General features: G+C 46.7%; 4 protein-coding genes across 7 annotated transcripts; 1 reads left to right on the forward strand and 3 right to left on the reverse strand.

Moving 5' to 3' along the window:
* Window positions 1–38,365: 38,365 nt before the first annotated feature.
* LOC121603600 (V-type proton ATPase subunit B) lies at window positions 38,366–43,852 on the reverse strand. Its single transcript, XM_041932574.1, has 4 exons — window positions 43,739–43,852; window positions 43,477–43,642; window positions 42,127–42,452; window positions 38,366–42,059 (listed from the first exon to the last, which is right to left on the reverse strand). Exons 2-4 carry the CDS (start codon window positions 43,571–43,573, stop codon window positions 40,986–40,988), a joined length of 1,497 nt encoding a protein of 498 aa, XP_041788508.1. The 5' UTR covers window positions 43,574–43,642; window positions 43,739–43,852; the 3' UTR covers window positions 38,366–40,985.
* A 162-nt stretch (window positions 43,853–44,014) lies between these two features.
* Window positions 44,015–48,394, reverse strand: LOC121603599 (Alstrom syndrome protein 1 homolog a-like). Of its 2 annotated transcripts, XR_006006685.1 has the most exons (3): window positions 44,650–48,394; window positions 44,418–44,563; window positions 44,015–44,132 (listed from the first exon to the last, which is right to left on the reverse strand). XR_006006685.1 is itself a non-coding variant. In XM_041932573.1 (2 exons), the coding sequence occupies exons 1-2, from the start codon at window positions 48,244–48,246 to the stop codon at window positions 44,495–44,497; spliced, it is 3,666 nt and encodes a 1,221-aa protein (XP_041788507.1). In that variant the 5' UTR covers window positions 48,247–48,394; the 3' UTR covers window positions 44,386–44,494. The 2 variants fall into 2 exon arrangements, 1 of the variants encoding a protein (XP_041788507.1); XM_041932573.1 differs by lacking the exon at window positions 44,015–44,132 and having other exon boundaries at window positions 44,386–44,563.
* A 637-nt stretch (window positions 48,395–49,031) lies between these two features.
* LOC121603495 (proline hydroxylase buaE-like) lies at window positions 49,032–62,609 on the forward strand. Of its 2 annotated transcripts, XM_041932289.1 has the most exons (5): window positions 49,032–51,033; window positions 57,774–57,889; window positions 61,148–61,958; window positions 62,038–62,155; window positions 62,233–62,609. In XM_041932289.1, the coding sequence occupies exons 1-5, from the start codon at window positions 50,949–50,951 to the stop codon at window positions 62,288–62,290; spliced, it is 1,188 nt and encodes a 395-aa protein (XP_041788223.1). In that variant the 5' UTR covers window positions 49,032–50,948; the 3' UTR covers window positions 62,291–62,609. The 2 variants fall into 2 exon arrangements, with proteins under 2 accessions (XP_041788223.1, XP_041788224.1); XM_041932290.1 differs by lacking the exons at window positions 49,032–51,033; window positions 57,774–57,889 and adding an exon at window positions 60,566–60,962.
* A 795-nt stretch (window positions 62,610–63,404) lies between these two features.
* Window positions 63,405–97,235, reverse strand: LOC121603494 (growth hormone secretagogue receptor type 1-like). Of its 2 annotated transcripts, none has more exons than XM_041932287.1 (4): window positions 96,495–97,235; window positions 96,213–96,375; window positions 83,499–83,679; window positions 63,405–65,342 (listed from the first exon to the last, which is right to left on the reverse strand). In XM_041932287.1, the coding sequence occupies exons 1-4, from the start codon at window positions 96,579–96,581 to the stop codon at window positions 63,857–63,859; spliced, it is 1,917 nt and encodes a 638-aa protein (XP_041788221.1). In that variant the 5' UTR covers window positions 96,582–97,235; the 3' UTR covers window positions 63,405–63,856. The 2 variants fall into 2 exon arrangements, with proteins under 2 accessions (XP_041788221.1, XP_041788222.1); XM_041932288.1 differs by lacking the exon at window positions 63,405–65,342 and adding an exon at window positions 66,919–72,562.
* Between the last annotated feature and the right edge of the window lie 17,406 nt (window positions 97,236–114,641).

The raw sequence follows: 114,641 nt of genomic DNA on the forward strand, positions 1-114,641 counted from the left end.
GCAGGAAATCCGTCCAGTTTTCATACAGAACCTAGAAGCACACTATCGTGAAAGCTTGCACCTTACTCAAACATAGCCTGTGCTATGGGGCAGATGCGCACCATGCAACACCAGCCAAGATGATCTCAGACGAGTCATTTATTGTATCATTTGCCTACACCACATCGCTAGGGAGCGCTTTAGTGACGTTAACTTATTGAGAGCACCGCCACAGTTCTAAGAAATGGAACTGAAGCGTTCTTCGTTGCATCAAAGGCGGTGCGGTATTTACGAGCAAGCAAATATGGTATTATCAGTGCACATCATGCACCGATGCACATCGGTGAGCCAACAGCAATCATTGACTTCCAGCTGGCCGTTGCTTAACCGCATCAATCTGAGATAGCTTAAATTGTTTGATCTTGTGGCATGCTAATTTATTTATATAATTATAATGATACCTGCATGGCCTCGGCTGTAATCCGATGGTAGCTCGTATATTGAATTTTTTTTTTATCTTTAAAAATGTACAAGTTAGCTTCTTTGATGCGCCCTTTCCTTCGTACTCCAAAGTCCCAAAGTACTCTAAAACCCATCATTTTTACACCATTATATCCCAACAAACGTAACTCCGTACTTCAACCAAACGAATCGCTTCTATGTGAGATCGAAATAAAACAATAAGGTGAAATTTTACGATCCAGCTGGGGATCGCATACCAATGGCGGATGCAAAGTCCATAACAGTTACTCATTGAATAGAACAAACTTTTATATTAACTTGAACAATGCTCGGTTCGTCGGTCAACATTGGTTTACTGTGAGTTTTGTAAGGCACAAAAAGAAACAAAAACCCCAAAAGATAACGCCACAAACGAGGGAGGTAGGCATCCTTACACGTGCAGGAATGGTGCTATGGCGCTGACGATGGGGGAAGCTTACGAATGTCTAACGATTATTTCCACAAATCTAGTCCCAAAACCGGTGGGAAAATGTCCCCGACGGTCCGTATGGACAGCTGGGCGCCCATCATCACGCATTAGGAGAATTTGAAAGTTTAATGATTTATTTACCTATCCTAAGGCTATCTGACGGAGAGAGAGAGAAAGAGAAAGAAAGAAAGAGAGAGAGAGAGAAAGAGAGAGAGAGAGAGAAAGAGAAAAATTCGGTGTATCGAAAGGCGACAGTTTCCGTCACGGCATCTAGCACAGCACAGCACCATTTGTCATTGTTACAAAGTTTGGAGCCCAGGTAGTCAACGGTGGATTCATGTTTGATTACGCTATATTTCATACTATTACTGATGTACCTTTAATGCAAGGGAATGGAAACTACCACATGTTCATAAAAATTTTATTCCAAGTTTTGTAGCAATAAGGAGAATAATATTGTAAGTATTTTAGTTCTAACATCAAATCGTTTAAAAAATAACAAAAATCAATTAACAATTTGTTTTTACAGTAACATAGTATCAAGAATGATAGGTATGCATGGAAAACGAGACATTTGTAAGATTTGTTCCAGTTGTATGATCTGTTACACTGTCATTTAAATATCAGAATTCCGTACCCCTTTAAAAACATATTTTAATATCGGTTTGTTGAACAACATTCATTCCTCTTGCACCCATTCTCCTCATCTACATATCCTCTCGTCTTTCACAAAACTTCACTTTTGATAGCCTTTGGGCTGGACTTTTTAAACTTTTTAACTCAAACGATACTTAAAAAAATGATACACACCAATATATCACGCCATGCCATATACTTTAAACCAACACACGCTCGAACAAGCACAGACGAATAATTTATGAACGGTTCTAACTTCCAGTTATTGCCACACAAAACAAACTTGAGACATTTGGGATAATGCTTTTGTTGCTTGACTTATTAGAGTGTTTTCCGTTTTTTCCGGTATTTCCATATTTTTGCTCTAGGAAGTTTTCTCCTCCCATGTTGTGGGCCACACTTTTTGTTTTGCTTTTCAACTTTATCCAAAAAAAGACATTTTATAATTCTGAAGAATTGGTAATTGCGTACAAGGCATACTACTATGATTTAATGTTTTATCGGAACGTGTACAATCACACATCGTCTTTTTACTTGCGTAACCAAAATGCACAAAACACTTGTTAAAATACTCGACTTCAACTATAAATCAATACTACATAAGTCGTTGGTTTTATATGGATTTCTACTGCATCATATTACCATACATATAATTGGACTCATAGGACAACGATAAAACCACACATTCGGACAGTCGGTCACAGTTGAGCACGTTTGCACGACACGCTGAATTAATTATGAAGTTTAATTTTGAATATATGTCCGAGTGGCCCATTTATCATCCACCCTGCCAACGGATGGAAAATTTCAAACCCGTCTCTTCGCTCAACCATAGAGAAGATGCAGCTAAAACTAGTTTGTTCCTTTGTTCAATGCGAACATTGAACTGCGGTTAAGAGAAAACTGTCTGCTCATCTAAAACACTTTCAAAAGCTAAAACCCGTTCATCCTTTCGCATGCATGATGGATCTTAAATGGGTGCACTTCTGTTTTCCATCTGTTTCAAAAGCATTTATGCGACGACATCAACGGCTTAACATATGTTTCCGGTGCGGTTTCATCGACAAAAGCTATACTAATGAACATCATTGAAAATAAAATAAAAAGCTTCGTGTGCGTAGAATTTTTGAGCTGTGCTTAAGCAACATATCAAGGATGTTCAATATAGATTTCCAAAGTTTTTATTATTCATCCAATCCATTCAGATTTTAAATGTTTCAAACAATATATGCTAAATGATAACAGCACAAACTTGACAGTGCTGTTTGATTATGGTATACCGTTCGAAATCGACTTGAAAATTCCACAGATAAATTTATTTTTCGCTGCTGAGAGGTGTAGAACTTATATAAATTATCTTAATTTCTTTTTACCCATCATTCCGTCAAAGAACACAATTTGTCCCACCGGCAAAAGCAATGTTTCTAATAAAAACAACGCATAAACTTAAAAACGCGGTGATTTCATAGACTCAATAATTTTTGTTTGTGGGTTGATCCCAGACGAAATGACTGTTCTTAAATTTTTACTTAAAAAATATCTAGTTCAAAAGACTACAATATATTTTTTTCACAAGCATGGTGAAATAGACATTTAATGATTCATGATTCAATATAAAAAAACTTATGACGCACATCAACGACCATGCGTCTCCATGGAGATACTTGAAAATATTATTACACCTTCAGACATACCATAAATACGTGCCAATTTTCTGCTCATTTTGACAAAGCTCTCAGTGACTATGTTCCTATTTCTATCTCTAAAACTGGTACTACATCCAGCACCCTAGAAATCGAATCTCTCTTTTTCTCTCGTCCTCTTCGTATCTAACACACACTACAGGCTTTTTATATGCTTCGAGCAATGTTTGCAGCAAAGCTTAGCAAAAGTTAGGTCACTATTCAGTGACCAGCGGTAGATACAGTCCTGCTGTTTGCTGTGCAAATTAATCTAGCCTTTAGGCCATGGGCTGATTCTTCCAACGTCGATACAACGCGGTGCAGTGAGCCTGGTGTCCGAAAACGGCACCGATACGAAACACCTGTGGCGTAGTTACTTCACGCTAATGAGAGATATATCAGTCCCATCACTAGTATTTCACAGGTAGCAAACCACGTTCCCAGGCCGCTAGTACGCGGCCGCTGCTGGGTCCGAATATTTCGTTTCGGTGTTCACCCTGGGCTTCGTGTTTCGAATGAATAATTTACCAACATTCCCTTACACGCCAGCCCGAGATACGCCGTACGTACGCTGATGTGAATGGTCGCTACGGAACAAACATTCCCTCGAGCACTTTTCCAAAACCAGTGCTGCTTCCGCTGTGGCTTTGAGGTCACTGCTTCCACCGTTATCTACCAGGAAGCTTCTGTTTGTGTTGTGTCTTCGAGTTTCATGATTTTGTTTGCCAGCGAATGTGTCCAACTGTGTTTAACCTCCTAGTTTATGCATCCTGTATGTCATCATGAGCGTCTTGCTATGCTGCTTTAAGACTTAAAGGCTTTAAGATTTCAAAACATAAGCGGCACACCGTAATGAAAAGTATTGTGAAATATTTTCCGAGACCCTAATAGTATCGAAAACTACATACAAGATATAAATCGTAACTTTTTAATCTCAAAAACGCAACCATAGCATCCATTTTATCACAATTAAATGCGCAACTTTAAAATCACTTCAAAAACGTTAAACATTTTCCTTTCACAAACCATATAAGCTTCCCTATCAAATCACAATCCCATACACCACAAACCAATCCCCATTCTTAGCTCGCCTGTCGTCAGCTCTGGTAAGCAGCATTGCTCATGCTCAAACTTAGAAAGCATACAAAAAAAACACAAACACTTTGAATGCTATAAAATCTCAAACGCAATTTCTTTTCGACCAAAGCAACGCAACGTATTCAACCGACGACTCGAAAACCATGTATAGGCGACCGTCAACTTGCCTGCCTCCTGACCGGGCCTTGGACCTGTCGCGAACCGTAAGCGACGATCCACTGCAGGTTAAATTTTGCACAATTTATAACCCTCAAAAGACATCGAGGTGCTGCAGTGAAATAAAAACATACTTGTGTGTAAGGTGTGAAACAAAGGAACCCCTTGCCGCGTGCGGCCTCCAAACGCATCGAGAAACACGACGAATCGTTCGTTCAAAGGGCGATCGCTTGGCAACACATCCTTCCTCCTTGATGGAAGCGGAAACACAAGGAAGCTCCCTCTCGGTAACAGCAAGAAACCCAAGAAAGCTTTTAAGCCGCTTAGACACACCGTGGGAAGAGAACGTGTCGCAGCCGGGCCCGGATTGAAAAAGTGTAAGCGAAACGAAGGAAAAGGTAGCGAGCAGGCTACAGCCACGAATTTTCCATTTGTTTTAGGAAACCCAAATAGCACGTCAAGTCACCCACCGTCGAAAAGGTGTAAATCATCTGACATTTTATTATTACCCTTTTTTTCATTTTTTGTCCGTACTTTAAGTTGCTAGTTTTATCGTGCGCTCTCGGTAGGAAGGTATTGCGCGTTGCAATACCACCTCTTTTCGTGGGGTCACAATCCTTAAACAAAGGCGAGATGAAAGTGTCTTTTAGTGTATTATTTCAAAACTTTTCAAATTAATGTTCTCCTCTTTCACGCCGAGTGTGTGATTTGAAGGGCAACTCCCACATTCGCTTTAAACTAGCTCAGCTGTGACAACGCTACAGCGTACAGCGAGCTCGTGTTGGAGAGCGCACACGTGTTTGACCGCGAAACCTTGCGTACACGAACAAACAATGAACGCTCGCACTTTGCACCGAGATCCGCCGCAAGGATAGCAGACCGCGAATTAGGACACACAATATCGCATACTTCGAGCGTACATCAAGTATTTCGACAGATGACAGATAAAATCAAAGAGCTTTCCACTGTTTGGTCTGCCTAACTGTTATCCCTGGGGTGGGTAAAGTTTGCTGAACAGACACAAAAGTAGCCAACAGCTTGTGGCTCAGGTCTTTGACAATTGACCGAGACAACAAATTGAATTTTCATGTTAGATGCGCTGAAGCATTGCACGCAAGCATTGCACTTCTTCTGCATAGGTTAGGGGTGAAGGTTGAATAATCATCGCAGTTCGAAAACTGATGTTTTGTTTTATATATTCGTAAATCGAACATATTTAACAACAATCATAATCATAATAAGTCATTCACTAAACAAAAAAGATCATTTTTTATGTATTACAGCAGACCTCAAACAAGAAAATTATTGACAAATCAAACGAGCTAGCAAAGGATGTTCTCACTCACAATACATTTCTATTCAATTTTTTTTAACAACCAACCCAATAAACCCCCTTTCTCTAGAATTACAAACCATACGAACCTAGGCATCACTCTTGCGCCGTAGCGCTTTGTTAGCTCATTTATCGTTGAATGAGAAAGCCTGTGGCCCTATTTCCACAGCAACTCTGGATCACAGTCACCATAGACACCAGGCAAATGCAACTGCGATGGAAAGATTCAATTCGAAAAAAGGCACTCCATGAACGAAAGGAGAGAGGAAAGTTGATTCATTCGGTAGGGATTTTGACGAAAAAAAATCCTCCTTTTTTACAGGGTTTCCCACGATTTATTGGTTGGTTCCCATCATTTTTTGGTGGGCGCCCATCAATTTTTGGTGCGTTCCCACGATTTTTTGGTCGTTTCCCAGAATTTGTTGGTCCAATTGTATTGATATCCAATCGGAAAATACCAATAAATTATGGGAACGAACCAAAAATCTATGGGATACGACCAAAAAATCGTGGGAACGCACCAAAAAATCATGGGAACTGACCAATAAATCGTGGGAAACCCTGTATTCATTCGACTTTTTGTTGTTGGACTACATCGCCAATCCTTTGTTCTAATTTGCTTGCTTTTGCTCGCCTTACCCCGGCGTGCAATAGAACATTCCAGGCAGCAGTAAAAAAGTGCACGGGTCAATGCACATGGAAATCGTGTAATTGCGAAACGCGAACCCTGCGCATCCGACAGAATCTGGGTCGTTGCAAAAATAGGATTTGTAGTTCATTCGTTGTTGTTCCTTTTGCATCACTCTAGTGCTGTCGAATTGCACCATCAGCGACGGATAAATCCACGCAGTAAAATCGACTAACGCGAAATCGTAGAGGTAATCCATGGCGGGGAAAATAATTGGGTACTCGGCTATACAATTCTCATATTATTGGAAAGTGCTCACAAAAGCATTGCTGCGTCCATTGTTCATCCGCTTTCTATTTTGATATTGAAGCTTTTTTAAAACAATATTTCTATTTGTGTTGGTGTTTGGAATAACCTTTCGTATCAATCGTTATCAATAGGTATATTTATTTATTTTGTATGCATGACTCTACACCTTCAGATGTTTAAGTAAATAAATATGCTGAGCAAAACATTACAGTAATTAAATGGAACCTCTCAAGCGCTGCAACCAGCTCTCAGATGATTTAAAAATAAACATTATTTTATATCACTTCTCACTTCTTTTGGTTGGTAAAAGCTAACTCCCCGTCGACTGTCACCAATAAAAATCAATAATAAAAATCGGTTGTTTAAGTTTTTTCATTTCATTTTTTGAGTTCAAACGCTTTTTCACAATCAAACCGTTCGAATTGAAATTGCCCTTGAAACGAAGAAAAATGAATCCACAGCTCGATAATGTGACGAGCGTACAATAAGTGTTTATGGCAATAATCTTGCCGTGATTTCCAGCTATATGATTCCACCCGAGAACCGCCTCTTAAGCATTTTGACTGTCAAAATCACCAACACTGCGCGCCCCTTTTGGGATAAAATCGAGAATTTAACACAGCAAAAGTGTGGCGCTCTTTTGTAATGCATACCCCGCTAACGCTTTCCAAGACGCGGAACGCGGAACAAACTGAAACTGATATTGAATCTCCGAACATCTTGAACCGTTGCTTTTCGTAACCTTCATCGTCTCCTAAACAACTTGTTTTTTTAGACCAGAAGCTGTGGCTCTGGAAGTGTGTCACTAAGAAAAAATGTTGCAAAAAATAAAATGCAAGAAGCAAAGTTGAATAATTCATGAGCACCGTTGGTGTAGCGACGATAACACTTTGTTTGCAGATGGGTTACACAAAACATGTTCTCGGTGGTGCCCAAGCGCATCTGAATCGTAGGGCGACAACAAGGCGAAAGTAGAACTTACTAAACGCACACACACACAAACACCGCGCTTGGATAAGCCGCTTTAAATGCGGTAGCTTAGAACGCATCATCAAAAGATAATGCTCGACAATCTTTCGAGCGGTCACCAAATCGCAATTCGCAATCGCAGCTCTATCTAACTTTGCCACTGACCACAGAAAATGGGAGCCTGCTTCTGCTGAGGGGTGTAGCTCTTCGGGTCAACCGCAATTGAAATACTTACACACTTTCGGACAGTTGATTTGTTTGCTCAAGCGGCCAGTGCACTGAAGCAGTACGTCTGTGCAGAAGTGTTTCGCAACTGGTTTTGATTCGGATGATAGAGTTTTAGCTTGAAGTTGCTGAGATGTGCTTGTGACGACTCAATTATGAACTACTCGTTAAGTAGACGGGAAAATAGATTAAGCACATTAAATGTCCTCTGACTGAAGTTAGCATTAGATGGTTGGGCTTATAATGTAGAGGATTTTGCACTCTATTAAATGTGGTTATTTTGACTAGCTTGGAATAAAATAATAACTCCTTACTCTCCTCATGAATTATTCATAGAAAACCTTATCCGATACTGTTAGTTCATGGCTTAAAAATACCAAAGGAAGCAGACAAACGCACCCCTTGTGAGAATTAAATACACACAAAATGGAACATTTTCGCACCTTTCCATGTTTAATACAATTATGCAGCCACCGTCGAACGTTAAAATGAAAACTGCAGCAATTAATTATTCACACCATCATTTGAACGCAGAGCGCAGAAAACCCTCCAACCGGTCCCAAATCCTGCAACCAGACCCTGACCATGAAAATAACACCACAACACACGACTGCACCCCCCAAAGCGCGTCCGCAGTCCTGCACCACCCAACAGTGCGCTTGCGTTTTTGGCTATTCCTTGGTGAGCGATAAATAATTTATGAATTATAAATATTTAAGTAAGGATTAAAAGTGTGATAGCTCACTCGTGATACGGCGGCCCGGGAGGACCGACCAGTCCACAAGTATCAGATCGTGTGACCATGTTTAGTCTGTCGTTTTATGTCACACTTGCCGGTGTGCTGCTGCGGCTAATGTACCGGCTAATTTGCACCCTTGAACGTAAAGTTCATTTAAAAGCAGCCAAAGTAAAGCGTGTACTTTGCGGGCATACCGTTGGCTGCTGGCAGCGCACAGCGGCCATTAAACGACCCTCGAAAGTATCACACACAAAACGGACAGACGGTGACAACAACAGCTAAACTACCCCGACGTTACCCCCTTAATGGACGTTTCGGATTTGCGGCAGCTGATTACGTCGCTCTAGCGCGTTGAAGGCTTTCAGGGGACTACAACTGACGCCATGTTTTAAGACGCCAAGCCGACAAGATTTACTTCCCAGGAATTGCTTTATTATCGTTCAGTGTGGCTTTGGCTGTCGCTGTCGATGCCAAATACTTGGCTGTCTAGAATGATGCCGGGTGGTTTGAGTGTGACCTGCCTAATCGTGGTAAATTCCCATGGATCCATCACATTTGGCACGATAAAATTCACTGGAGATTGGCTGGTCCTGTCAAATTGGATTCAAGATACCGGCAAGATGTAAAGCAAGCAAACAGTTCTAATGCAAGTCACGTCGGCTTGGGAGTAATACCGACAGCAATCAATTACTAAAATGAATAATCAAATGTGAATTCTTATAGTGAATTCTAACCTCAAATTACATTTACTGCATTTTTAAAATATTGCCCGGAAGATCAACGATATAATTTCGATTTGTAAAACATGAAATGAAATTTAAGTAGTTAAAAGCGGTAGTTAACATCGATTTCATGTTTTCGTTCAAGCTATTGCAAACCATTCGTTACAATCAATGCTTTCCAGGAACAGCTCAACCGTACACAAACTAAACCAAAGTTCAATGCAGCGATGCAGTAGTAGCTACTAACGAATGCGATCAATCCTGGTAACTTCTACAGAAGAATACGATTTGGATTGATTCTTTGAATTTGAATCGAGTGGCTGTACACCATGGATAGCTTTCCATGCTCAATCCAACAGCATTGAATTAATAGCAACCGATAACGGTCTAATTCTCGGTATAACCATCCTCCATGTAGCATCCTCCAGAATGTAGCCATGTAGCAATTTACAACTACACACTCAAAACAAGATAAATCCAATCACGCAAAAAAGTAGCAATAACCTCCGTTGCCACATTTTAAAATGAAAACTGTGTAAGATCGTTACGTTTTTCCATCATTGCCTTCTCTAAAAAGAGTTCCATTAGATAAGAAAAAACAAAAACTACGAAAACTGAAAACAGCATAAGCATTTAAGCAAGTATGAAGTTGCTTTGCAGTAATCCTATCCGTTGGCATGTCCCTCAGGAAATACCGCTGAATTCCATCAATACAGATTGATTCCTCCGTGACGGCTAAAGTGCAATGGAAGACGCAGTGGGAGTTTGAAATTCGGTACCACTGTTCGAATCAAAAAGGAACAACTTTACAGCGCTAGTACATCTTCACTTTACCCGATGAAAACCGCACCAACCACTGGGATGTGGCTTTTCTCAGGTTGCTCTGGGCGGAAACTTTACCGTTTGCTACCCGCCCTCTAGAAACCAATGCAAGCTGGGGAAGCTCTCCTGCTCTCGGTGGAGTTGGAGTTTAACTGAGTGCAGAAAAATTTACAACCTCTAACGAAGCCGGCTTGATGTAGAAACCATGTCTTGGAGATAGATCGATAGACATTCTTTTAACTCACCTTTACCACCGTTTGACCACCTTCCGCCTAAAGCATTCCATTATACTATGCTATCTATTACCTCTAGCTGTAGGATTTGATGCACCCATACATCTGGAACACGTTTGAAACACTTGTCTGACACACTTCGAATCTTCATTTGCCTTGTATACCTATCCTAACAACACATGCACAGCTTCTCGTAGCAACAACCCTTCTTGGAATCTTTGGCGTTTCTGGGTAAGCTCAGCGCTAAATGATTCTTCACCGCCTACTGTAGCCATTCGGTGGCAACTCAGGTTCATCATCTTTTGACAACTTGCTTGCTCCTCGGAACATTTCTGACAGCTGGCACTTTGCAATGTTACTGGAAGGGTGGGAAAAGACAATCTAGAAACTCTTGGAGACACACAGATTCACGCGGACGAGAGAGTTTTTGCAAGATTTTAAAGCCAGTGGATACCACCATCATGCTTCGTCTATCGTGCAATCGCTTGCCAACCCCAAATGTTCTTCCGGCTTCAATCAATTTCACAAAACTTTTGGCATTACAGCATTTGAATAATGACACGTTCCGGGCACTGAACATGCGGTAGATCTTCCCATCTTACCACACCTGTCAAACGCTTCAGCAGCGGATGTCTGGGCTAGAATTCAGAAAATCCGTTGCAGAGATGGTTTGTGTTATCATCATTCTACCAAAGTTAGACAAAATGTCAGAGGGCCAGAGCGAAAAACTGCTCTGGACCGGTGAACTTCAAATTTCATTCCTTACCTCTGCAAGCGATTCGTCATAATAACAGGTACAAATCGAATGAGCTACAAGTAACCAAAACCACTTCCCCCATCATTGTCTCTTTGCCTCCTCCTACTACTCCTGACCTAACACATCAACTTCTTCCTTGTTGTAACCACCGACTTCCGAAATCCACCACCACTACCGGCGGAAGTGACGGCGATAAACTCTGTGCTTTATCTGACACCGCCCTACCGTCACATCCGTTTGTTGGAAAAGGGTCCACGAACCAACAAAAAACTTTCCATCATCACCCAACCCAAGCCAGAGCTCGATTTGGTTGTAAAACAATTTTATGACCGTTCGTGACCAAATGGACGCACCTGAGACAACCGCTGGAAGCGTTGGAGCGTCGTGGCAGCGAGAGTCCCCGGCTGAGGGATCGGGAGACCAAGGCCAAAAACACACGAACGGAGTTTCATTTCCCGAACTGTACTCTGCCCGGCTGTCCCTTGTCCCAGGACCAGCTGTGCTTTACGGTCCACTGTCTCTGGGTCCACGGCAACAGCAACAGCATTGGGGAAGCATACTGTCGTTCGCAATGAATGGTTCGATAATTTCGATCTTGTTCTCGCTTTGGGCGCAACATCCATTCTAGACCGCCATAAAGCGAGGTTTGATTAAGTAGTGACACTGAAGATAATCATAAAAGTCTGTGTGGCCGGGTGACTGTTGGAGGTGATTGGAGATGCGAATGCTTTGAAATTACGACCAATATTAGGGAGCACGGGTTGGGGTTCTTGTTCATTTTGTCCGTGGTCTACTTCTCCACTGGCAATTGCAGTTGTTATTCAAGGTTCTAGTAGAAATATCTGCAGTTCAACTAAAAGCGTCAAAACGTTTCAATTTCTGAATAGTATTTTCCACCTTTTTAGCTGAACTACTTTTCTCACAAAAATCATGAATGATGAATTAATTTCACTCAAACACAGTAATCTGTGTCATAAAGCTTCATTCTAATTGATATTCACAAGTACTGAACAGTCATAACATTGACCAGAGGCTGAGATAAATAATTGTTGGATTTAACCAGAAACATACAATGTTGCTCATAGTTTCTTTTTTTTTTACAAACTTCCAGTGCAAACCTCAGTACTTAGTAAAAGCATTAGTGTCAAAAAGTATTGTATACGTATATAAAGGACGTAAAATTCTTAATCGCCCAACCGTGATCTTTTGACTCGTTAAGGATATACGGTAAAATTAACTTCATTTCTTAACCACTTTCGTTATCGCACTCTCATCAGCATATACGGGTCGTGCACGGGTTTATCGCCTAACAACCTTGAATTCATCGATGTACTAGCACCTATGATCCATAATCAGTCTGATGCTGCCCGCAATCCGTCCAATCGACTGTTGATTTTCCATCTTACTTCTTCCGAGCGCCATCTCACCGAGCGAAGTGAGTAGTAGCTACTGCCACGGATTGCCTCAGCCACCCGTGTACCTATCATCGTCACTAATCTGCCATATCGCCACCATCTCGATATGCCCTTGCACGTAAAGCCTCCGGAATGCTTGCAGGCATATTTTAACACCGACCGAGTTTTGTGATAAAACTTTTATACAACCATCGTGCATTACACAACGTACCCCTCTCTCCTGCCCTGGGGCACCTCTTTCTCCTTACGCGACGATTTTCTCTTGCTACCGTGCATGGCAGGCAGGAAATTATTTCCTTCATATTCTTCATCCCTTACACCAGAGCACATCCTCATCTGCAGCACACCGAAACCGAAACGTCAGACAGACGGATGGTTTGCGGGAACATGAGTAAATTTTCCCTCAATCCAGCCTTGAACTAGAGAGCGCGCGTAACGCCTAGAACAGGCCCAGTAGATGACGCTGGAAGCCAACAGATCGATACGATGGAAAACAGGAAGCGTAGGAAGTACACACTGCCATCCCTCTTTCGTGAAATGCCATCGAATGATGGGAGTAGTTTTCTGCCTTCGGGACACCAAAGGGTCCCAGTGTAAATATACGACGCAAACCAGCGGGCGCAAAATAGTTGGAAAGGCGAAAAAATGTCGAATGTGAGTGACAAACAAGAAGGGTTACAAGTTTCTGCAGGGAGGAAAGCAAAAAGCGACCCATCAAGTCATTCAACACTAAACCTCTGTATGGTTCACCTCTTTGGTGCCCGGCAACACTCGTTCGTCCGTTACGCGTTTGCGCTTTCATTTGCATTCGCGCTGTTCGTTCCATCCGGTCGTGTTGGTGAGCCTAGCAGACTCACAAAAGTTGTGTGATCATTTGTGGCAGGAGCCTCGTTCTGCATACGGGCGCGAGGGGGCAGAATTCGAAAGCAAAATGAAATATAGAAAGAAAAAAACGCACAACGAAATGCTCCACAAACAAGATAGAACGCATTGCGAGCTGCAGCAGCAAAAAATGGCTAGCAATTTCGCTAAAAGTCAACCACGCCGTTCTCCAACAGGGAGACCATAAGGGGCCGAATTATGAACCAAGTTAAACAAAAAATACCGCGTACCCCTGACAATTGATTTCAGCGAGAAGAGACTAACTTTATTATTTCAGTTTTGTTTTTGCAACAGTAAAACTTTCAGCGACCAAACAAATAGCTTTAAGCTTAGTGAAACAGAAAATTGCCACACACAAAAAAACACACAGACTTAGTAATGCAAGCGCAACCTTTTCTATTTATTTCCCTTGGGTTGCACATTTTATGTGATGCAGCAAAAAAAGCAAAGACTGAAATCAGATTAATCCGTTAATTAATTCTCTGGTTGCATTCTCCAGAGGCAAGAAATGTCTCTAGGGCGATGTTATTAGAGCATTGGGCGTTCAGATTCAGATTCAGATTCAGATCTGAGTTAGTCATTGCTCTTTCCAGTTTTTTTGCATTTACAGTCGGTATATGTGTTTCTTTTTTTTCGTGCCTTACTAGAAATTTTACATTAAAATGCATTACAGACACGTTTTCATTTACATGAAAATGCATTTAACATTACAGACACGTACCTAAGCATTGCGTATTTCAAAAACCGACAGCAACCGATGCGGAACCATTTTTTTTTATCTTGCTCAAAATTTGCATTTCTCCTGTCTCTTGTCAATTCTAAGCCCTGCACACCAGAGAAGTTAAAATAATGACATTAGTACGACGGATCACCAACAAGCAAACCTCAGCCACAGGCACTGGTCACATTGCAGGCCACATTGTCAAGGAAGCAAACTGTAAGGAACAAGGAAAGGAACTATACAGAATATATTTCCCTCCGCAAAAGCACCCATACAAGCCTAAACTAAACGCATTCGCCGAGGAGCAGAACCTCATCATATGAGAGGTTTTTAAGGCAAAGCTTATCTCTCGCATTGCAACGGAAACAAGCGTACGTTAACACCCACAGAAACGCAAACGATTTGGAGTATAGTGTAACGATCTGACAGGCATCATGTGAATCGTTTCGTACAAATTGACACCCGCAAAATGCCGCAAATCATCTTCAACACACTTCAATTGTCTATGAGTCATCATAGTACGTTGATTATTGCACTAGAGAGAAGGTTATTGCACTTTTCATTACAAAATAGGTTTGCATAGTTCGTTTATGCCTCTCGCAAATTTGACACAAGCATTATTGGGTGCAAAAAAGGAAATTAATTTCTTGGATTGTGTGTCAAATCCATTTAGAACATTTTCTATATAAAGTTGAGGTGAATAGCTTTATTTGGCGTTTGCAATATGCATCGTTTCTCTAATCCGATTGCATAAAACAACCCAACCCAATTTGTACATCAAGTTCAACCTCGTTATCCAATCCAAGCCGAACCAAAAGTCAGCACACAAGTGCACTCTAAAAAGCAATACTCGCTTCTGCTCTAATCCAACCCAAGTCAGCTCGTATTCCCACGCTCTTTAGCAGCAATAGTGGGGGGCCCGATTTAGCTGAACGAGCTCAATCCCGATAGACCTGTTTGCTTTCTAGGAACTTGCTCTGGTAAGCTGAGGGACAGAGGCCCAAGTAAAAGATCCATTCACTCGACAAGCAAACGAGCATGCGGAAAGTTCAGTGGGAAACAATTATTTGCTCGAAAAATTGGTTTCATTTAGTGTAATCACTTTCCATTCGATGCCCCGGGCGACGGCACGCCAACACACTTCCTCACACTCTATTTACCTTCATAAATACCGGCCCTAGTGTGGAGGAAGAAGATTGGATTGTAAATCATTCGTCTTCCCCACGGCTCGTCTCTCGGCACGCAAACCCCCTTCGCTACTACCTCTCTAGAAATACGCTTGCCGGCCGATACGATAGAAATCCGAAACCCGTATCTTCCCGGTTCTTCTGCTGCTAGCCGGCGAACCGTGTGAACTACCGCACTGATCCCGTTGAAGCCTGCCCCCGGGACCGACTTTCTGTTGCTTGTTTCTTCCCGGCACGGGTACTTCTCGGCTCGGGACGCGGGAATGAGTGTGCAAGGTAAGGTAATATTATGGAACACTGCGGGTGAATTATTTGATCCAATTAATTATGTTTAGTGAGTGAGAACGTTCGCGCACTCGGCCGTCAGGTCCAGAGAGGCTGATGGGCACGGTAGTGCGGCAGAAACCCGACAAGGAGCGCAGCTTAAGCAACACCAAAGTTACTCTTTAATAAAGTGTGCTTTTAATCAGCACCACCACTTGCAGTCACCCGTCAAGCAGCGACTCGATGTCGATGTAGGTCCCGGATTTGCACCATGGCCAGCGTTGCCCGGGCTTCTGCCGGGGAATGTGGCAAATTTTATCCTAGATCCCCTTTCTCATTACAACCCATTTAATTAGGCGCTCCCACTACCGTACAGAAGAGTTGACAGTAGTTGGCCGGATCATAAGCTTTCCCTGGAAAACAGGGGATCGTCCGAATCCTGGGCGGCTCACCACAGGTGATGTGATATATCTCCATCGTCAGACCCATATGCTACCGCACTCTGTTCGTAAGTACTGACTAGGTAAATATTATCCTGGCTGGTGAACACGTTGGCTTTAGAACAGATCCATCTAGATTTACAGATTGGAAAGGATTCGAAAAAAAGCAATCAATTTTTTGCACTCCGTTACGAAAAAAAATGAAACCCTTTTAATATTAATGTGCAATATCCATCAACAGCAACTCAGTTTCACATTCTCTAAAAAATCGATTACATCTCATTCAACCATTCAGCTTAGCGGTAATTAGAATAAACCCACATACATTGCTAAACAATGCTGCATAATTAATGTTCAATTAATAAGATATAATGCGTCGCTTTTTATCCGACTTAGTTAAATAAATTACTACCACCACAATGTAATGCGGCGCTTCACCCAAAAACCATCAACGAATGATTGCAGTATGCAAATCTCCGCCTCTCTGTGCATCCATTTTGCGTTCGTCCCTGGAAGCAAAACAAAAAAAAATCAAGTCAAACAAAACCTTTCACTAATGCGTGCCCGCCGTGTGTATGCGTATAATCATGTTTCACTAGCCCGAAGTCATCCGACTGTCCCGTTTCGGTGCGATGATTGCCATAGCAAATTAATCCCGACAACCCACAATGGGCAGTTTAGAACAAATTGCGGGATAAAATTATTTTTGCAGAAATTGTTAGTTTTTATCGTTTGTAGTAAAGTATTATGATAGTAAATAACATTTTATATGTAGTTCGCATCCATACCACCAGGTGGCGATACATAAAATAGTGGTTTAAGGGATCTTTGCTTAGTTTTATTAATTTTTTGTGTTTTTTTCTTGTATTTGTTGTTTCTAATAGTATACACCATTTTAAAATATACTGTAATGTTCCATAATATATGAACAAAACATAATAATTTGAATAAGATAATATTTTCTCTTTTGTATAGGACAATTGTAGCTAGTTCTCATCACTTTTACTCGCAGGTAGTACAAATATTAAAAATTTACATACATAACTTAGGTGGATGCTATTACAAGCTCCTGACTTCTAGTTCACATTTCTAAAGATATGAATAAAGGCATTTAAATATTTAGATAGAACAGGTACATTGAAATAAAGTAGTCCCCAAATTCGCAATGAAAAGCAGCACATATTGTTTGTCTTTGAAGGTTAAAATTTTAAATCTGTTGTTTAACAAAAATAGAAATTACACATTTTCCTGGCCATTGATATCACACATAATTCATCAAATACTTTTCCAAGTCCTGAACTGCCTTCAGAAGGGATGATAAAAATAAAAATCTGATGTTCTTGGTTTTACAACTATCCGAAAAAATCAGAGTTCAACGATAGCTACAAACAAAGTATTTACTTCATTAGTAAAGTTAAACTCTGTCTTTCTTTTAGTGCGTGTAGCTACTGATATTGAATTGGTTAACGAATCAGAGGAATACAGCTCATTATACAAAATGTCCTTCTGGATGCATTTTCTTTCTTGCTAAATATTCTTTATAGCATACTCCCCTCTATCCTTATATTTAGTTTGTCATGACTTTTGGGAGTTTCTTCTTCCAAAACGCCAATAGATGCTGGTGCATTCATAACGTTTTCCTGTTATGCATATAATTTTAGAATTATTTTCCTTACATCCGTCTATAATCTGGAGTAGGACCAAAAGGTATTGGGTTCTGATTTGCTTCATTATATTTAAAAATAAAGTTAGGTTAGAATAGAAATTTACGTATTAAATAAGTACATGAGATACGTATTACGTATTAGATAAGTACATACACAGCTTCGTAATGGAAATGAAAGTTGATCAAAAGCACGTAGAATATATTTTTGTAGAATACACGAAATACGCTACACTAGGCACCTATGGAGCCGCCTAGTTACGCATGTGTCTGTTTTTTTTTTTAAAGTTGATATTGAAAAACTTCAATAAAATTCGCGTTCGCAAACTTTCGCAGAATATTTCTTCACAGATTGACAGTATATATATTACACTATCATGTGACATATATGAGACAACGCCACTCTACACCACTTTTATAATGGCATCAAGTCAAAAATTAAAATGATGAAAATTTTAAGGAAGTTTCTTCAGTTATTATCGTATATTTTTGCATAAAATTAACTGAACTCAAAATCTTTTATGTATTTATAAAGCTGCCTAAATATCCTTTAAAAAATGGCTAAACTTATCAAAATCGGTTCATATTTGAAAAAGTTACAAAGGTTCAAAGTTTTCCAAAAAAGTGAAGATTTTTCTGCGTTTTTTTAACAAGTCTCAACTTTGAGAGGTCGTTGCTAGAGAACCAGAAAAGATACAGAACTCATATTTGGTATATTTCTTAGTTTAACCCTTAGTATTAAAACCTTCTATTTGGAATTGCGCTATTACAAAGTTGATTTTTTGAATTTCATCCCGGCAAATGCCCATTGTGCAACCGAGCGGCAGTGCAAGGGCCGGCCCTAATCAATTAAATCATCCCTCGGCCTGGGTAATGTCATAATCCCAGCCCGTAAAACCATAACCGCAGCTAATGCAAGGCGGAGGCCTTTCGGTTAATAGAATTTAAGCTATCCTTTCCCCCCTTCTCGTACACACTTAAAAAACCTCCAATCTGAATGGGCGTCTGAATGACCGTAGAACGAGCATTTGTGCTTGTCTGCCGAAAGGGCTTGTTTTTTTTTTCATCCTCTAACCCACACTCTTTAAAGGAACTCGGGCTGTGCTTCGAAACGGAGTTTTATGCCGTATTTTGATGTCGTTCCGACCTTTTAACCAAACACGAGTGGTGCTTATGTCCCACTTGGTGAATCGACCAAATGAGGACATCTTTCTCCGTCCTGAGCACGGTTTGGATGAGAGAGTTTTCATCGTTTTCAAATTTACTTTATCTGGTCACATTGCAACTCAAACGCAAAGAAGGGGAAAACCACTTTACCTAGCTATAACGACATTTCAAAGGTTCATAAGCGAAAAAAAACGAGTCATAAACAAAACTTGTACCAAACGCTGCACAATTGAATTCGGCCACTGACGGAGCATCGTTTCACTTTCTGGCGAATGCGTTCCGCTACCCTGTGTTTGTGCCTAACCGACCGGATAACGGAAGCGTTCGGCCACTAAACCGGCAATTGATGATGCCTGCCAAAATGGGATTTATCGCGTAAGCCCACTTAACGCACTCCCGTCGTTGGCCAGGAAGAAGAAGAAAAAAACATACACCAAACCGTAACACGGTACCATCGACATAAAAGTAAAACTCGGGGCATGAATCATCATCGCCCGAAAGAGTGGTTAGAGTTGATGCAGCCGAGAGAAAGAGCAGCCGAGAGGATACTCGAGACATCCTCCTCCACAACCGTTCCTTATATTACGCAATGTCCTTAATTACCATTTACCGACGCCTTAGCTTCAACCGGTAGCACCAACACACGCAAGCGCCACCGTTTAAGCCAAACGATGACCATCGCTCCCTGCCGTGGGTAGCGCCATTGCTACTCGTCCATCATTTTACGCACGCTTACATTGCCACCCCTCGCAAGGAAACGAATTGCTCGGTTGCTGAAGCGCTCTCTCTCTTCAACTAAGCGACGATGGCTCTTAACGTATTCCAGTCAGCAGCACCCGCTGGACACGCGGGATGCTGGGCTGAGATCAGGTTGTGGTCATAAATTCTTTTGAAATTTTCTCTCCTTCTGCCATTGCCACTGGTTGTCGTTGCTTTTTATCGTGCTCCATTTTCTTATCGCCAGCCATTCTCCACTGACCACTGAACTTCAAAGGGAGGGAGAGAGCGGGGGAGAGTGATAAGCGTCAAGGATAAGGAGCTGACTGGCGACGACATTCAATGCCATGAATCATCTCTAAGGCTTGAATAGTGTCTATCCCGCATCCTGCAAGGAGACACACACACACACACACACGCATCACTAGGTATAGCTTCTTGATGGGTGGGAAGAAGAAAAATCCTACCATTTCTGCCTGTGTATGTTGGTGGTTATCGGTGGTAATAAATGGTGGAAAAATATTAATAAACGTCCCTGGCAGATAGATCAACGGCAAATAAAAAGTGCCATTAGCAGAAAAAAGCAATTCGGTCTGCATTAGGAATTTGGCTTCACATGGACGGAAAGGCCAGTTTACCTTGACATCACAGCATGACTGCTTTAATAGTTATCTTCATTATGTCTTGTTATTTCATGAAGGTTTTTTTGTATTTCAGAGTTTTAGTGAACATGATATTTTGATGTTGTAAGTTGTACAGATTTATACAATGTTAAATAAAATCATTTTACAGTTTCACAAGCTGTAACACGATGGAGACGCTTGGTGGCTTATGTTGTAATGGTGAAACATTTTAACAAAGGCTGCAGGTATGAGCATTTCTGGTAACACAAATCACAAAGCGTGAATAAACAGGGTGCTTGTATTTTAATTTCTCAGTGTTTTTTTTAAATTCAACTTCTAATTTTTTTAGCGTATACAAATGTTCCTTCTGCAAGAATAAAACAAAACTTTCAAAAATGTAAATACCAATACAATCTGTATATCTACCGGAACATGATTACTAGAACATGATAGCCAGGTCTGTTTCCTCTTCTCTTGGAAACATATCAGAGCGAAGAATTACAGAAAAATGTCGTACTATGAAAAGCATATCTGCTTTTCCCAAGCTGATGTCGATTGTATGTGAAGGAACATTACTTTAACAACGACGCCTCTCGCTTTTGATCACCATCAAATTTTAAGACACCAAGCGTCTTGTATAAGTTTAGGGATTTGACTAGATGAGCTACCGAGCGCTTCCATCACAATTTCAAGAAAGCCTCTTTCTCTCTATATCTTTCTCTGTATCTAGCTCTCTCGCTTGCTTTCGATCTTATCTGTCTGTATCTGTATATTTTCGTCTGTATTCTCTCTCTCTCGCGCACGCAACCAAACCATCAACGAGTTTATTCGCGCATTCCAACGACACAAATTTCCACCACCAACCACCACACCATTTTCGTGCGTACATCAAAGTCTTCCATAATTAATGTGATTAAAGGTTTAATTTAAAATCCAAACTGCTTCAGTATTTGTCCTCATCGCCTGCTCGATATGGTAGTGTGCTGTGAAACGCTCCGTGCAACGTGGTTGGCCCGGATCGTAAGCGAAAATTAAGGACGTTGGCATAGCGGACAGGGTGAAATTTCAGCAAACAGAGTGAGAAAATATTAATTTAAAAGCAGACAGACATTCATTCGAACACTGCTTTTCTGTCTCCACCATTCCGGTTACTCTTCCGATCGCGCATCCGGGGTTTGCTCGCGTCGTGGTAGCATTTCGGCAGTTTTATCGTGACGTAGTTTTGTTCGCAAAATTAACCTCAAAGCAGTACGCAGTCAGCTTTCCCCTTCGTACATTGCGGCTGTGTGAGCACCAGCAGTGCTTCCAGCAAATACTTCACCCACTTCTAACGCTCATCCGGACGAGGAACGGAGACTCATCGCACAGCATAATGGGTGCATTTTCCTACATGAATTTAGCACCGCAAACAAATACAGATGAGTGTTAGCCATCCCCCCACACACAAACACAGACATTTTGCCGTTTCTGAATAAAGCGACTCGACTCGGAGTTTGTGATTAAAATGTAAATTATTGCACCCACAAAGCGGAAACGAATTTTGCACAGAAAAACGTCTATTTTCGTTCCGGTTCGGTTCGATGTCGTACCCGTACAGAGTGCTGTGTACCTGTGCACATAAATTGATATGTATGTTTCACTCACAACCATTTTGAGCTTGCTGTACACCATGAAAGCAATCCACATCCGCCTCTTTGCAAACCGGATGTGTTGATGAAAGTTGAGCAAACAGCGTTGTAGCCAGAGGGAATGGCAGCATAAGGGGAAGACACAAAATAGTTGCACGCTGAGCAAACGTGCTCATTTCGCCCTTTAGCAGTGGTTTACTTTATTCGATTTGGTTGCAAAATTTGAACCATTGCTGGCGTAACCCTCAGCGCACGGCAACTTCCATACGGGGTCGAACCAAGGCGGAAACGATGGTTTTGCGGTTAGTTCTTGTAATGAAGCCCTAAATAAAGTCAAATGATTCGTACCATTCGAAGCAAGGCACGTAGGGACACATTTGTATGTGTGTGTGTGTTCCCTCAGTTTGGGTTCGATTTTAGTTCGTAGCACCCGGGCAGGAAGAAATAACTTTTTCAACACACACACACACACACGCGTCCGGCGCAATGACTTTTTACCCTAAAATGACCAATCCATGTACATATGTGTATATTTCTAACCCCTCCTTTGCGTTGCCATCTGTGCGCTAGCCCCAACGTATTTGTTTTTTTCTTTTCATTTCACCCATTTGCTTTTATGTTTGTTTCGAACCCTTTTTTTTTTGGCTTGGCATCGGGGCCACAGGAACCTTCGGCTGATCGTCCATTCAGCAGGATGTCAGCTAACAGGCAAACTCGGAAATAGTTTAAGGGAAACTTGTTCCTCTAGCGGGCCGTTGCAATCGTTCGAACTTTTTACTGGAGCTTTATAGGGTTAGTTTTGCTGGAGTTTTTGTTGTTGAGTGTCCCTTTATTTTTTACTTTGATCTCAAATTTGTTTCCATGTGTAATGGTTTTAAAACGCTTTGTTTGGTACAAACTAGTTTCAGTTAGAGCAATTTTAAACAGAAGGAATAATATTTTCAAGCTATAAGCTTTTCAAGAAAATCTAGTAAATTATAAAAACTTGATTATTTAGATACCATTACCATTATTCCTTTTAGTTATGACAAAAAATTTAAATACAAGGCCACAAATTTGTTCGAAGAACACCTCAAAACAACAAGAACAAAAAACGTAGAGCGTACAAAGTGAGAGCAAATTTTTATCTATATTTCTTCACACAAAACAAGCGTTTTCCCTCGCCTAGGCTACGAAATACTCACAAACTGCTATACATAACACAGTGCTTACAAGTTAAATATCATCACAGTAATACGATTGATCAATCACCGATTTTTGCGAATCTTTTCCCATAGCTGATTCAGAAGAAAGAAAGCAAAACCTACAGACCCATTCATGTGACATATCCCAAATATTTCCACATACTTGCACAGTGCAGTCTCGATTTAATTCATTTCTGGATTCTTGGAAGTGAAAATATGATTTCATACGAAGCATCACACAGTCGACGAGTCAAACCGAAAGCGTTTACCCCATTCAAATGGCCTCACACAACTCAGGCCATGAAAATGTTCACGAAGCAAAAAACGACGACAAAAAGCTCGGTATCGTAAACATTTTACAATGCCGTACACAACTTCACATGGGGTGCGATAGGAAATGTGATTTCTGGGAACTGTTTTAAATGCGACTTACCGGGGAACGAACAACCAAACGTCTAGCCTGGAGTGACATCGATTTGCGAAACCGTCCGATACTTGCCAGGTACGTACAGTCGTGTGATGCTAGAATCGACCAATTTTTCCCCCGTAGTAGCCTCCTGGAAACGTAGTGACCATTTCTTCACAAACGTTTGCCGTCCGTACACGACTTATGCACCCTTTTCGTTCCTTTTCAATAAGTACCCAATATTCCTTAGAAGTTTTCTGTCTAGCATTACTATCTGAAAAACGGTCTAGCGTTTGCCATGCCTCAATCGCCCTTGCCACATGCTTTCCAAGCTCAACTTGAGTGAAAAGGTTGTGCCACGAAGCGCTTTATGGCGCCCTCCACCCTCTGAGTACAATTTACACTGTAAAAACTGGCCCACAGCACCAATGCAAAACAAATAAAGCAAATAAAACCAATTTCAATTACCTTGCAAAAGCGTCAGCAACATTCCAAGGTGGGCAAGATTTTGGTTCCATCACGTCGCATCCCATCAGCCATGGTGCAGCGAAGCCACGGGGCCCAGCCTGGAAACAATGAAAATAATAAGCCGCATAAACTTTTGCCCCCAACTCATCGGGATTGCTATCAGGAAACAAAGAGAAACAGCTCGGGAAAGGTTATAAACTGCAGGATAAAGCCTCAAAAGATCAACCATTCAAGATACGCAGAACAGAAGGAACGAAAGAAAGAATGGGTCCCCCGCCTGACCAACATAAAAGAAACAAAACACGCACGCGTAGCTCTCCTCAATGTGGTGCGCCCCCGTTTAAACGTCCCACAGCAAACTACGCACCGAGTGTGGGCAAACAGATGGCTAAGAGGGAAAGCAATAAACAAATGGAAACTAATCCTAAAAATCCTGATATTATTCCAGAGAAGAAAAGAAACATCCCAAGCTCAACGCAACCACAACCCAATCCCATCCCCTGTGTATGATAAAGATTCACTTCCGAAGGATTTTCGGTCAATTTAGGATGGGCTGCTCTTGAGTGTACCCTCTTGCCTACTCCCAAACAAACACCGTCTCCCCCGCAAATACCCCAAAATCACAAGCGAAAATGTAGCAACTAGTGAGAGCATTGCAGTTTTTGCTTTTACTTTTTGCCCGTTGTCGAGGTTCAATGATAATGCAAAAACCATTCTCAACAAACGGTACACCCGAAACGGGACACACAGGCGCAGGGCCGCAAACTGCCACTCCAAAACTTTTCACGAAGCGAGAAGAAAAACAATGCTCCATTGATATCGCGATAGCACCACCATTCATCATCTATTTTCTTTTCGAGACCGGCAGCAGCGGCGCGCCGCCCGACCGGTTCTATCCGGTGTACAGCTCCAGCGGTCCAGGGTGTCCCCCGGTTGCCTCGACCGATCCTGACCGTCTGATAAGCGTCCGGGGGTGTCGGGTCCCGGAAGTGGTTACGCTGAAAGGCTATTGTTTTTCCCATTACCGGGATTTCTTTTTCGGGTACGCATTTTGGGGGAGGAAAACTCCACAACTCACCACGATGGACGCGCAGGATGGTAGGGGCACAAGGGCACGAGAAAACAACAGCAGAAAGAACCATCAAAACACGGCACGACGGTTGCTTCGCATGGGCGATGGGGAAGCAGCTCGGCCTAAAATGACGCCACACTCACACACACACACTCACACGCACCATCAGCCCGAAAGTTCGATTTTCCATTTCCATTTCGATTATTTATCCCAATCATAAAACACAATTCCATTAGCCGGCGCGAGCATGGAAAAGGCAGTGAGACGCACACCCAACAAGAAGGTGAAAACAGGATAGCTCCTTGTGGCCGCGTGTCTGTGGGGAAGAAAATGAAACCACCAAACCGAATGAGAAAGTGTCAAATTTGATACCGATCGACGTTTGTCAGGCGAGCTTCGAGTTTTTGGGAGCGGGCGCGTGAAACGATGAGTTTTCCCGACGCTCGAACGCGTCTGCAATAAAGCCCACAGATGGAGCGGGCGTTGCTTAAACGTCACGACAATGCGGCGGACGGGTAAAAGTGTGGTGCGAGTGATTTTATTAAAACTTTTCATATTACCCCCAAAAACCCCTAAACGACTCCACGCGTGATGATTTAACGCCCACACACTAAGGAGGCTGTAAAATATGGCCAAATTAATAGGATACAAGCTTTAGCACACAAAACTGGCACTGGATTAAAACGCGTGTGATCAAGCATCCAGCACGGGAATGTTTGGAATTAAATAACACTCAATAAACAAACGATACACATACGCACCCACACACAAGGAGCTTCCGGAAGCAGAAGCGTCAACAGTGCGACATGCTGTCGCAACATAAATCATTTTTTATAGTTCTGTGGTTCGTGGGCTTATCGCTCGAAAGGGAGACTCATTGGACCAACGTTGCTCCCGGGATGAACAACAACAGAGAAGTGAGCTGATGGAAAAGCGAGCGGAATAACATTTTCCGAACGGTTTTTCCAAGCCGGATTGCCAATGTATTACATGCTATCGTGTCTCGTCTGTGTAACCATCGCGAGGTAAAAGCGGAATCCAATCCCTCTCTCCCTACCTCCGTTCGATCTACGCTGGCTATCATTCTTGCAGTCGTGTATGGTCATAAACAACGTCAACGATTATTTTTAGTCAACAAACTTCATATGTCGCGCATTCTGTTAGTTGACGAAAGTAGGAAGAGTTCAGCACGGTGGCAAACGGCAAAGAACATTTCCGGTACCATTTGGAAAACTATACTAAGACACTAAGCCGCTCTACCGCTGGGGTTCGATCGATCCGCCAACTTAGCATGTGTCTGTGTGTGTGGTGGGAGAGATTTATCGTCTCAAGCAGCTTTTGCGTGTTGTGGAGATGATCAACATACGGGACGGAATTGGACGCGCCATGGAGCCGTGGGAAATGATTTCATTTTCCGATACAAGAGCGTATGCAGATCTTTTCCCCTGTTTCTGTTTTTTTTTCACTTCATGCAAGGATCAAGCAAACATCTTCAAGCCGATTGTGTAGAAATCGAATACGACAGCGACACAATTTATTGCCCAAAAACGTATGATCTGAATCGTTTTTACTTCTGCTTGGAAAGCGGGTGAGCATATGATTTATTTTTACATTTTTCAAACCATTTTTTCTTGGCACCATTGACTCAGAAAGCTTAAAACCCTTCATTGAAGAGCTCAAACTTCAAACTAAACATTTTCATTTCAACCCCCTCTACACACACAGGGGCAGGAAAAAACGCCCTCCTTAAAGCACTTACCACCCCACCACAAAGGCATTGAAACGATTTCAAGCAGCGAGGAAGAATGTCGAGTATTTTCGCCTAACTTTTCAACGACGCCACAAATTTGGTGTCAGTTGGTCAGTTAAATTGTGAAAAAGGCACAAAACAGCGCATTAGAAGACGATGCCGGGCAAACGGGGAAAGGTAAACATGGTGCGCCAGAAAATAGCGCCCCAAAGAGCGGACGTGGAGCTTCTTTTCGTGGAAAAGCTGCCGTTCAAGGCGGTAAACGAACGGCATGAATGAATGAGCTTAATTTGAAGTAGATCAAGTTTCACTGATGTATTGTGTGCCGATGTTAATTACCTGCGTTATTTTCTCTCGGCGCGCTTGCTCTACTACAACAATAATTTATGATTTGTATTTTTTACGAACAAACGATTTACTTGCTTTAGTTAAAGAAGAAACATTTTCGATTGGTTCAAGATGAGCATACTTTGTAAAAGGATTGTTTTTTTTTTCAACTTCAAAAAAAATAAGCAAAACTAATTGAAGATCAAAGAAAAAAAACAGTTTTGATACTTATTGAAGCCAACTACCGAATGAAAAACAAAAGTCCTATAATAAAAATCGTTCAGGTGTGTTTTTCGCTGCATGTTTGTCCGCTCTTCATAAAACATTGCTCGCCTTCCCTTCGCATACGCAAACCTCGCCACCGATCGTAACAACTGAAGAGGGCTTTGAGGTTATTTTGCAGTACCATGGCCGCACACCAACAAACAAAAAACCACCCACTTGAACACGCCAGAAACTGCTTCAAAAGTGGTAAGAGTAGTAGTGCGGTTCTTTATCAAAAACATAGCATAAATAACACACACTCACACACACACTCGCACACTTCAATAACCAACTCACTTAGAGGATATTCCCCACAAACAAGCTGACCATAAACTTTTTTTTTAGCACGCGAAAGTTGTGTACATCACATTTTGCTTTGCTGCGTTGTATCGAAATGTGCGCCCACCGACAGGGTGCGTTTTTACTCATCCCCCTATCTGTTGTCCGTTTTCCAAGAAAAGACTGGCGGTATGTACTGTGTGCAACGATGTACAGGCCAGAAGTTCCCTGATGCCGGTGATCACGGGCTTCCCCACACCCTTCCCTCTTCAGGAAGGTGGCAGAGATTTGAGTAGTGAGATGCAGGGGAGGTAAGCAATTGATAAAACTTTCATAAATTTTAGCCCTGGAAACCCGCGAAATATACATATCCAAATTTCTACCCTCCCCAGTTCCTTTACACACCGTGTCTCGCCTTCCCACCGACCGATGCTTCATTTTATCGCCGCACTCCCTAACCATCCTCCGACGCAGTTGCGGGGAAGCGGGCGGCAGGGCACACAAGCGAAACGGGACGTATCCGTACGGTTAAATGAAAAAGTTTGCATTTAGAAGGAGAAAAAAAACAGCCCCAGCCAGAGCAGTGCATGTGTGTGTGAGGCAATTTGTATTTTCAGGTGAAATGTTCACCAAACGTTTCCCCCCTCCTGTCATGACGAGTATGATGATCACGTTGAAGCTCACACGCTTCGGTTGGAAACCCCAGTCTCGCGTGCTTTTTTCCCTCTAACTGTACTGTTCCTGGAAGAAGCATCCTGCAAAAAAAAAGCCGAGGTGTGTGAGCACATTTGGGCCTGATTCGGTTGCCTGTTCTCGCGGCCGCAGAAAGTTGCCCGTTTTGCGTGCTGTTGTGCGTGCGCGGTGTATTTTACCGAGACATCCGTCCATCCACACCAACGATCATCATTGCGCGCGCCTCGGTCTGGCGGCGAACAAATATGCTACGCGAACCATGCAAACACGTGAACTGCGGACCGAAACACACACACACACGAGGGGAGACCTTCGGTATGGTGGTGGTGTGATCCGAAAATAAAAATGAAAAGTCTTTATTAATTTGATTGGCTGATTATGCTGGTGGCATCCCCCACACGCACACCACACCGCAACTGCCTCCAGCCGTATGATGAGGTGTTTTGAAGGATGAAGGAATTAAATTTGAATTCGACATGATTCGGGCACGGCGGGCAAGATTTGAGATCTACGTGTGTGTGTGTGTGTGTGTGTGTGTGTGTGAGAGAGAGAGAGAGAGAGAGAGAGAGAGAGAGAGAGGAGAGAGAGATCGAAAAGCAGAGGGACGGGAAAAGTTTGTTCCGTTTGTGTAGCACGATACGCGACGACGATGCAAGAAGATCCACTCCTTCCGTCCGTCCATGCGTCCCTACCACCCTATTGGCATGGAAAAAAGGCACACACGTCCGTAAGAGAATTTAATATTACAAGCTGATTACAAACGGTGCGTGAAAAGCGTAAGAAACGTTTGCACGTGTGTAGAAGTAAAAATATGATTAAGCATTACCCGGGAAGTCAGGCGTCGGGTAAGAGAGTGTGAAAGCAGGTGACAGAGCATCAAGAGCATACAATACACGCGCGCACACACATACACACACACATTCGTGCAGCTGTCCCCGAGCTTTGCGGAAACTTCAGGTACACCATTTGGGCCGGATGTGGGACGGAAATTTAAAAAGTTTTTGTTCTTTTTTGTCTCCTCTCCAGCGAAAGCACACCATACAGTGCAGCGGTGTACGGAGGTGCAAAGCGGTAAGCGTAGCGGACACAGCTGGCGAGCAAGAAGTTGTGATGGTGCTGGGCATGAAGGTTGCGATGCTACCAGCAGCTGCATTAGGGAAAGTTTGTGTGACGCGAAGACTCATTTAGAAATTGGGCACAGTTGGCACACACTGTTTGTGTGTTTGTTTTAAAGACAACAGGGCCAAATGGGAGCCACTGGCACAGATACCCATTTTCGGACAACCGATATTTGCAAGCCAGACAACTGCGATACACTCAGATGTGTATCCATGTATCGGGCTATGTACAAATCTTAGTAGCATGAAGGCATTGGCCAAGAAGTTTAATAAACCTCGCTTTTTGCAAAACATTTTTTTACCGAAACTGCTCGTATTGCAGGCTATATGTTTTTTTTTTTTTTAATTATTAATCGTACCAAGTGTTGCAAAATGTCATTAGAATAATCACCACCGAAACACCGACAGAAAAAGTCGCGATCAAGTGACCAAGAGCTGGTTGCACAAAATGTCACTAAGCATGTGATGGTTGGACCAACTGTTCGAGGGTCACCTCTGATCAGCACAGTAGAGCTCGTGCCGCTGACATGATTTTGTTTCAGCCGGAATTTGTCATGACAATATCAGCGACATTTTGGAGAGCTGATCATCGCAAAAAAAAAGTCATGACAAAGTGACTGACCAAGCGTTGGTCGCAAACATTTCACGAAGCATGCATTGATCACACCTATTGTTTTGACTATCACATCTGATCATCACAATTGAGTACGTGACGCTGACATGGATTTTGTTTCCGTGAGAATGTTTTATAACATTGACTGGTCGTACCATACTGCTCTAGAGAACAAGGCATTATATAGTAATGTCAAACTTTATAAACCACCATACAATCGTACAATTATCATCCCAAGCTCATCGTCGTCAACCGTTGTACTGCAAATGTCGTGTTACCGATGGAAGATTAAAACACGCCATCATTTTCTCACAACGTTTGAAACATGCAAACCACAATGCACTATTTAATATCGACAAGCAAGGGCACCTGTTGCAGTGTGCTGTAAAAACGTGCCGTGTACCAACATGACCAACGCACCGACCTCCATTATAATGCGCACGTTGCGGTGGTCCATTCTGCTCTTACTGGCGATGATGCTAGTGCATCTGTCCACCGGCGGTCCCGTATCCGTCATGTACGAGCGGGTGGAACAGCTCGAAGGGTTCAACTTTATGGATAGCCGAAAAATGCTCATCCGAAAGTACAACCGGACGGTCACCATACTGAACGGTACGTTGGATTTGTATCACGATATTGATGACGATTATTCCGTAAGTATGGAAGTGTGCCGTACGTATAGTGTAGCCGGGGCACTCATTGTTTTGTTGGTGCTGTAATTTCACCAGTTTACCGTCGAGCTAGCGTACAGTACGCTGGGCAACAATCAGTTCATTCGATCGCCGTTTCGCATCCCGCTGCAAAAGATGTGCCAGTTTCTCAACACCACGTACCGGGACTATCGGGAGTTTTACCGCAACATGACCAACTTTCCCGATGCGGGCACGTGCCCGGCGGAGAAGAAGCAGTACTACATCAAAAATAAGGTGCTGGATGCGAAGATATTCAACGACTACTTCCAGGCGGGCCTGTGGAAACTTACGATCCTGCTGTACGAGAAGGGCGATTTGCAGGTGTCCGTAGTGGCTGTGGAGATGCTTTTTCGCGTTTCTCGCGAAGGGCTGTTTAACCGTTAGTTTACAAAGAAGATAGAATATACATCATACACACATATATGGAGTTATTTTTCCAAGCAGTTCTAGATTGCAAGCGGTTGTTCTTTGATCACATTTTTCTCTAATTAGGAGTGCTAACTAAGTAGCTAGGAACATCAGTTCTCCGTATGAATGGGATAAGGATCTAGTGAAGCTAGATGGAACTCTTATACTTGTCCTGTTTCATCTACTTTTTGCTACGTACTTTCGGGTAAAATGATAAATTTTAGTGAAAGTATGTGATCAATAATAGTTCTTTGAATGCAGTTATTTTACATGCAAAGAGCTACAGTAACATAGATGGAAGATTACCCTAGTTGACAATGTGTGATGTAAAATAGTGTTGTTGAATAAACTAAAAAATCTATACGCCAATGTACCATGCCAGCATGTACGAATTTAACGAGTACAAGGCCGACAAGAGAGACCTGTCTTTCGTTTAATTGAGTAAAAAAAATATATAAATCTTCCAACACAACGAAAAAATGCAAAAATGCGCAAAACCTCGATTCAAAAGCTCTCCAGGTAAATTATTCCAGATTGTTCCACTTTATCCTAACCACAATGCTGACGACTGTTCCACGTTACAAATACTTTTGACTTCTCTATTTCAATGGCCATCGGAACGCTGAAAAAAATATTTTAAATGGTAACCCTGCTCCATCAGCCATTCGCAATTCGCATACGAATAATTGCAACTGTACTCATAGAAACAACAACAACAAAAACCAAAGATGAAATACTAGCGAACGCTATCATTAAAAACAAATACCTGTACACTGAAAACCATCGTCGCAGCAAAGTAGCAGGCACTCCCGAGCAAGCGAAAGTTTTGTGCCTGAGTGGTACTTTGCCGTCGCATAAATGGCCTCATTATTTATCTGTCCACTGCCGTTCCGCCTGAAGTCGGGTCGGCTGTCGAGGTTTGGACAAATATGGACCATCATAAATCCTGTCCGAGCCTGCCGAAATGGGCACCCGAATCATCAACGTGAGAGACCCCCGCCTTTGGACCGACCCAGGCCGAAGCCAGCCATGATGAGCCCTTCAAAAATAACGATCCCCATGTGCGGGAGGTCGGGATGAGTCTGGCCACTCGTCCACGGGCCTCGTCATTATGCGGTAAGGAGTAATTTAATTTTGTTCTAATTTAAAGTTTTAATTGCCGATTTTTTGCTCCCTCCCTTGCACTGGGCGTTTCACGGTCACGGTGGCGCATTTTGCAAATCCTTTCCAGCGGATACGTGTAGAGACAGAGCTCAGCGTGTGTGGGTGTTTATTTTTATTTTATTTCATTTGTTTGTTTTATTTTCTGTCTGTCCCTTTACAGGACCACACTTAACGTGCTTTCCGTGGTGGGAAGAGCACGATGCGTAAGTAAATTGCTGAAATATCGCGAATACCACGCGCAAAAACAACCGGCCACGAAATGGGTCGTGCGATCGTATACTTTTCGATGGGTTTTATGTTTTTATCTTCTTTATTTTTAAAAAAAAAAGGAGGATTTAATTTGTTTCGCGTTTTTTCAAGCCATCTTCACTCCGCTGTGTCACTTCGTTCAGCCCCAATTCAATCAATATACGCTTCGGTGGATCATTTAACTTGATGATTTCGCGTTTCCACAGAGCTTAAACAGGCGTAAAATGAAGTGGCAAAAGCTCGGCGGGAAGCTGCTACACCTGCTGGCAAACTTTAACAGCGATGGAAATTACAGCTGCATTGAAAAAGGGCCCTTCAAAACTTGAACCATTATCAGCCGCCGGAAAATGGTAGCAAACTGGGGCTAGGTTTTTTTTTTGCGAAACAAGACCTGTCGAATGCTCTTCCGATTTGGAACAGCAATTTAATCTGCCAAGTTAAGCTACTGCTACTTACTATTACTGCTGTAACACCTTAACAGCACTACTATTTACAACGAACCCATACACACATTCCATTCTTCCTTGACCGCCAATGTCACACGGATAATAATGCGTAACGATGATCGCCATCCCAAATCTGTTCCGCCTCAACGCTTGACAAACTACACCATTCACTGCACGCGCAACCCGGCGTGACCCCACCACTGTCCGCATAAACTATTTGCCCGACATCAAATGGGGACCCCGTGTGTGTGTCCTCCGGGCGGTACCCGTCAGTTGACGCGTGGCAGTTTGTAAAAGTGTCTTAATTTTGCACCGCACACACACTCCAACACTGGGGGGGGGGATAACCCTCGTCAAATGATGTGTCCTTTGGTAAACCCCAACTCCCAGTTTAAGCTAAGATTTCCCAGCAGGGCGAAAAGCGTCGGGGATGGGCGATGAAAAACGAATGCCGTGTTCCGTTTGAAATGTTTCCACTCGATTGCCCGCAACCGAATCGATCCTTGCCAGGTCCGGTGAAATGTCCCTTCGAGCCAGCCCTTCTCGCCTGGGCTCATCTCAAGTGCATCTTCTAGGGAAAAGTGGTTGGTATATATATATATATATTTTTTTTTGGTTAGTTTATCTTCAAACCCCGAAAACTGACTACCACAACCACCCGAAAGCGCCCGTCCAGAGGGAAAGTAGACGGGACATTCCGGGAAGTCACGGCTGCACTCACCCACAGCGAAAGGTGACAGCAGTCAGGTTGCTATGGTTCTATCGGTCCCAACCTCCCCTCCTACTTTTCTCTTTCTCTTGGGATCCCGATCAACCGATCATCCTCCCTCCAGACAGCTGCGAAACACACCGAAGCATCAGATTTTGCCATCCCAACGTTTGAGTGACGTTTCGACGCGAGGAAGCTTTTCGAACGGAATAAAACGTACCGGCGAGCGCCCATCCGTAAGCGTCTGGGGGACGGGTGGGACGGGACATGAATTTTCCGGTTGAAATCGCTGCGCGACTCACGCCTTCCCCGTGGGCGGTATGGAAAAGCGTTACTTTAACGACGTTTAACATGTCGATTTAACGACAGTTTGATTGTACCGACCCCACTGAATCAACAAACAAAAAAAAACAGAAAACAATCGCCCCAGAGCTTAATCTCACACACATGCACATCATACACACAGAGACACGCTGTTCTTACCTTTGTATTTTTGAGTTTGGACCGCTTTGAAGGATGTCTGGAGTGACGTTCCAATCCCGGCGAACGGTTGGTGAAATCACCGCCAAAAGTGAGGACGCTCAGGTACTCGTCTCGCACGTCTTGCAAACCACCCCGCCGCTGCACGCAGACGTTTGGGATCTTCCATTTTGGGGCTGTTAAGTAAACAGTGCATCTCCGCCCTCAAAGCCGCACCCAACAACCAACAACTTGCGTTCGGTTGTGTACCCGGGGTTTATGACGTTCTTCCACCACGCGATGTCACACTCTCCGGTGGCGCGGTTGGCTCCGGAAAATTGACGACCCAACCACGGAAAGCAATAAAACAAGGATTAAAATGGCAGCGCCATCATCATCCAAGCACGCCACGCCAGGCCGTTTCAGCTGTACCTGACAATGGAACAGACGACAGTCACAGCCGTACCACAGTAGGCGGACGGTTCTTTCTCCGCACCGTGGCTTCGTGCACAGTGTATCTCAATTTGGTTATTTCCCGTGTCAAAAAATGGAGAAGAGAGGTGGCTCCTTCAAATGTGCTTGCCCCTGTAACGCTAATGCACCCTCCCACTAGAAGATTGCTCAATTTGTACCACGGCCGAGAAAAATTCAAATTGAAAACATCTTCACAGGGGTGTTTTGGGCTTCTTTTTTATATAGTTGGCGTATTTTACACGCTCTGTGGAACGATACCAAACGTACCCCAAGCCTTCGTCGTAAGCTGGGCTGACTGCGATGATCAGTAAGCGCTACAGACCAGAAAGCCAAAAAGTGTGCCCTTCTTTAGCCGGAGGGTCGACCAAGCGGAGTCGACACAGCCTCCTGCATTCAATTTCCATGTGCTGCTACGACCCCTTGCCATCTAGGCGACATCTTTTTACCCCACAGTGGCATCTTCACAAATAACGATTGCGCCACGTCAACCACACTCCACACCGCCATATTTACTGAATCCCAACGTCTTCAAACCGTCGGGTTTGTTGCCTGAAATACCGGCGATAGTTTTATTTGCATAAAGTACGCTTCCAGGGTGAGCAATATTTACATCCGAGTTTTTCCTGTGGTGGCATACAAAATCGGAGGGGAGGGGATACGAATTTACTCTTAACTTTGTTCTTCCGTTTGGAGTTTAATCATTTTTTCAAAGAGAAAATGAGAAACAGTCAGAATTATACGGCCGAGAACCGGCTTTTTCCGTAGAAAGAAAAGGAAAACACAAGTCGACATGTGGGATTGTAGGTTGCACTTCTTACAGCTTAATCAACAACTACTTACGTTGCGAGCGTTCTGCCGACTAGGCCCAACCATCTTGAGCAATCACACAATATCTGCAGGACATTGGCACTACTTTTTCCCACAATTTGTCCCACAACTTACTAAAACACCGAGGTTTTTGTTTCAAGCACTGGTAAAATACAACTGGTTCGTTCAACGTTCAACTAAAGAATGAGCTGCGAGCGAATAGTCAATTCACACCTAACTGAAACGTCCAATGTGAACTACGATCTCAAGCGATACGGAAAGCGGTATCCACGACTTTACCGTCCATAAATTGCCCAAGATCTTTGCTGTCTGCCGCTGGCGCAGGTTCGGCCGCACTTTCTGCTTCATGAACTTTCCGAGAGGCGTTGCGAAAGTTCACCCAAAACCTAATGTAAGACCCGGCCAATGGAGAAGGGAAATTGAAACCAATCAGTCCAATCATCATATCAATTCATGCAAATGCCTGACCGATGAGAAGTCAAGTGGTTGAAAGGAAAAGTTCATTTTTTGTCCCCCCTCCTCCCTTTTTTTTCTTTCCTCTATTGTATCGAAGCCATCAAAAGTTTTCATATTTTCACACAGCGATGGAAACATGGAAAGTTTACGGTACACTTAACAAACTTTAACCAACCTGGGTCGGTCGTGGCCGAACTCGTTGATTCGTAACATTTTGCATCAGTTCCTTAACATTTTTTTTCCTTCTTTTTTTTTGTTGGTTTTTTGCTCAGTGGAAATTCAACATTAGTTTTGCAAATCATTCCACACCATGATGGGGCGTAGAAATGATGAAATTAACTGTCACAAAGATTCGAAAGCCTCTTGAACCGTGATAATTGAATTTAATAAAGCCCAGTGGAGGAAAATCCATCCCACCCAGCCCACCTGACTCATCTGATATGGTTCAATTATTCACCGTCCCCAACCGCACATCCGGTGAAAGTTTCAATGAATGTTGAGCATAAATTTGCATAAGCTACGGGACACATTTACGACCTCCTAATGATGTTACCACCACAGCGGGCGAGGCAGACTCGCTAGGAACAACACCGTTCCCAAAGTAGAGGAACAAACGGACCCCCGGTACACCTCATCAATTCGTAATTTGGACCAACGAAACACACACACTCGCACACCAACGCCACGCCGCTGAAGTGCTTCCTACTTCCCGGGAGCTTGAGTCGCATCCCTCGGACAACCGCTGCATCTCCTCCCAGGCAGGTGGAAGATTAAAAAGCCATTAGCTTATTTCTGCGCTTTGGTTAACAATTTTTAAAAACCGTTACACCCCGTACACACACACTCTACCCCTGTGCGTGCCGCTTTGCTCTGATTTTTGCAGCGAAAGCAGCTTTCCAACTTTACCACCCCGATGCCTGCTGAAGCAGCAATCTGTCGATAATTTCGTCATAATTTATTCCACCTCATCATCATCGGTGTCCTTGCCCTTACACCTCGCAGCTTACAGGCGCACTCAATACCATCTTGACAGGGGGCCAAAATCAATTCCTTAGCCTTGCGTCTGTTCCTTCACTGCACCTGACACACCGCTTCCCAGCCACAACAGGCATGATGATGAATAAACATAGCGGCCCCATCCGTGTGCCATTCGCACCTACTCCCATCGCCGAAAAGGCAAACATCTTCAAAACAATCCGCGCTACCAATATGTGAATGTGCTGTAGGTGTGTGATTTTTGCTCCTCCCAGCAAATGTCTGTTCCTTTCTCTTTTCTCTCACTCTGAAGTTTGACTCCTTCTGAACCCATTTCCGTTACTCTCGGCTGCGTATCGAGTGGCTTGGGTAGCGGAAAGAAATGGGGAAGAGCAAAGCGAACGAAAACCAACGCTCCGTCCGTCAAGTGGGAATCTAGGGATGGGTAAAGTTGGCAATAATCCAGAGTCAACTCTGATCCGATTCTGGAAAATTTCAGAGCCGATGGGGCCGTTCGGAGTTGTCCGGAGCCATCCAGAGTCGAAGTCATCCGGGGTCGGAGTTGTCCGGAGTCGAATTCAACCGGACGCGGATTCAAAGTCATACGGAATCGGATTCAGAGTCATACGGAGTCGGAGTCGTCCCAAGTCGGATACATCTGGAGTCGGATTCAGAATCGTCCGGAGTCGGAGTTGAAGGGACTCGAAGTCATGGATCACATTGACATTGATCGCCTCTGGGTAACTACGGGATGTTCCGGTCGACTCCTACTTTGGACGAATGTGACTTCAGTTGACTCCAATTTTCTCCAACTCTTGGTGAAACTAGTGGATTCGGATTTGCAGGTCATGGCAGGTCGGATTAACAATAACCAGGGAAAATTAGATCGGAGTTGTGGGTGCACTCCAAAGGGCTCATCACTAAGCGAGAGAAAGCAAGTCGATTTTCCAACCTGCCAGACAGAAGACAAAACTTTTCACCACGTGCGAAAGCGTCGAAAGGAAACAAGGGCAAACAAACATCCCGCCAGGACGCACACGAAGAAAGGTAGAATTCGGTTCTCTTGCTGCCACAGCGAATGGCACGACAATGCGAGCACGCACCGAGCGGACGACGAAAGAACCTGCCGCCTGCTCCACTTTCTGTATTTATCTTTCTTTGCGTAGAACCACATTCCTAACTCTTCCCAATCATCGACGGGACGTTTGATGGGTTGACTTCGAACTCAGGCTGATAAGTGTAAATAAATGGAACACTTTGGGAATCGCCCGAACTGGGCCACTAAGTGTCTCCTGCTTTTAAAAGGACAGCGAAAACAGAAATGAGTCTCACGGGACACGGAGAGCACCGATCGTGGCGTTAGGAATTGTTGGAGATCTTAGGAGAGAGCTACCGCACGGTCCGGTTTTTTTTTTTTTTGTGGACTTTACACTTTATTCTTATCATTCTCAACGATGGACCTAATACAGGATGACATAATCTGCACACTGAAATACACCACCCACTACCTGCCACTGTACTTTCTGCAACACGGCAACAACGGCCTTCCATCTCGGCTCGCTTCCGCTTTGCTGTGTGTATTGTTTTCCGTTACTTTTGTTGTTTGTGGCAACATTAATTTTGTTACATTTGATCAAGATTTGTTGTGTTTTGTGTGTGTGTGTGTTGTTGTTGTTGTTCTCTGAAGTATTTAGTAATTATACAACAATAATATAGTTTAGATTAACGCTACCAGTTAACCGTTCTATTCCGCACCGGTAGCATGAAACACAGTTCCGCGGTAGAACAATTCGCTACATCGCTTGCAAGTGCTTTATTCATCTCGCGCAGAGGCTAAAGATGCTACTGTATCTTCCCATCGGCGGTATATGATTAATAAGGACAGTGCTGCACATTTTAAGCCTGCTCGGGCCGCTAATGTGGGCGGGAGCATCGAGGGCGGGTTTTTTTTTAATATAATCGTAAAACGTACACACGGATCTTCTGTGTGCATTAGGTAGAGCCTTATATCTTATGGACAGTATAACATAAGTAACATAGTAGCATACGGACACCAAACTCTTCCCCAGCAAAACGCTTCTCCCCGCTTGAGGCGAACGGTCGCATCACCCGCTACTGTTCCCTAAGATAAGCAACGAACCTGTGAAAAAGAGCTTGATAGAGCGTGCACTACGGTACAGATGCCGAAATTGCATACCCACACACACACACACACTGACAGACTGATGATCTTCAGAGTACCTCTATCCCTTTGCCTAACCATCCTTGTTCGTGTATCGTCACCCTCGCAAAAACGTGGTCTATTTAAAAGGGGATTTAGTTGCGAATGCAAATTTGTACGATGGCATTAGATGGCATAGCCAAGAGTGACGACGGTGAAGGAAGGCTATAGCCCAGAAACGGAGTACCGTCTGTACGTGTGTGTGTGTGTGTGTGTGTGTGCTTTCCGGCAGCTTCCCGCTGGTGTAGTAACGTAAACCCCTCTCACGGTCCGTTTTTTAGAACAACCGGCGAACAGTAACAGATGCACGCCGGAACGCAACAGAAGCGCAGATCGTGTCCGCTGGAACGAGCTCGCCGCAGCAAGAAAAAAAATAGAAGAAACAAAACAAAGTTACTAATTAATTTACGAAACATTCCTTACAAACGACGACAAAAAAAAAGTTGTATATACGAAGAATTATGTAAAAAGGAAACGCCTTAGCTATGCTCTTAATCGATACTAACAAAGAATGGGTTTGATTAAACATGGAGCCCTTTGGAGTCTCGGCTCCTTCGAGTGCTCCTCCTACCTTACTAACGAATCAAGAATAATGTTGCTCTCTAAAGCAATATATATGTAGGTGTGAATGCTAATATAGATCGTGCTGTGTGCGTAGTGTGCTTTGCCTCATATCTCGATCACACACCGACCCCCCCAGGATGTCGATTCATAAACGTGCCGATGGGGATGAGCGTGTTTCGAGCGTGCCGTACTTTGCACACCCTTCAGTTTCTGCCATTTTCTGTCGATGAATTTCAAAATAGCTTTCCAGCGTAACCGGCGGCACATACAGTCAAACGAGGGGCGTGTCCCATCGGTCCCCGACCGGTCGAATGATCCCACGGAAGTGAAGCGACGAGTCCCTTCACGGTGTTATGATCTGATGGTGAGCTGTCCGTTGCGATACGCGCATTCGCTGGCTCGATCGTTCGATCGCGAAGACCGGATGCTGTTTACGATCTTCACAAATCGCTCTTACCGGCCGGTACGGTACGATCATTGGGGTTGCTGCTTTTCGTGCGACTCTTGGCTTTTTTCGTCGTTTTTTGTCGTCGTTTTTTGTTTGATGTTGTTTTTCCCTTTGTTGGCTTGGTTTGGATACGTTTTTCCCTTCTTTTTTTTCCTTCTAGTGAAGCAGCAATCGCAATGCTCGTACCTGATGCGTGTACGATCATCCTCCGAGCTGGACCGTGGTCGTATGCCATTGTTGCTGTATGATGTAGTGTTTTTCGTGCCAAACAGCAGCTGCAAAACTATTCCGAAATCATCGTACGATGTTGTTAGCATGGCAGTCAAAGTATTATCTCGTGTCGTATTTGTATCGTGAATTTAGTGAAAGTAGGCACTCAAAACACGTCTACCATCGGCCACACAGACACACACACACACGCTTACGCAAAGCTCGCACGTGAAGAAAGGAGGAAGCTCCTTTCGACAAAGCGCCACCATTAACAGTGCTAAAACGGGGGAACCAAATAGATTAAAGGTAGATCCATTCATTGTGTGGACTTGTAAGGAATGCATTAACGTGGTATTTCATAGATGTTATGTCTTGTTCAGTTCGTAGTACCACTATTTACAAAACATACGCACACGCATCTACCATTTGCTTCATTGCGATAAGATTAAAAAGTGGAGGTGGCCCTTCTTGCCAGCCTCCAATACCGAAAGACAAAAACAAACAAACAATTGCACTACAATCTACCGTCAGTATCGAACGGACAATGCGAACGAGCGCGAGAGGGATGAAGGGATCGAGCGCTTAATGGCGCGAGTCGCGCGGGTAGAACTCGGCCAGGATCGAGGCCGGGATACGCTTGAGCATCTCCTTCGGGAAGATACGCAGCAGCTGCCAGCCGATGTCGAGCGACTCGAACACGGTGCGGTTCTCGTAGTTGCCCTGCGAGATGAAGTTCTTCTCGAACTTGGTCAAGAACTCCAGGTACAGCAGATCGTCGGGCGTGAGCGCCTCCTCGCCGACGACGGCCTTCATGGCCTGCACGTCCTTGCCGATGGCGTAGCAAGCGTACAGCTGGTTCGACACGTCGGAGTGATCCTTGCGCGTCATGCCCTCGCCGATGGCGGACTTCATCAGACGGGACAGCGACGGCAGCACGTTCACCGGCGGGTAGATCTGCCGATTGTGCAGCTGACGGTCGACGTAGATCTGGCCCTCGGTAATGTAACCGGTCAAATCCGGAATCGGATGGGTGATGTCGTCGTTCGGCATGGTCAGGATGGGGATCTGCGTGATCGAACCGTTGCGGCCCTCGACACGTCCGGCCCGCTCGTAGATGGTGGCCAAATCGGTGTACATGTAGCCGGGGAAACCGCGACGTCCGGGCACCTCCTCACGGGCGGCCGACACCTCACGCAGCGCCTCGGCGTACGACGACATGTCGGTAAGGATGACCAGCACGTGCTTCTCGCACTGGTAGGCCAAGAACTCGGCCGCCGTCAGTGCCAGACGCGGCGTAATGATACGCTCGATGGTGGGATCGTTGGCCAGGTTCAAGAACAGGCACACGTTCTCCATCGAACCGTTCTCCTCGAAGTCCTGCTTGAAGAAACGGGCCGTCTCCATGTTCACACCCATGGCGGCGAACACGATGGCGAAGTTGTCCTCGTGCTCGTCCAGCACCGACTTACCCGTTTGCTTCACCAGACCGGCCTGGCGACAGATCTGGGCGGCAATTTCATTGTGCGGCAGACCGGCAGCCGAGAAGATCGGAATCTTCTGACCACGGGCGATCGAGTTCATCACATCGATGGCGGAGATACCGGTCTGGATCATTTCCTCCGGGTAGATACGCGACCACGGGTTGATCGGTTGACCCTGCAGCGGCACATGGTGCGTGGTTAGTCGATGCCGTCGAGCGCAATGCCAAGTGTTTTTAACGTACCTGAATGTCGAGGAAATCTTCGGCCAGAATTGGCGGGCCCTTGTCGATGGGCTTGCCGGAACCGTTGAACACGCGGCCCAACATGTCCTCCGACACGGGCGTACGCAGAATGTCGCCGGTGAACTCGCACACCGTGTTCTTGGCATCGATACCGGACGTACCTTCGAACACCTGGACGACGGCCTTCGAGCCGCTCACTTCCAGCACCTGACCGGAGCGGATGGTGCCATCGCTCAAGCGCAGCTGCACGATTTCGGCAAACTTCGGGAACTTCACCTCATCCAGAATGACCAGCGGTCCGTTTACACCGGACACGGTTTTGTAGACTGAAAGGGGAAATTTGGAAGCGAATTAATGACCTGCCACGCTAAGCGCACGAGTTCGATACATTTGCATAAAACACTGTAGCTTTGTTGTCGATCAGGCGTCGAACATTCGCAAACTTGGTCCCATTCGCTGCGAGGGGTGGTATCGCGTTTACGTAATATCGCCATGTGATAAACGCAGCGCAAAAGAAAAACCAATCATGTGACAACGCGACCACAACACGATGACCAGATAACGAAGATGCTGCTAAAATGTTTGATTTTAAGTTTAATTTCAATGATGGATTCATTCTCATCCCAGGATGCCATTTTTGTCCTGCCAAAAAATCGCAAAACATTCATCCATTCTACCACTACACACACACACCTACACATTGTCATGCACACACGCACTCATGTTCATATACCCTTTTCACACTCCCTGTGTAAACATCGCACCGGTGCGAAAGAGATAAGAAGAACAGCGCTGCTCGATTCCACACACTCCCTCTCTCGCAGGAGATGGTGTGCGTGAGCATTCGCCTACAGTCAGGTGTTTTGACAGTCATGTGACATAAAAACACCTATTCCAATTGCTTTGGGAAATATGATATGATTTTTATACAATTTTGCAACCATTTTTGCGTTATTTTCCCGTACAAACGAACACGTTGCGTAATACTACATCTTTTAGATGTAAAAATTAACTTCTGGCAAGGAGATAGTGCATACTAGGGGCCATTTTGCAGTAGCAGAAATGGTGAAAAGTTTACATGATAAATTCGATTAAGTGGCTTTAATCATTTCATTTGCTACTTTTGCTGCTGTTGCGTATTCAGTAATGGCCATTGCATCTAAAAAGCTAACAAATCGAAGTCAAAACTGATTTCTTTGCTGGGGTATCACTTCACCGCTCGTCACATGACATCTTGCGGGCAAACTAAAAGTTGGCCATCGTCGTAACTTTTTGCTCTTCTTGTTCTTCGCCTCGTCCGAAGCTCCCAGCTTGCACTCTCCGTACTTGCGGATAATCCTTTCTACTTACTCAAGCGTGGCTGGGAGATGAAATCACGCGAAACTGCCAGAACGTGTTCCTTGTGGGCCTGGTGGGCCGACAGGGTCTTATTGTACATCGTCGACATCGTTGCTCCTTCGCCGTATAACCTTCTGCTGCTACCGATTAGCTGTATGCAATGATGCTGCTGCTGCTGCTGGAAAAAATGTTACAAAAATCACGCCCAATGGAGGATTAGGATTGGGGAACGAGCACCGGTACGAATGTACGAATGTATGGACGACTTTTCTACCTTCAACGAACACTACTGATTGAGTTCAACCGCAGCACAGATAGTTTAATGCGAACGAGATGAACGACGGCGACGAACACGAATGCGATGGAGATTTTTTTATTAATTCTGTCATGTGATGAAGAAACGAAAGGTGCGCAATGGCCGGGTTCGTCCCAGATCCAGGTTGCTGTCGTGATGACATTTGGCTTTGACAGTCGGGAACAACTTTCAATCGTGCGCAAATGAAAACTTTTAAAAATTCGTTGTATTTGTGTTTTCTAGCTCTGTTTAATATTTAGTGATTTTTTGGAGAGCGTTTATTGCCGTATTTTCATAAATTGTGATTTTCTATCCCAAAATTGAGAGGATTTTTGAACAGTGATCTGATACAGCCTTTTAAAATAGAGTTCTCCTGGAAACGAACGTAGCACGATGGGTATTGATCGGTCATTTGCAACATATTTTGAAAAAATCGAATTTTTAGGATTTAATATTAAGGATCAAAAATGATAAAATATGGATCATTATTTTGCAATACAAATTGTTGGAATTGGAAAATACATTCTAATAAACGTCGTTGAGTTTAAATACATCTTGTGATATAATCTGAAGATTTTTTTATGTATCCATGTACAAAACCAGTACAGGCAAATGTAATCAAGATGTAATATTTTCAAACATTTATTATTAAACTTACATGAACACACATGTTTTGTTATTGTCACTAAACTGATCAACCATTAAAATGGATAGGCTCAACAGAACTCACAGTGACTAATCCTGAATGACTCGAACACTGTTCGATAGGTCAACTTGCCCTTTCAGCACTTTTCGTTGCAGATTCTGCGAAAGAAAGTTAAAACGATAATTAGTTCCAAACCATCCAACCAATTCGAAACATCCCGTACCCCTTCCCCATCACCTTATACCTTGTTGTACACATCCTTGAGTATTCGATTTTTGCGCTTCAAATTGTTGAAACGTTCAATCTCCCGCTTTCGCTGCACCTCCGGCAGATTGCGAACCTGCCGGCGGGTGTTTTCCCGGATGGCACGCGTCGACGCAAACACGCGCCTCTGGCTGAGCGGTGGTGGCGGTAGCTGACCCCTTCCTCCCACCGCGCTCGTCTTGCGAAGCGAGTCGTCCGACGTGAGCAGCAGCAACCGTTGCCGCTGCTGGTTCCGCTTGCTTCGTAGTTTGTTCAGCTCGCTTATACACTGCCGGCGCTCCTCGATACGGCTCAACGTTGCCGGACAGGACCGGCGGAACTGTTCCCGCAGCGTGAGCATCTTTTCCGACACATTGTCCTTCCCATTTTCGGGTTCACTTTCCCCGGCACTACCGCTGCTACCCTCATTATCGGTCGATAGTGACGATGGATGGCGCACCGGTGGTGCTGATCCGTAGTTATCGTGACGGTTCCGTTCCGCAGCCGTCGTCCCTTCAAACGTAATAACGTACGCGATGGAGGAGGGTTTCGTTTGGGCCTGCTTGTCTTGCCGACCGGTTGCCGTGCGGTCGATAATTTCCGTTCGCCGTGGATTGCCGTGCGCTTCTACGGTGGGTTCACGCTGCCCGCAGGGACAGTTACATTGGACAATGGGAAGGCCGCCTTCCGCAACGCCTGTCCTGCCAACGGTCGATGGAACCTGTACGGATGCCGTCACACCAGCGCTCTTCTGCTTCTTTTCCCCAAAAATGGGCTTGGTACGCAAAATGGAATCGGTTGTTTGTGTGCCAGCCGTGCGCCCTCCTTTCGTTGCCAGGGGCAACGATGGTCTTCTCGACTTGATGTCATAGTGGTGCGTTGTGGTGGTGTTCGTGAGCGTCGTAACGACCGGTATCGATATCGAATCGGAAGATATAAACTCCGGCGACAGGATCGTATTGTTCGAGGACGAAATCGGTCGCCGACTGTCGCCGCCCGTTCCCTTCGACATTTTGTTGAGCGCGTACCGATCCTTACCGAAGGCGTGATGGTTTTCCTTCTCCTGCTGGAGCGGATGGTGTCTGCGATCACTCCTGCGGCTGCTGCTGTACGGGCGGGTGTACAGGTGGTTCTGCTCCTCGAACACACGGCGCGTACGAACCTGATCATAGTTTTCCACAAACTTGTCCTGCTTCTGCTTTATAAAGGTGGGAATGCTCACATCCGACGGTGTGGTCGTAAGCTCGATGGGCGTCTCCAGCTTGGAGCGATTTTTTATCACCTTCGCCATGTGATAGTGTGAGTTCCAGGCCGTACTGGCGGTGCTATTTTTCGAGCAGCTGCTGTCAGCCGAAACCGGATCATGTACCGACGTGTACACCGTTCCACTGCGCTCGCTGGGTAGGGTCGGTGGAGCAGCCGTGGGCGCGTTCGCCGGGTGCGTCGGTTCCGCCGTGACCGTTGAGCCCGGATTGAGCAGTAGCATTTTCTTCACCAGCAGCTGTTCTATCTCACGATCAATCTTTGCCAGCTGTGGATCGTGCGCACGCTCCTGGTTGAGCCGTTGCAGTTGTTTAAAATTCTCATACTCCACCTCAGAGTGCGTCATGGGCCGCAGATACTCCTGCATGGCTTTGCGCACCCGCCGATCGCGCGGTTCCGGGGCGGACAGCTTTCGCGGAGGGTTCTCCTTCGTTGTGCCCACCGACACCGGCAGCGAGGATACGGTGCGATGGGAAGAGTTCTCAATCGAAACCAATCCACCGGTGGAAGTGGTGCTGTGACGCACGTTATTGCCCTCATTCGATCCGGAAGGGGACGCTTTCACCGAGCCTTCCGATACGTTGGAGCTTCCGACAGGTGCTGCCGGATGCTTCGTCTCCTCGATGACCTCCACCAGACCGATGCTTCGATCCAGCTGTGGCGGCGATTCGTCCTTCTCGCTACAAGGACTCACATCGTCGTACACATTGTCGTCCTCCTGTTGTACCGCTTTCGAGCAGCCACCTGCATCCTCCACTGCCGTCTCCTCGATGGTCTGCTCCTGCTTCTCTCTGCGCTTTCTAACATCCTTCCCATAGTCGTGCAGCAACTGTTCCCGCGTTCTTCGCTTCGGATCGTGCCGCGAAAGCTTGCGGAATATTTTATCGATCAAACTTTCCTTCACACCTGTTGGCATGCTCGCCAGCTCGCAGATCGAGTTGTACAGCGTCAGCCCGAGCTTCACCTCGTCGTCAAAGGTGGGACGCAGCGAGCAACCACTGGCGCTGGCCTCATTTACCCCCGACGAGGATGTCGTGTCCGACGAGGACTGTACCGGCGTGGAAGCGGAAGCAGCAACCGAGGGAGTGTTATTTCCCGTTGCCGGCACCGAAGGCGAGAAGAATTCGAAACTTTCCGCCGCATCGACCGAGCCCGCCAGCGTGTAGCTATCGGCCGTACCGATGGCTTTGTCCTGCCGCTGGTAGGGCAGTGACGATTCGTCGTGTCGTCGCGTTACTTGAATGCCACGCGATTCCCGCCCGCGTGACTGGAGCGTCGTTTGCGTAGCTTTAGCTTCCTCGCCCTCATTCCGTCTCACCGCTGCCGGGGGTGGTGGCGCTGACTGCAATGGTGCCATCTTCGGTGTGCTTTGTGCATCCGGCTTCGCTCGCATAATCGATGTGTCCTCGCCGCGTGCGGCAGCCTTTTTCTCCCGTTCTTCCCGCTGCCGCACAACAATCACGCTCCGATCGAAGGTCAATCCCTTGCGGGCGAAGTAACGCTGCAGGCACCGTTTCTCGGTTTCGTTCAGATCGGCCGCACCGCAGAACTGGAGCCGCTCGCTCGAATCGTACCCTATGTCCCCGAGCGAATCCCACTCCAGCCGTTGCTTGTTCGAGGCGATACTGCTGACGGGCGAAAGGTCCTTCGTGCTGTCCAGCGGTTCCTCTACCGTGCCCGGGGCGTGCGTTTTCACCACCGGCCGGATTGGATCATCTTCCGTGGCCACCGTCTGTGTGCTGGTTTCGTGCACGACGAGCCGCGGCGAATGTTCCTTAGCCGTCGAGGCTGCTGGCGGACCCGGCTGGGCGTACGTAATCGGAGCAATGGTGGTCGCGGTGGTTGGAACGCCCAGCGTTATGGTCGGCGGTGGGGGAAGATTGATTTCGATCACCGACTCGAGATTAAAGTTGAAGTTCCTGCCACTCTTTTGCTCCATCTTTTTCTCGCGCACCGTCACGCCGCCCTGCTTTGCATCGGCCGTATCCGTCGCCACAGCGCCTACTGCCTTGTCGGGTGTTTTGTTTGCGTTCGATTTCCCACTCCCGGCGGACGCATTTCGTAGCGACTTTTCGCTCTCGTCCAGTTGCTGTTGTTCCGCCTTTTTGCGCAGCGTGGCCAAATTTTCCATCGACTTGCCGAGCCCGGATCGTTCGGCCGTGGCATGGCAGGCGCGCCGCTGCAGTTCGTCCAGGCAGGGAAGGCTGCCGTCGCTGGAGGAGCGCGTCGCGCTGGACATACGGCGCAGGCGAAGATATTTCTCCAGGTCCCGGTTGCGGCCGTGCTCCATGTAGTAGTGCATGATCAAGTCCGTCACACGATCGCTTTGCGACATTTTCACTTCGTTTGGTGGATTTTCACACACAAAAACGGAACTGTTTCAGATCGCTAGATTTTCCAAACAAAGCTGCATCGCTGGTGGTGGTGTGGCGCGCTCGAAAAATTCCGTTACGAAAAACAAGCGTTGACAGCTTTGAGAAGGAAAAGGAAACAAACAAAACATAGCAACGGCGTGCGTTTCACTGCGGAATTCGGTACGGACATGCGGACGTCGGATTTCGTACAGTAAAGAAAAACGCAAAATATTAATTTGGGCAAATCATAACTTTTTTATACATTTATTATGAGAGCTTGTGTGAAAAATAGTTGTTAAAACATAAATTCTACAAGAATGCCAACAAATCCAGCACAGTGGGTTTGTACTAAAATTCGATACAGCCACACACCAAGCGGACGGTAGCGCAAGCCATACAACAAACGGGCACAATTTGAACGTGCCCATTCAACGGCTTTGAAACTCAACTGTGTGCAAAGATAGTTCACATTGTATACAATTTTCGAGGGAGTTGAAATATCATATTCAGATTGCAATTAGATTTTCATTTGAATGTTTAGAATATTGAGCATAAAACTGAGTTAGCTGTGTGCTAGCTATAGCTACAGCCCCGAATGTACTGTAAATAGCTTTGTGTGTGTATCGTGCGTGTGTGTTTGTGTGTGTTTAGTTTTGTTGCCATGGTAGTGGTACGATCATCTCACTGCCCGTCGCCACCGCTGCGCAGCGTGTGTGAAGACAAACGTCAAAAGAAGAAGCGTTTTGTGTTGTTTCTTGTTTGTTTTTCTTTTCACTGCCAGACGGCCAGCAGCTACGGACAGGCAGCATAGCGGAAGGAAAAGAAAAGAAAAGAAAAAAAACGGCAAGAGCATATAACTCATTTTCTACCCAATCTCCGCGCAAACACACACACACACAAGCACACAGGTCAGTGCAGCATATTCCTTGGCACCGTTTGTTCAACCAGCGACAGCAGCCAGGGAGCCAGCGCAAGCACACGAACCGCGGCTGAGTCTCGGGGTCCCCCTCAGGTGTGAACGGCGCGGCGGACAGGCGTGAATAAATAATACAACGCGGCGATCCGCCAACGTTTATGATCGGTCAGCGGTTCATCAGCATCGTTTCGCGTGGTGGTGTAGTAAGTCCGGTTTTTTGTTTCGAAAGTACTCGGATCGGATCGGTAGGCCAGCGCCAGTGTGTGTGTGTTTGCGCTGTGATTTCAAGATTTCACCACAGCGCGGCGGCGACCAGGCTACGGGCTTAGTAGGACGCGTGCAATTGCAGCCGGACGGGCAGAAAAAGTGCAACGTGTCGTGCGTGTGTGGCACACAACAACAACAACAACAACACACCCCAGCCACGATCGAAGTGTTGGTTGGTTGGTAGGCCGAGTAGGAAAAGCGCACCGAGCACGGGCGAAACAATTCCCATCACTCACAGGTGTGTGTGTGCTGAGGCACCGGCGCGCCGTGTTCTGCTTTTATCGCAATCTACTTATCAGCTGGTCGGGGTTGGTGTTAGGTGACTCGCGGACAATCCCCACCGGTCGGCAGTGGCGGAGGTGTTTCCGCTGTACACCGAGATTAACCGTGGGCCGAGCGAGCGGACGTCGTTTTGTCGCATACGCATTCGTCATACGGGTGCGCGCGTTGGCAAACGGGTAAAGACCGCTGCGGCAAAAAACCGACCGCTTAGTGTGTGATTCGAGGCCAGCGCGAGCAGTCGAGTCACTTGTGCAAACATACCGCGGTTGGTGCGCACGACAAACGCACGAGCGCGCACGAACGGTAGTGTCAGTCACACCAACAGGCCCTACATAGGAGCGAGCTCCGGAGTGAAGTGAGGTTCGCTACGCGCAAACGGAACGCTGGTGCTGTGTGTTGTGTCACTCGGCGAATCGATCACTCGATCAATCTTTTTTTTCTTTCGATTGCGTGGGGTGCGCACACGCTTTCTGTAGTATCGCGAACGAGGAAATGATAGTGAACTGTAGTAGTGAACGTACAAACGAACATCATCATCATCATCACCACGGCAACCGAGGTGCAGCAGTCGTAGCACACACGCGTGGGGAATGTTAGAGGAAGAAAAGCAAGAAAAAGCACACTAACGCACGTATGCATCGCACAACACCCCTTTCGAGGAAGTAAAACGGTCCGCTTCTCGTGTGTTGGTAGTGTGGGCGCAGGTGTGTGCTATAACTTTCCAGGATTACCGGGTGGTGAACGAACCACCTCGCAAAGGTTTGCTGTACATCGAAAAAAGTGAAATTTGCCCTGGCTGCCGCCTGCATGCTTCATCGCCCCGTTACCCTTAACGTCACCGAGTGCTGACTGACTGTGTGTGTGTGTGTATTTGTTGAGCGTGCGTGAACATATGTGTGTACGTGTGTGTGTGCGCTGTTTGGTGGTGAAAACAAAAGAAGATACGCACTCCTAAAACATAAAAATACACAAACACACTGACAGATATACATACACGCGTGTGCGATCGCGGCCCTGTCGCTTGGCTGCAAACAGAGTTTTTTTCTTGGTTAGAAACGAATGACACTGCGAGAGTAGTGAGCGATCCGGGGTAAGGGGAACATACAAATACAGCCTCCAAAACCTGTCCGACCGTAGTAGGGGTGGCTATAGCGACAGCATAACCCATTTGTGCCGATATCTAAGCAAACATCGCAAAAAAAGACAAACTTCATCACCATGCTGAAGAACAAAGCAACCGAGGAAAAGGTCGACACGCTGCTGTCCAAGAGCCAGATACCGATCATCGATCTCGCACATTGTGGTAAGCTTTTTGATTCATTAGTAGCAGCGTTGTTGTTTTTTTTCTCAATCTTCATCACACGTACAGAGCACACACAAGCACACAGTCAAAGCATCAAATCATTTATTCATTCGTTCATTCACGATCCTCCTGTAACCCGCACCGGAGGGGAGCAGAGCGTACGAGATGATCGTTAGTGACAGGGCATGGCGAAGCGTTGTAGTCCTCCTGTTCCCTCCTGTGAAACGGGGCTGTGCCTGGCCCCGAGTCGGTTTCAAGTGATCTCTCTCCCCGTCACAGTGCCAGTTAGCGCGGCGCGCTGTCCCAGCTACTGGCACGATCGATTGAAAGGCCACAACCCCATTTGCAAATGAATTATAACTCGATTGACGCTAACCTGCTGCCGCCACCAGTGCTTCCGCGCCACTTTCCAGGTTTGGTGGACCATCCGGCCCCCTGCGAACAAGCAGTGTAACTTGCGGTCGGCGTGTCCGAGGCCGGCCGCGGACAGTGTCGTTCGGTTCGAGGTGTATCACGGGAGCAGAAAGAAGAAGCAGAACATTACAAAAAAAACACACACACACACATACACGGAGAGCGTGAATATTATACGCGAAGGTTTGCGCGAGATCGCCGCGCAGCATCTTCGGAGCGCAGCGCTCATGTACGGCGAGACAGCAGTGCCGCCCTGCGCATTGGTCGGTGCGGAGGAGCGAGGTTCATTTGACGGTCGGCGCAGAGCGAAATGAATCATCGCGGCGCGGAACCTCCGCGTGGTTCATTGCCGATCGTACCGCGAGCTTGACAAATCACTGCAGTGCAGTCCGATGTACCGATCAGTCACTGGTCTCCCGAGTCGTGCCACTAAGCACGATCCACGATTATGTAAAATTCCGGTGGCGATAGAGATCTCTGTGTGTATGAGAGAGAGAGAGAGAGAGAGAGAGAGAGAGAGAGAGAGAGAGAGAGAGAGAGAGAGAGAGAGAAAGAGAAAACAAATCAGAGTTAAGCAATCGAATCGGAATCGATGCACACTCCGGACGACGGGACGAGGGCTCGCTTGTGGAGGGGATTGCATTGTGATGTCACTCTCCCGCGTTGGACGTTCTATTACGTGTGGTTTGCATGTGCAAACTTTGCTGTGATCGCTAACACGCACACCGAAAAGCAAGCTCTGGCCAGTGTAGGAGCTAAAACAGATCAGCTGGCAATGATCGATCATTTCTTTAAAAAAAAAAAAAAAAAAAAAAAAAAAAAAAAAAAAAAAAAAAAAAACACTCCCTCGGTTATGAAGCAGGGGAAGTCCTGCAGTGAAGTGGTGGTAGTTTGTAGTGTTTGCCACTTCTAACGGGCGGGCAAGACAAGTCGATACCGGCTGGGAATCCACAGCGTAACGGACTGAATTTCATCTAAACTGATGCCCTCGGAATGGGGGGGATTTTTATTAAAAATAGAACAACCCTTTTGCTGTGTGTTCCTTGCACCGCTAGACTAAACAATCGTAAAGTTTTCAAATACGACCATTTTATGATGCTGTCGTTGTAGGGCCCTAGGCATAGTCTAGTGTACGACTGAGTACATAAATTGTTTGCCTAAGCGTTTGTATTTCTACTCGCTAATCTTGCTCAGTATGTATTTATTTGTTTGGTACATATTTCCATTACTCATAGCGTTACTCACTCCCTTTCGCGCTGTTTGGTTGCTCAAATCAACTAACGTTGTTGGGGTGACTTGTTGGAGCGGGTTTCTTCGAAGCAATAATCATTTATATGTGTCCCTCATTGCGCATTGCGGTTGTGCTTTATCACAACCATCATCGGGTACTACTATGCTTGTGCAGCTTTGAAGTGTTTTGCAAAATTGATTCACTGCAAGACAAATGTTAATGCAAGACAAATACGATTAAAAAATGTCATTTCTTGCGCGGTATTGAGATCAAAACTACAAGAAGAGACAGTGCAATAGAGGCTTTTGCTGTAAGTTTCCCAACCGTATGGCGGTTTGGAACCTCCCCCCCATCATGCTCCAGCCGGCCACTGATTGATCGCTCACGATCGTTTACCGGGCTAATCACAAACACGTGAAGACGTTTCTGGCTAATTTCACGTTGTTTTTCCCCTCCTGCCGGCGGCTCCTGAAAAGGTGTCCCCTTATTGCCGCGTCAGTAACATAGCAGGCGGCAACCAAAGGCACGAAGGAGGAGGAACCGTAATGGCGTACCCCGATACCATCAAGATCTCTAATTGGAAGGCGCTAAAAGAAAATTGGCACATATAGAGAGCATCGGGTATGTGTTTGGTAGTCGTGCGGCTGGTGGTGCGGGGTGCTGCAAGTATTTAGTTTAGCCATTTTCGTGTCTCCTCACCACAATCATTTGGGACCGTGCTAATGAACGCTTGTTTGTGTCCGTTGTCTCCCTAGCTCTGTGGGGTTGTCTCCCTTACCTTACTCTGCCCTGCTCAGTGGCTCAGTGGTGCGTTCGAGCATTGGTGGAATTTATCTATTTACACTTCGGATGTATCGAAAAGTTTGGTTTCACGTTTTACTCGACGTCTGACAGCTCTATAACAATACTTCCTGGTGGTTTGGTTCCGAAAGCTTACTTTTTTTTGCACAAGGAATAGGTTTGTTTCAGTAAAACCTTCTACGAAAGCAACAAAACCGCATCCGACCGACCTGGGTAAAGTGCCACGAGGCCTATATCACCCTCCATCCCCATCCGATCCGAGATTGTGTATTTTTGTTTTATCATATCACTGCCATTAAAAATCAATAAGTTCTCAAGTGTGGCCTCGCTGCAGGAGGGGGAATGGCGCGGATGCTTTCTTTTATGCTCGTCATAAAATGCGGGGATGTCCCCTGGCTTTCAGGCCTTCCCCATACTGCATCGATTAGTAGGAGCTCCCCGCTTATCGCTGAAAACAACCATACACACACACCGGCACTTTTCATTGGCACACGCGGCGCGGCTTTTGGGGCCGATTTGCGGACTGGCAGCAAATTTTATGGCTTTACGAGCGTTCCTAAGCGGGTCACCTCATCTTGAAGCATCCCTGCCATAAATCATTCACAAGCACAGAGGAGGCACAACGGGACCGTGTCCAACCTGTCCACAAAAAAAGGAGGCTACACCCTTTAAACAGTTCAAAGATCATACACGCTGGCGCAGGGGTTTTTGTTTTTGCCAGCAAGCAACAGGTGGACCTGCTGGAAGAAGCTCACCCTGTTCCTTTCGCGGCCCCGGAGTTAACTTTGCCTCAAGAGCTGTTATCGGGCGCGGGGCGAAGTGGGAGGCCGAGTTACAACGGCTTTGTGTAAAAATAAACCTCTTACACGCTGGCCGCAGATGATCGTGTGCCGTGTTTATCTGATAGCACGGCAACACTCACTTTTCTTTGCATGTTTTGGTTTCTTGCCTTTTTGTCTTCTTCTTACATCTCAACACACAGGGCGAGTCCTTATCAACCAGCACCGTCTTCGGTGCCCCTTCTCCGTACCGGGGTAGTACCGGTAGGGAACGTTTCACCCCGCAAAGCGGTTACATTCCTCTCGAATTCTCTGCCGGCGATAAGAATCTAATCCGTCGCCTCCGCCGACCCCTTCTTCGGCTCTCTGAAGTCTGAAGGTTTGTCGTTTTGTCGAAGGTTAGGGTGTGAGATGTGTTACTTCACTTCACGCTCTCGAGTAGTGATGGGTGGTAGCCTTGGCAAAAATCCGGATTCGACTCCGGAAGGTAGGTCCGCCCAGCATTATACGGAATTGTTCGGAATTGTCTGAAGCTGTCCGGAAATGCCCGGAGTCGGAGTCGTCCGGAGTCGTTCTGGAGTTGTTCTGCAGTCGTTCCGGAGTTGTTCTGGAGTTATTCTGGCGTCGTTCTGGAGTCTTCCGGAGTCGTTCTGGAGTCGTCCAGAGTGGTTCCGGAGTCGCCCTCGTCCTTCGAAACAAAGATCTATTTACGAAGTGCAGGCGCAATGTGAAAGCCAAAAAATACAACGAAATAAAACCACTCCCACTCCGAGCAACTACGACTCCGGACGACTTTGACTCCGGGCGGAACAAGTGGTACCTGCTTTGCCGGTGTCGGAGTCGAATCGACGTCGTTGGTACGCTTCAGGAAGCACATCACTACTCTCGAGCCGGCGGTCCAGCCGGAGATGATCAGTTCTACGAATGAATGAATGAATGATCCTTCGTTGTTTGATTGATTCCTGGAACTCATCAACCGCTTGGCATGTGAACGTCCGCGCGACATCTTTTACTGTTCAGAACCTTATAGCCAGCTAGTGCTAGCGGTTGTTGCCATATCATCATCATCACAGAGACCGAAAAGCGAAGAAAGGCACCAGGCCTCTAGTATATAAGATAAGCAGGCCGGGATGCTAGTTGGGCGGTTTGCTGATATATGATCGGGGCGTGCGATAAAAAGTGCTGCGGTTTTCATGGTGACGGGACAGCAGTGGCCCAGATAATCTCCGTACACAAAAAAAAAGCCACCCTACGCTTTTGGGAGCTGTAACGTCCGAGACCGCGGGGTCAAGAATCGACGAATTAATGCGTTAGCAGGCTAGTTGGAGTGTATCGTCACCATCATCTTCGTCGTCGCCGTCGTCTTTAGTTAGCCTCCCACTGTGGTGAATGGGGCACAACGCACAACGGAGTGAAATCGGCTCGGATCGAAAAGATAGCGCAGCGAAATATTAATCATCCGGTCGTTGGTGTGGCCCTTAAATTCTTCCCACCCTCCGGTTGACCTCCATTTTTTGTTGTTGTTGTTGTTCCTTCTCCACATCCTGTGACAGTATGGTGATTCTCTCGTCTGCTACCGTGTCACACCACCCTCTTATTGTTTGTTTGGGGTTTTTTTTTCTCTCTCTCTCTCTGTTTGACGTTAAGATGACGTCCCACAGTCGGCGGCTTTTAATGGAGTAGTAAAAAATGTGCATGAAATGCGCTTTTTTTGTGCCGTCCTCCACTGTCCACTGCTTATTCTCATTCCCCCCTTTTATTAACCTTCCTGCCCCTGCCAATATTGGTCAGTAAGCGATGAGTTTGTCGTAAATTATTTGTCGGTGGTTCGGCAGCCAACCGATGGGACTTTGGAATGGGAAGGTGGACAGGCAGGGGTATTCCCCTTGCCCTTTAATGTGACATGAAGCTGTACACAGTAAAAAGGAACGTAAAAAAAGTATTAAAAAAATGAAGCTTTGTCGTCTCGTTCTATTTCTTCGCTTTCAAGTAAAAAAAAAAACGTCACTCTACGGAAATTCTGTCCAATCTACTCGAGGGGGCATAAGGTTTGGAGGTGGAACCACTTTTCCCTTTTAAAGCCACATTTTATATCCCTCCGCCCGTGCCTACAGCTTCTCTACTTCCTTTGGCCCACAACCATTTCTTATCAAATCTGTTCGTATCATCAATATGTTGGCGCACTCTCTCAGTTTTATGATTTCGTTTTGCTACTATGACTTCCGGCCAGTTTCCGCCGGAAACGTGGCGAGTGAGAAGAACGTTTTAATGTCGGTGATCACTCCGCAAGCCACCGCGCGGAAACACGGCGGGAAGCAAGCACGTCAACGCGTGCCATTTCGGGAAGGGAAGGGAGGTGAAGTAGTGGTTGTTGGCTCTGGGGTGCGGCAATCGTTTGATAACACCCTACCACCTCCGTTCATTCACGCACACATTCGGATGCGATTTGAATTTCTTTCTTCAGATTTGGTTGTACGCCGACGGTGGTGAAGATGTTCAGGCGCACTTTGTCAGCGCTTGATGTCGCTGACAGTGTCGTGAGCGTTTGATTGAAAAGTTGAAAGGAAAGTTAAAGAAGAGAAGAAAAAAAGAAGATAAATAATCCCACCTATGACGAGCATAAAAGGGAATGAAAAATCCCCCCTTCAACGGTATGCAACAAAGTATATCGGTCGAAGCTTTGGCACACACATCACTAGGGGAAAGGAGCAAAGGGGTGTTACTTATACATACACTTATTTATTTTTAGTCCCTTCGGTCTGCTTCTTCTGCTCCAGGAAAGGTTCGAGGAATTTTGACAAGCCCCAGACAGAAGGTGGAAGGCGGGCCTCTCCACCGAACGGATTACTTTACTTGGAAAGGTCATACCCTTAAGCAAACGCTCATCACTCGTATGCTTGGGGAGGCCTTTTCTTAGAATTTCTGCAAACACTGAACCCGTGGGTACCTTTTCTTAACAGAATTGAAATAGAAAATCAATCGACTTCGGACTTTGGGACTTGAAACCGCATTAAAGCGGGTGTGGATTTGTAACAGTTTTATACGCGCTTACGAACTAGACGAATGGATAATGAAATGAATCCCCGGTGCTTACATTCCTTCCGCCAGTTACTGTACTTCCCTTTACACCGTAATATACCCCTCCCAACACAGAAACAGAAAAGAAAAAAACTCGGTGTCGTAATTTTCCGATCGAACGCCGGCGTTAATTGTTGCTGCGGTGTCGTGCGCGCGTTAAAATTATTGTAATTAAAGCAGAAAATCTAAATTACATTCCCCGTTTCTCCCCGCAACCCCGCAACACCAATCCCCTCGCCGTGGAATTTCAACATTCTCGACGCGGACCGCAAGCACCGCAACCCTCCATGCTCTTGTTCTCTCACCAGTGGCGGTGTAATTCTGCGTGCTCTCGTGGCGGAGGGCGAATAAATGTGTTACAACAGCACTTCTAATGTCGTTTACTATCGTTCTCGTTTCATGCTGGACACACGAACACACACACACGCGGTGTACAGGTACGGAGGAATGTCCAATCCGGTCGGTGGTGAATCGTGTCGGCCATCAGCTTCACAAGGCACTCAGCGAAAAAGGCATCGCGCTGCTGGTAAACCATGGCATCTCGGAGGATAAGGTAAGTGGAAGCAGCAAAGCAGGAGATTTAAGTACGCATATCAAAACGCAAATAGGAAGCAAACAAGAAACGATCGTGCATCCTTCGCAGGTCGATCGTGTGTTGTTTGTATTCGTGCCATAATATAACTAGCAATCGTTTTACTTTTAGTGAGCTACATTCCTTCACAAAGTTGCAACAAGAAGTCGCAAACAAAACAATCTTCCTACTGACGCGCGCGCGCGCGCTCGCCCACACACGTGATCGTGACACAGAACCGATAAGAACCGCCGCCCAGTGTACCGTCCAGTTTGTGGCCGAGATCATGCAAAACAAAAAGAAAACTTCTCCACTGTCCCTCGAAGCGTCCCCCCAAGGTCCGGCGACGGCGACGTGTGGCTGGGCAGGGCTTTGTGGCTTAAACCTTAAACCCTACATCCCTTCGCGTTCGGTGCCGTTGCTTCCGGTATCTTAAGCTAGCCCGGGGGCCGCCTTTCGAAGGCAGGATTAACGCGCCGAACTGCGTATTATCTTTGCCAACTGCGATGTGCTGTGTCTAACAAATCCGCGATTGACGTCTGTCGCCTTCAATTAACACAAATTTCCGTCCAAACGCTAACCAAGCGGAACGGAAACCACCCCCTCCCCCCCCTCCCCCTCAAGACCCGTTAAGGGAAGGGGCAACACGATAACGCTGGCAGGACAAAAGGGTGGAAAGGGATGGGGGTACGGACGCACTTGTTTTGGTTCGTTTTGTTTTGTCGCGTACAGGTCGTGCCGGCCAAAGCTCCGTGTGGAACTTTTCGGCTCTGTTTTGAACGATCCCCGTTTTTTGTTGTTGAAAAGATGTTCGCCGCGCTCGCCGTTCGTTTTCTTCGTTTTTTGTTGTTGTTAGTAAACAGTACCGCATCCGGTCTCGGAGAAGGTGGATCCCATTTGTGTGCGTGTTCGACGCGGCAGGACAAAGAGAGAGCGTCATCCGGAAATGAGTGTGCGCTCCGGCTGGTGGAACACACGGGGGAGGAAGGTGGAACACGGACGATCATAATTCATCATAACGACAACTTTACTAGTAAAAGGATTCACGATGGCTGCGCCACCGTGCCTGGCCAAGTCTGGACCGCGTTCCGCCACACGGAACGTCGAAGGGAATGGATTTTTGTGCTGCTCATCGGTTTGTTTATGCGCCACCGGTCTAGACGATAAACACAGAGAGCGGCACAATCTACCGAGCGTCTGACCAACCACGAAGCACTGAAAATGTACCGAAACTGCGTCACACAGGTCGTGATTCCGGGGCAATCACTTGCCTTATTTGTTTGGCCCTTTGGGGCTCGGAACTCGGGACCGTTGCCGAGGACAGGCGAGCGAGATGGAGGCAGCAAGATAGGGACAAAAATGATCCATAATGAAGCAGGTGGCGATTGGTGCTACCTACGGAGATAACAATCGACTTTTAAGCGAAGAAGGTGTTTGCGTCGTTCGTAGTGGTTTCGCCGGTTTTGCCTGTCGTCTAACGTCCGTGGCCACTGACAGCCGCCACATAAGACCTAAACTTCGAGACTATGGCACGGTGGTCTGAATGGATTTGGACGATAAGTAGTGTATCTTATTAAACGAATCATTAATTCGTTCCGTTCACATGCAACTGGTGCATCGTGTTCTGGCAGGGGAGGGGAACCATTTTATTGCCTGTAATTGGGGCTCTACCACAACAAACGGATAAAGTCAAATAAAAACATTATCCATTTCATTTGCTACCATACAACCAACTTCTTCGGATGTTTGGCTAAAGCTTATCTGATGCACCTTTCCACCCTCGACGACTCATGCTGCTGTTTTGGCCTTGACTTCATTCATAATGGGCGCAGTGGTTGTGTGTGTTTGAGAGGGACGATTTAAATATCGTTTGGCAGTGGCGTGCAGACAAAAAGCGCAACCATGTTTCCACTGTCCCCACACGCGGCTCCATCATCGCCCAGTTTTTGTCCACTGAATGTGCGGCACTTAACCTTCAACTTCACCCCGTTTGCGTGTCGGTGGTTGAAGAAGGACCGAGATGTACTGTGAAGAAGGACTTCATCATGATGTTTTCTTCCTCGTGTGTTGTAAAGCTTTCTTTCGAGGTACCATTTTACGTTGATGCTTGCGTCGCAATAAATTGTGTAGGAAAACATCCATCTCGTGCACCGCCTGTGTATCGGCGGGGCTGTTGGTTCGTGCCTGTCGTGATTACCTGAAGTGGAAGATTTTAATTCCCATAACATTCCCTCACCATCATCATCATCATCTTGCGCTCTATTTTCCATTCCTTCGTACTGCGCACACGTACACACGTTGTGTTTGGCTGTCCGGGGCGAGACACGAGGACAATCAAAACACGTGGTACAAATGAGCGCGCATCGGACGGCTTCAGCTCGGTGGGCTGATGTTGAATCTGGCCGCCGCGCTGGCCGTTGTTGTACGAAGCAGGATGGGGGTTGATATGATGGGACAAACACACAAATTAAAGAGCTACACGTACTGCCGCCAAAGCTCGCGTAGCATTGACCGGTTGCGATGACTGGCAGCGAGAGAGAAGAGAGGAGGAGACGTTTAGCGTTGCCGTAGCTCGATGAAGTTCATCTAAATGCGTGTCATTTTCTTCGTGAGCAAATGATGTACGACAAACCCACGGTGCGACGAGGGGTCGGCACATTGGCCCATCGCCCCCGGATGTAATCGTGTCTGGTTGTTTGGCGAACGACTCGACACCGAAAGCTTCACCTTTTTTTACGAGCGTCCAAATTGTAAGGGAATTAGTATCACAAACAAGTAAACGGTTGTCAATATAGCCGCGTGACGGCAATTGCCCTCCAAAAGAAAAAAAAACAAAAGAAGTGTTCTCGCCTCATAGTGTATCACAGCGCCATGGAAACGGTTATTTAACGACCGCATCCACTGCAGAGCAAATGGTGGAAGGAAGTTTGTGTTTTATTTCGCTACGATGTTGTCCGCGGCACTCTGGCATTGTTGTTCATCACCGACACAGACGATTTAAATACTGCTCCCAGTGCTGTGGATGAGCCGAACTGCCGAAAACATGGTCGGATGAGTACGTTGACCTATTGCGGCAAAGTTTTAGGATCGATAATAAGTGGAATTAATTTTATGGCTTCCCGAGGGGAGCGCACTGCCCACACACACACACACACACACACAATCCGCGACAATTTTGGGCGTGGTAAAAATACGTTTGATAACTCATTTCAATGTTACTTCTCCTCCCTATCCACCCAGATGAAGCAGGTGTACGGCCATCTGGACGATTTCTGCAAGCTCTCGGACAACACGAAGGAAACGTACCTGCGCAAAGGGGAAACGAACCACGGCTACATCAAACCGGGCCAGGAGCGGTTCGACGGCAAATCGAAGGACATCCGGCATACGTTCAACATCTGCACGCTGAAGCCGGACGGCGGTCCGCTACCGGACGAACCGCTGCCCGGCTTCCGGGAGCACGTGTCCGACCTGGCGACGGACTTCAAGCGCCTGTCGGCCCTGCTGCTGCAGGCGCTGGCCGTCGGGATGGAGCTGCCGTACGGGTACTTTCTCGAGAAGCACCGCCACATACTGGACGGCGAGGGCGAAAACCAGTCCACATTCCGGCTGCTCTACTATCCGCCGCTGATAGAGGACGACGGGAAGAATGAGCTGCTGCGCGGGACGTGCAAGTACAGCCAGCAGCGCTGCACCAAGGACGAGATCGACCTGTCCCTGCCCGAGGACTACCGTGCGAAGGTGCGCGAGCAGCAGGAGCAGGAGGAGCAGGAGCTGCAGCAGATAACGCGCTGCGGGGCGCACTGCGACTACGGCACCTTCACGCTGCTCGCCCAGGACTCGGAGGGCGGGCTGGAGGTGAAGCTGCCCGGCACGGATCGATGGAAACGCGTCGGCCATCTGCCCGGCGCCATCCTGATCAATGCGGGCGAGCTGCTGTCGACGTGGACGGGCGAAAAGATTAGCGCGCTGCAGCATCGCGTGATCATACCGCAGGAGGAAACGATCCGCACCCGTGGCCGTCATTCGTTGGCATTTTTCGTACACCCTGGTAAGGGGACGCATGATTCAGGGTTGTGTCGGTGTGCGTATCTGTATGCTTAGCTTATTGTTTTCCTCTGTTTCTTCAGACAACTGCATCTCGATAGCACCGATCGATCTGCCAGCCTCCAGCTCGTCCAACTCGCTCGATTCGGATGAGAAAAAAACCAAAGGACGCAAGAAGTCCTTCAAAACTGCCAAGTCGAAGTAAGTGTGTTCGGGGGAAAGGCGCCGCAATTACGCATCAATGTTAACGAACGCTTTTTGTTTTGTTGCTCTTTTAGGATCTACAACGCGTACCAGCACGTGCAAAGGCGCTTTAAGGAAACGTACGCGTCGTGAGGTTAGGCTTAAGCTAAGGCGAAACAAGCAGTATTTACCTTACTGCGCAACAAGAAAAGACTAGCTGTAGCAGAATCACATCCAACTTAAACACGGATTCATCCTCCCTTCCCCTTAGTACCCTCCCCTGCCGCTGCGCATCCCCTTCGCGCATCGTTGGACGTTGCCTTCGCCGGTCGCAAGCGGGTTTCGCGCGGTGCTGTATTTATGAGACTTAGCCACAATTTATTCCACCATGTTTCTTCCATCTTATTTGGTGTACTTTTTTAACGAAATAATATTAAAAACAAAAAACGCTCACAAGAGATACAAACCTTAACCCAGCGCGCCACGTTTTGCGTTCTTATCCTGCTATCTGTCCCTGTGACATGCAGTTTTGCCGGGGTTTTTCCTTGCTCTTTGCCATTTAAATTGTTGTATCAGTTAAGCAAATTTGCCCTCCCAAAATGACTCTCCCGGGGCTATATATTTCAAATAATTAAAATCAACTTAATGTCACTCAAACGGAAGCCCAGTGTGCGGCCAGTCCGGTCCATCCATTCATCCAGCGGAAGATTCGTAGCGTTCCATTGATAGTCAGTGTCCGTATCTCAATCGGACAGCCACAATCGCACTACGAGCGGAGAATAACGTGGCACAACCATAAAGCCACCTTTGGTGCGTGCTTAGATAATAGATATACGGATGGAACGGATGGCCAGTTGGATTGGCTGCCTGTTTGCTTGTGATTTGTTTACGCGAATACTTACTGGGTCTGGAGTTTCCGGGGCGGTTTTCGCTGTTCCATGACGGTGCCGGCCGACGGTTTGCTCTTGCGCTATCGATCATCGCTGCCAGGCGTGGGAAGAAGCCATAAAAGTGACTTTATAGTAGGAAGCTGTCCAATCGCTCCAGTGTTACAGCGATGACGGTAATGAACGAGGAAGGAGAAATTAGTTACTCACGTTTCACCACTTTGCCGTGATATGGGGGTTTATTTGTGGAATTGGCGGAATGATTAAAGATTCGCTGCCGTTTTCGCAAGCTTCTTTCTCCCGTGCTGCCATCCTAGCACCACTCCCTCCCCCTTGGAACAAATGAAACTTTTGGAACTGCCCTTTTTTATGAATCTTCCATCAGAGTGTGTATTTTTTGCTTTATTTTGGGATAAAGTTTTACACATAAAATGTTCGTCCACTGTTTTTTCTCTCTTTTTCTCTCTCTATTTGTCTACATGCTACTGATCTGTGTTGTGTTGTATGTTTCGGTATAAATAGCTTCGAATGTACAACATAGGAATACTTGGTATATCTGTTCGCTTTGCGTGTACCTCTCTATCTCTCTCTATCCCTCTCTCGACTGCGCTCAAATCTTAGTTTCTTTTTTCCAATCTTTTCCGTTCCCTTACAAGACCACTTGTATCAATTGCACAGGAAAGAAAAAAAACATAGTAAAGCATTCAAAACGTTCATAACGTTCGTTCGTCTCTTCGATTCCGATTGCTACAAAGTTCGTACAGTTTGCAACTGCACTCACTAACTCACTCACTCCTCCGTAAACCAATGCAATTTTCCGTTGCTCCAGGAGCTAAATATCACATTCCATTGAACCAACAGCACAGGGCGACGGTGCTATGCACGATGCCGCTAGTGCTGGCGATTCCTTTCCATTACTTCGTTCTGCTTCCCTCCTCGTCCAATCCGTTTGGTCCACCGGCTGGAACCGCTCCCCGGGACGCTCGTGATCGGTGGACTCATCGACCAGATCGACCGACCCGCTGGCCGCCACGATCACCATGACCGCTGTCGCGGTAGCCGCAGTAGTTGCCGTCGCAAGTGCCGCCGTAGCGGCATGCAGTAGAGAAAATCGATTATTGTCATTGCTTCGGCGCGGTGGCTCGTCGTCCGGTCGGGCGGCAACGTCGGTGGACTCCTCTTCCTCTTCCTCGGTTGTGGCAGTGTTCTTGTTGTTGGTGGTGGTAGTAGTGGCAGTGTGTTGCCCCTGCCTCACATACCCACCGGTACGGTAGTGGTGGAAATCTAACCTTGCCCGGTACGACTGGCGCGAACCGGCTATCCTAACCCTATCCTTAAACCTATGGAAACCGTTACTGTTTGGCAGTGGTGGTGGTGGTGGTGGTGGTGGTTGCGTTGGTGGTTCTACTGCTGCAAGTGCCTGCTGCAGACAGCCATCCCCTGCCACCTCCTCCTCCTCGACAATCTTATTACCATTTGCGCGCACCAACAACGGCGGCGGGGCTACACTGTCGTGCGACTTTCCATTCCCGGCCACAGCCGGCACTGCGGCTCCCCGTATCGATATGATGCTGCTGTGACGTCTCAGTACACCCTGCCCCGGGTGCCACTCGTCGCTCACCGGCGGATGCTGGAACTGTACCGTCGGTCGCCGAATGCTGCTACTGCTGGTGCTGCTGCTGCTCTCCTCCCGCTGGCCGCCCTTCCGCTGGCTCGTCCCGTGCGAGCTGCTCAAGTTGGTCGATCCCGTATGGAACGTGCCGCCGCCCTTGCGCGTCCCCCCGCTCGAGATGCTGTCCGAGCGGACGATCTTGCCGCAGCCGAGCAGCTGCAGAAACCCGTTCCGGAACTTGGACGACATCAGATTGTACAGAATTGGATTGATCGCCGAGTTCATGTACAGCATGATGCGGCAAAAGTACAGCAGTATGTAGAACCGCTCGATGCCGATCGATACGATCGCCTCGCTCGGCACGATGATGATCCACAGCGTGAGCGCCCGGAACGGCAGCAGACAGACGAAGAAGCTCACCACCACGGCACCGAGCATGAAGATCACCTGCTTGCGGTACTTGTACACGTTGCCCCGGTTGCCGCTCGACGCACTGGACATGATGATGGTCGGGTTTTCCATCAGATTTTTCGCAATCACCGAGTACAGCACGACCAGTATGAGCAGCGGCACGATGAAGAACAGCACAATGCTGCCGACGAAGAAGGACGCCGGCCAGAAGCTGTCGACCGGGGACAGGCAGGCCGCCACCATGTTGCCATCAATGTACTCCACGTACTCGTACGACGAGATCATCAGGATTGGGCTGCGGGAAGGGGGAGGGTGCGGAGAGCGAAATGGGAATTAGATTGGTTTATCGAAAATAAAGCATCAATTGCTCGCTTTAAGATGAATTCTTATTATCAATTTTTTGTGCTTATGGGATGTGTTCTGCAAGGATTTCTACTTATTTACTCACTTACCTGGATCGCTATTTTTGAATAAATTATTGCAGCAGTGCTTAACTGTGCTTACCTGTGTAAATGCAATCCCACAAACCGTGTTCGCTGGTGAAAGTTAAAAGATTCATCATGCATTGTATTTTTTGCTACCGGGAAGTGTCTACTTACTAAATGATTATTAGAATACAGGACACTACTTTCGTTATACATTAATGCTTTTAATACCTTACTTTGCTTCTAATTTTCACGCTTGTTATTAAATTGTCCTTTTGACATGCGGTGCTGTAGGGGTTACTAATCCCGCACGCTTTAAGCTACTGCCATTTACATAGATCCCTCATTTAATCAGCTTCATCAGCTGCTGGCTTCTTGGTAAAAGGGACGTTTAAAGTTTCTAATCTCCTTGCACACGGCAAACAGCGGAACCCCCGAATCTCTCCCAAGCAGGAAAGCTCACATCCTATTTAGCTTCAATGCGCAACAACGCTACGCGCAACACGCAATGTGGACCGCAAACGGAGCCGGTGAAATTAATGTGCCAGCAAAACACGCGGCAGATTCAATTAATTCATCCCATGGCCCAGGGCGTCGAAATAGAGGAAACAGAGGATCGCCTGCACAGGAAACGACCCTTTGCTGGGAGCGGGAAGGAAACGTGGGGAGGTTTTTTTTTCCTTTTTTTTTCCCCCTACACAAATTAAACCAAGTGCTTGGCAGAGCAGAAGCGCCATTCTGCCGTTGTAAGGGTGTAAAATTTCAACCCAAATGAACCTAAATGAACGTGACGGGAGTGTGAATAAGTGTGCTCGCTGCTTGCAAGTTGCAACATTTACACTGGGACACTTCGTTCGACGTGCCCGTACAGTGGCAGTGCGAGGCTTAAATTACTTGCACATTGTTGTGGTTTGTTTTCTGGCCCTTGTTTTTGTGACCAAAGAGCAACACGTTGCCAACGCGACGCAGCCAACCGTCCTGGAACGGGGCGCCGAAATTAACAAGCCAATGTTTCCAACAACCTCTTCGTGAATCAATAAAAACTTGCTCAAGATTGGGGTAATTGGCAAAGCAAATGTCACTTAATCGGTTTGGTATTATTCGATGGCAAATCTGAAACCTTCATCACCCAAAAACCCCGTCCCAGACACGATAATGTATTCATTGCCATTTCATTGGCGAGACCCGAAAGCTTCCCGGCCAAACAGACACGACCCGGTAAGGATCTGATCTGATCAACCGCTTTTGCGTCTTCATTGTAATGTAGTTTCTCATTAGAACGCAGCGTCCCGTTACCCGGCTAAATGGGTCTCGGCAAGCGGATAAGCGGGTGACACTTCTTCTCCTCCTTCCTGTCTCTTGCCTTTGGGAAGACCCCCGTCTCGGCATGTGCGTTAATTTCGTCTCGCAAACGGGCGATGACGGGCGATTGATAAAAGTCAGGGATCGGTACTGTCGTTTTCCCGGAATTGTCTCGTCTCGCTCGCTTCGCGGGGAGACAGAGAAAGGGAGAGAGAGAGAGAGCGAAAAAGAGAGAGAGTAAGAGAGAGAGAGAGAGAGAGAGAGAGAGAGAGAGAGAGAGAGAGTTTCATATTGCGTGAGTCAGTCTGGGGGAAGATACATTTTCCATTCGAACGCAGTTCGAGCGGCTGTCTGGGTGGTTGCATTTCAAGGGTAAAGTTTGGTGTACTGTGTCTTAGTGTAGAATAAACGAAAAAAGATTTTCCCACACTCTCTAGCGAGGGTAGATTTTCCCTCCCCTGCTTTCCACAAACTTTCTAATCTCTGCCTTTTTTTTTTTGGCTGAGGAGTGAAAACTTTGCGCGCCGATCGTGCTCACACGAAAGCTCACAGCTAGCCTGTAAGCGTACACGAGCAAAACAAATCGGAGGGAAAGCACTGTGGCGAAGCATGAGGAAGCACACAGAGCATTCACATGCCTGTGGAGCAGCGACTCGGTACGAGGTTTTACACTTGCGCGGGTAAGTATTTTATCGTTCAAGTTTTCGTTTCTAGAAATGTTCCTGCACTCATTCATTCGCAAATTATCGCTGCTTAAGGGCGCTTGGTGGTGGTGATGATGCTGCGGGTGGAATAATTGAATTGATTATGAGTTTGTGCTGTGTGGTACTTTCTGGGATAAACATACAGGCAAAACAGTCCGATGGCACTTGCCTTTTTTTGTAAATGGAATTTTTGGCAACAATTTTGAGGCCCCTTATCGGCAAATGAAAGCAATTTATGTTGCAAATAGTTTCGTGCAGCATTTGACAAATTCATCGTTCACATGACCGGGCATTAAACCCTCGTTGTAAACTACAAACCTTCACCCCACATCACGACGGGTTGACAAGTGATTCTGGTGATCGTATAATTTCGAATTAAATTACTACCACTAGAGCAGGGCATACTTTCCAAAGCAGCACATTAATTGCATACATTTTACAGCCGTTTGCAATGTAATCGAGCGCACGCGAGCTTTGGGGCCAGATAGTTTGTTCACATCCTCGTTTTCCCATGGAGGCGCATGGTCGTTCGTACGACAAGGGACATTCTTCCACGCGTCGGTTGAGCGTGGAGACGCCTGGTTGCTACCGTAGTGGTCGGACAGTCGGAGTGAAAATGGCCGAAAAAGCAGCATTCGGGTACATTCCAACCGAACTTTCAACAAACTGTGCAAAAGTGTCAACAAAACTGTGCAAAAGTGTCAACAAAACTGTAATATTTCATCCTCAGATACGGCAGCCTACATAGCGCTGTCCTCTTGCCTTGCATTTGCGAATACGAGGGAAAAGGAATGTCGCACAACTCAACCTCACCCCGTACCCGAATGTCTGCAGCTAATCGTTTCGGAGAAGTGGTAAGAATTTGGTAGCGACAGTATTGTACTTTGCCTGCAACATTTATTGTCATTGCTCATACTTACCGTCCCGGGGAAGGAGATAAAGGACGTTTGGACGGGTTATTGGTTAGATGTGAAACAATTTAATTTAGTATTGGTGCATTTATATGATTGTGTATACAGCAAACAAATCTTACCCGGATTTTGTTCATTTTTCCAATAGCAAAACCAACGCACGACTGGGAAGGGGCAATCCCACTTCTGCAGCGATGTTAATCTCCACTGAGTGTTTGCTACTACATGCGCCACACATTGCTTGTGATCATTACGCTCTTTCAACATTTACGTGCACAAAAGTGGTGAACAATATACTAATAAAGTAGATGCGTTACGAATCAGCTACAATCAGCTACAATTTACAGTGAATGGGTATGAACGGTGAGATTTGAAAGAGAAAATGCGTATCGAAACAAACTGCTGGAATATTTACAGAGTCGGCCGTTGAAATGGTCATCATTACTGAAGTGTATCGTTCTGTGAAGTGATTAACATTCAACACCTTTTGCTGCCAAATCACGCTTCCGGATATCCTTGCCAATGGGACAAAACTAATCTAACCGATACATGGGCACATGCATCAAACCGGCACGGCACGTACCGGCAGCCGGTGTGTTATCACGAATGTTGTCCTCCCTGTCACTGGCAGATACCGTCCGGTAATAGATGAGACTTACGGTCGTTTGTGCGAGATAACTTTTCCTCCCCCGTCTGTCTACTTACATTGCGAACCAAAACCTATCGGTGGCCAGCCGGTCAGTTTTTCGAACAGTTTGTGTTGATTTTTTTTTGTGGGTGTTTGGGGCTGTATGTAATTCTTTTTATTTATGGCATGCCAGTGCCGTGCTCGTGCGTGCACGTTAAACGAAGTCAAAGGTGTTGTGAAATATTGTCATCCCGGTCGTGAGCAAGACAAATGTGCGGCGACGCGGCAAATCTCATTCGATCTTGGGACTAAAAACCAAGGTATTGGGGCGCAAATGGTGAGGCAGTTGAATGTGCCATAATTTAATCGTTTGTCGTGTTTAATGTTTGTCAATTAGGTCCACCAACCCTAGCTACAAGACCGGCTACAATGTTTGGGACTAAAAAACAGTTGCTTAATGTTTGCTTCCCTTTAAGCGTACCTTCGCTTTCCCACCGGCACCACTGAGTATTTCAACAAGTCGAAACAATTCAGACGCTTTGCCCCGTTTATCTCGGACGGATTGACGGTGTTTGCTCAACGTAACGTACCGGCCCGTCTCGTGGCAGCGACGCTGATGATGATGATGCTGTTGATGAGGATGATGATGGCGTGCTATAAACAGATCAAGCTCTGTTTGCCCAAAAGGACTGTAAATTATAATCCTGCCCAAGGCGGTCCAAGAGACAGATAGAGAGAGAAAGAGAGCGAGATAGAATACAGCGGGCGCAGTGTAAGTGCTGCTGGCGTTTGCAAGTAAAACATCACCACCGCACCGCCCCAAACTTCAGCATCAGCTGCTGGGAAAGCAATGACACTCGAGGAAGAAGTTTGTTGCTAGTAGCAACCAGTCGACTGTGTGAAGCTAATTTTGCCAGCCAGAAAATCAAACTCGCTCGAGTGGGAAGGGTAAACAACTCGTTTTGTTCGGTGTCTGATGATCGAACTTGATCGTTTGTTGATGTTGGCACGCGTGGGTTTATTTTAATACAATAAATTACCGTTTCGATTCGTGTTCTTATATCCGGTCGTCGGCCACAGTAAAGCTATTGGTTTTTTTTATTATTCGATTTCAATAATTGCATACTTGCGTTGTTCCTTTGATTTTTGTTCGGTAGTTGTTATGCTAAACAATAGATTAAATAAAACGTATAATACACAACACGCTACAACATAACGTACTAGCCCACCCCCCCTACACGCTGCACGCGGATCAACAATCATGCTTCTGTTACTGCTAAGCATCGAATAAAGACGCTGACATTAAATACATAGAAAAGGAAAAATAAAAATCTAAAAACAATCAAACCGAAACTGAAATCATTTCCGGGGAGGAAATCCTTCACATTACCAAAAATGGCAGACACACACAAACGCCCCCCTGGAACGCCTGACCCGGCTGAAAATACTATTTAATATCGCTACACATGCCTCTCTGGTTACAGCGCACCCACCCACTTCCGCCCACTTTGCTCCCGGACTAGCATTTCGAATGGTAAAGTAAATGCAATCGACCATTTACGGCGATGGCCATTTGGCGATTCGGTATGTGTGTGTGTGTGTTTTTTCGCTTTCCTCCATCCTTCTCACATTTCCGTCTCGTACTTTTCCTTCCCTTTTGTTTGTTTTTCCTGCTCGTTTTCGCCTTCCTTTTCTTCATTTTTGGTATAGACATTCTCCCGCTAAAGAGCTTGTGGTGGCACCCGTAAGGTGCAAACACGTTACGGCGCTGGTGCGAGGAGCGATCCCTTAAAACATGGGAGTAACGATAACGCTGCTGCTTATTACCGGGTGACGATTATACGAGCCGACGTTTGGCCACTTTCCCACAATGTAACCAAACAACAACAGCAGCAACAACCAAAATGCAACGATCCGTGCCCCATCCCGTGCCGCTTCGCTTCGGTTAGCTTTCGCTCGCCCTTTGCCGCTTTTACGACACACCTCACGAGCTTCTTTCTTCGAGGCGAAAGGTCAGTGACCGTCGCGGCCGGAAGGAAACCCTTCGACCTTCAACACCTTCACCCCGTTCGGGCCGGCGGCGACGCGCAAAGGCCGAGACCACCCGCACACCGATCCTGGGACCAAAACAGCGAAACTCAATTAGAAGTGGCCGACCACGACGATGACGACGATGACGACGACGACGACCGCAAAAGCGACACCACGGGGGGGAAGAACGTTTCGTACCAGCTCGTGCCGAGCTTCGTCCCCACGGGGAAGGACACGAACGGCGGCCACTTTCGCTTCCAATCGAACACGCGTCCATCGGCTGGAATTGTCAAACTTTTCGCCCCGCCATCGCCGCCGTCAGTAAAGTTTCGTCCAGCGACAGCTGCTTTACGGTTGCGGTCGTCCGCCCATTACTGCCGCTTCGGCGCTTCCCGCCCGCCGCCGATCGGGTGCGCGCCGCTGCACCGTGAAAGCGGGGAAACTTGATCCGCAGCGGATTGCGCAACGGTTGGCTGCGTGGTTCGGGCTGCTGCTGCTGGTCGATACGCAGGAGAAGCTGTTCGGCTTCGGCGGACGCTAGCAGACTGCCGCCACCGTCGCCCAGCGTCGGTTCGTCGAAGGTCACGTTAAACTGGCGCTTAAATGCGCCGCCCCGATGGCAGGACGCACTGGTGGGGCGATGGGTGGTCGGCGCGGGCGAGGACGAGAGCAGCAGCAGCGGGCTCGAGTACTGGCGCACCAGGTTCAGGCGGTAGAAGGAGGAGGGTGCGGGGAGCGATGGTGGTGTTGAACAGTCGCCTTCGGCCGGCAGCTGCAGGCGCAAATCGTCCAGCGATAATGTGAGCTTTTGCGTCCCATTGTTCCGCCCGATTGGACCGTCCTCGGTACTGTCGCTGCTGCGGTCGTACCGGCAACTGCCCAGCGCGAGCGACGGACCCGTACCCCCGTACGTGGAGCTCGACGTCGTATTGGTGGTGGTGGTGGTAGTGGTGGTAAAGGTGGCCGACCGGTTGCGGCCCTTGCGGCGACCGTGCGCTCCGCCCGCCCACTGTGAGCAGCTGCACAGCCGCAGAAATCCTTTCCGAAACTTGGACGACATCAGGTTGTAGAGGATCGGGTTGACGGCCGAGTTGAGGTAGAGCATGATGCGGCTAAAGTACAGCAGGTTGTAGTACCGCTCGGGAGCTAGCTGCTGGAACGTTTCCTCCGGCACGAGTATGATCCAGAGCGTCAGCACGCGGAACGGCAGCAGGCAGGTGAAGAAGGCGAGCACGACCGCGCCCAGCATCAGCACCACCTGCTTGCGGGCCTTGTGGCTAAGCTCGGGCTTGCTGAGCCGGATCTTGAGCCGCGACCGGTCGCTCGCGATCAGATTGCGGGCAATGATCGCGTACAGCACGACCAGTATGGCCAGCGGCAGCACGAAGAACAGCGAGATCGTCATCAGGAAGAAGGTGAACGTCCAGCCGTTGGACGCTTTCGTCAGACACATGGCCGCCCGGCTACCGTCCAGGTACGGCTGCACGCTGTACTCGGCAAAGAATAGGATCGGACTGGTCCACGGAGCGGGGGACGGGAGAGCGTAGAACGAAGAGGTGGGTGAAGGTTAACTGGGGCTGATAGGAGGGAGGAGGACGGAAATAGACGCACACAAACACACGCACACACGCTCACACTCACAAACAGACGCACACAAAGGAAAACACAAAGGAAAGCCACACACACCGACTGGCATTGGGCAAGCGAGGAGGGCGAACGTGCATAGGAGTGCCTGGAAGTGGACAAAACTTGGCCGAGAGCTGAAACTGAAAGTAGCTTTTTATAGTCTGAAGATTCGTCTCCAAATATTGGACAGGCTTTATGAGACAGTTGGTTACAGATTGAAGATTTCAAACCAATTTGGAACTAAGTCTACTTTCAATCGACTGACTATCTAAAGATGGGTCAAAATTGATAGCTCGTAGAAGTTCAGTCAATAAAAGTTAAATTGACTAGAACATGCAGAAAAGAAATTGATAAATAATGCAAATTAAACCTCCAATACTACCAACAGTCTCAGTTGGAGTCCAAGTATTGATGCAAATGTTTTTTCTTTGTCGTGCATTACGATCATTAGCACGACAGATTTGGTGAATCATTTCCAAAAGGTAACTCGTTACCGAAATGATACTCTGATCTCCCTTCAGTTGTTGTTGCCGAAGTGATAAATCATCTTCTTGCATTGTACGTGAGGTGTGAGACTTCCAACAAATTGCTTCCTTCGCGTAATAATCATTTCTGTTCATCAAACCTGTACTCTTTTTTTTAAATACAATCAAACAAACAAAACCTTCTACTCACACATCTTGCGCCATCAGTAGCACAGAATGTAATTACTCATCACGGTCGTATTGAGAAGCTTGTGGCAGTTTTTGTGTCCTACTGTAAGAATTCCTCTCTTAATTGAAATATTTTGGTTCAACACTTTTTTTCTCTCTACTCTGCAGCTTCCTTTCCAATTGCTTTGTTGTGACAAGAGAGGCGCAGATTTTGCGTCACTCGGCGGATCGTTTCATTCCGCACACCGAAACGAACCACAAATGGTAGTTCCGGGTTCCTACCGGTTAGGTCTGAACAAAGGCGCCCGGCCATTCATTCGATTCACATTCAAATTATGGCATGATCGTCATTCCATTCTCCGCTGTTTACCATTGGTTGTCACCTTAATCTTGTGCAGTGTGCTGGCAACAAAAACGATAAAGAAGAAAAAAAAATCCTCACAACCCAACCCAAAGTATTACGCATGTTTAATGACCGACATTCCGGAGCAGTCGAAACCGTGCTTCACGGGTGCAATTATTTGCAAATAAAACCGGGCGCAGCCCGGCGCAATAAAACAAAACAATTCACTTTGGGCCACAGTGCCTTGACGGCGCTAAAATCTCGCCATAAATTGTGATCATAAAAATGCCTGCAATTCCTTCGACGGATAAAAGTGCTGGTGTCGGGCGGCGAGCGGGCAAATGCTGGCACGGAAATGCAAGAATGTTTTGAGCAATTTATATCACAACACACAACAGATTTGCCTCCGGTCAGCTCTCTTCGATTGTGTCCACTTCCGGCGCGTTTATCCTCCTGTGCACGTTCGCTGTAAGGGTGGGGGAAATGGCTCACCAAACCGAAGTATCGTTGTATTTGTGAGACAAGCTAGAATTGAATTACCTCACATATTGCCATACTACCCAGTTGTTATGGTTTTTTTGACAGTCACGGATTAGTACACTCGAAACCCGTTGAGCTCGGTAGTATTTGATGAAATGTTGTTAATGAGAAAAGTATTTAAATTTAGTAGGAATCAGTTGTATATGAGGTATGGTAAGCCCATTTGTGAAGTATATTTTATTTTGTGGTTTCGAAACTCTCACAGTCACAGTGTAGTTAAGCTTCGAACCCTTTTTGCTTGTGGTAGCATAAAAGGTAAAACTGAGATAAAGATGAGATTAACACATTTGATAATAATATTTTAAATTCCTGTATATGAAGGTATTAGTCACAGAAGTATTAATGACGTTTGTATGCCTGTCTCAACCCATCTCAAAGATTTTATAAGACCATTTTAAATTTATCACATATTTTAACACCGCACACGGCAATCACTGATATCCTACAGTACGAAGTAAGTGTCCTTGGTAAAAGCTATGGAGACGCATGGTAGTTCACAATAATTCACCATTTTTCACTTCTTTCTTAGCATCCGATGAATGGTTTACAAGAAAAAACAAAACCTAGTGACTTCTTGTTAAGAATCTTTGTCAAACCGTCAAAAGTTTAATCCACTTTTTTCCGTAAAAGGAACAATTAAAAATAACGCTTTCCCGCATGGTCTGAAAAATAAACGATCGAATGTCACTTGCAAGTTTTCGCTGCAAATTTGTTTGTTTTATTTTTTACCCTCTCTGTTTACACTATATAACCCTTCACCAACTCGAGCTGCAGCTATCAATCTCCACTCAACAGCAGTGAATCGACAGCGAAATCGAAATTCCATTCTCACTTTTGAGGGTGCTTGAGCATATTTTTTTCTCTCCCTCCGCTTTCCGAACCCAAATTCGATCAAACTTTCTGGTATTACGTTTCGCTGTGCATATTTTTTCATCGTTTGCGAGAACTCTGATTGTGCTTTTGCCCGTTTTTTCCCCATTTTGCTATTTTCCCTTGTACTGTGTCCAACTAAATCCGTGCATCTTCTCCATTCGCCACTTTAATACCCGAAAATCAGCTGTTGTGGTGAAGCTGCTGATATGCCGCCCTTTGGTGTCGGGTGAACGAACCTCTTCAGCACAGTCTCCCACCATATCGCACTTTGCCGGCATTCCGATGCGGCGCGACAACCACTTGAGCAAATCGCTCGTGTCGTAAGCGATTGCCGAAATAAAATACCGAAAATACAGTACTAGACAACAAAACGGCCCACATGGCACAAGGAGTGGAAGAGGCGAAGAAAGAAAAAAAAAGGAAACTGCTATAGCAGCATACAATCTGACCCTCGCTGGAGTACCCGAACCCAATCCCCGGAATACCTTTTCGCAGCAAGGAAAAAACGGTAAGAGAGGCAAACTGGTACAAAATAAAACTGCCTCTTTCGCCCCAAAAGATGAAACCATGAATTCAATCAACAAACGCCAAACAACGGCGTCTTTGGCCCGCAAGCCGTAAATTTTCTCCGTACGCTCCGCCGCTCCATGCTCAAGCACCAGCACACACACACACACACACACACACACACACACACACACACACACACACACACACACACACCACACACACACACACACACACACACACACACACACACACACACACACACACACACACACACACACACACACACACACACACACACACACCACACACACACACACACACACACACACACACACACACACACACACACACACACACACACACACACACACACACACACACGCACACAGTGTTGAGTGTTGAGGCACTTTGGCCACGACACAAGAGGCACAGCAGCGATAAAGAGGAACAACATGAGGCCGATTGCGTTCGCGAGCTCCACTTTCCGGGCTTTCCAAACCGATCATGTTCGTTTCCGGTGAAATCCTGTAAATGATGGGTTTTATGGGCTGTGTGGGGATGGTGTTGAGATTTTCCCGTTTTTTTTTGCTCCGTACGCTTGCATACAGACCGCCCTAGCAGGCCGGGGGGGAATAAAAATAGGCCTTCACTGACGGGGATCATCATCAGCAGCATTATCATCTGCTTTCCGGGTTTCCGGGGTCGTTTGGTAAAGAGATAACTGGGGGTTGAGTATCGGTCGGGGTCGTTTCGCTGTACGTACTACAGCTACACTGGATGGCACTGGTGGTACCGGATGGCCAAAATCGCTTCAAGTTAATTTACTATTTAATATTAAGATATACACGACGATGTTGCAAAGTGGAAAAGGAGAGGAAAAAGCGCATACATATTTCCCAATTAGAAGTCAATCCAAAAATTAAATCCGAAGAGTTTAAGTTGATTTTCATTTCACTCTACTTCCAATTCCCATTTTACCTATTAACAATTACAAAGGGATCACACTCAACGAGCACTAATCCCAATTTTCGCAACCGTCGCGCTCCAAGACGCCTCGAACCCACTCGAACGGATGTCCCGTAGTCACCGAAGGGACAGATAATACGGATGCTAGCTTAATCGAATTCTATTCCGACACCCGGCATCCCGGCGATACCCACCCGTGCCACCAACGATTTTCCCCCGAGCTTCCCCATGTACCGACGCATCGCAACAGCACGATCCTTCAATCTTGCCAACGTCTACAAAATACCATTTGCGGGTCGCCCATCCCGTCTCGTTTCCCGCTCCCACACTAGCTCCCCAGGGGACGCCGGGCGAGAATTGCAGGCAAACAATCACGCCGACGATTTGGTGCGTAAGCATACGATTTAAGGCGCCGCTTCAGTCACACGGACCAGCGTCAATCAACGCCTCTTGAAATTTGATGCCCAACCAAACCAAATTACATGCCCCAGCTCCCTGCCCTTTCCCAGCTCCCGGGCGAGCTGACACGGTCACGAGGATTGCACACGAGGATTGCTGTGTGCGCGCGGGTTGTGCTGTGCCGTTTGCGTCCAATTTTCCAATCCATTTGTACATCCATCTACCGAGTTGTCAATACGCACACACACTGGCACGCACACAAACACGCACTGACACTGACCCCGGCTCGGTAAGTGAAGAGAACGCCCGAAAGATGGTAATATCGGCTCATTTTTTATTTCCTTTCAATGTTGATTTTCCGGCCATTGTTGACTGTCCCGGTCCTGCCGGGCATGATGGTCGGGCATGGCAACATCACAGGACAGTAACCGAAGGAGCGAAATAAAGTAAAAAAGTATGAACGATACAATGCCACAAAAGGAGGAGAGGAAGCAACCATCTAACGAGCCTAGTGGGGCATTGTCCTACTTGAGCGCCGGAAGGGCCGATAAGAAAACCCTGCGCAACAAGAAGGCGCAAAGGAGGTGCGCAAAAGGAGGCGAATCGTAAAAAGTCACTGCGAACGGGGCGGGTCATCTAAATTTAGGCGCTTATGCTTCTCTATGCAAAAAGGCCCGCTCGTTGGTCGCCCGTCGGGGAAGGGATGGTGGAAAGCTTGCCGAGCGCGTGACGCGAACCGAAACGAAACCAAACATCTAGCCAAAAAAAAAACACCATCCAATGATTGTTTAACCTCATTTCGGACCGTATCGAGTTGTTGGAAAATAGACAAAACCCCGAAACGGAAACCCAAAACGCCTGGCCGCTAGGCAACGGTTAACAGCAGTTAGCAAAGCGGTTGACGGAATCGATGCACAAACACACACACACACACACACATACAAAAGCTGGCCCAAAAAAAGGACACAAGCAGCCACAAACCGGTGTGGATCGGGTTTTTCGCTCGCGTAAGCACGCGGAAACACACATCCGGGTTCGTTAGCTGCGTCATCGTCAACGAGACAACGTTTAATGCTGTTTTTACGCCACCCAAAAATGGGCCACCCGTTTGGAGAGAGCGAAAGAGAGAGAGAGGGCGAGAAAGGAGTCACGAATGGAGCAAAGTGTGTAACTGTCCGTGTTCGAGCGCTCGGTGCGAACTGACAGGCGTTCTAATTAACGCAATCCTTCCTAACCCTAGTGCTGTGCTGCGGCTGTAATTTATTACATCTGTCCAAACGCGCACAGCTACAAAACTCACTCACACGTTAAAACGGTATCATCATTTTCGAAGCTAACGAACGATCGGTACGGAATATGTGTTAAGGGTTGGCACGGCCCCCGGCAAGCCGACCTACTATTGCGCACAATCAATCCTTTGTGTGGAGGACCGGTCGAAAATGAGCTTTCCTCTTGCCAATCGGAATTAATGTACCTACAAACAAGATCGCAACAACACGCCGGCTTGCAAGAAAGCTTTCCGGCCGCAGATATGGTTACAGATACGGAGGCACGAGAAAGCCCCTGAACAAATGCCGTAGTGGAGTGTGGTTCCGGCACACAAAAACAGAACCTGCCAAATGAATTATGGTTGTCAGTGGCTGTCACGGTCCGGACCGGGTGTACTTGTGTGTAATTCCGACACCGGCAAACAGGCCAAGCGATCCTCATATGCGGGGGGGGATGTGATTCCAGACCACCCAGCAGCCGAGCAGCGGCTCGCCATGAAACGAGAAGCCCCCATACATACACACGAGCGTCACGCGGAGCATAAAATGTGTCCATCGGTGTTCGCAATTTATGCTGCCTTCAGTTCCATATTCGTTGCGTTCCTCGCCGGTGTAGACAAGCACTGGGCCACACACACACACACTGATACACTTCTCAAGTGAACCCACGTACCATAAATTTCGATCGCCGAATGAGCGGGGATGGATCGTTTTCGCAGCTTTCTATTACCACGATTTATTCCCTTTAGTGGGTCTTAGATTTATTTGCCGATACCGTTCGATGCCGATCCCACATCGTTCGAAAATCATCATCAACGTTCGCCCGATTAACGATTCCGTTTGCTTTCCTCTCATCATTTCTCTTTAATTGCATCCCTGCCGACGTCTGGGGCCGGAATTGTTTCGCCCCATCGTCACCGCACTCCGGGGAGAAACGTGGGGGCCGGGAGGTAATAATCCGTGATAACCGGTATTAATCTCGACATCGAGTTTGGCAATTGGCGGCCAACATGAGAGCTCGCTTCTACCAACCAACCGCGTGCGTTTTCGATCATCTTTTATGCATCAAGCAGCATCCTCTGGTCATTTTTTATCCTCGGTCGTTCACTGGAGTAGCATTGGGGGTGACTATGTTGACCGTGGTTATGATAACAATCAAAACAACGACAAAAAATACACTGCTCACTCTGCTGAAGGACTTATTGTGGGGGAGATGGGGGAGAAAACACTTTTAGGACTTTTGGGAGGATACTAAAATAGAAAGCAAAACACTTGCCCGAAAGAAACACAGAAAGGCGCCCTAATGAATAAAGTGAGCAGTTTCTTCATTCGGTCAAGCCACTTGACCGAAACGCTCAATCACCATCCGCCCATGGTAAGAAAACAGCAACCAACGCATGACGCATGCAAGTAAAAAGGGCACCAGAATGTCCGGCAAAGGGCAAACTGTCCTGCACTGCCTCTTTGTTGGACTTTGGGACCACGCAAGGACGAGTGACTTAAGGGAGAATAAAAATTCTTTCCCTCCACCCGAACATTCAAACCTGCTGCCCCTTGTGTACGCCCCTTAACCGTGCAACCGTTTATTTAATGAAAAATGAAAACTTGCTGCCTGCATGCTCCGTGCAGCCGAGCAAAACTTGAAATGAAATTGATCAATTAAAGCGCACCAATAAATAAGTTTTGCTGCCGCTGCCGGACTGTCATAATTACATCCGCTGCCGATGGTGGCGAGGGCCCTTTCCGCGGCAGAAACGAAATGAAGCTATTAGCAGCGTGTTGTGTGTTGTTTTCGCTCGCTCGCTCGAGAACTTTATCAAACTTAATGATCCAGAATGAAAACAGAAAAAAAGAAAAAGGGAAAGGTAATGGAAAAGAAAACGGTGTATATACAGATACATTGCCAAGCGCAATGGGATGAAACGTAATTACTTACGCCACTTTCTTTGTGGGAAAAATGGTGGAGTTTTTTTTTCGCTACTACCGCTGTCATCTTAGATACACAACATTGAATTGAAAGTGCTGAAAGTGCAGTGTCATCAATTATTGTCAACGGTAATGAAATAAAGATACGTTAAACAACTCTTCCGTGTTGCGTTTCGGCAGCTGTGGCGTTAGCGATGTTCACCTTTCATCTCAAATTATGTTGTATCCTTTTAATTAGGTTTACCATACCTTTTGTTATAGCTTTAGAAATTCTTTTCGCTTTTGTTATTTACCCTGCAGGGCTTTCCTTTGTTTAAACAAGCTTGAGCTGCTTTTATTATTATTACTTCTTTTTTTTGGAGAATTTAATTCGTTGCAATTCAAACAGTTGCTCTTTTAGAACGACACTTGACTTGGTGTTGCAGTTTAATTTAATATCAAAGAATAAAAAAAAAGACCAACACAAGCAAACAAAGAAAATGAAACGGATTGAAGCATCACTTCTTAAATGGGTAAAAGAATTGAGGCGCATCAAAAAGCGCTACTTCAGCTACTTTCAACAAGTACGTACAAAGTCAGTTCATTGTTTGCTGTATTTTCTTTTGAAGAACCGAAGAGACTGTTGCCACCAAACAAAACGAAGCAAAAAAGCTTCCAACGCCAAGTGCTGGCACGTGCTATTGTATGTGTGTTTTCTTTCCTAATACATTTCCTTCACCCGCTCTTAACGACGTGATCAGCGTAAACTAACTCTATTTATTTAAGCCGTGAAAAGACAGCTTAAAACACACTTCCTATGTTCCTATGAGTGCCGTCATGACCTTACTCACACACGCCAGCAGCCACCGTGGCGGCGCACAACCGCCGTGCGGAGTGTGTTATCCTTTTTAAAGCGCAAAACGTAGGAGTGGAATAGCGGCTGGTATGAAAAGTTATGCAGAACAATCTCATCAACGGGCGGCGTTTGGCGAGAGAAAGGAGGGCGTTTAATCCCTCCCACGTGTTTAGAACCATCCTTTCCGGTTGGTCCACGGAAGCGACAGCTTTTACTCCACCGGCGGAAATTTAGCTTCATTTTGTGACTCTTTCGTCGCCTACCCCCTCTTTCCCCCTCTCCAGTTCTCATCAGCATCTCTGCCGGCAAGGCAAGTGAATGATTTATTTTCCCACTCGCGTGCTGCTGCCTTTGCGCCCAGCAATCGTTCCCAGCGCGCGATGGCGTAAAATCGACCCATCAAACAGAACGACGCTTTTACGTCTGTGACTGGGTGAAAAGGATAAAGGGAGAAAAAAGACATGAACACCAAACCCTACAAAAGGACGGCTACTGTGCAGAGAGGGGGAGAGGGGAAGCGGCAGTGGCTGTTCATGGTACATTGAGTAGCCGGAGACGATGCAAGCTATTGCATTAATATTCGTCGCGTCTTCACAAATGGACACGGCTACGCTACTCCTTTGCGGCTCCTTTTTGATTGTTCTCAGCGCTTTAGCGTCATCCATTGCAGTTCACCACAAACACGCGCTCTGTGTGTGGGTGCTGGAATCGTTCGATCGTGCTAAAAATTGATTCCCTTTATGAAATGAGCCCGTTACAGTGGATGAGGTCAACTGGCGGGGGACATGAGGGGATAATCTACCGTAATCGACAAACGGGGGTTTACTATTGCAACCAAGCCCTCGTGATTGTTCCTCACCGTGACGTCATCGAGTAGTGATTCGTTCGCCCACGAAAGGACACACTCGAAGCGATTATTGTGTGCATAACAAAAATGAAATACAAATAAAACTCTACTTTATGGTTCATGGACGCGGCAAGCGAAACCACGGAATGCAACCAATGCAAACCACCGTTTGGTATCACATAGTGTGGTTTATATGAGCTAAGCGTAAAAAAAACCATGCAAGTTTCCACGAAGTGCATGTGAAATAGGGACTTCTTTCCAAAATAATAATGTCATAAAAGATCAACAAAAGCGAGGAGCTAGTCAAGAATTCGTCATATTAAACAAAGCTCGACAAACGGTAGTGCGATGGAGCGAGTGATTTAAAATGTTATTGCTCCTTAAAAAATGATGATGGCCCTGGCATCGCATTTACCATGCTTTTGAGACAAACCAATCAAGAATGATGGGGACTTTAAAAGTTATTTTTGAAACTATTAATAATCATCAGCTTTTGGAAATTGGAATGCAATAACAACATGAATTTCTATGTTGAAACTAAACCACATTCAATCAATTTGTTATAGCGTTTGATGCGTTCAACGACTTCTTCATGCAGACATTTGAATTTTGAAGGAAAAATTTCAATCCAAATATAGTTGTTTCAGTACCAAATTGAAGCACCGATAAACCACCACAACTCAACACGAATATTCCATCAAATTGTTTAAAACCGATCGTATTACTTCCTTAAAAAAAAAAAAACTCCAAAATTCAACCATAATCCCTCCGGAGCGGTACCGACGCGACACTCGGGATACACTTTACGATCCTCCCTTTTCCATCCTTTATTCCGATATCGAATAGCGGGTGTCCCTACGTCCAACAAGCTAAGCCTCGGCGACTGCAATTACTCTCGGCCCGGCTGTCAGCGTACAATACAGCCAGTCCGGTCAGTCTCAGTCAGAAGAAGGGGGAAACATACGAATTCGATACGTTCGTTCGGGCCAGCCCTGGTCCACCGTAGCTCGGCAGCTCGCTGCAATCAATCAATTGATCCGCGTAACGAGACAACGTAGGGCGCGCGCACGCCTGAGATGAAGATACGCGTACGGGTCGGTCGATTGCGAGAGTTAACTCGTTTGTTCGATTAAGTGCCACTGTCTTTGCAATGTCTGAACGAACTCCAACAGCAACCAGAACATGATCGATCTGATCGAACGTGTCCAAAGGGCCGTCAACACGGGGCAGCATGGACGGTGTACGATTGGACACATAGTTGCCCCGGGGATGATAATGCTAACATAGAACCGTATAAATAAACATAAGCATGACACTACACCAACAACAGGGAAGCTACGGAACGCCAGAAGCACAGAAACACATACACCACTTGATTACTGAGTGTGGAAAAGCTCGTGTAACGCTTGTTACATTGCAGCATGCAGCATGCGGATGGAGCAGATGCGAAGCCGGTCGGAAGGGGTTAGACACAGACACAGGCAAACACCGAAACCACTCCCGGTGATGGATGGGATGATTGTTAGTTTCGCTCGAAAAGGCACCCGTAGTGATCGTGCGGTCAACGATGATGATGATGATGATGATGGCGGTGATGGTGGTGGTGGTGTTAGTTATTCTTACAGGCAGTTTAGCCGGTGGTTACCATGGTTAGCAAGTCTTACCTCGTCAGGATGGCGGCGACAGTCCACGCCGCAAGGCAGATTAGCAGGGCGCGCGTCTTCGTGCAGACGTAGCCGGCCTTGAGCGGCTCGCAGATGGCGTAGTAGCGCTCGAACGATATCGCCAGAATCGTGAGGACACTCGCGTGTGCCACCGTCAGTTCCACGAACGGTACCGCTTTGCCTGCAAAAGAGCAATTCGGAGAAGAGAGTGAGAAATGCGAGAAAAAAAATCATTATAAAACAAGTAGAACCAAAACCTCCACTAATGAAATCCCCGCGAATCGCTTAGAAACCACACCACAAACAGAGCAAACGATGGCAAGGTTTTTGGACACGGACGGAACATAAGCGACTCGGCTAATTGAGCTACTACCACAGGGCATGAAGCAAACTGTGGGAAACAGTGTAAACATAAGCGTTTACACTGCGAACGAATGCGCTCGTCCCAACATCCGGCAGGGCAGGAATCGAAATTTCTGCAGAGAAGCAGCAGAGAAGCATCGAGCGTACGGGTGGACTGTGGGACGGAAAAGTTAAACATCACGTTAGCTTGTTTGATCGGAAAAGCATTGATTTTTCGGTGCTGGAGGCTGTTTATCTTTCCGGCGCGATACATTCGGCATGATGTCACCCGCAACGGAGGGCAACATGCTTTAGTGGTTTACCAAGGCTTTGCGTGTGCCTCTGCAAACTCATTTAAAGTCTGGCCCTGTTCCGGACGGAGCACGATGGTAAACGCACGAGCGTGCGGTATGTGTGTAAGTATGTGCTTCCTTTGGTTTTTTTTCCAAGAACAGAATGCTTACTAGAGCGGAAGGATTGACACCGCAAGGGTTTTTTGCTAAGCTTCCGCTTTATTTAATGCACAAACAATCATATTTTAAACAGCCACTAGTTATTTGTGCCTGCAATTATTCATTATTGCTGATACTATTATTCACCCTTGGCCTAACCACGGTCAAACGGTCATTAATACACGCGCAAACGGGTCCGTTCATGCATCACGCACCATCACGCCAAAGTGAACTGGCGGCGAATGATTTTTCTGGCTTTTGGCGGGATGGTTTTAGATATTCATTCATAAAATAAATTTCATTGCAACCCGTGTTCACGTACGCGTGTGGGCCATTGTTGTCACCCGAAATGAAGTGTGCGAAGCGAGAACTGTGAATTAGACAGTGGCTGTGCTCCTGTTACTTTTTCATCAATGCACGTTCATTTACCACCGCACACGGACTCGGTGGCCCGAGTGGCCCGTGAGCTGGCGCGAACGCATGCATGAATGGAATGAAGCATGAAACCAACCCATCCACTGGCCACTGGAAGGGTAGAGGGATGGGTGTAAGTTTTAAGAACGCGCGTTCACTCTTTTCCCCCGCTGCAAAACCGAATTGCCAACCGAGGCCGTCGGGCCCATCTTCGATTCATTTGCAGTGAATTTGGGTGCGCTCAAAGTGTGGGAATTATCCTCAGCTACATTCATCGGCAGCACTTGTTGCCGATGTGTTGGTTTCACTGTTGAATGAGTTGTCACTGCGTTTCGCTGAACCGAGCTGATGAAGTATGATGAACGGATGTAGGAGAGGGAAATTATTTATTTAATTATTTTTAATATTTATTATTTATGTTTTTTTCAATTTTTTTTCAATTTTTTTTCAATATTTTAATATTATTATTAGAATCATATGTATAAGACCATAAAACGTGTGTAATAAAGAAGGTACATCAATTTAATAAAAACAATGAATATCGTAACCTTAGACAACTAAAAACTGTGTTAGAGAAAAAGATATTCAACTTTGTTAAGCTTGCCACGCATCACTATGAATTAATTGTTCATGCTTCTTCTTGGAAAAAGGCTTGGAAATACCAACTCATCAAGAAGGTACACATATCAATCAAAAACATTGCTTGTCATTGAACATATGTAACAGTACAGCCGTGGTATGTTTTGTACTTGTTTAAAAAGTTTTCCTATTCCCATTTTGTGCTTTGTCGTTCCATTGAAAATCATACAAAATAGTATATTATTTACAAATCTGTGGTAGGAGCTGAACATGATCGAAACCCCCTTTAACCCAAGTTATGAGATGTAAAAAAACACTCTATCCTCAAGCTTAAATTTTCCCCGGTTTCGATGGACAACAGTTTACAGTGGCACAGGCTTAAATTGCTTTTGCCTATTTCCCAGAAGACGAACCGCATGCTCATCGGTTCTGTTTCGGTTCACTGGGTTTTAATTAGATTCGTCAGTAATTACCATCAACCACCGTCTGTTGCCAACAGCACCACATCGCCCATCACACCACACTGTAAAGGGAAAAAGCATGGCAAAGTGAAGCACTGGTTGACCGTCAGGACAGTTCGTCGCTAGGTGTAACAGAAGCAGCAAACACGTTCTGGCTGACGCGTGCAATCAGTTTCCCGGACCCCCCCGTTTATCAATATGATTTGTGTTGAGGTGCACACCGGCACACCGGAATGTAAAGGTGAACCCGTTTTTGGCGTGACGCGGCAAGTAAGACACCCACAGATAGCTGGCTTCCAAACCGAGCCAGACACTGCTGGCGTTTCTTCGCTCGCCGTCGTACCGCATATTGAACAACGATAAATTACGCGTCGCGCTAATAATCATCTTCATGCCAGTCGCACGCCCTGCCGGAGTACGATACGCCGTATTGTAATTTAAAAGCCCTCCCCTTCCTTTGCATCTCCCCCCCCCCGTGCGAAGGGTCGTGTAGGATGATAAAATTTTATCAATTTACACACCCCAATGACACCGTTATGTTTATGTTTATTTTTCGCGGTTGCCCCTTTTCTCGAGACAAAAGCAGCGCCCTAGCGCTAATGTTACAGGCCACCTCGCCGGCAAACTGGTTCCTCGGCGAACCTGGGAAAACCTGCAAACCCGGCGATGCGTTACGAGTTATTTATTGTTTTCTCATTGTTGTGCTTCGAAAAACGATAAAAATAGTAAAATAGTCACCGGTGTGCACAGGTTGGTGCACGGAGCGGGTGTTGTCTCAGGTGTTGTTGCATACGATACGGTTAGACGATTGGTTCGCTACCAGCAAAATAGACATTTTGACGTGTCGATAGTACAGAGAGTGAGGTGATACAGCGGTTACACTCTACCGTTTGCCTTTGTGCTTTGATTAGTGAATCCGAATGTTTATGCTTGGAGTCGGTGGAAACGAGCCCGTTTAACCAACGTCAACCTTCGTGTCACTTCAACCGCTTCCAAAATGTTTCGTTCCATTCGCTTCCGTTGGCACGCTACCAGTGTAAAATCATGCGCCGAAAGGAAACAACACCAAAAGACACAGACATTTTCAGTACACACACACACAGCGCCTTCCTCCCACAGCACAGTTGGCCACTCGGTTACACAGCAGCCCCGTACCCGTCACGGTGGGGCTGTAAGTCATCTTGCTCGATTGAAGTTTTGCAAGCAGGTCTGACAACCGACGATGCATATGGCGGCTTCAAACGAACCGGATTGCCGGGATGGAACAGAAACTTGATCCACTAGCACTGCACCAGTATCCATTTGCTTTGATGAGCAGCAGCGACCTTCTCCGAGCAGCGTGTGCCGCCCTGGTGGCAACAATCGTTTGCAAACCACGCCATCGCGTCAGTGTGAAGATCAAAATATTTATGCAAAAGCGGTCGCATCCAGCGCGGGGGGGTTTTGCAGCGTTTCGGCACGACAGGGCGTAAGCGTGGTAGAAGAAAGCGAACACACAGAAGAAAAAAACACACAAACTGTGTGCGCGTGCTGTGTGTGCCGGCCGGGTGTGGTGGCTAAGGAGTGCACGCTGGAAAAGGATTGACGCTGACGCTTTGTCGATTGCATTCGGCCGTGTTGTGGGGCGTTCCGTTCCGTGGGGTTATTTACTTAATTGCTTAATTAACATTGCATGATTTGTCGATTGACTGTGGGGCTAAGTGGGGAGCACCATTGCGTGCATTTTTTGGATGAGGTACGATAATGGCCGTGCACTGTGTCGATGTGTTTATGACTTATTTAAATATTTCATACTTGACAAAGATGTTCCTGTTCATACGCACCTTCATTATTTTGTTTTGATGTAAGTTAAATACTAAAACCTACTCTAGCGTGCATAGATGTGTGTTTTAATATGATATTTAGAATTTCTTGTAACGACTAAATTAATAGATATATTAATTTAATATACTTTAAATGTTCAATCTTGGCCTAACAGACATGTGTTAATGTTTTCTTAAACCATCCAAACCCGGTTTTTACTCTAACCATCTCAATACAGCGCTAAAAATGCGCCATTACATCTTATCTTATCATTATCTATGAACATTGCTAAGCAATGAACTGAATAATATGGATAAGAAAACACAACACACTCAAAACTGATTCATCCAAACACATTTTGCCCGACCCGTGTATAAAACATTTTTGATTATTCCTTCCAAAAAACACTTTCTCGTTAAAGATTCTTACGTCGACACATCGCACAGCCCGAGCCAACACCTTCAAATGTGGTCATTGCTAACCGGTAATGCAATTCATCCCCGAAATGACCATCTCCGCACCGACGAAATGATCCAGATCACTCACGGCCCAAAAGCAGTCCGGGGTTTCATCTCCCGCCCCGTTCCGCCAGTTGCTAGCAGCTGAACGCAACATTCATCTCTCCTTATCCGCCACCGCGGCCGGCCGAAGTATCGCGGTACGGTCGTGAACTTGGTTTATTTCAATGCTCGGCTGCAATGTTCACCAGCAGCCGGTTCAGCCGTTTGGGCGTAAGACGCGCCCCGTTCCGAATGCTGGATGAGCTGATGCGGACGACGATGAAGGCGATAGCGTTTGTGCAACTGCGCCCCTGGTAGAGCGGCTCATCGATGAAGTTCATTTCGCAATGTGTGTGAGAGTTTCGATTGTTTGGGTCCATTTGATTTTATTGGTTGGCAAGCGGAGGCGGAATGAATTTACCATTTGAAGATAACACAAAAACGCAGACATCAATTGAACCACGGAGGCCGTACCGGTAAATGTGTTCATTATTGCATCCGACTGGGGTAATGTGCTATGCGTTTAGCGTGCAATAAAATTAAATGAAGCTGTAGAGCAACAGGTACAGGGCACGGCATTGCCGAAAACCGGCACGCTGCATGCAATAACCAATTACTTCGCGGCAGCACAATAAACCACCGACTGCAACCAAGCGCATCGTATGTTTTGCTGTGGGTCAGTCAGACATTTATCTTGCTAACCCCTCACCCGCAACCGCCTAGCTACGGTGGATCTTCCTTCATTTCCCCCCATTTGCAATGAAGGCTCATTAGTATGGCTCCGGTGCAGCACATAAAGTACGCGCGGCGAGAACATCCGCTCGCATTACGGCGCCTGCATACGGAACGGTCGTGTGGATTAACTGCCAAATGGTGGCCAGTACGGTGCCTGCGAACAGAACCGTCCATCCTTCGCGCACCATTCCACCAGCCATCGCTTGGACGTGATGGAAAGAAATCCAGAAGAAAATATCACACATACGAGGGCGACGTTATTTATGTGCCTGTAGCCAGGCCAGTTGCTTATGATTGCACTTTTACGAGTGGTCTCTGGTTTGGGGGTTGATGTTGTTGTTGGGAGTTTTTTCTTTGCTTCTTCTTTTTGCTGCTGATTCCCCCTCTCGTTCGGTATTTTCGTACGATCAGCACACACCATCGACATGATCTTTTACGTCGTTGCTTAATCGGTTGGATGACGATGATCATCTTTCATCGATCGGGCTTGCGTGCAGGCGTAGCGTACCATAACACAACGTAAGGTTTTACCATATTTCTTCACATCAATATCCTTCTGGCTGGCTTCATTCAACAGCACGGAGCCAGCCGCGCGTTTGGTCACGACACCTACACCCCCAAAAACCTTTGGCCAACTAATTTCACCGCAATTTGTACCTTGCTTTAATTCATCGCGAATGTCAGGAAGCCACTTTAAACCGTTTCACACACCGTAAATCGCCCGCTTTGCCGGGACGCGTACTGGACGGGTCGATGCACTGCCACACCCGGTGCGTCTCTTGGTGGGCAGCGAAATTGCTCCTTTTTGCCCGTTTTTTTTTTTTTGCTGCAGAGGCGCTAATTACTATTTATTGCACGGAGGCCTTATTTTCGTCGTCTCCAAATCTTGCGGCAGGCCTCGCGAATCCGTGGCTCTACCCCCCACACGCTGGAATGTGCTAACAGCTACCGGGGGGTGAGCTGTCGAGCTGTAGCAGAGTGGTTCCGTGCAAACAGTGAGCGGTAAGCAATTTGCTGCTGGCTTGCACCATAGTTGCCATTACCCAGCCTTACTTCATCCCACCCGTGGACAGCAGCGCAGGCAGCGTTGTGGCCCCAAACCAAAAAAAGGTTGTGCATTTTATTCATCGATCTGGGGAGCTTTCGTCATGCTGAAGTGCATGCTTTATTTGAATATTTCTTTTGCAACTTGGTAGTGTGGTTGGGATTTTTTTGTTTATTTGTGCCAGCTAAAGGGTAGGAAGGCATCGTCAACGAAACCGAACTTGCACTCTGACACATTCCAACGCTCCAAGCTATCCGATATTGCTGCAGTTGCTTTGCCCTAAGCTCCGAGTTTCGCTCGAATGCAAATCTCATCGACTCGATATCCTCTTCGAAAATCATGCTTTACACCCCCCCTTGGAGGGGAGGTTGACATGTAATGGCACCAGCAAAGTTCAAAGCTTAATGAATTCCGCTTCATCCTGTTCACGCCCCGAGCATCCCGGGGTAACGCAGGTTCACCCGGTAGACGGTGAGCGAGCAGTGGTATCGTATCGTTTTCCTTTCGGGCATCCCGCCAAATGCTATCTGCTCGCAGGTTAGCTTTGTGCTGGCTGCTCTGCGGCAAGAACTTCATTTGATCCGTGTGTTCGATAAGGAACAGAAAGCGATATCCAAAACCGATCCGGGGGTTTGCTGCACATTCCTACCTGTGCCATTCACTCCAGCAAAGAGGCGAATTTGTACGTCACCAAAACTTCGTGCATCATTTAGTGTACACTGCACAGCAGGTTCATGTGCACAGTTTGCTGCTTTGCTTCAGCCATGGGCGAGAGTTGAAGGTTGGAAGATGGACAAACGCTGCCTTAGGTTAGGGCTGGTGGGGCATGTGCACTAGACAAGCCAACGAAGCGATGTGGCTCAATGTGGCTCGAACCATAGTGTAATACATTCTGCTGACACCGAAGGTGACTTTCAGCTGGCTGGCCGATAATGCAATGAATTATTATTGGAGCCGCTTTTGGTGAGCACAGGCACAGCACGATTCACCGTTTCTTTCCACTATCTGTTTCGCTTAAACATCTCAGGGCTTTATTATACGGTGAAAGCACGTCCTAGCTGATTGGACTTTTTTGTTGCCCTTTTTTGCTTGCTTCCTTTTCACCTCCATTGTGAGTGTGACGGGTGTGCGCTGTAAGAAAGCTCTCCCGTAGCGCAAGGTTCCGCTGTAAATGGACTCCAGCTTAGGAAGTGCCAAGAAAAATATCATCCCACACAAAAGAACAACAATGGAAACCGATACATTTTGGAGCATTTGCTTGTTTTTTCGTCCATCTTTCTATCTCTCTCACACATTATCTCTTTGTGTTGGCCAGATTTTGGAGCAAACGGGCTGGGACAGTAGTTCCTGCTTTTATCTTTCTTGTCTGCATCGATCGAAGGATGGGAACAACACCCAACCGATGGGAAAGATTTTCAGTTTATATATGTCATAAAGTGGCAAAATTGAACGTCGATTTCATGTGCGTCCAGCGTTCCCCTCCCCACCGGTGGTGACCTATTTAGTCGAACGTACTTCATATCGAACCAGCCCTATTAAAACTGGGAACGATGGTAATAAAGTTCAATTGATTTATTCTTATTCGCTCGACACTGAGACACGCGCGGGTGCACGGGCCAAAGCGGGGAAGAACTTGTTTCTAATGCAGTACCACACCGAGCACTCGGTACCAGCTGGTAATGATGATTTATGACGGACCTGATAAAACCCCCCGCGCGTGCGCGTTCCGTGGTTAATGTTTTTCCACTTCCCGGCATACCGGACCCGCGGCCAGCGGATCTTAGGCGGATGCTGCTCGATCAAGCTGCGCTGGGTGGATAGTGTAACTAATATCCATCCCACTGCCCCGACATTATCCCGCGTCCGAGTAGGCCAGTCGATTTAATGGCACTCGGGGGCAGCAAATGGTTCGGCTCTTCGGACACGGTTCCAGTGGTTGAAATCCAACAATGGTACCGCTGCGCTACCCGTCCAGATCCTTTGCACGTTTGTGCGTGGAGGCACGCGGAAGCGGAAAGTGATGCTGTGTGGTCAGCTCCGGAGTCGGAACTTGAAGTGACCGATAGCAAGAGCAAAGATGGCAAGCGTATCGGACATACGGCTGCTCCTGCTGCTGCTGCTGCTGCTGTTAGCGGTCTTGATGATGACCTAAATGTTGCCCGAACTGCTTCACAAAGACGACGACTGTTCGGTTTGGCGACACACTTGGAAATCTAATCCTCCACCACAGCGGCGTAAGGGACTACCAGTTTCGAGTGGTTCTTTCAACGGTCGGTGAGTGGTGGAAAGTTCGTTGAAAAGCAAGACAGCTGGTGGACTCACACAACCCAACAGCTGCCACCATGCCGGGGAGCGCGTGGGTACATAAATCGATGCAGTTTTATCTTGCTTCCGATGCACCGGCAGCTTAGCCCGTTCACCACAGCCACACACACACACACACCCGCAGGCAATGAGCTTCTGATCGCATTTAGCCACCGTGGAAATGCGGGCTCTTTTCCGAGTCCTGCCCTTGTAAGTTCAACCTCAGCCACCGGTACTAGATGGTGAGCACCGGGGAGTGAATGAAAATCCACTTACGTAGTGATGCAAGAAGCCAACCAACGAAAGGAATCTCGTTGCTTTGCCTGGATGGGAGGAGGTTATAATATTGTTTGCCTCCTGCAAAATGGACCAGATTGCAAGCACGTCAATGGCGTAATGATTCACACACACACATTGCATGCTGAACCACCGCTAGGACAGTATGTCACCAGAGCAAGGCGCGCGTGTGTGAAAGTCTCTGTTTGCTGATTTTAAATCAAATTGCTGCGGATTATGTTTGCTTTTATTTTGTCATTTCTTCAAATATTCAACTTTCTTTTGTAATACAAAATACCAACACAATAAAGGATGCTCTCTTCAGCTATATCGTGTTAGCATACCCTCAGTACCGTATTATTGTAATCCACCGTAAGATCCACTTTGCTCAATGGCTTTCCAGTGTTGTTCCTTCACTGCGCTGCGTAATTGATTGGTCTTAAGGCTCTGTTACGAACGTAAAACGCAAAGCTAAACTCTCATGAGCTCACCATTCTGTCCTAGCAACCGTCCACCCCTCAACACCCTCCCACCCAAGCGCCGAGCGTAATGAGCGGATGGTGGGAAATTAAATTAAGCATCTTACGAGCGCAATCCGATCATCGACGGTACATTGGCTTGCATTTTATGGGCCAACACTCAATAGCGAACCCGGGCGTGCCCGGGGGTTCAATAACTACCCACCCCGGGGAAGGGAGATATTCATCGTGCGGGCGCGTTCCTCTACTTCCCCCATTTAGCTTCAACGATTAACCCCTCCGACGGTGCAAAGAAGATGCAAATTGTTCATTTTCATAACTTTTCTCCAACAGTGTGCATGAAGTACACACCGGTACAGTGGTGGTGGTGTGTGTGTGTGTGTGTGTATGTAATGGCTATTACCTACCCGAGCTACACTGGTTCAGCGATGGCAGATTTATGTGCCACCAGGTAATCGGTTTATTGGCTCGGGAGGAATTTTGTTTTTTTTTCCCCCTCTTTCTTCAGCCGACCTTTGCGGATGCCTTCATCAGCACTCGATGCTGCGCACTGCATGTACGAGAGAATACGTAGCAAATTCCGGAGCGGCAACACCTACTTCGACAGCAGAACCACCAAACGTTCGGCTGGCATATCGCACAGGGAAAGCCGCCAGCAACCGAGGGCCTGCATTCCGGCGCCCCGAGTATTGACCGCCGTGCGATGGAACGAATCGAAAAGAAAGCCAATCGCACCGGGCTTTTGCTGAAAGGGAACGTCCTCGGGCCTCGGATCGCATTGAACTCGGCAAACGCCCTTCGACTGCGACCTCCCCACCGTATGTGCTGAGAGAGAGAGAGAGAGAGAGAGAGAGAGAGAGAGAGAAAGGAAGGAAGAGGAAGGGTCAAACACACAATTCCAACCAAGTCCGCCGGCGGAGCGGTGGAAAAGGAAAGCGCAACCAGAGCATATCCAAAATTAATTGTAATTTCCGGCGCGGCTAGCACCTCCGGGCGGCACGAAAGTGCCCCGTGGTGAAATTGCATTTAAATTATCTCACTGGCCTCCTCTATCCGCTTGCCTTGTGGCTGCTTCCGCTCACAGCCGAACGAGCAAAACTCGTGTTGCAAAAGTTTTTTTTCGGGAGCCTCTCCTTTCTTTTGCTTCTATCGAGTGGCCTTCTTCGCTCCGCGATAAAGCGTCACCTTTAAGAGGATGTCTTGATGCTGAAGAAACCATGTTCTTGCTTGCTTCTTGCTTGTTGATGAAGGTGTGCACAGTAAAATGAACCTCAGCAAAGCGCCGACAAGATGAGGAGATGAGTGGTGCGGCAGGTGCGGCGAAGCGGAAAAACAAACTGGACCTGAACGCTACTATCCGTGCGGCTCTCGAACGAGTTGCCCCCCCGAGGGGGGGATCGGGTGCCGTTGAAAATGAATTTTGTCGACCAAAAATCCACCAGCACTGCACGATTCGATACATATTCATCAGGTTTGGGATTAGCGAGCGAGAGAGACCATCAAGCCGGAACAATCGTGCAAGCCCCCCCCAAGGTCCCATAACATGCATTACTTGCTGCCGGTTGGTTCTTCAGCATCGCCAAGAGGCACGGTTGGTTGGTAAAGTTATGCAGAAAGACCCCCCATATGCCATGCCGTTGATTGGCATCGAGAGATTTGCTGTGGGATTCCAGCGTCCTGTCCCGTGCGTAACGCATCAACACATTCCATCCCTCTGTTTATCCAGCGTGAGCGCGTCTGAAACGTTTGCATCTTCCTGACATTCCCAACACGGTTTTGTGTTTCATTTCCTACCACACTGTGATACACTTCATCCCACACTCATTCCGAACCGGGAATGAAGTGTGGCGAACGAATCCCATCGGACACCGCGTCTGGGCGTAGCTCATGCGAAGATGCCGCTCACTTGGTGCGCACTTATGCAAACAGTGCATACGATCCGGTCCATCATGTGCGAGGAAAAAAAGATAACCGGAAAATGTTGAATCGAGAGAAGGAGGAAAAAACGGAGCGATCAGAACCTACGCTAAGCGAACATTCTCTGCAGAACATTATCGTTAGCGGAGGCGCGCTTGCTCCTAATTCCACCAGCGTCTCCGCAACACACTACGCCCTGCACACCACAAATGGGTCATAACTTATGTTTAATAATGTTGTGGCAGCAGTTTATTCCAACGGCCAAAAGGCTCCCGCTTGACAGCCCGGCCACCGAAGTGGGCTGATGTTTGGGAGCATGCTTTCTTTTTTTTTGCTTTCCGTGCGATTACTCTTTATCCATTTGCTCTTATCCCTCGTCCCGGTTTGGGTTTATTTTGAGGTTTTCTTTTGCCGCTCCAAACCCTGCTGCAACTGGTGCAATCCAATCGGCCCAATTTGCTGGGACGGTAGACTCCGCTGTCCCGGTGGCGGTGGTGGTGGAGTTTTGTACATTAAATGTGTCATTGCATGTAAATCAGAGCAGTGAAGCGTTATCCAGCGCACAAATCCGACTGCTGCTTGCCGTTCGCGTACCGTCCGCGTACTGTGGCTAAGGCGACAGCCAATTTTTGAACATGACGGGCACAACATAACAGCAAAAGAAAACAGTTAACCCAGGTCTGAAACGAAATGCACAAGACCACCTGCCGTGTGGCTCGTCGCGGCAACGGGTGCAGCCGATGACAGCGCAGTGCGGTTCAGGTGTGAAATCGCGCAAAATCGGTAAGAATGCGGGAAGAATGTTGCACCGTGCAGGTTCGGTGCAAGGAAAAGCTAATGGTTGCTTCCATTGGTCGTTATTGGGGTGAGCTGTTGGCGGAAAGTTTTCATCAAAGGTCAATGTGACAATGCGGTTGCAACGGCCCCAGTAATGGGTAAAGTTAGCTCGTGTTAATAAGTTTGCTTACATTTGACTCACAAATGAAGCCAGATATCCCCGAAACAGTACAATGCAACGTGCGAAATCAGCGTGATGCATGCTGAACGGCGACGACGGCGGTGTCTAATCTTTGGACAGTTGGCGTGGTATTTTTGATATCGCTAAATAAATTTCGCTTTTAGCCGCAAAGCAAAAACTTCCAGCGACATTAAAAACACACACACACAAATTGTGGAAATGAGAAGAAAACACCGAAAAAAAGTAATGCATTTAGACGCGCGGGAAATGATACTCGTACAGCCAATCGAGTGAAGTGCGCTGAAATGAAGCTCGTCAACGAAGCGCCACGTCGTTTCCGCTCGGAATGGAGCACAGTGCGTTTAGCAAGACATCCGGCGGGGAAGGACAAACAGAAGCAAATCCCTCCCCCTCGTCATCATTGTCGTAATGGTACGGTTGCTACTTACACATTTCCTCCCCGAGCACCCAAACCTCGGGCGGCGAGTTGACCTCCACCAGCACGGTCGGTGTGCAGACGAGCAGAACGAGCAGATCGGCGATGCTTAGATTGGTGAGGAAGATGTTGGTCGAGTTGCGCATATCCTTCGTCTTGAGTATGACAATCGGGACCTAAATCGGGGGAGAAGAAACGGAAAGGGCATTATGACCTGTCTTCAACCACTGCAGTGGAGTTTGAGCACACACACTCCCCCTGTTGTCTTGGCCTGATTGGCACCCTTGTAACTTACCATAACGTTGCCGATAACGCCGAGACACATGATAATGATACAGAACACCATCGACGTCGCCCGGATGTACTCCGGAATTTGGGGCATTTCGCTGGAATCGTTAAAGCCAGCGGAAGCGGTCCCATCAGCAGCAGCAGCAGCGGCAAACGCCACCCCTCCATCGAACGGTGCCGGCTCGGTGGTGAGGATGGTAGTGCTGGCACCGAGCAACGACGGCCCCGCTCCTCCCACCGAGCGCGTACCGTTGAGCAGCAAACGGCCGAACCGATTACCGTAAGCGTTACCGGCGTTACTGGCGTTACTGTTGCCCGGGTCAGCATCGAGCGCTTGGGATGCCGCGACGCTGCCGACGTGAATGAGCTGCGACAGCACAATCCATACGACCGTCGCCACTGGCACTGCCGATCGCCTGCCCGCCGTCCCTGACCTACGCGCCCGAGGCGTCGTTTTGCTCCGCCGTCGTTCACCGGCCCCGAACTGCACACACTCACTGTCCCCACCGAGCGATGGTGCGGCATGCTGCCGCACGCAACAATGCGCCTGTCGCACGACAGCGCTCAGCTGCCCTGCGACCGTCGAGTGCCGCTGGCGGTGGTCCTGCGAGCCGCCCACCGCCCAACCGTGTCCGTCCACCAGCGAAAGGACATGGTGGTGGAGGTGGTGGTGCGGGTCACTGACACCTTGCCCACCGCGGGACGCCGGTCGCGCCGGTTGCGAACTGCTTGCGGTAGTCACACTTTGCCTGGCTTATTAACGGCAACGGCAATCTACCCCGTACCGGTTTTCCGCCTCACTACCACGCCCTCCCTGAAAGTACTGCTACAGACAGGAAAAACGGTCGCCCTCGTCGCCGATTTGCTCGATGAATCACGGACGTTTTGGGCCGTGCGCGATCACACTTCCCGTCGATGATTTGCAGGTTTCTCTTCCGCTGAAACGAAGGTAAAGCCGGGGAGGGTTGGGTGTTAGAAAAAAAACGAGGAAAAACCAAGACGGTGCTAATGGTATATAAAGCGCGTCGGATAAGTGTCTAAATTGCTGGCAGTGCGAGATTGCGATAAACCACTCGCTAATAAGTAACACATTGGCAGCGCAAACGATCGAAACGTGATAAAAGGTGTTTCTCGAAAACTGCCCCCAAGACGGTAGGGCAATGAAGAAGCTCCGGCAATCCGGTAACACTCTACTATCGCCACCAACTAATAAATCGTCCGAGCGAAGCAAATCTCATAAGTTGCTTATTTTTATTAGCCCATTCGGTTCATTCATTCATTGGCTCCCCTCCCATACGCCTATCGATCATGCCACGAGAACAAAACTGCGAAGAAATGTAAAGTGTAACCGTATCCTAAACAAAGCTTCCGACGCACAATTCGCACACACGCAATGCTGCCACCGTAACTGGGACGGATGTCTTAATTCCGCTTTTGATTCCTCCACTTTTCCAGCTGCACTAATTTGCCCCACCGGTTCCTACAGTCAATGAGTTCATCCAAAATCACACTTCAAAAAACCCACTTCTGGGATGCTGCCTCTTGAGCTGGGGCATGGCAGACCATCTGCGCTTACTCATCCGACCCTGAGCGGAGGTGTTTTTTTGTTGTTCATCTTTTTGTTGTTATGCCCCTCATTGGACCGATTCTTGGCACGTAACATTTAAAAAGCATCCGTTTGAGTGTGGCAGATGGGAAGTGAGGTGAGCTACGGGTAAGTTGTAGCAAATTAACACCTTACCCGAACCCGAAGAGCGTAGAGTGAGTAAAGCAAGCAGAAAAAACCCCTTCTTGGCCAACCGACAGCCGGCAGCTCGTACTGCAAACACGCGACTTTGCAATGGCAAAGCCGTAATCGGAACAGGAAGGCGAAAGAGCAAATGTTTGTGCAACGGCGTGGGTTTATGGGCCATCGAATTTGTTACCTTGTCGGTTGGTTCACCGCACACGCAACATACCGCGAGCGTTGCTGCGAACGTTTGCTGTCCATTTTTTGAAGAGCTTTCTTCACATTTTTTGCGTTGTAATAGGAAGGCCGCAGACCTGTGTAGCGCTCTCGCAGTCGCAGGTTCTTGATTGTTTGAGGGTCGCTATTTTCCAGACGTACGCAGCTCCGTCGTGAACGAACGGTGATGATGTGCGAAGCGCAGCATGTTTGGTTCGGCAGCCGTACGGTAATCGTTTGAACCGATTATCCGCCGTCTTGTTTCTTCCCTTGGCTACGCCACCGCGCCCAACACTCACCAAGAGTAGCTGTCAGCGCGTTAATCATACCAGGTAATTGCTTACGCTTAGTCACCTCGACCCATTCGCCGAGCATGGTGTTTCGATGATTGGTTTTGTTAACTCCATCGCCCATTATTAGATTGTACCCCTCGTCGTCGTCGTCGTCGTCGTCGTCACCCCCTGACATGGGTCATGAATAGGGTATGCAACCACTGCGGGTGCTCGACCCACGCTAACTCGACGCCGTGCGCCTAATCCACAGCACAGCATCAACAGCCAACCAAACAACCCCAAGGAATCGTTCATCTTCATTGCTAAAGATCCCTCCAGGCACGGAGGCACTGCCGTTGGGTGGGCACTGTTTTAGGAATTTTGGAAGAAAGGTGAATGGTTCCATTACGTCGGGATTCGGGGCTCCGCTGACGTCATGTGCCAGAACGAGGCCAGAACATGAAAGAAAGCATCCTCACACAAAGCGACCAAGCAAACACCTACACGTTTCGCAACGCAATTTTCCAGCACACGATACACGATAGCGCTTCACCGATGCCCATTGATCTAGGGCACGTGTGTGTGTGTGTGTATTTGCACAACACCGGCTCGAATCAGTCCAAGGGCGTCCAAGGTGGGACAGGGCGCAAAACAGGCCACCTCTCCCCCGTAAGCCACAACGCAGTGTCGCAACAAGGGCCCAAATTTTGTGGCACACGGCAGAGCAGCTTCATCATGCAGCAAAAGCAACAGCAGATAAGCCCGTTGGCAAATAAGGCTCTTGAGCAATTTTGGTTTCAAATGAAGCGTTCAAAAGTCGAAGCAAGTGCACACAGGGCAGGATGCACAGAAGCTGCCGTGTGGGTGCGGATATGGGCAAACAGCAACAGGTGTTCGCAGGCAGTAGGCAACAGATAACAGATGCCAAATGACGCTCGAGACGTTCCTATTGCTTGACGTATTAGGAACAGTATTTTGCAGACATTCGAGCTGAATTGTATTGAAAATAATTGGTGATGTAAAAAATATTCCTATAAGCGAGCAATTGAGTGGAAAAAAGGTAAGCTGGGTAGGCTAATTGACCTATGCTGGCGGGTAGACTGCCAATTCAATTGGGGCAGCTATTTTAAGCTTCCTCGAATAAGACACCAATCAAATTAGTTGAGTGGTTCCCACACACACACACTGGAGGTAATAAAATTGCCATAAATCGTCCAGACGAAGATCATTGATCTAGCATTCTATTAATATTTCATCTTGAGATGGTGAAGTTAAAGTAAGGCACATAAACAAATTGGAAACTACAGAAAGAATTCTAGCAGTAGGGTATTGCAAACTACATCAAATTCTTTTCGTAAACTATTATCAGTTCGATTGCCAATTCATTTTTATAAATAATATCCTTATGATAAATGAGGCCTACAGGGTTTAGTAGGTCGTTATTCCAAAAAGGAAGATTCAGATGAAAGCAAAATCCCCTAAAAACGAATTTTGCCTTTGAAATTTGATTTCCACAGTTCAAATTCTGGAAAATAGGGCACAATTGATTCTGTTCTTGGATTTGCGATACTTCATCATACAAATTAAAAAAAATCGTACTGCACAAGATTCTTAGGAATTTGAAGCATTTTTATCACTAATGAACTGAAATTCCGGGTACAGTCACACTTCTTCCAATGGTTTACAACCGCAGCGGTGGAATTTGCTTTTCTCTCCTCACTCAACCAGGACACGGTGGTAAGGAATCTCTATTTCCCGCTTGTCTAAATTTGTTACAACGTTCGTCGCTGGCAATTTATATTCCAGCGCGCTACCACCAGCAGCGACAAATGAGGTGACACAAGGCTCAGATAAATGATCTCAACAAAAGCTACGCTACGGTGCATATATGCACACCCAAAAACCTGCTCTGTAACCCAGCCTGGCATCCAGTTTTGTGCACTCGGTCCGCGAAGATGCAGCCAGACGTCACCTGACACGTTCGTGAAATTTGTCCATTTAACACATCGCTGTGCCATCGTTTTCTTGCCCTTCCAGAAATGATTGAGAACGGAAAAGGCGTACGCCGGCCAGGGGATAATGAAGAGATATTTTCAACCGAACACGAAACGCTTTAAGGTCAATTTTTCATCAACCACTGTCAGACGCGATAAATCTTGTCCCTGCCGTATGCACAATGTGGAACTAAAACAACAACAGCAACAAAAAAACACATTCCTCAAGACAAAGTCATCGTTTCAAACTCAAAAAACCTCATCTTCTCAAAAGGAGTCGTGCAAAAAAGGACGCACACACACGTAAAAAATCTTCCCAAGACTACATCACTTCCACCATTGCAGCTGAAAGTGTATTTACATTTCATCTTTTTCCTCCGTCGGAAAAGGACACCCCCGTCCCCTGCCAGCTTCCTGGATTGTCTTGACGATGCTGTACTTCAAATTGCAGTAAACGCTTCGTGCGGCAAATGGGACACCGTTTTGCAGCGGACACGGATGCCAACCCAGCTTCGTTTCCCTGCGCTTCGTTTCACGCGCAGCGGAAACAATAAAATTCATTCAGCAGCAGATAAAAAAGCACCGCTATTGCTCGTTCTGCCGATGTTATGGGTGAACTTTACAGCAAGACCAAGACAAAAATAATACAAGAAACAGTCGAGACGAGACATATGCGTTCTTGCGCTTGCAAAGTGTGGTAAAGCTAGTAGACGTTTAAACGACCATTAAGGGTCATTTTCAGGGTCACGCCAACGGAATGCTACCAAACTCGACGGGTGCGCACGTATGACGAATGGTGCCTCCCACCCCGACACAATGTTCATTTGCATCACGGTGGCCGAAACGAAGTAATGCGAAACAAATTGACACATCCCAGGAATTTGCCATCCACCCCAAAGAAATGGCAGAACACACACGGTGACGAGATGCGGCGTATTGCACGCCGTATTGCTTCGATTGGCTGTTTGCTGACAGGATCGTAACGGTTGGGTGGCAGTGGGAGGGACACACGAATGAGTACGAATCAATTTCGATCTGTCATAAAATCCTGCCCATTACGCGTGCTCTCAATTCCACGAAACGAAAATGGTTTTGCCTTTAAACGGGGCTCTGACATTGTGTGTCGCCCTAGTAGTCAGATGAATCGTGTGAGTTTGAACGTGCATTTTATCACTTGTTGAAAAATTGGAATTGATTTTTTTGCGATTTTTTCGCAAGCCCAAAACAGGACTGAAGAAGGAATGGTAAGAATATTTATTTTTGGAACACTTAGACTGACGTTGAGTCGTTTGGTAGTTGGCGAAATGATTCAGTCCTTCTTAAGTAACAAATATAGTAAAAAAGTTGTTACTTCAATATTAAATCAATTCAAGGTTTAACGATCAGTAATGTTTTAATTATTAAGTGAAGTTGTCACGAATAACAGCAGCTCGAAGAAAAAGAGCAAAAAAGCACTTGTACAGAGAATACAGATCCTTCCTACACACCATCACAGACCAGTAGCTAACAGCTAATCAATCGACTTCGATCACAGCGCTTGCACTTAAGCACCGTACAAAAGCTCTTTTTCTTGAACGGCTAGAAAATGTGCAAAACCCCAAGCAAAGGGACATTAACGAGAAGAAAGTGAAGAAAAAACAACAACCCAACAAACACAAAAAACACGTGCTAAAGAAACAAACCAAAGAGACGAAGATGGAGCAGCATCGGAGCAAGCACAAAAGCTACTAAAACTGAGCGAAAAGTTTTTTAATTTCGCCCTCCACCCTTGTCGGACGATTCTGGCAGCAGCGAGCGGATGGAAGGGAAAAGGGTGGTGAGGTGTGGAAAAAAACAAATCATTCCTTCTTCAGCAGCTGATAACATAAAACACCCTTCGGGATCGTAATGGGGGCTAGGTCAGCGAACACAGCGCAGCACCCCGTAGTTGATCGTTTTGCTTTGGGAAACACACACTCGCCGACGAGGACGGCCAAGGAAGCTAGGACAAACTTTTACGCTCCAAGTGTCTGTGTGTGTGTGTGTGTTTGCCGTTTCACCCCCAAAGTGTCCATCGTCCGCTGCGTTTTCCTTTCCAGTGATTTCCAGTGTCGAAAAAGAATGCACCAGCGCATAGTGCATCACGCCACCTACCTACCAACATGGCTTGAGCCAACGGGGAACTCAAACAACTCCCGGCAAGGGTGCTGAACTCAGCGGACACGAGCTCGGTACAACTCTACAGACTGATAACGAAGCCTGAACTGTCGAGCTGTTTAAAAATGCTGCAAACGGGAATTATCCGCCCTACAAATCCATCGGACTTTAGACGTTAGGGAAAACGACTGAAACGACTAAGGCAATGGGAGATGCCACAGCATATCATACCGAAGTTGTGTTGTGTGCAAAACGTTTCTCCACATTGGACAGTTGTGCGAAAGTTGCCATTTACTAGCAGCAATACTACCACCGGCATCGGCAAGCTTCTCATAAGATAGAAAGAGCGATAGGTGGAACAGGACTAAAACAAGTTGCCCGTTGAACCGATTTGAAACAGTGATGCGGGCGCTTGCCGTACGCGCAACAGATGCGAATGAAAAACGACCACAGATAAACTGATGCCAATGGAGCAGCAGCAGCAACAACAGCCTGGCATGATGCTCAGGGCCCCACCGGAGGAAGTTATTACCAGGACAATAAACCACTCACGATCAGGCACTGGGGGAAGGACGGTTCATACCGGCGAAAGCCCCATTCCCCCATTGTCAGCTTTATTTTCCATCGTTTTCCCGGTTCTCGCCATTCACCCAAAGCGTTCACCGCGGTGAAGCGTTCAACAACTGTGCTGTTTCTGCCGGGCGATAAACAATTTCAAAGCGGGCCAACCGACCAACAGCATCGGGCACAAAATGGGACACCAGTTTGATTGTTCGAAATCGAATCGATTATTAATCCGTAAGGGATTTGTTACTTCTTAAAACCAGCAGTACCACAATGGGGGATCTGTTTCTTTTCTATTCTATTTCATCGCACGTTGGGATTGATTCTTGGCCCTTTGTGTGGCATAAGCGGCTAACGAAAGCGGTTCATTCACTTTAATTTCTTCGCAAGTAGCTTTGCACTCCACAAATTGGCTGAAACATGCTGACTCCAATGTACAAATCATAAAAAAATAATGTTCTCCGTACTGCTTACGCACTCCAAAGGCAAATAAAAACAGATCCTCAAAAATTGATTGCCTGCTCCCTGTACGCCTTCGCATTTTACGATGTACCAAGCCAATAATTTGACTATTAATGTCCTTTACGAATGCTAACTTCTTCACAGCCATGCACAACACAGCACAACACATAACGCATGTCGTAAAAATCTGGCACCGGTGAAATTGTTTCAAAATTTGGGCATAAATTCGCTCCACACGCTTGGTTTTGGTGTTTGCACATTTCGCACTCTCGCGCACTGTCTTAAAAAAGTATGCGTCGTAAAATGGTTTCCCAGCCACGAGATAAGGGACACCGCTTCCTAACCTACCGCAAATGGCAGCGGCTGGGATGACTGGGCTGGGCTGGGTGGGCTTCATTTCGCACCATTTGCTAAATCAGTGCACGCACCGAGCTAAAAACATTCGCCAAACGGCACGCCGGCGTTACGTGAATTGTGTCAACTCTCCCCCCAAAATGTCCCCAAATATCCATTTCCGGTGTGCTTAGCCGTAGACGTGACTAGAATTTCATCTTCCCCAATGAGGATCATCCCCTGGTGGAGATGTTAAGAAGGTAAGATGATTATGATGAAGGTAAGAAGGGTTGCATGAAGGGATCAAACAACATCCTGCTACATGGACTCCTTTTTGCTGCTCATTGAGTGTCTGTGTGTGTGTGTCTATGCGTGGGTTCTGGTAGTACATCCGTGTACTGTACAAATTGATGATGGTTAACTGGAGGATTTGAAGAACTCTTCTTTACTTGCTTGCTAGAATGGGGATGGCAGTATGCAGTGGTACAAAAAAAAAACCCCCGCTAGCTAATACCAATCAACAGCGCTACTATACGTCTACTGCTTTTGCTGCTGACTTGTGATGGTGATGGATGATCCGGGACGGCGGTAATTGGGCGAAAGGATTGTGGGATTCGTGGATGAAAAGAAAGTAAATCCCTGAGAGTGGTCGGACGGAGCGTTTGATTGAATTCAATCGATCTCGCTGTGGAGGGAAATAGATTCACCGCACGCGGACGCGGAATGTCACCTTCGTGCAGACGTGACTGCAACCAATTTGCAAGCCACGTACCCGTCCGCATCGACAGATTGACTCGCCAGCTCGTGACCCCTATGCCGGGCGACATTCCCCGTTGCCAATGACATTTTGTCGCGATGGATTTGCTTCCTCAAGTTGCGTATCGTTCTTAATCACACCACAAACTAATTCGAATGTTTGATCAAACATTCAAAGTACAGTAGGGGCGCGATGTCGCGATTTAATTGGCTTTGAGCATGAAGAAGCTCTCTTTTTAAGCAAAAAGTTTAAAATCAAATAATAATAAAATTACATCGAAAAATCCCGCTACATTCTAGCATGAAGGTGTTTAAGCTTCCATGTCCAACCACAGATCTTCACAGCTTTTGCCCACTCAACTATCGCAATGTTGGGTTTGATATTTCTAAATTCACTCTACACTCCTAGCGTTCGGCAACCCGTACAACCCGCCCGTCGCTAGAGCCCGCGAGCTGAATGTACAATTATTAAATCAACCCACGAATCTTGCCCATGTGGTGTGACGAAAGACGAAAACTAGAAACGAACCAGCACGATGCAACACGGCTTACAGCGCTATGCTGCACGTGTTGTGCAATCCGAACCCGAACATATGCTGCCCCTTTAATTGGACACCCTCCACGCCACCGGAACACCTTTCGGAAAAGGAACTCGCCGCCCACAAGCCTGGTGGGGCAGGCTGGTTGGTTCGCGTTCAAGGCTACTGCTGTTGTTGCTGGTGCCATAATTTACGATCGTTATTAGCTATTCTAAAAGCATAACTCTTGCGACCGAAGCAGGAATCACACATGTGGTAGCCTGTTTGCGATCCAAATTCAGACTTTTTTTTGTTGCTTCGAGCTTGCTGGTGAACCGTTTCGTCAAAATGGCTTTGTTTCGGGGAGGATCGTTGTGAGGTCGCAACGTTTGGAGTTGGAGCTGGAATTTGGTGTGGCGCCCTTTAGTGCAATATGTCACCCGCCGTACTGATGGCGAGTTGGGTTTTTTTTTAATGCTCGAAACAGCAGTGTCACTCAGAACGTCTCTTTGTTTGAACTTGCCAAAGGCGTACAGCTTGGAACACGTGTTGGAAGTATGAGGTGTAACCTCGATGTCTTCCGTGTGTAGCAAATGCTTTAAACGCTCACTATTGTGAGGGCAGCTGTCAAAGATCCAGGTCTCAAACGCTCACCCTAACGCCCATTTGTCCTCGCCCATCAACACGACCACTTGAAGCTTTGGCACTCAAACTCGAGCGCAAACTCAACTCACGCATTCCAATCTCTCCCCACCGTACATGTTCATTCTATCCCGCCTTTAACGCTGACGAGCTGTGCACTGTTCTATGCATGTCCACACATCACCACCACCACCACCTTCCGTTAGGGTGTAAGGGTCAAAAGCGCAGCGTCGAGCTTTCAACCTTTATCGATGCACATTCACCTTTTTGCTTCCGACGTGCCGGGACGGGGGAGCAGTTGGATGCATGGTTTACCTGTTCGGTACGATTTGAACGTGTCAGGTGAAAAGGTGGCAGCAATTTTTCCTTCCCTCGACTGCTAAAGAAACTTGCATTGCAGGCGAACTTCAAACACTACTACGTCTGCAGCTGGTTTCGTGTGAATGGTTGGAACGGCATTGTGCCAAGCGAAAGTCCCTCTCAATGGGACGATACTTTTCAAAGCGGAGAAGAAAATGATTTGCCCTTTCGATGCGTTCGAGTCCGGATGATTTACTCTTTGAAAATGGTGCCAGATTATCCTTTTCCGTTTGCATGGGTGAAGAAGGTGCGCAATATTTTGAAGTGTGAAATGAAGAAATAAATACCTATTGCTCAATTTTTCGCCCAGCGTAAGTTGTATGGATACTTGACGAGCTAACAAAAAAAAACTATGAAGAAAGAGCACATTCTATACAGCAAGATTCGGAATTGCAATGAATCGTGAAATAAAAGTTGTTGAACGTACAATGGACTGGCCAAAAAGCTTACCGGCTCGCCCATATCTTAAGCATTCATCAACGCACTTGGATCAATCATTTGTGCGACCGGTGCCAGTTTGTAACAGTGCCCATGAGAAAAATTGTCCCAAAATGCTAATAAACATAATTTAAAAACACTGGCACAACGCGCTCCGGCACATGGCACATTCCGCTCCATGAAGCGGGGGCGATAAAACGGAATGGTTAAAATTATGTTCACGAGCTGTGTACCCGAGGCCCCGGAATAAGAGCAAAGGAAACCCAAAAGTTGGAGTCCACCCGGCAGCAGCAGTAGTAGCAGCAGCAGCAGTACGAGCAACAAGCTCGTCTTTAGCATCGAAAATTCAGCCACGAACAAGCGTGCCTTTTCCTGCGATGCGTTAAATGAACTGGAAAAGCATGAATTTGTGTGCGTCGGTGTGCGTCGGTTTTTTCGTTTTGTTTTCTCCCACTGCCACCTCCGCAGCACATTTCGCAATTTGCAACCCGTATCGGTTCAGCTCTCGGCTACATCGTTTTCTTCACATTGCAAATCGGATGACCGGGTCGGGTCGTACGCATCCCTGGCCCCACTTCTGGTCCCCCTTACCCCGGTTGCAACGGTCAGCGGGAAAATGTTCGAAAGTTCGAGTTCCTCGAGAGGAGGCGGTCGCTTGCCAGGGCGAAGACAAAAGTCCTTGCGCAAACCAATCCGCCCCCCCCCCCCTCACACACAGATACTGCTCTTACAGCATGGTTCACTTTTCACAGGCGCTCATTTATCATATTAACCATGGTGTGGAAAATGCGGTCCAACTCGGACCAACTCTGTACTCCGGTTGGGGCGTCGGTTGCACCTACCATTTGGCTTAACGGTGCGTCAATATGTCATGTAAAACTTTTCGCCCTCCAAAACCCGTGGGCTAGCTTTCAAACCGCAACAACAAGCACATACGTCACGTGGGGCAGCAGGCTGGCTCATCGCTGGCAGCAGTGCTGCCCACCGTCACTCACTCAGCCAAGAACAACAACAACAGTGTCTTCGTCGCAAATCGGAAACCGATAGCAACTGCCAAATGGCCGTGACCGTGCGAGATAGATCATTAACTTTTATTTCTTTCGAAAGATAAAACATTTCTCATCAGCAATCCCACCGCCTGGTCCACTCTTGCACCGATCACACCCACCGACTGGGTGCATGATTTTCCACCAAGCGCACCCATCGCGTCTGGTATCGTATTTCCGCCCTGACACTGGCGCGCACTGTTACCATCTTATACGCTTGTAGCCCGACCAACGGTCGAATGTTTAGCCAAACGCGATTGTTACAGATTGGTTGGTAGGTGTTTTTTTTTTTTTTGACCGCCCATTGAAATTTAACTCCCCCATCAGCAGGCGGGGGACGATCTTATCTACGAATTCTTGGATCGATTTGCTGCAAATGATTGGGGCGGCAGTAATGGTAACATATGGAAACGCGATATGTACTAGCAATTGGCATACACACATGCAGAGATGCCGCAAAAAAATTCTTTCGAAAACAAAAACAGAACATGAAAATAAAACGAAAATTTGGTGCCGCATTTTGAAGCGCACGCAGCACGCGGTAAAGGGGATGATCCCGTGAAACGGTTTTAATCGGTGTTCATTCGTTAACCCTTAAGTGCACAATTGCGCATTCAGAGTGATAGAACGCAATGGAAACTGATTACGCTGATAGTTTTTCAATTATTATTTTAAATTCACTTGGTACAAGAACTATGTTTGTTTGCTGTTGATACAACCATAATCCCAATTAAGGCTATCTGAGTGAGAAATATAATTAATTGATGTAAAATATTTGAGAAACGGGGGAAAATATGTAACACTAAGGCAAATGTTGGAATCTAGCACACTAACTAAAAAGGTTAACAATTATTCATTCATTCTTTGTCTTATTTTTAGGCGATTTTCTTTGGACTGGTAATACGAGGGTACCTGAAAAAGTTCTATTCTTGAGTATTTTATCGTTATTGTCAGAATTCCCACGCTTTCTTTCTCTGATCTATGATGATTCACCGCTAAACATTGCCAGAAACTCAGATACAAAGTATTTTCCAGTTACAACAAAAACTGTTGGTTTTAAATGGACTCTAAACTGCTTTTTTTTTTGTTAATGCAACATATGAACCAACTATAAACTCAAGGAGACATACAATTAAATAGGTAAATCAACACTTGTCATAACTCTTATTGCTAAAGGAAAAGTTCTGCTTTCCATGAAGAGAGGAAATTTACTAGTAGTTTAAAAGAAGAAAATAATATTAAAAAATATGTTTCCAACATAAATGAACCGTTTTTTTAGGCGATGCTTTTCAAAACTCTGAAACCATTGTTCCGGCACTACAACGCAAAAAAGCCAGCACACCGTGCAATATGAAAGGTTACCACCACCTGCGTGTAGCGTGCCGCGAAATCAGCTTCCTGCCCTCGCAAGCCTCCGGTCAGCCGCACGGATTACGTCAATGTTCGGCTGACCGAAATTGCCGCCCCATCGTAAAGCACGCACGCACGCACGCACCATGTCCGTGGCAATGAAACGTGAAGCGTCGTAAAAGACGAACCCAACCCAAAGCGCACCGTCGGACACAGCGCGAAACCTAACCCATGGCGAACGCGGGGATGCAGATCACGCCCGGCCCGGGGACCGTTTCGAAACGGTCGACAGGGTGATCGAAGGAAGGAAGGAACCGGTACGACGGTTTGTTTATCTTCCGCTTTCCGATTCGATCGTTGCCTCCTGCGGGCGCCTCTGCTTTGCGCCACACTTTCATTCGCAGTTTTCGTTCTTTCGCGTCCTTGCGAGAAGAGATGAAAAGAGAGGGATGAAACGAGGATGGAAGGCATATTTGTGGCATCGATCATAAACTAGAGGTGTCCCCGGTGCGTTTGTCATTTATAACTTGCAGCTGATTCACTGGCCGGTGGATGGTTCGGGCGGAATTATTAATGTACTCCGATGCTCGAAGCACGAAGGGAACACATAAAAGAGTGGCCAAATAAACGAACTCGTGTGGATAATATTCTCTTTTCGTGTGTGTTTTATTTTGTGGGTTTTAAGGGGTTTGAATTCCCAACTTCCCTTCCCGCCGGTCCTGTACTCACGAACGCAAACGATAATACAGTTTTAGAGCGGACTTGCAGTCGATGCGTCGGTGTACGTGCGATGCATACGCAAAAGATGGGTGAACCAATTTCGATGCTGACGGGTAAACCAAGCGTGTTGGAGGAAAACGGATCGCATCCGACACGGACGGACGCATTGTCGTGTCGTGTCTTTCCACCTCCTCACGCGAACCGGTACAGCGGAAACTATCACGCGCGGCTAGTAAAAGGTGTCGCCCCACGGTGAAATAAAGAAATATTCGAGCGACAAATTGAGGATGTCCCCGAGCAACGCTTGACCGAGCTCCGGGGGCAGTTCTGGGTGGCCACAAAGGTAGGGGAGAGGGGAGAAGGGGGGAGGGGTATAATATCAACCCTCCTGACCCTGATTTAATCGCAACGAGCGACTGGCGGAGGAAGGTTGGCTTGCGAGAGCAGCGTGTGGTACGGCGAGCAAATGAGATCTGATGGGGCAGCGAGCCGTAAACGACTTTGCTGGCTGGGACATTAGCCGTCTACAAATCTCGCAGCAAAATCCTCCTTTTTTTTGTTTGGTGAGCAAAATAAAAAAAGCACAGCAGCTTCGTTCGGCCGTTGTATTAATAGTTATGCGTCTAAATGGTCAAAGAAAGGCTACCCTTAATGTCGGTTGATTATTTGCTCATTATTGTTCCATTTTTCTTTGATTTCAATGGTGTGATGTTGCTTAAGATTAATAGCACTCCAAATAGTATTAATAATGCCTAAAATAATAATAACACAAAATCAATCAACTCAAGTAAAACCCTTCTAAATCACTTCAAATGGTAGTTGCGAGAATTGCGATCCAATTTCAACACTTTAAACATTCGTTCGTTCACTTTAAGCGTGCTTTCGTCACCAAAAGTTCTGGCAAACTCCCAGTATCCTGCTGCTGGACTGCCACGCATTGCATTAGCATACAATAAATTATGCACAAATATTTAGCCCCAACAGGAATCTCCGTCATCGACTTGGACCGTTTTCCCGCTCAACCCCAGAACGAAGACACACGCACCGGTCGCAATCAACGCGTTTCGTTTCACGCGGAACAGATAATTTACATCTTCTACCACTGCACACAACACTTTAGTGCGGAATGGAAGAGAGTGAAAGAAAATACAATAAATTGCTTCCCACCGGGACCAAACATGGCAGGAAAAGGGCCTGTGTTCCAGCTCAGAACCATTATCGCTACCGAATAAATATTCAATCCACTATGTCCCCCACAGGGGCTTTATAGCGCGCGCGGTCCGATTGCCACAGCATCCCCCCGTCACTCTAATCGAAGGCACGCGTGCCTCGAATCGCCTCGAGAAAAGGGGGGAAAAAGCAAGGGGAACCGATTCTCTCAATTACAAATTTCGTCACAAGGGAAGCAATATGCACAGGCCAACCACACCCCAAGCTCTGCGATAAGAGGCTGCTGTGGCCGCGATAGTGCAGCAAGATGAAAGCTAGTAACTGGAATCGATCTCAAGCCACCCATTCCATGAAAACAACGCTCAATTATCGTTATCCACCAAAATCCCACACATTATACCGAACGTTGTGTTGTGGTTTGCTTTCGCACCTTGCATTTAATGGTCACACAGACGATGGAGGAGAGGGCCTACCTGGAATGCGTTGCTTGGCCGTGCTGCGCCGTGAAGAAATTCGCCCTCAGAACTCACCAGTGCCACCTCATTTCAATTAGTGCGAACCATTAGCCGAAATTCGTGGCGCGTCTACACGAAGGAAAACAAATCTTTGCTTCACCGAAAAGCTTCTCCCGTTCCACATCCCCACCCCATGGGTTGGGTTGTTTTTCTTTGCACCTTTTTATATATGTTTAACTATTTCTTCGCACTTTTCTTCACGTACAATTAACACACACACACACCCCCAAACGCGCACGCGGTCGAAGCGCACTCTTTCTCTCGTACACTACGCGGGGGTCGGTGCGTATGGAGCGTATCACAAATCTTGCGGCAGATAATCAACGATTTCGTACGATTTGAAGGAAAAACTAACACGTGCCACACCACCACCACCAGACCCGTGCCAGCCCGAGTCGTGTTAGGTGCGTTTAGATTCGTTGCAAAAATAAACACTTGTCATTTATCCGGCCTTTGCTTGCACGGTTAGATGGCCGGCGAACAGTAACACCGAAGAGACGCCCAAAAGGGGCAGCACAACGATGATGATGATGATGATGATGAAAAAGTGTACCACTAGGGCTGGTGGGGATTTATGTTGTGGCCGATCGGGTTTCACTTTTAAATTTCTTTTACTCCGACCGTGAACACCAGTTGTACACCGGGGAACCAATATCAGCTAGCACACCAGCCCGCTTTGATCTTTGATCGCGCTTTGAGCTATCGACAATTTGGCCGCACACATTTCCAGGAACTACTACACTCCCGTTTTCTGTTCGGCCTGGCGAGGGCAACCACGATGTGTGAGCATGGAGCGTCTGTGCACGATCACAGTGCACAGCAACAACAAAACAAAAAGAAGCACAATTCGCAAGAGGATGCTTCCGTCAGGGCGAACCGACACGACACACCACGGCGACGAGCGTGGTCGGATCCGGATCCGGGCGACGACTTCCGAGCAGTTGGGCGTTTGCGACCAAACTGAGAAGCGGCAAAAATCTAACGGCAACCGTCGGTGTCGGTAGTTGAGCGTGGTTGTTTACCCTACACGATGGGATTCGGTACGCGCCGGTGGTCAAAAATTGATAACCGTGCGCAGAAGCGTTACAGTGTAGTAATAATACTTTGTGAAAGAATGTTTGACTGGTGTTTTTTAAGTAGTAAAATAATTTAAATTACAAAATATAAGAAGCAATTTGTTTTATTTACGTAAAAGATGTATTGTTACTGTTGACTCTATTTCTCGTTGTTCCAAAGCATCGTGGTGTTTTAACAAAACTACAAACAAATTTTAGACTGTTTCTGCGATTGCATCACCTATTTGTGCTTTCATGCTTTGACCAAACGAAACATTGCTTCTCTCATTGTGCGTATACTAAATCGCGCAAGCGTTACACGTGTAACGCCTGCTACCGAGCGCAGTTTTGTGTATCTTTTTTTCTGTCATTATTACTTTTATCATACTTCAATGGTTGTTGATATTATTTCAATTATAAGCTTCATTTATTAACGTTGTGAATTTGATTTTAAATTACATTCAATTGCCCGAAAAACATGAATGAAAGCTCGGCTTTAGAGAAGGCAATGTTTAATTGATGTCTTCAAAGACTAACATTTACTCAGTTTAAAGTAATCAACACAGCAGACCATTTGACGTCACGGAATATTTCTACCAATCATTGGATTCCACTGCCATCGTATCAAATAAACAAGTCCAGCATTCCATTTAATTACCCTCGGCCAATGGTTACAACCCAGCTGCTCTTTTGATTGTATTTACATTTTGCATCTGTTTGTCCCTTCGCTGTACTTCGCACCATCAACCCTCCGCCCTCCGCCAGCAACAAAGTTTCGAAACAGTAGAGCAATGTGAAAGACAGTAACATCCTTTTTTTTTTGTGCAATGAATCGGATGCTCTTTTTTAATAATTTTGACCACACGTACCGAACCGGGATGAAAAGTTTCGCAACTATGGTTTGGGTCTTCTCGTGAACGGTCCAGTCATAAAATGTTACACACCACGCATGTTGGGTGTCAGGCTTCTAATGCCACCCGTGAAAGGACGTTGGAGCGTGTTGGCTGGTACGCGGACCACCACACATGCAAACACAAACCCCAAACCCCATCGCTACGGGGAGCTTCCATGACGTCATAGACTTCATGGTTTGAAACATGAGGATGCGTCGGCACTGTGGCACGACCGTTACAAGGTGTATGATTATAAAGGCTTTAGAAAAAAAAAGAACAGAGCATTCAAGAAAGAACGATTTTCTTCACACCTGCCAACCTGTAACGGTGAACCCATCTCGAAAAAAGGGCGGCTCGATCGATCAGCTCTGCTGAGGTGGCTGAGGCTGTACCACCTGTGAAGCTGCGATGTTGGATATATTGGACGAAATTTCCATGTAAGAATAAATTTAATTTCATACATAATTCCCAAGGCAAGTACACGTTGCCGAATGCCTACGCGTGTCCTCACCGCGGCGGTGTTTTGCGGCGGTTCCGGTACACAACTAGAGAAACAGCGAAAACATGGGCCAATTTGTTGTCAGATATTGCAAGCGGCCGGCATAGCATCTTCCGCCGCGGTAAAGCTTGCCATCAATCATTACGCATAAAATCGTTATCCTTTGCCACAAATCGGCACACACACACACACACACACCATACCGTACGTTTGGTGCGATGGTATAGCACGGTTGAAAGCTATACTACACGCATTATCTGCCTGTCAGCATCACCAACTGCTCAGTTGCCATACAACACGTTTGATAGTAATAATGGCAAACCGTGGCCGCGCATTATTGGTATCGATGGTGTACCAAACATGTGAAGTTTGTGTGTCTGCGGCCCTGCGGTACGGTTGGTGATGTGCGATAAAAGAAGATCCTGATGAATCGGCTACCCCTTTCTGGCTTCTGAAAGCACCCTTTTTTTCATTTTTGCTTTGTGA

Source organism: Anopheles merus, chromosome 2R (genome assembly GCF_017562075.2).
Source record: "Anopheles merus strain MAF chromosome 2R, AmerM5.1, whole genome shotgun sequence".
Lineage (NCBI taxonomy): Eukaryota > Metazoa > Arthropoda > Insecta > Diptera > Culicidae > Anopheles > Anopheles merus.

Excerpts from the sequence above, each read along its gene's own strand:
- LOC121603600 (XM_041932574.1), bottom strand. The coding sequence starts at position 43,573 with ATGTCGACGATGTACAATAAGACCCTGTCGGCCCACCAGGCCCACAAG. Across the intron at positions 42,453-43,476 it reads CATCTCCCAGCCACGCTTGA|TCTACAAAACCGTGTCCGGT; the intron begins GTAAGTAGAAAG and ends TTCCCCTTTCAG. Across the intron at positions 42,060-42,126 it reads AAGATTTCCTCGACATTCAG|GGTCAACCGATCAACCCGTG; the intron begins GTACGTTAAAAA and ends GTGCCGCTGCAG.
- LOC121603599 (XM_041932573.1), bottom strand. The coding sequence starts at position 48,246 with ATGTCGCAAAGCGATCGTGTGACGGACTTGATCATGCACTACTACATG. Across the intron at positions 44,564-44,649 it reads TCAAGGATGTGTACAACAAG|AATCTGCAACGAAAAGTGCT; the intron begins GTATAAGGTGAT and ends TTTCTTTCGCAG.
- LOC121603495 (XM_041932289.1), top strand. The coding sequence starts at position 50,949 with ATGCTGAAGAACAAAGCAACCGAGGAAAAGGTCGACACGCTGCTGTCC. Across the intron at positions 61,959-62,037 it reads GGCATTTTTCGTACACCCTG|ACAACTGCATCTCGATAGCA; the intron begins GTAAGGGGACGC and ends CTGTTTCTTCAG. Across the intron at positions 62,156-62,232 it reads TTCAAAACTGCCAAGTCGAA|GATCTACAACGCGTACCAGC; the intron begins GTAAGTGTGTTC and ends TTGCTCTTTTAG.
- LOC121603494 (XM_041932287.1), bottom strand. The coding sequence starts at position 96,581 with ATGCCCCAAATTCCGGAGTACATCCGGGCGACGTCGATGGTGTTCTGT. Across the intron at positions 96,376-96,494 it reads GCGTTATCGGCAACGTTATG|GTCCCGATTGTCATACTCAA; the intron begins GTAAGTTACAAG and ends CCCCCGATTTAG. Across the intron at positions 65,343-83,498 it reads GTCGCCGCCATCCTGACGAG|CCCAATCCTGATGATCTCGT; the intron begins GTAAGACTTGCT and ends CCCTTCCCGCAG.